Source organism: Poeciliopsis prolifica, unplaced genomic scaffold, assembly GCF_027474105.1.
Source record: "Poeciliopsis prolifica strain line A6 unplaced genomic scaffold, Auburn_PproV2 SCAFFOLD136, whole genome shotgun sequence".
Classification (NCBI taxonomy): Eukaryota; Metazoa; Chordata; class Actinopteri; order Cyprinodontiformes; family Poeciliidae; genus Poeciliopsis; species Poeciliopsis prolifica.
In genome coordinates this window covers 4,959-149,137 of record NW_026562511.1, presented here as the reverse complement: position 1 = coordinate 149,137, position 144,179 = coordinate 4,959, and the positions used below count along the sequence as shown (strand labels likewise).

General features: G+C 44.1%; 3 protein-coding genes across 3 annotated transcripts in view; all 3 read right to left on the bottom strand.

Moving 5' to 3' along the window:
* dipk1c (divergent protein kinase domain 1C) overlaps positions 1–11,696 on the bottom strand; it is a 21,891-nt gene extending 10,195 nt beyond the window's left edge. Inside the window, 2 exon segments of the mRNA XM_055025082.1 lie at positions 7,670–8,465; positions 11,216–11,696. Of these exon segments, the coding sequence (XP_054881057.1) occupies positions 7,670–7,906 (237 nt within the window). The 5' untranslated portion in view covers positions 7,907–8,465; positions 11,216–11,696.
* A 13,292-nt stretch (positions 11,697–24,988) lies between these two features.
* On the bottom strand, positions 24,989–97,915 carry LOC129355493 (NACHT, LRR and PYD domains-containing protein 12-like). The gene is made up of 15 exons (XM_055025085.1): positions 97,700–97,915; positions 95,695–95,841; positions 90,927–91,073; positions 82,207–82,353; positions 79,586–79,821; positions 76,894–78,679; positions 59,552–59,719; positions 55,630–55,812; positions 53,429–53,602; positions 43,847–44,029; positions 42,052–42,234; positions 33,365–33,547; positions 30,998–31,171; positions 28,253–28,438; positions 24,989–25,086 (listed from the first exon to the last, which is right to left on the bottom strand). The coding sequence occupies exons 1-15, from the start codon at positions 97,876–97,878 to the stop codon at positions 25,074–25,076; spliced, it is 4,089 nt and encodes a 1,362-aa protein (XP_054881060.1). The 5' UTR covers positions 97,879–97,915; the 3' UTR covers positions 24,989–25,073.
* A 33,849-nt stretch (positions 97,916–131,764) lies between these two features.
* Positions 131,765–132,565, bottom strand: LOC129355485 (keratin-associated protein 4-3-like). Its single transcript, XM_055025080.1, has one exon. The coding sequence runs from the start codon at positions 132,563–132,565 to the stop codon at positions 131,765–131,767; it is 801 nt and encodes a 266-aa protein (XP_054881055.1).
* Positions 132,566–144,179: the final 11,614 nt, after the last annotated feature.

The following is a 144,179-nucleotide window of genomic DNA, read 5'->3' as shown; positions in this document are numbered from 1 at the left end:
TCATCACTGTGAGGAGAAACGATATGAAATCATTCTAACATTCCCACCGTGGGACAGACGGCTTGTTGAAGAAGCTTCTCCATTCTGACTCTGTCAACTAAATTGAGCCCATTTTGGTCGACATATTAAAACTTTATCAGATGTTGCATACAGAGCTGAGGCTGGACCCACTTTGTCTTCTGCTTTCTCAGTTTAATAAATGTCAGCAACAATAGATCCATATGTCATAGATCTATGATAGATTTATCTCTCTTTGCTGATATTTTCCATATTTTCTTCTCTCATCATATTTTGTGTCTCTTTGTTCCTCCTCTTCTTCTTCGTTGGTATGCAGCCTGATGCCTAACACCCTAACCCTCGTCTCTCTGACCTTCTGCTGCGAGGATGAATACAGATCAGACAGCAGATCTTCACTGATGAACACATTAATCCTCCAGCAGAAACTCAATTATTTCATTTTGTCTGTTTGTTTTTGTTCTGATTGTCTGAAAAACATTTTTATTTTTTCTCATCGGAATCAGAGATGAATTATAATCTGAACCTGAAAATCATGAAAACTGGGGAAAAATCATCAGCATCCGTTCCAGGTTTTCTGGATCCTGTTCCAGTTTTTCCTGGTCTTGTTCCAGGTTTTCTGGATCCTGTTCCAGGTTTTCTGGGTGCTGTTCCAGGTTTTCTGGATCCTGTTCCAGTTTTTCCTGGTCTTGTTCCAGGTTTTCTGGATCCTGTTCCAGTTTTTCTGGATCCTGTACCAGTTTTTCTGGATCCTGTTCCAGTTTTTCTGGATCCTGTTCCAGTTTTTCCTGGTCTTGTTCCAGGTTTTCTGGATCCTGTTCCGGGTTTTCTGGGTTCTGTTCCAGGTTTTCTGGATCCTGTACCAGTTTTTGGATCCTGTCCCAGTTTTTCTGGATCCTGTTCCAGTTTTTCCTGGTCTTGTTCCAGGTTTTCTGGATCCTGTTCCGGGTTTTCTGGGTTCTGTTCCAGTTTTTCTGGATCCTGTACCAGTTTTTTCTGGATCCTGTTCCAGTTTTTCTGGATCCTGTTCCAGTTTTTCCTGGTCTTGTTCCAGGTTTTCTGGATCCTGTTCCGGGTTTTCTGGTTCTGTTCCAGGTTTTCTGGATCCTGTACCAGTTTTTCTGGATCCTGTTCCAGTTTTTCTGGATCCTGTTTCCAGTTTTTCCTGGTCTTGTTCCAGGTTTTCTGGATCCTGTTCCAGGTTTTCTGGGTTCTGTGTCAAAGTGTCTGTGAACAGAATCATTTTTGTTCTGATCAGATTCTGGTTCCTGAATCGTTTGGCTGAAGGAGTCGTTCTCTCTGCCAACTCGTTTCTCCTCTAATGAATTCAATTTCTCTCTCTTGTCTTTTTATCTGCGGATCGATTCTGGTTCTGTCCTGTTTGGCTCCGGTCCGGTTCTGGACACTTTGTCCAAATCGGCTCGTTGGGTTTGATTCGTCCCGCCTTCGGTTCGCTGACAGACGGACGGACAGATGGATGTTTATGCAGATCATCATCATCATCATCATCATCATTACCAGCTGTAGAAGGTATAGTTCTAGTTGAGCCCTCAGAGGTTCTGTGGGTCGGCCCGGTTTCTCTGCTTGGTTCCGGTTCTGATAACGAAGCAGCAGAAACATCCGGGTCCAGATTTCCTCTCAGCTGGTTGCTTGGAAACGAGTCATCAGATAAAACCGTTTCCTGATGAAAATCAGGAAATCATTTAGAAAACGGCTTCAAAACAAATATGGAAAAAACAATAATTATATGGATGTTTCTGTTGATTCCAGATCAAAACAGATAAAATGTTCAGAATGAACTTAATGGAAACATTTGATCATTTCCACCAGGATGAGATTCATCCAACATGGAGAAACACAGGAAACAGATTCACAGAGAAATGATTCATATTCATGACATGATGATGATGATGATGATGATGATAGACTTAGACTTCCTTTATTGTCATTGTACAAAAAAACACAAGGAGAATCTTGACAACGAAATGTTGTTACTTGGCTACCAGAGTAGCAGAGCTAAAACCTTAAACTACACAATAAATAAATAAATACAATAAATAAAATACAATACAATACAATACAATATAATACAGGTTCAGTGTTGTGAAAAAACTAAACTAAAGTGCATGTATTGACCATGTCCATGGGGGGTCATTTGGTTTGTGAGTGTGTGTGTGTGTGTGTGTGTGTGTGTGTGTGTGTGTGTGTTAGTGTGTTGTGTGTGTGTGTGTGTGTGTGTGTGTGTGAGTGTGTGTGTGTGTTATGTGTGTGTGTGTGTGTGTGTGTGTGTGTGTGTGTGTGTGTGTGTGTGTGTGTGTGTGTGTGTGTGTGTGTGTGTGTGAGTGTGTGGTGGGGTGTTATGTGGCGTTAAGCAGTCTGATGGCCCGGGGGAAGAAACTGTTCAGTAGTCTGGTTGTTCTGCACAAGATGCTGCGGAACCTTCTTCCAGACGCCAGGGGGGAAACAGTCCATGGTTAGGGTGGGTGGGTCAGAGAGGATCTGGTGAGCGCGGGATAGGCAGCGCCTCTCTGCGATGTCCTTGATGCAGGGGAGCAGAGCCCCCGTCTTCTCCCCTGTCCTCACCACCCTCTGTAGAGACTTCCAGTCAGAGGCCCTGCAGCTCCCAGACCAGATGGAGATGTAGCTGGTCAGTTGGCTCTCGATGGTCCCTCTGTAGAAGGTCTGAAGGATGGGGGGCGGGAGGGATGCTCTCTTCATCCCACGCAGGAAGTGCATGCGCTGCTGGCCCTTCTTCACCAGTGAGGAGATGTGGGGAGACCAGCTGAGGTTGTCGTTGATGTGCACCCCCAGGAACTTGGTGCTGCTGACGACCTCCACAGCTGAGTCGTTGATGAGGAGTGGTCTGTGGGTGGGTCTGGATTTCCTGAAGTCTATGATGATCTCCTTGGTCTTGTTGACATTCAGGATCAGGTTGTTTCCTCTGCACCAGTCCACCAGATGCCGCACCTCCTCCCTATAGGCCGTCTCGTTGTTGTCCCGGATGAGGCCCACCACTGTGGTGTCGTCCGCGTACTTCAGGATGTGGTTGGATATGAAGTGTGGACGGCAGTCGTGGGTCATCAGGGTGAACAGCAGGGGACTCAGGACACAGCCCTGAGGGGTGCCGGTGTTCAGGGTGATGACATCGGAGGTGTTGTTCTCCATTCTGACAGCCTGGGTCTGTCAGTGAGGAAGTCCAGCAGCCAGTTGCAGAGGGGGGTGTTAATTCCTAAGGGGCCCAGTTTGCCCACCAGGTCTTGGGGGATGATGGTGTTGAACGCTGAGCTGAGGTCCAGGAACAGCATCCGCACGTGGGTGTTCTTCTCCTCCAGATGCTCCAGGCTCAGGTGGAGAGCAGTGGAGACTGCATCCTCAGCACTGCGCTTGGACTGGTATGCAAACTGGAAAGGGTCGTGTGATGGGGGGAGCGTGGAGATGATGTGGTCCTTAACAAGTCTTTCGAAGCACTTCATGATGGTGGATGTCAGTGCGACGGGGCGGAAGTCATTAAGGCATGTGATGATGTTGACTTCGGGACCGGAACGACAGTGGCAGACTTGAAGCACCGTGGGACGACAGCCTGGTCCAGGGACGTGTTGAAGATGTCCGTGAGCACGTGGGCCAGCTGGTCCGAGCATTCCTTGATTAGCAGACCTGGAATGTTGTCCGGACCTGCAGCTTTCCGCGCGTTGACCTTCCTCAGAACCTTCCGCACTGCTGATGTTTCTAGTCTGAGCGCCTGTTCATCGAGGAGTGGCGTCGCTTTCCTCGCAGGGTTGTTGTTCAGCTCCTCAAATCTTCCGAAGAAGTTGTTGAGCTCGTTGAGGAAGCCAGTGTCGGTCTGGCAGGATGGAGGTGTGGGTTTGTAGTCTGTGATAGACTGGATGCCCTGCCACAGTTTCCTGGTGTTGTTGGAGTCCTGGAAGAGACCCTGGATTTTCCGGCTGTGGGCTCGCTTAGCGTCTCTGATGGCCCGGTTCAGGTTGACCCTCGCAGACCTGAGAGCCGCAGCATCACCAGATCTGAAAGCAGCATTGCGTTCTCTCAGCTTCGTTCCCACCTCCTTGGTCATCCAAGGTTTCTTGTTTGCCTGAGTGACTATTGTTTTTGTTGCTGTCTCTTTGCACCAACTGATATAGTCGGATACAGATGCAGCGTACTCCTCCACGTTGGTGCGCTGGTTGTCTGTTGCTGCTTCCTTGAAGATGCCCCATTCAGTGCACTCAAAACAGTCGTGCAGTGCAGACATGGCGCCCTCAGGCCATACTCTCACCTTCTTCACTGCAGGTCTCTCTCTGATGGTATGCAGGAATTAGCATGACAGAGAGATGGTCTGAGGAGCCCAGGTGGGGGGGGGTGCTGCTCTGTAGGCCTTCTTTATGTTGGTGTAGACAAGGTCCAGAGTCTCCCCTCTAGTAGCAAAGTCCACATTGGTGAAAGTTTGGAAGCACGGTCTTCATGTTGGCCTGGTTGAAGTCGCCAGCAACAATAAAAACACCTTCCGGTTGTGTGGCTTGCATGTCCGTGATGTTGTTGTAGAGAACACTGAGGCTTGCTTCGTGTTGGCGCTGGGTGGGATGTAAACAGCAACAATGGTGACGCTGGTGAATTCACGTGGCAGATAAAAGGGTCGACATCTCACAGTCAGGAGTTCAATGTCTATAGAGCAGTGACTGGAGACCCTGGAAGCGTTGTTACACCAGCTGTTCTTCGTGTAGATGCAAACGCCACCCCCTCGGGTTTTACCTGTGAGAGCACCGCTTCTGTCGGCTCTGAATGTTGTTAGCCGTCCAGGCAACTGCGCTATCTGGGACCGATGCACTGAGCCATGTTTCAGTGAGGACAATGGCACAGCAGTTTCTTGTTTCCAGCTTTGAGTGTAGCTCCAGCTTGAGATAGTCCATCTTATTTTCCAGGGAGCGTACGTTGGCGAGCAGCAGTGAAGGAAGCGGCAATCTGTACGGGTTAGCTTTTAGCTTAGCTGTTAGTCCTCCGCGACAGCCACGCTTCTGCTTCCTATCGCGCCTCTACGACGTTTCCATGGGCGTCCTGTGGTTGTTGGAGGGACCCCTGTTTCACTAGCCGCTCGGAGAAGCAGTCCGAGGCTAACGAGTACGGTTCGCGTTTCCGTGCAGATGGAGTCTAGAAGCCCTGATTTCCTGAGTCTAACGATATTGTTACGAGTGTCAATGTTCGTACACTACGACGCTGCGTTGTTGGTACGGGAAACTCTGTTTTAGCTGCCGAATGTGGCATAAGGTTTACAATGATGATGATGATGATGATGATGAAGGTGATGATGATGGTGAAGGTGATGATGATGGTGATGATGATGATAATGATGATGGTGATGATGATGATGATGGTGATGATGATGATGGTGATGATGATGATGGTGGTGATGATGATGATGATGGTGATGATGATGATGATGATGACGACCAGGGGTCTTCCAGCCTCAGAGGGAGTTATTGATTTCAGAGTTATTGATTTCAGAGTTATTGATTTCAGAGTTATTGATCTCAGAGTTATTGATCACAAAGTTATTGATCCCAACTATCTGAAATGTTTCCTTCCTCTGATCTCAGATTCTGTTTTCTTTGATGTGAACCAGAACCAGAACCAGAACGACTCGGTCCGGTTCCACATGAACCCTCAGCTGCTCCCAACTGGATCCGACCCAGAAACCAGCGGGAGGTAAACTCCTTCCTGTTAACGGTCCTGCAATGCATTGTGGGAAACAGTCTAGAAACCAACAAACTGTTTCATGAACTTAAAGCAACTTTCAAATTTTCTGAGATTCATTTAAACCAATAAAAGCCAGAAACAAACCAGTTATTAGATTTTCATATCAGGAAGTAAAAATCTACTTTCTGTATCTGATTTTTACTTCCTGGTTCATTTTTACTGGCATTCAGACAGAAACTCATAACCACTAAGTTATTAATATTAATCTGGTTGGCAGTCAGTTTCTATTTGTCTAATTAATTAAACCACAAATTAAATTCACAAGTTTTAGGAAATTAATCACAAATCTTAAAACATCCAGAAATCAAATGATTTATTTTAAATAATCAATTTAAAATTATTTTATTAGAAGATTTACAAACTAACTTATGAAATCATTTCAATAAATCAGAAATGAACTCCAGTTTGAACCGAACAGATTAACCTGCAGACGTTTCTGTTTGGTTTCTCACAAGTTCTGGTCCAGTCTGACAGAACCAGAACCACAGACCCACAAAGGAACGGATCAGACCGGATCTCCTGATCCTGATCCGGTTTGGTTCTGATCCGGTTCGGTTCTGATCCGGTTCTTTCTGATCTGGTTTGGTTCTGATCCGGTTTGGTTCTGATCCGGTTCTTTCTGATCTGGTTTGGTTCTGATCCGGTTTGGTTCTGATCCGGTTCGGTTCTGATCCGGTTCGGTTCTGATCCGGTTTGGTTCTGATCCGATTTGGTTCTGATCCGGTTGTCAGTCGTTTCGTCTCGATGTTCTTCTTCGTTTCCATGGAATCTGCAGTTTTACCTTTTCAGGTTTTTCTTTCTGAACAAAAAACAGAACCTGAGGTTTTCCTTCCAGCCAACTTTCCTCTGATCAGTTTCTGTGTTAATCTACAGACTGCAGAGATTAAATCATAAACAGCTGCAGCTTCATGAACCTCAGATTCTGGTTCTGATCCTGAAGTTCCTCCAGGAGGTTCTGGTTCTGACCCGTTTCTCTCAGCTTTCTGCCTGAAGCTTTTCTCCAGACTAACTTGTTACTTTTATGCAAAATGAAACTTTCCAGACATCCGTCAGTCGACCCGTTAATCTGCGGCTGACAGAACCGGGACAAGAAGAGACGATTCTTCAGGTCTGAACAGAACCAGCCGCCCAGACAAGCCAGAACCGATCCGGTTCCTGAGCCGGCAGAACTCTGAGTCACTGAGGCAACATGAGGCCCGAAGGCAACCAGAACCACTGCTGATCCGGACCAGAACCACTGCTGAACCGGACCAGAACCGCTGCTGATCCAGACCAGAACCACTGCTGATCGGATCAGAACCAGATCAGAACCACTGCTGATCCGGACCAGAACCGGATCAGAACCGCTGCTGATCGGATCAGAACCGCTGCTGAACCAGACCAGAACCACTGCTGATCGGATCAGAACCAGATCAGAACCGATAATGACCCAGATCAGAACCGGATTACAGCTGGATCAGAACTGGACCAGAGCCGAGCATGATGGGAAGTTTTGTGGCTTCATGATGAATCATGGATCCAGCAGGATGTGAACTGATTCCAAACTGTTTGAACATTTTGATTTTTCTGTTTTTTTTCTGCCACTTTAAGAATCTGAGAGAAATTAAAGGAAAAACCAACGAGATGAAAATCCAGGAACAAATCAGGATAAAACCAGCAGAACCAGGAAAATCGACCCAAAAACGACGAGGAACAGAAAACACATCATGTGTTCACCATCAGAGGGACGGGAGCGACCTGGTTCTGACCCGAACACACTCAGCACAACAGGAAATATTTAATTCATAACCAGCAGAAACAGACAGAAAAATGAATCTGGACAGAAAACATCAAACCTGAATAATCCTCCAATCAAATTCTCCTGAAGAAATGAAAGAAGTTCAGGACTCAAAGGTTCTTCACTCACCAGACGCTGCAGGATCCTCCTGCTCTTGTCGTCGCTGCAGAAGTCGGACAGGATGGTCCGGTGGACCAGAACCAGGCCGTTGAGGAAGAGCCAGGATCCGAACCAGAGCAGAGCGAAGAGCAGCGTTCCCCGACGGGACCAGAACCGCAGAGCCAGCCAGCGCAGCAGGCAGCGTCCGCCGCCTGAACCGCCGCCTGAACCGCCGCCGCCTGAACCACCCGGCGCTCCAGGAACCATGGCAACCACAGGAAACAAACCAAACACTCGTCCGACTTCAGAGGAAATTCTGATCCCTTATTGAACCAGATGAGCTCAGATTAATAAACTCAGATTAAGTTTTCTGAGCTTTGATATTAACAACGTTGTCATCTGCATATCGTCAGATTTAATTCTCCATTTTTCATCTCCAGATGATTTTCATCATGAAAATCCTCCATATCCAGGATTTCCTGTTTGTCTTTCTTAACTTCTGTTGTTAATTTCAATCAAATATTTCAGGTTTATTTTAAAATTTGCTTTGAAACCCAAGAAAACAAAGTTCAGCCTGTTTGGTAGAAACTGTCCATCGTCCGGCTGGAAGCTGAACTTTTTCCTGAATCCGTTTCATTTCCAGATTTTCCTGGTTTGGATCAGGAAGTTGTTTCCTGAAACCTGCAGCTCTCCAACATGATCCTGATCCGTCGGTTTCCTGGATCCTCAGTTTGGCTTCGTTACAGTAGAAAAAGCAAAACGACACTGAAGACAAAAAGTTTTCCTGGTGGAAGGAAATCCTGGATCTTCACTTCCTGGAGACGATCTGAAGGACAGAAAGAGAGACGAGTCGTTTCCCTCTGAATGAACCAAACAGCAACAAGTTCATTTCTGACACTTTTATTCTTCTGGATTATTTTTCAGTTTAAAATGAACCTTTAAAGTTTGCAGCAGGTTTAGGACATGAAAATGTTTTCAGTCAATTTTTTCCCTCCGGTTCATAATTTTCTCCAAAGTGAATAAAATTCCTGATGTTGCTGCAAAATCCAAACCTTAAATGGATCAGAACCAACAGGAACCAGTAGGAACCAGCAGAAATCAGTAGGAACCAGCAGGAACCAACAAAAGCCAATAGGAGCCAGCAGGAACCAGTAGGAGCCAGTAGGAACCAGCAAGAACCAGCAGGAACCAGCAGGAACCAGTAGGAGCCAGTAGGAATCAGGAACCAGTAGGAACCAGTAGGAACCAGCAGGAACCAGCAGGAACCAGTAGGAGCCAGTAGGAACCAGCAGGAATCAGGAACCAGTAGGAATCAGTAGGAACCAGCAGGAATCAGGAACCAGTAGGAACCAGCAGGACCAGTAGGAGCCAGTAGGAACCAACAAAAGCCAATAGGAGCCAGCAGGAACTAGTAGGAACCAGTAGGAACCAGCAAGAACCAGCAGGAACCAGCAGGAACCAGTAGGAACCAGTAGGAACCAGCAGGAATCAGGAACCAGTAGGAACCAGTAGGAACCAGCAGGAACCAGTAGGAGCCAGTAGGAACCAACAAAAGCCAATAGGAGCCAGCAGGAACCGGTAGGAGCCAGTAGGAACCAGCAAGAACCAGCAGGAACCAGTAGGAATCAGTAGGAACCAGCAGGAATCAGGAACCAGCAGGAGCCAGTAGGAATCAGCAGGAACCAGTACGAATCAGTAGGAACCAGCAGGAATCAGTAGGAACCAGCAGGAGCCAGTAGGAATCAGTAGGAACCAGCAGGAACCAGTAGGAACCAGCAGGAACCAGTAGGAATCTGGAACCAGCAGGAACCAGTAGGAATCTGGAACCAGCAGGAACCAGTAGGAACCAGCAGGAACCAGTAGGAACCAGCAGGAACCAGTAGGAATCTGGAACCAGCAGGAACCAGTAGGAACCAGCAGGAACCAGTAGGAATCTGGAACCAGCAGGAACCAGTAGGAACCAGCAGGAACCAGTAGGAACCAGCAGGAACCAGTAGGAATGTGGAACCAGCAGGAACCAGCAGGAACCAGCAGGAACCAGCAGGAACCAGCAGGAACCAGTAGGAACCAGCAGGAACCAGCAGGAACCAGTAGGAACCAGTAGGAACCAGTAGGAACCAGCAGGAACCAGTAGGAATCTGGAACCAGCAGGAACCAGTAGGAATCTGGAACCAGCAGGAACCAGTAGGAACCAGCAGGAACCAGTAGGAACCAGCAGGAACCAGTAGGAATCTGGAACCAGCAGGAACCAGTAGGAACCAGCAGGAACCAGTAGGAACCAGCAGGAACCAGTAGGAACCAGCAGGAACCAGTAGGAATGTGGAACCAGCAGGAACCAGCAGGAACCAGTAAGAACCAGCAGGAACCAGCAGGAACCAGTAGGAACCAGCAGGAACCAGCAGGAACCAGTAGGAACCAGCAGGAACCAGTAGGAACCAGTAGGAATCTGGAGCCAGTAGGAATCAGTAGGAATCTGGAGCCAGTAGGAATCAGTAGGAACCAGCAGGAACCAGTAGGAATCTGGAACCAGCAGGAACCAGCAGGAACCAGCAGGAACCAGCAGGAACCAGTAGGAACCTCCAGTTTCCTTCCAGACGATCCGATTCGACTCCGGACAGGAAAATGAAACCAGCAGAACTTCGTCTGGATCCAAACTGGTTCTGTTGAGTCGGGATGGAAACCAGATAAAATAACCCAGAAATATTTTATTGTTTGCTTTTTATTTTTTTACATCAGTAATAAAATTATTTCTTTTCCTTCCAGTTTAATTTCTGAGAAACTTAGAAAAAGTTTTTACTTTAATTTTAAAATAAGTTTTTTTATTTGAAGATAAAAGATTCAAAGTTTTTATTATCATTGTCACCAGAACAACATTTAAAAAGTGACATCAGTTTAACAAACTATCACAATTTACACATAAATAACTAATAACTGATAATTAATAACTAATAATCATTATTCATGAAGGTTGATGGTTATTTTTTTATTGATGGTTATTTTTGTTATTTCTTGGTTGGATTCATTAAAACAAATTAATTTTAATAATTTCAGGGATAAAAAAACATTTTATGAATTTAATTATTGGATGGAAATGAAATATGAGAAACTTTTCACTAAATGAAAATATTAATATCCAGTTAATGAAGGAAATTAAAATCATATTATTGATATTAAAATAAAACCTGGATGTTTCTGTTCAGTTTGAATCTAAATTTATTTTTATGTTTTGATATTTAAATATATTTTTACTGATTGTCTGAATTTTTCAGACATTAATATTTTAAATTTATGCCGATTTTAATCTGAGAGCAGAAATAAATAATATAAAAACATTAAAGATGAATAAAAATGTTTAATTTAGTTTTTCTCTCTTTATATTTTATATTAATTATTATAAAAACTGATCAAAGTTGATCAGTGACGGAAAACATTGATTTATTTTATGACTTTATTTTGAAGTTGTTCTGATGGAAGGTTCTTCAGAACCGGTGCCGGTCCAGAAGAACCTTGTGATCCTTTTATTGTGAAGGGTCATAAAACCTGAACGTTTTAATCTCTAATCCAGCAGCTGCTCACCTTCAGAACCGGGCCGGTCCAGTTCCCAGGAGCCTCAGCAGAACTTTTCCTTGTTGCTCCTCAGTGATCCAATCAGGAACCAGAACTTTTCTGTTGGATCCAGAAGGAAAATCCAGAATAAAATCTGAAATAATCTCGTTCCTCAGAGAAGATCCGGATCCGGGATCACGAAGAAAGTCCGGGATTCGCTGACAGCATCCCGGAGGTTCGGTTCGGTTCGGTTCGTCTCTGCGGACGGAATCAGGATTTACGAACCAAACTTCCTTCCTGAACGATTCCTCTCAGACCCAGAGGAACCCGACCCGGCTGTCCGAACCGCCGGACAGACTGAGATGGACCCGACAGAACCGGATCAGAACCAGCAGGACGGACCGAAGAGAAATAAACCCAGAATGTGGACTGGCAGGCGGAACCAGCAGCTGCTGATCCTCCTCCTGTGACGCTGTGTGTGTGTGTGTGTGTGTGTGTGTGTGTGTGTGTGTGTGTGTGTGTGTGGTGTGTGTGTGTGTGTGTGTGTGTGTGTGTGTGTGTGTGTGTGTGTCTCGGGGTGTGTGTGTGTGTGTCTGTGTCTGTGTGTGTGTGTGTGAAGGTGTGTGTGTGTGTGTGTGTGAAGGTGTGTGTGGTGTGTGAAGGTGTGTGTGTGTGTGTGTGTGTGAAGGTGTGTGTGTGTGTGTGTGTGAAGTTGTGTGTGTGTGTGTGTGAAGGTGTGTGTGTGTGTGTGTGTGTGTGTGTGTGTGAAGGTGTGTGTGTGTGTGTGTGTGTGAAGGTGTGTGTGTGTGTGTGTGTGTGTGTGTGTGTGAAGGTGTGTGTGTGTGTGTGTCTGGGGGTGTGTGTGTGAAGGTGTGTGTGTGTGTGTGAAGGTGTGTGTGTGTGTGTGTGAAGTTGTGTGTGTGTGTGTGTGAAGGTGTGTGTGTGTGTGTGTGTGTGTGTGTGTGTGAAGGTGTGTGTGTGTGTGTGTGTGAAGGTGTGTGTGTGTGTGTGTGTGTGTGTGTGTGAAGGTGTGTGTGTGTGTGTGTGTGTGTGTGTCTGTGTGTGTGTGTGTCTGTGTGTGTGTGTGTGTGTGTGTGTGTGTGTGAAGGTGTGTGTGTGTGTGTGTGTGAAGGTGTGTGTGTGTGTGGTCTCGGGTGTGTGTGTCTGTGTGTGTGTGTGTGTGTGTGTCTGTGTGTGTGTGTGTGTGTGAAGGTGTGTGTGTGTGTGTCTGAGTGTGTGTGTGTGTGTGTGTCTGTGTGTGTGTGTGTGTGTGTCTGTGTGTCTGTGTGTGTGTGTGTGTGTGTGTCTGTGTGTGTCTGTGTGAAGGTGTGTGTGTGTGTGTGTCTGTGTGTGTGTGTCTGTGTCTGTGTGTGTGTGTGTGTGTGTGTGTGTGTGTGTGTGTGTGTGTGTGTGTGTGAAGGTGTGTGTGTGTGTGTGTGTGTGTGTGTGTGTGTGTGTGTGTGTGGTGTGTGTGTGTGTGTTTTCTTCCATGAAAATGCAAACCAGAGAAGTAGATCCAGTGATAGGAGTGACGGTGCAGTGGAGTCTACACCCAGCTGTTCCAGTTTAACAGGTGAATTATCTCAGGGAAAGATGCTTTAGCCCACAATGTTTTTCCACCTTTAAGTTGTTTTGCATTATTGTTTCCACTAAATCAATATAATGTAAATTATAACTGCTCAGATGAGAGAAGTGAGGTGTGACAACAAGTCTATTAAAATGATATATTTTTATATGATTTTAGATGATTTTAGAAGAAGCTACCACAATATCAGTTAATGTTTTATTTAAGAATACTAAGTCAGGTTTTTCTTAAAGAAAAGGCTCAGCACATCTGTCCTTTGGTGATTTTATTTCAAATGCCAGTTGTTTCTAAATATCTATGAAATAGAGATTTGTGTTGTCATCTCTAACAGGAAGGGTGAGTGTTGGTAGAATCCACCTCAACTGCTTTTCCTTTTTGCATTTGACCATTATTGACTTGTTCTGGCTTTGCTAATTTTATTTAATAACGTTTAATATAGTTGTTCCAATCTTGAGTATTAAATTGAAAAAGTTAGAAATTTTAAAGAATTGTTGAAATTTTTGAATACTGCAGGTTGGATATTTATTTATAATTCCAAATGCAACATTTGCAACCTACTGATAAGACCGAGAAATATTTTGAGAAGACAAAATGTAGATGATGACTAAATCAGGCCCGTTAAGAATTCTGATTTTCAATATATTGTGGAATTTTTTTAATACTCTGCTGGTTCACTTCTACTTTTTCAACTGACCATAAAGGCTGGTGTCCTGTAAAGATGTTTTCCTGTTCCACCACACTGGATCCAAATTAATGGATCATTAACAAATGTTTGCTAACAAGCTATTGGAGAATGATTTGATTTGAATGAGGTGTGCTGTAGCAACCCTTAAGCCCCAGTAGTTGCTGATCATTGACTTAATGTTTCACCTGGAGGCATCATTCTCAATGTGGGAAGGTTCCAGTTATATCTGGGGCCTTTTGCTGCGTCTCCAATCTGTTTAATTTCACAGATGTGAACATTTACAAATGCTTGTTTTCTGTATTTTATAGGATGAAACGCGTCCAGCTCGTCGCCTGCAGAAACTTAAAGCCCATCAAATAGATGTGAGGCTCGTTACAAGGAGGCAAGAAATGAAGTGAGGGAGAAAATGTCTTCTCTTGGATGAAATCAGCATCGATCCACAAGGTAAATTATGATTTATTAGTGAAGATTTAATTTGACCCCCTGCCATGGCACATTTTATTTATTTTGATGTTGATTTTGTAAATTAAAAAAAAGATGACATCTACAACAGTTTGAGTGTCAGACATTGAGAACTGTTTGAAGAAGTAGCGCAGCAGGCATTTTTCATATTGCATATTCTAATTCTTGTACTTTTTTTGTTCGCTTGTTTTAATCTCTGGGAAATTCAATTATAATTTCACATTGTAAATTACTCACTTGAATGGTAGTAGAAACAAGGAAAGCGCTAAGACTGTGCTGGCAGCATATGCAATGCTTCATAATGTAACATGATGGATATTGTTACTTCATTTTCCAGAGAAAATGTCTGTGGACAGTGGATCAGACACTGAAGAAGAGGTTGACTCAGCTGAGAGGGACGCTGAAACCTGAACAGAGAGAAACTTGTGCTGCAGCTCCTCCTGGTGGCTGGTTGTTGAACTGCAGCAGAGATTAAAACAAAACTTTTATTTAAATTGAATTTGCTGAAATATATTGATCTATAATGTCAGATCAGTTTCTGGTTGATCAGAAAGTTCTTTGATTTATATTTTAACGTTTCTTTTCTTCATCCAATCAGACGATGTTTATCTTCACTTCATATAAACATTAAACTTTAACGCTGCAAAGATCTTTGGACGCCTTGTTGCTGAAACACAAATCAAATTTATTGATTGATTTTGTTTCTGAATCAAAGTTCAGAGGAAACAAATCAGAGAAGAAACTCAAAGTTTCTCTAAATGATTTTTTACTGATTTTCTTTCCTGAATCAGTTTATAAAACATCCAGAGATTTTGTCTCTCCTCCTCTGGGTGAAACATGGCAGTGGCAGCATCATGCTGTGGGACAGGACGGAGATGAACCCTGGAGGAAAACCTGCTGAAGAGCTTTGGCTCTTCTGGTCAAAGGTCATCTTCCAGCGGCGGCGGGATGCTGATGGTCAGCAGGTCAACAAACATCATCCAGACCTCAGACAGTCTACAGACTGAAACCAGAACAGAATCAATCTGAGCAGATTAGACAGGATGAGATGAAGGGATTATTTCCTCTAAAGTCTCTTTGTTCAGTTCTGAGTTACTGGAGGAATCAAACACTAGCACCAGTCAAAGGTCAAAGGTCAAACCCTTCCAGAATAAAAGCAGGTAAAGTCTGAACCTCCATCAGTTTTTCTATCAGATGTTTGACAGGAAGAAGCTTCACAGCTGATCATTAATCATTTCATAAAACATTATGAATATTTTAATTATTCCCCATTTTGTAAAGATTTAAAGGGACCAACTCGGTTCAACCCGACCAGAGTCCAAGGTTCTGTTTGGTTCCTCCAGAGTTCTGGTAGAAACTTTCAACCCAAACAGCTGGTCGGAACCAGCAGGTCCGGTCCAAACTGCGCATGCCCGCCCGGACCCCCCCCTCCTCAGAGTCTCCGGCAGCAGAGCGGCCATGACGTCACTCGGTCTCCTGGAAACAGCTGCTGCTGAACCTTTAACAGCAGCGGCGGCCTCTGATTGGCCAGCAGCAGCTGGAAGCCCGCCCACAGGCTTCCTGACCAATGAGAGCGCAGAGAAATTTTATCTTTATAAACTTTATTTATGACAATAAACAACCATACAGTCAGAATGTGGATATAACATAAAAAGACATTAATAACAATTTATCAGGGGAGCATAAAGAAAAGCATGAAGACAAGAAAATAGAACAAATTGTGATATATGTGCCAGATTAATATTAATATAAAAGATCATCCAACAAATTGATTCAAGCCCATATTGTTGATTTTGTTCTTTGGTTGGTTGAGGATTAAATTGTTAATAAATAATATTTAAGTTCAATCAAAAAAACAGAAAAGTTTGTTTTTTTCTTTAAACATTTGCATTTATGAAGGTGAAATTTAGCCTTAATAATTATTAAATTGATAAGGAAACTTTTCACATTCATTCCTCCATTTGATTGAAATATGAATAAAATATTTATAACTAAAATCCTGCTGATATTATGGAATCAATAAAGTTACAAAAATGTTGCCAAAATACTTTAGAGCGACTGAGAAAACGTCACATTAATTCACATCAACATTAGAGTTAAATTTCTTTAGATAAAGTTTAATGAGGAAGATTCTGGAAACGACTTTAAAACAAACGTCTTTTACCTTGTTAGTGAGAAGAAAGTGATTAATTTCCAGGACAAAGTGAAACGAAACGATTCCAATGATGTTCAACCACAGGAACAGAGGTCACGACCTCCAGAAACAGAGGTCACGACCTCCAGAAACAGAGGTCACGACCTCCAGGAACAGAGGTCACGACCTCCAGGAACAGAGGTCACGACCTCCAGAAACAGAGGTCACGACCTCCAGAAACAGAGGTCACGACCTCCAGGAACAGAGGTCACGACCTCCAGGAACAGAGGTCACGACCTCCATAAACAGAGGTCACGACCTCCAGAAACAGAAGTCACAACCTCCAGAAACAGAGGTTACGACCTCCAGGAACAGAGGTCACGACCTCCAGAAACAGAGGTCACGACCTCCAGAAACAGAGGTCACAACCTCCAGAAACAGAGGTCACGACCTCCAGAAACAGAGGTCACGACCTCCAGAAACAGAGGTCACGACCTCCAGAAACAGAGGTCACGACCTCCAGGAACAGAGGTCACAACCTCCAGAAACAGAGGTCACGACCTCCAGAAACAGAGGTCACGACCTCCAGGAACAGAGGTCACGACCTCCAGAAACAGAAGTCACAACCTCCAGAAACAGAGGTTACGACCTCCAGGAACAGAGGTCACGACCTCCAGAAACAGAGGTCACGACCTCCAGAAACAGAGGTCACAACCTCCAGAAACAGAGGTCACGACCTCCAGAAACAGAGGTCACGACCTCCAGAAACAGAGGTCACGACCTCCAGAAACAGAGGTCACGACCTCCAGAAACAGAGGTCACGACCTCCAGGAACAGAGGTCACGACCTCCAGAAACAGAGGTCACGACCTCCAGGAACAGGGATCTGATCCACTTAGGAAACAATAAGACATATTCTGCCAACAGAACGTTTGGCAGATCGAACTGGAGAATCGACTCTCAGCTTCTGTCTGAATCACGTCTCTGTAGATCCAAGAACTTTGGCGTGTTCTCCAGGAGAGACAGAAAAACTGAATTTATAAAGAAATTAACTCAACAGAGCATCACTGTGAAACAACTGGTCAACCAGAACAATGTTACGATTAAACCAGGAATCAAAAACTGTTTTCTTCTTAAATAAAATGTCCTTATTATCAAAATACTGGAGAGGAGAAAAGTTGTGCTTGTAGATGAATAACCAGGATAAAACGGCCTGCAGATGAAAGTTAGAGAGTTTAATTGGTAGCTTCGTTATATCAAAATTACAAGTTAAAAAGAAATTTAGAGAAAATATGGAAAGGTATAATATTCCAGAAAGATGTTGGAGAATTAAAAAAATTACGGATCCAATTTATTTTAAAAATATTATTCAAGATAAAGTTAAAGAGTTAAGTTCTCCATTTTCATATGAATAGAGTATATTTTTTAATATAGTGATTCTTATTTTTCCATATAAAGTTGAAAAGCAGTTTATTAATTTCCTTCTCACTTTTCTTGTCAATGTGTAACGATTGTTCAGCATTAATGAGTCTGGAGGCCTGCAGCCTTTCTAACCAACCACTGACTGAGTCTTTAAGGTTATTTCACATCATTAAGGTTGAAGTTTAGGGAACTTCTCTCTATTTGATCCTTCTTGATGCTTTTACCTTAATAAACAACCTGATTATTAACTTCAGTTGAGGCGATGGATCCTTAATGCCCAATATCAGAGAAAGACTTTGGAGAAAGTATCAATGTCCTTAGAGAGATTTGGCTCTGATCTTTTCAAAATAAAGTTGTGCTGTGTTAGATTTACCACTTTATCAGCAACAGTGATTCCTTTTAAAGAATCAGTTTTAATATGAAGTAAATCTGAGGAGACGGACGGCCCTGTGATTCCTCTGCACAGCCTGAATTTAGCAGAGGAGCCGATTTTGAATTTGATGGATCTGTTGCTGTTTTATTATAAGGTTTTAACAATAGAAGTAAAGAAATTCCCAAACCCAAATTTATTTAGACTGAAAGATAAACTCATGTTCGACCAAATCAAATGCTTTATAGAAATCTGGAAATAAAATAAAACCATTATCACAATGAAGATCAGGATAATCTAATCTTTTAGTAACAACTAAAGTAAAAATGTTGTATCATTGTAAAGAAGACAAATGAGACGCCAATTATCCAGAAGGATGTTTTTTTTTTCTACATTAATAAAGTGTTTTGTTCTCCTTCTTCTAACCATTTTCTCCATGATCTAATAAAAGCTCCTTTACTCTTATTACTGTAAAAATGATCCAATTTAATTATTTGTAATTAAATTCATTCTTGTAGCTCAAAGTCATTTAAATTCAAAGGATTCGACTGAATAAATTCAAATATTCTTGTAACAATTTCTTAGAAATTTGCCAGATTTGAATTTAAAAAGTTTCCAATTAATGCCATAAAGATGATCTGTTTGGACTTTATGCCAGAAGAATTTTAATAATTTTTTTATCTTTATAGTAAGCTCTTTGTAGTTTAATGAAGAATTGTTCAATTTCCAATATGAAGGAGAATAACTAGAATAGTGTTAAAATGATTTCAATAACTTTAATAAGGGAATCAGGTCAAATATTCTTTCTCTACTGAATCTGAGATCAGGCAGAAATCTGTCCTGGATTGTCCAGATTAGGATTTATTACTGCAGATCAATAAATAATCATGTGGATGTTCAGCGAGATCCCAGCAGAAAATCATCACCAGTGACATCAGCACAGGTTGGAAAGATTGAGATTAATGACGTTTGATTAAAATTGAGATGAAAATAAAATGAATTCAGTAAACGTCCAACATTAAAGCAGAATCTGGTGAAAGTGATTTTAATAAGATTAATTGATCCAGTTTCAGCCACAAACCTTCAGTTTTACTGAGTTTCAGACAAAACAGCAGAAAGTCGATCAGAATCAGGAATAATTTCCATCAAAGAGAAAAAACTTTGATGTTTATGAAACAGGATGGATGGAGAACATCAGCTCTCAGTCAGGGTTCGCTCCGGGCTTTGACTAGGACACTCCACCATGTTAACCTGGTCGTCTGCAGGTGAGGATTAACTCAGATTATTATTCCATAAACTGTGTTGACTTGTTGAAACTTCCTGGATGGATCAGGAAGTCCAGCCGACGTCTCAACCAATAAGAGTCAGGAGGTCCATGCTGGTTGCCATGGAAACGGCCCCCCACAGAGACGATTCTGTCCACAGATCATCGGATCCTGCAGAGAGAAGCAAGACGCACAGATCAGATCAGTGAGTTTCCAGCTTCTCTCCAGCAGCAGTCAGTGACGCAGCACATCCAGTAGAAACAGCAGCAGGGCCTTCAGTCCTGATCAGAGCTTTACTGGGAACACTGGGAGCTAACTGGTTTAGTTCAAGATGCTGACAGCAGCTGGACTCAATGAAAACATTTACTTACTGAACATCCTTTACAAAACGCTTCAACTGCTGAACGTCTGAATCTTTCAGGTCGTTCCAGCTCAGGTCCAGATGAGTCAGATGGGAGGGGTTAAAGGTCAGAGCTGAGGCCAGAGAAGAACAGCTGATCTCTGACAACCTGCATCTCTCCAACCTGGATAAAGAATAAAAGCTGTGAGCTGAACCAGAAGGATGCAGGTGAACCAGTCCAACAGAACCAGATGAATGAATATTGATGCCAACATGAAGCTGCTGCTGCTTCAACCAAGACCTTCTGACTTCATCTCTGAAGCTGCAGCAACAAACTGCTGCAGCAAATCATCCAAGTTTCACACAAAACCAGAAACCAGGAGGAAAAACCAGCTGATGGAGATCAATGCTCAGAAATTCAACCGTTTCATTTTTCATCAGCCATGAAGATTCACTGTCACAGTGACTTTAGGACCAGAACCAGAACCAGAACCAGAACCTGGTACTGGGTCATGATGAGTGGGAGGGTTTTACTGCAGAAGCATCAATCACTGATTATAGATCTGCTGCTGTCAGATTCTACAAGCTGAAGTTCCAGATTAAAACCATGAATGTTCATTATTCATTTCTTCTCTCTGTCAATCTGCAGATGCAGCCTGGGCTCTTATTTTGACACTTTACTGCTTCCTGTTTCCTCCTGCAGCATTTCCTCTGAACCATCAGGACTGATCTCTGGTCAGTTTCTCTGGTCAGAAGCTCTCAGCTCTCTGTGGCTCCACCTGGTGACCTCCAGCTGACCTCCAACTGACCTCCAGATGACCTCCAGCTGACCTCCAGATGACCTCCAGCTGACCTCCAGCTGACCTCCAGCTGACCTCCAACTGACCTCCAGATGACCTCCAGCTGACCTCCAGATGACCTCCAGCTGACCTCCAACTGACCTCCAGATGACCTCCAACTGACCTTCAGCTGACCTCCAGATGACCTCCAGCTGACCTCCAGCTGACCTCCAACTGACCTTAAGATGACCTCCAACTGACCTCCAGCTGACCTCCTGCTGACCTCTAGATGACCTCCAGATGACATCCTGCTGACCTTCAGCTGACCTCCAGCTGACATCCAGCAGACCTCCAACTGACCTCCAGATGACCTCCAGTTGACCTCCAGATGACCTCCAGCTGACCTCCAGATGACCTCCAGCTGACCTCCAACTGACCTCCAGATGACCTCCAGCTGACCTCCAACTGACCTCCAGATGACCTCCAACTGACCTTCAGCTGACCTCCAGATGACCTTCAGCTGACCTCCAGATGACCTCCAGCTGACCTCCAGCTGACCTCCAGATGACCTCCAGCTGACCTCCTGCTGACCTCCAACTGACCTTAAGATGACCTCCAACTGACCTCCAGCTGACCTCCTGCTGACCTCTAGATGACCTCCAGATGACATCCTGCTGACCTTCAGCTGACCTCCAGCTGACATCCAGCAGACCTCCAACTGACCTTCAGATGACCTCCAGATGACCTCCAGCTGACCTCCTGCCCTCTGGAAACAGAACTGATGACCTTCTCCTCCTCTGCTACTCTGACCTCCAGGATTCTCCTCGCTCTGCTTCACTCCAACATCCTGACAGAGTTTCCACTGGACGGCAGTTTCTCCTCCTTCACTCTAGTTTCATCCCTCCATCCTCACCTCTGACCTCTGAGGCAGGAAGTGAGCTCACTGAGCTGCTGACAGGAAGCTCAGAGTCTGCATGATGTCTGCAGATATTTAGATTTTATCCAGGAGAAAAACAGAAAGGCTGAGAAATCTCAGCATTAATCTGGATTTATTCCCACAGCTCTGATTATTACAGTTGTTGGTAGTTTACTGGTAGTTACTGATAGTTAACTGGTAGTTAACTGGTAGTTTACTGGTAGTTTACTGGTAGTTAACTGGTAGTTTACTGGTAGTTAACTGATAGTTTACTGGTAGTTAACTGGTAGTTAACTGGTAGTTTACTGATAGTCTACTGGTAGTTTACTGGTTCTGCTCTGTATTTTGGTCATAATGGGACTGAAGGAAACCCAAAACTAAATCATGTTTGTTCTTTATTATTATTAATAAACTGGATTCTTACTATGAAATGTCTGCAGGTTGGTGGCAACAAAACATCATCAATAAACTAAAACATGGAGACTTACTGTAATCGCTGTAGTTTACATTCTGGGTTCTGGAGGAAAACACAGAGCTGCTTCACTCCAGGATCCTTCAGGTTGTTCCAGCTCAGGTCCAGTTCATTCAGATGGGAGGGGTTAAAGGTCAGAGCTGAGACCAGAGAAGAACAGCTGATCTCTGACAAACTGCAGCTCTTCAACCTGGATAAAGAATAAAAGCTGTGAGCTGAACCAGCAGGATGCAGGTGAACCAGTCCAACAGAACCACATGAATGAATATTGATGCCAACATGAAGCTGCTGCTGCTTCAACCAAGACCTTCTGACTTCATCTCTGAAGCTGCAGCAACAAACTGCTGCAGCAAATCATCCAAGTTTCACACAAAACCAGAAACCAGGAGGAAAAACCAGCTGATGGAGATCAATGCTCAGAAATTCAACCGTTTCATTTTTCATCAGCCATGAAGATTCACTGTCACAGTGACTTTAGGACCAGAACCAGAACCAGAACCAGAACCTGGTACTGGGTCATGATGAGTGGGAGGGTTTTACTGCAGAAGCATCAATCACTGATTATAGATCTGCTGCTGTCAGATTCTACAAGCTGAAGTTCCAGATTAAAACCATGAATGTTCATTATTCATTTCTTCTCTCTGTCAATCTGCAGATGCAGCCTGGGCTCTTATTTTGACAGTTTACTGCTTCCTGTTTCCTCCTGCAGCCTTTCCTCTGAACATCAGGACTGATCTCTGGTCAGTTTCTCTGGTCAGAAGCTCTCAGCTCTCTGTGGCTCCACCTGGTGACCTCCAGCTGACCTTCAGCTGACCTCCAGATGACCTCCAGCTGACCTTCAGCTGACCTCCAGATGACCTCCAGCTGACCTCCAGCTGACCTCCAACTGACCTCCAGATGACCTCCAGCTGACCTCCAGATGACCTCCAGCTGACCTCCAACTGACCTCCAGATGACCTCCAACTGACCTTCAGCTGACCTCCAGATGACCTCCAGCTGACCTCCAGCTGACCTCCAACTGACCTTAAGATGACCTCCAACTGACCTCCAGCTGACCTCCTGCTGACCTCTAGATGACCTCCAGATGACATCCTGCTGACCTTCAGCTGACCTCCAGCTGACATCCAGCAGACCTCCAACTGACCTCCAGATGACCTCCAGTTGACCTCCAGATGACCTCCAGCTGACCTCCAGATGACCTCCAGCTGACCTCCAACTGACCTCCAGATGACCTCCAACTGACCTCCAGATGACCTCCAGCTGACCTCCAACTGACCTCCAGATGACCTCCAACTGACCTTCAGCTGACCCCCAGATGACCTTCAGCTGACCTCCTGCTGACCTCCAGCTGACCTCCTGCTGACCTCCAGCTGACCTCCAGCTGACCTCCAACTGACCTTAAGATGACCTCCAACTGACCTCCAGCTGACCTCCTGCTGACCTCTAGATGACCTCCAGATGACATCCTGCTGACCTTCAGCTGACCTCCAGCTGACATCCAGCAGACCTCCAACTGACCTTCAGATGACCTCCAGATGACCTCCAGCTGACCTCCTGCCCTCTGGGAACAGAACTGATGATCTTCTCCTCCTCTGCTACTCTGACCTCCAGGATTCTCCTCGCTCTGCTTCACTCCAACATCCTGACAGAGTTTCCACTGGACGGCAGTTTCTCCTCCTTCACTCTAGTTTCATCCCTCCATCCTCACCTCTGACCTCTGAGGCAGGAAGTGAGCTCACTGAGCTGCTGACAGGAAGCTCAGAGTCTGCATGATGTCTGCAGATATTTAGATTTTATCCAGGAGAAAAACAGAGAGGCTGAGAAATCTCAGCATTAATCTGGATTTATTCCCACAGCTCTGATTATTACAGTTGTTGGTAGTTTACTGATAGTTTACTGGTAGTTAACTGGTAGTTAACTGGTAGTTTACTGATAGTCTACTGGTAGTTTACTGGTTCTGCTCTGTATTTTGGTCATAATGGGACTGCAGGAAACCCAAAACTAAATCATGTTTGTTCTTTATTATTATTAATAAACTGGATTCTTACTATGAAATGTCTGCAGGTTGGTGGCAACAAAACATCATCAATAAACTAAAACATGGAGACTTACTGTAATCGCTGTAGTTTACATTCTGGGTTCTGGAGGAAAACACAGAGCTGCTTCACTCCAGGATCCTTCAGGTTGTTCCAGCTCAGGTCCAGTTCATTCAGATGGGAGGGGTTAAAGGTCAGAGCTGAGACCAGAGAAGAACAGCTGATCTCTGACAAACTGCAGCTCTTCAACCTGGATAAAGAATAAAAGCTGTGAGCTGAACCAGCAGGATGCAGGTGAACCAGTCCAACAGAACCAGATGAATGAATATTGATGCCAACATGAAGCTGCTGCTGCTTCAACCAAGACCTTCTGACTTCATCTCTGAAGCTGCAGCAGCTCCTGCAGCAGCTGCAGCAACAAACTGCTGCAGCAAATCATCCAAGTTTCACACAAAACCAGAAACCAGGAGGAAAAACCAGCTGATGGAGATCAATGCTCAGAAATTCAACCGTTTCATTTTTCATCAGCCATGAAGATTCACTGTCACAGTGACTTTAGGACCAGAACCAGAACCAGAACCAGAACCTGGTACTGGGTCATGATGAGTGGGAGGGTTTTACTGCAGAAGCATCAATCACTGATTATAGATCTGCTGCTGTCAGATTCTACAAGCTGAAGTTCCAGATTAAAACCATGAATGTTCATTATTCATTTCTTCTCTCTGTCAATCTGCAGATGCAGCCTGGGCTCTTATTTTGACACTTTACTGCTTCCTGTTTCCTCCTGCAGCATTTCCTCTGAACCATCAGGACTGATCTCTGGTCAGTTTCTCTGGTCAGAAGCTCTCAGCTCTCTGTGGCTCCACCTGGTGACCTCCAGTTGACCTCCAGCTGACCTCCAGCTGACCTTCAGCTGACCTCCAGATGACCTCCAGCTGACCTTCAGCTGACCTCCAGATGACCTCCAGTTGACCTCCAGATGACCTCCAGCTGACCTCCAGATGACCTCCAGTTGACCTCCAACTGACCTCCAGATGACCTCCAACTGACCTTCAGCTGACCTCCAGATGACCTCCAGCTGACCTCCAGCTGACCTCCAACTGACCTTAAGATGACCTCCAACTGACCTCCAGATGACATCCTGCTGACCTTCAGCTGACCTCCAGCTGACATCCAGCAGACCTCCAACTGACCTCCAGATGACCTCCAGTTGACCTCCAGATGACCTCCAGTTGACCTCCAGCTGACCTCCAGCTGACCTCCAGCTGACCTCCTGCCCTCTGGGAACAGAACTGATGACCTTCTCCTCCTCTGCTACTCTGACCTCCAGGATTCTCCTCGCTCTGCTTCACTCCAACATCCTGACAGAGTTTCCACTGGACGGCAGTTTCTCCTCCTTCACTCTAGTTTCATCCCTCCATCCTCACCTCTGACCTCTGAGGCAGGAAGTGAGCTCACTGAGCTGCTGACAGGAAGCTCAGAGTCTGCATGATGTCTGCAGATATTTAGATTTTATCCAGGAGAAAAACAGAAAGGCTGAGAAATCTCAGCATTAATCTGGTTTTATTCCCACAGCTCTGATTATTACAGTTGTTGGTAGTTTACTGGTAGTTTACTGGTAGCTTACTGGTAGTTTACTGGTAGTTTACTGGTAGTTTACTAGCAGTTTACTGGTAGCTTACTGGTAGTTTACTGGTAGTTTACTGGTAGTTTACTAGTAGTTTACTGGTAGTTTACTGGTAGCTTACTGGTAGTTTACTGGTAGCTTACTGGTAGCTTACTGGTAGTTTACTGGTAGTTTACTGGTAGCTTACTTTTAGCTTACTGGTAGCTTACTGGTAGTTTACTGGTAGTTTACTGGTAGCTTACTGGTAGTTTACTGGTAGCTTACTGGTAGCTTACTGGTAGTTTACTGGTAGCTTACTGGTAGTTTACTGGTAGTTTACTAGTAGTTTACTGGTAGTTTACTGGTAGCTTACTGGTAGTTTACTGGTAGCTTACTGGTAGTTTACTGGTAGTTTACTGGTAGCTTACTTTTAACTTACTGGTAGCTTACTGGTAGTTTACTGGTAGCTTACTGGTAGTTTACTGGTAGTTTACTGGTAGCTTACTGGTAGTTTACTGGTAGCTTACTGGTAGCTTACTGGTAGTTTACTGGTAGCTTACTGGTAGTTTACTGGTAGCTTACTGGTAGTTTACTGGTAGTTTACTGGTAGCTTACTGGTAGCTTACTGGTAGTTTACTGGTAGCTTACTGGTAGTTTACTGGTAGCTTACTGGTAGTTTACTGGTAGCTTACTTTTAACTTACTGGTAGCTTACTGGTAGTTTACTGGTAGCTTACTGGTAGTTTACTGGTAGTTTACTGGTAGTTTACTGGTAGCTTACTGGTAGTTTACTGGTAGTTTACTGGTAGCTTACTGGTAGTTTACTGGTAGTTTACTGGTAGTTTACTGGTAGCTTACTGGTAGTTTACTGGTAGCTTACTTTTAGCTTACTGGTAGCTTACTGGTAGTTTACTGGTAGTTTACTGGTAGTTTACTGGTAGTTTACTGGTAGTTTACTGGTAGCTTACTGGTAGTTTACTGGAAGTTTACTGGTAGCTTACTGGTACTTTACTGGTAGTTTACTAGTAGCTTACTGGTAGCTTACTGGTACTTTACTGGTAGCTTACTGGTAGTTTACTGGTAGTTTACTAGCAGTTTACTGGTAGTTTACTGGTAGCTTACTGGTAGTTTACTGGTAGCTTACTGGTAGTTTACTGGTAGTTTACTGGTAGCTTACTTTTAACTTACTGGTAGCTTACTGGTAGTTTACTGGTAGCTTACTGGTAGTTTACTGGTAGTTTACTGGTAGCTTACTGGTAGTTTACTGGTAGTTTACTGGTAGCTTACTGGTAGCTTACTGGTAGTTTACTGGTAGCTTACTGGTAGTTTACTGGTAGCTTACTGGTAGTTTACTGGTAGCTTACTGGTAGTTTACTGGTAGTTTACTGGTAGCTTACTGGTAGCTTACTGGTAGTTTACTGGTAGCTTACTGGTAGTTTACTGGTAGCTTACTGGTAGTTTACTGGTAGCTTACTTTTAACTTACTGGTAGCTTACTGGTAGTTTACTGGTAGCTTACTGGTAGTTTACTGGTAGTTTACTGGTAGTTTACTGGTAGTTTACTGGTAGTTTACTGGTAGCTTACTGGTAGTTTACTGGTAGCTTACTTTTAACTTACTGGTAGCTTACTGGTAGTTTACTGGTAGTTTACTGGTAGTTTACTGGTAGTTTACTGGTAGCTTACTGGTAGTTTACTGGTAGTTTACTGGTAGCTTACTGGTAGTTTACTGGTAGTTTACTGGTAGTTTACTGGTAGCTTACTGGTAGTTTACTGGTAGCTTACTGGTAGCTTACTGGTAGCTTACTGGTAGTTTACTGGTAGTTTACTGGTAGCTTACTTTTAACTTACTGGTAGTTTACTGGTAGCTTACTGGTAGTTTACTGGTAGTTTACTGGTAGCTTACTGGTAGTTTACTGGTAGTTTACTGGTAGTTTACTGGTAGTTTACTGGTAGCTTACTGGTAGTTTACTGGTAGTTTACTGGTAGCTTACTTTTAACTTACTGGTAGCTTACTGGTAGCTTACTGGTAGTTTACTGGTAGTTTACTGGTAGCTTACTGGTAGCTTACTGGTAGTTTACTGGTAGTTTACTGGTAGTTTACTGGTAGTTTACTGGTAGCTTACTGGTAGTTTACTGGTAGTTTACTGGTAGCTTACTGGTAGTTTACTGGTAGTTTACTGGTAGCTTACTGGTAGCTTACTGGTAGTTTACTGGTAGCTTACTGGTAGTTTACTGGTAGTTTACTGGTAGCTTACTTTTAGCTTACTGGTAGCTTACTGGTAGTTTACTGGTAGCTTACTGGTTCTGTTGCTTTGTAGTTGCTCTGTTGCTCAGCAGTTTGTAGCAGATGAATCAGAAAGTTTAGAAAGTCGTTGGAGTTATTTCTAGACATCGACTGCAGACTGACTGAAAGGTTTTCCACCACAACGTCACACACCTGGACCAGGTGGTGCACCATGTGACCACAGGGGGCGCTAGCGAGCAATTATCGACATGAACATGTTGGAGACAAACAAGAGCCATCAGAACACGATGGTCACAGAATCTCCTGAGATCAGCTGCTGTTCATGGCATGTCTCATCATATATTCAACTATTTAGAGCAAAATTAAATGAGTTATTGGCTTCATGGCTCATTTAATTTATTCAAGAGAGATTTACCAATATGTATTTCATGGCACATTTATTCATTTAATTTTGCCACCTTTGAGCTTCCATAGATTCCAGAAGCTAAAGATTAAAAACATTCAAATAAATGACATGAATACATAAAATGTTATTATTCCTCTTTAAGAGATTTAATTTCTAAAGAAAGAGAAACAATCAGTAAATCTGAAGTTGCAGCATCAGCATTTTGCTCTTATTCTGTGATTTTCCACTTCCTGTTTCCTCCCTGCAGCCTCTTTTACAGGAGAGCAGCTCAGAAACATCTGGACTGATCTCTGGAAACGACTTTACATCAGAAATATCAACAATGACTCAAGACACTGTTTCTTACTGCAGTCGTTGTATTCTGCATCCAGGATCCTGCAGAATATCACAGATCTCCTTCAGTCCATCATCTCCCAGGTTGTAGTAGCTGTTGTTGCTGCTCAGCTGCAGTCCAGGTTGACCTGACGGGTCGGAGGTCAGAGCTGAGGCCGGATCATCACAGCTGATCTTTGACAAGCTGCAGCGGCTGAATCTGAATAAAGAACCAAAGATATGAGCTGAAGCCACCGGTCCAACAGAACCAGTTAGAACAACAGAACCAGTTAGAGCAACAGAACCAGTTAGAGCAACAGAACCAGTTAGAACAACAGAACCAGTTAGAGCAACAGAACCAGTTAGAACAACAGAACCAGTTAGAGCAACAGAACCAGTTAGAGCAACAGAACCAGTTAGAACAGAACCAGTTAGAACAACAGAACCAGTTAAAACAACACAACCAGTTAGAACAACAGAACCAGTTAGACCAACAGAACCAGTTAGAGCAACAGAACCAGTTAGAACATCAGAACCAGTTAGAGCAACAGAACCAGTTAGAACATCAGAACCAGTTAGAGCAACAGAACCAGTTAGACCAACAGAACCAGTTAGAGCAACAGAACCAGTTAGAACATCAGAACCAGTTAGAGCAACAGAACCAGTTAGAACATCAGAACCAGTTAGAACAACAGAACCAGTTAGAGCAACAGAACCAGTTAGAACAACAGAACCAGTTAGAACAGAACCAGTTAGAGCAACAGAACCAGTTAGAACAACAGAACCAGTTAGAGCAACAGAACCAGTTAGAACAACAGAACCAGTTAGAGCAACAGAACCAGTTAGAACAACAGAACCAGTTAGAGCAACAGAACCAGTTAGAACAGCAGAACCAGTTAAAGCAACAGAACCAGTTAGAACAACAGAACCAGTTAGAGCAACAGAACCAGTTAGAACAACAGAACCAGTTAGAACAACAGAACCAGTTAGAGCAACAGAACCAGTTAGAGCAACAGAACCAGTTAGAACAACAGAACCAGTTAGAACAGCAGAACCAGTTAGAACAACAGAACCAGTTAGAGCAACAGAACCAGTTAGAACAGAACCAGTTAAAACAACAGAACCAGTTAGAGCAACAGAACCAGTTAGAACAGCCATTCTTAACCACAGTTGGGCCACCAGCGCCACCTAGAGGGCTGCAGGAAACCCCCAGGTTTTTACCTGTGATAAAGTTTACAGAAATCATGATGCAGCATCAGAATGCAGGCGCTCAGTTTCCACCACTTGGTGGCAGTAGTGTGCCAGTCAGTTGTTAAAACGCTCTAATAAGCTTCTTTACCAACAATAAGCCAGAGACGTTCGGTACTGGATTCGTATTTCATGCTAAATATGATCATCTGTAGCTCTGAGAAACTCGTCTTCCTGATCACAAGCTGGGAATCAGGATCAACAAAGATCAAACCCAGCAGAACCAGACCGGACCTGGTCGGCCCGAGAGGCTGAGGTTCTCCCTGGAGGAGAACCAGACGGACAACAGCAGTTTGGCAACACATAAACTGTTGACCTTTTATAGAAAAAAATCTATAATCAGAATCAGAGATTCAAAAGTTAAAAATGTTCAGAAATTTCAAATTCAAATTGATATTTAGCTGCAATTTTTATGCAGTTCAGTTAATAACCAACTGATTGAGCTGCAAATGCAGATCCCAGCATAAATAAAGATGAACGTATCTAACTGTGTCTCACTGTGAAAAACGACTAAATACAAAATCACTGACTGGAGCAAATAACTTCTGAAATGAAAGGACTTCACTGGAATGATGACGCTTCACCTGCGCCTCACAACTTCCTCCTGGTCGCATCCAGAGGACAAATCTACGCTGGTCGGATCCGTCTCATCCAACCCATGAACTTTACTGTCCAAGCCTGAATTAAAGCCAACACATTTTATGCTTTAGGCCACCATGTGAGTCGGCCTGGAGAGTGAAACCTCTCCAGGTTTTATCTGTTGTCCATCCTCCCCAGTCTGGAGGGATCCACTGAACTCAGGAAGCTGTTCATCCCGACTGCGGTCCGGCTCACGATCAGGGACTTTACCAGGATTGATCTGGGTGGTTTTGCTTCCCTGAACCCGACTGCAGAGACCGAAGGAAGGCGCCGTCTTCCAGCTCCATGTCTGAACATCTGCAGCTAGCAATAGTGCCACTGTTAGCAACTTAGCAGCTTCTTCACACACTTTGGGACATTTCAGACAAGAAATATCAACCACAAAAGGAAGGCCAGTCAAAAAATAAATAATCTGGTAACGGGACAGGAAACTGTAATCAATGCAGCCTTAATAATTTCATCAGAAGGAAAGCCTGGTGGCCCGTCAGGCTGATAATGCACTGGGGAAACCTGGTGGCCCGCCAGGCTGATACTGCACTGGGAAAAACCTGGTGGCCCACCAGGCTGATGATGCACTGGGGGAAACCTGGTGGCCCGCCAGGCTGATAATGCACTACGGGAAACCTGGTGGCCCGCCAGGCTGATAATGCACTGGGAAACACCTGGTGGCCCGCCAGGCTGATAATGCACTGGGGGGAACCAGAGTTTTTCTCATGTCTGATGAAAATGAATCAGGGAATTTGAGGATGAGGCTGCAGGTGGCAGCTTCATGTCTTTGTTTTCCTGTTTCCACTTTAACATGAGAGCAGCTCTAAAACATCAGGATTCATCCCAATACTGATGTTTATTCACATCACAAACATCAGCAATAAACTAAAACATGGAGACTTACTGTAATCGCTGTAGTTTACATTCTGGGTTCTGGAGGAAACCACAGAACTCCTTCACTCCAGATCCTATCAGGTTGTTCCAGTTCAGCTCCAGTTTAGTCAGATGGGAGGGGTTAAAGGTCAGAGCTGAGACCAGAGAAGAACAGCTGATCTCTGATAAACTGCAGTCCTTCAACCTGGATAAAGAATAAAAGATGTGAGCTGAACCAACAGGATGCAGGTTAAAACTGAAATATCAACAAATTAATAATAAAATGTAGAAAATTAATTTCACTGAATGTTAAAGTGAAACATGATGAACTGATGTTTAATATTTGATCAGTAAAACTGGTTTATAGAGTCCAAACCAGCAGAACCAGAACATGTTATTATGACGTGTTGTTAGAATGTTTCAGTGGTTCTGGTCGGGAATTAAAATGGACTTTCAGAACCAAAGTGACATCAGAGCCTGAGGAAAGTTAGATGGGAATGCCTTCGATGTGCAGCTGGAGGTCAGAGGTCAGATTCTGATTTACAGAAACAGTTTGATCTGAATGACTTCAATGAATCGATCAATATTGGTATTGATCCATGATAGCAGGACTGGCTGAACATCAATCAGCACAAAATATAAAGTCTGTTTTCCACAGATGGAGAATTTCAGTCTGGAAAGTTTTCTTCCTGAAAACTGTTGGTGCACATAAAGTTCAGCTTCCTATTAAATGTGATCTTAATGGGAGCAACTGGGATGGAACTGGGATGGAACTGGATGGAACAGGGATGGAACTGGGATGGAACTGGGATTGAACTGGGATGCAACTGGGATTGAACTGGATTGAACTGGGATGGAACTGGGATGGAACTGGGATGGAACTGGGAATGTACTGGGATGGAACTGGGATGGAACTGGGATGGAACTGGGATGGAACTGGGAATGGAACTGGGATGGAACTGGGATTGAACTGGGATGGAACTGGGATGGAACTGGGATTGAACTGGGATGGAACTGGGATGGAACTGGGATTGAACTGGGATGCAACTGGGATGGAACTGGGATGGAACTGGGATTGAACTGGGATGCAACTGGGATGGAACTGGGATGGAACTGGGATGGAACTGGGATTGAACTGGGATGGAACTGGGATGGAACTGGGATGGAACTGGGATGAAACTGGGATGGAACTGGGAATGAAACTGGGACACATGGTGAAGGAAGGACACAGTGTTTGGCCCAAAAACCTTGAAATCAAAGGAAGAAAGAAATAAAAATCCTGGTGAAATTGACCTGAATTAAACTTTAATCTAAGTGACACATTAGCACTAAATAATTCAAATCCATAAATGAAACAAACTGGTTGGCATTTTGGGTCAGCAAAGGCTAACATCAGTCAAACTGTATTGATCATTGAGGAACATTTAAAATAACATGTTAATGTAAATAAAACCTTTTTAATCTAAACTCCTTTTTACAGTGTTATATGTAGAGCAGCACCAGCCTCATGTCGGCCCTCGGTTTTGATCGAAGGTCTGAATGGACCAGAATAATGAATAATCCGAGTTTTGGGAATGAATGAAAGATTTCCGGTTCATTAATGAATCATCTTGTAAACATGAGCAGCAGCAGCCCGATGAAAACCAGGCTGTGGTTTCCCTGCATCCAATCAGGTTGGCTTTGGTTCCCTGATCAATGATGAGGATGAAGAATCACCATCATCATCCTCAGTGTGAAGCTGGCCACCGTCTGCTCTTCCAGCCGCTCTAAACATTAGCAGCTTTTAGCTCCTGCTAACTTATTCACAGAAGTCACTTTCCTCTGGTATGGAGACAACAAACACTTCACCATGCAGTAATGCTAACACTGGATGTAGCATTAGCTGCTACCTCAATGGAGCATGCTAACAGCTCTAATCTTGCTAAGCTAGCTAAGCTTAGCATCAGGAAGCATTTTACCGTCGGTTTGCTCCGTTATTCTCAGTAAATTTCCTTCATTGTCTTCAGTGTTAGACAGCATTAATCTCTCTTTGTCACATTTCTGCTTCTCACTAGAGGTGGGCGGATCCATCCCAGTATTGATCACATCGGTACCAATATTGATCATATTGATATTGAAGGAAATATTAAAGTGCTTCATCTGAATCTGTCCCACACCAGACTGGAGCGTCTCCACCTTTCATTCATTTATTTACCTCCATTTGCTTCAGCAGCAAAACATTTCAACTAAAGTTCAATATTCTGACAGCCTGAAATATGAAAATAATTTATTTTAATGGAAAAATGTTTGAGAAATAATATTCTGCCTTTTTGACATCAGGATGTTTGTTAGGCAAATAAATGATGAATGAAAATAATTGTTAACGTATCAATGAATCATTTTGACAGAGAAAACAAACCTTAAAGTCTTGACTTTAGTGACTGAACTCTGCAGGATCTCACACAGACGCTTCATCCCAGAGTCTGAAACGGTTCCCTCCATGTTGATCTCATTTATTTCCACTTCAGTCAGATGTTGGTTGGACTGCAGAGCTGAGGCCAGAGAAGAACAGCTGATCTCTGACAACCTGCAGTCCTTCAACCTGGATAAAGAATAAAAGATGTGAGCTGAACCAGCAGGATGCAGGTGAACCAGTCCAACAGAACCACATGAATGAATATTAATGCCAACATGAAGCTGCTGCTGCTTCAACTGCAGGATTTTAGTAAGAAAAATCCTTCCAGGTCTGATCAAAGGACTGAAGCATCAATCATTGATTATAGACTTGTTCCTGACAGACAGGTTAGAAATGGATCAATTAAATAAAGATAAAATTAAATACATATAAATCTCCCATTAGTGAAACCTCTCCAGGTTTTATCTGTTGTCCATCCTCCCCAGTCTGGAGGGATCCACTGAACTCAGGAAGCTGTTCATCCCGACTGCGGTCCGGCTCACGATCAGGGACTTTACCAGGATTGATCTGGGTGGTTTTGCTTCCCTGAACCCGACTGATGTTCGGCCTGCAGAGACCGAAGGAAGGCGCCGTCTTCCAGCTCCATGTCTGAACATCTGCAGCTAGCAATAGTGCCACTGTTAGCAACTTAGCAGCTTCTTCACACACTTTGGGACATTTCAGACAAGAAATATCAACCACAAAAGGAAGGCCAGTCAAAAAATAATCTGGTAACGGGACAGGAAACTGTAATCAATGCAGCCTTAATAATTTCATCAGAAGGAGAGCCTGGTGGCCCGCCAGGCTGATAATGCACTGGGGGAAACCTGGTGGCCCGCCAGGCTGATAATGCACTAGGGGAAACCTGGTGGCCCGCCAGGCTGATGATGCACTGAGGGAAACCTGGTGGCCCGTCAGGCTGATTATGCACTGGGGGGAACCTGATGGCCCGCCAGGCTGATAATGCACTGGGGGAAACCTGGTGGCCCGCCAGGCTGATAATGCACTGGGGGAAACCTGGTGGCCCGCCAGGCTGATAATGCACTGGGGGAAACTTGGTGGCCTGCCAGGCTGATAATGCACTGGGGAAACCTGGTGGCCCGCCAGGCTGATAATGCACTGGGGGAAACCTGGTGGCCCGCCAGGCTGATAATGCACTGGGGGAAACCTGGTGGCCCCTCAGGCTGATAATGCACTAGGGGAAACCTGGTGGCCCGCAAGGCTGATTATGCACTGGGGGGAACCAGAGTTTTTCTCATGTCTGATGAAAATGAATCAGGGAATTTGAGGATGAGGCTGCAGGTGGCAGCTTCATGTCTTTGTTTTCCTGTTTCCACTTTAACATGAGAGCAGCTCTAAAACATCAGGATTCATCCCAATACTGATGTTTATTCACATCACAAACATCAGCAATAAACTAAAACATGGAGACTTACTGTAATCGCTGTAGTTTACATTCTGGGTTCTGGAGGAAACCACAGAACTCCTTCACTCCAGAACCTTTCAGGTCGTTCCAGTTCAGCTCCAGTTCAGTCAGATGGGAGGGGTTAAAGGTCAGAGCTGAGGCCAGAGAAGAACAGCTGATCTCTGACAAATTGCAGTCCTTCAACCTGGATAAAGAATAAAAGATGTGAGCTGAACCAACAGGATGCAGGTTAAAACTGAAATATCAACAAATTAATAATAAAATGTAGAAAATTAATTTCACTGAATGTAAAAGTGAAACATGAAATATTAAATACATGTAAATCTCCCATTAATTCAATAATGCATCATAAAAATATTAAAAAAAAACACTTAAAAATATCACAAAGTCCTTTAATACATTAATAACTGAATATATAATGAAATTCTGACGTATTCAGTGAATAATTAGGTCAACCTTTAGAAATGACTTGAAATCATAAAACGTCCTGTTAGTGCAGTGGTTCCCAAAGTGTGGGGCGCGCCCCCTAGAGGGAACACGGTGCCACTGCAGGGGGCAGGAAGAGTATGATGGAACATAAAGCAGTTACACAGTGAAAGTGTTTCACTGTAAAGATGGTTTGTAGTTTTGCTGGAACCTGAAGTGTGAAATAAAGTCCAGTGGAGATTGAAAACAAAATGTGTGTTTAGGTTGATGTGTGGCTGAACGATGAGCCCAGATGATTGTTGTTCTTTTTGGGGCCTTTATTGTGATCCATTGGGGACAGAAAGTCTTTGGATCCACTGAGTTAGAGAAATGTTTCTATGGAAATATTTCTAAGTGTTTCCCTGGATGTATTTATCATGGCTGCCGTCTCAACATTAATAACTTAAACCCAGCCATCAGCCTCGTGGGCGGGGCTAACACTCATCCTGGCTCATCCATTGGTTGGTTTGCTGGGTCTGTTCCAACATGGCGGCTCCGTTCATGCAGAACCTGAACTGGTGAGACATTTCAGACCAAGATCGAGACGCAGAGGCTGGAGCTGCTCAGCAGTTTGTAGCAGATGAATCAGAAAGTTTAGAAAGTCGTTGGAGTTATTTCTAGACATCGACTGCAGACTGACTGAAAGGTTTTCCACCACAACGTCACACACCTGGACCAGGTGGTGCACCATGTGACCACAGGGGGCGCTAGCGAGCAATTATCGACATGAACATGTTGGAGACAAACAAGAGCCATCAGAACACGATGGTCACAGAATCTCCTGAGATCAGCTGCTGTTCATGGCATGTCTCATCATATATTCAACTATTTAGAGCAAAATTAAATGAGTTATTGGCTTCATGGCTCATTTAATTTATTCAAGAGAGATTTACCAATATGTATTTCATGGCACATTTATTCATTTAATTTTGCCACCTTTGAGCTTCCATAGATTCCAGAAGCTAAAGATTAAAAACATTCAAATAAATGACATGAATACATAAAATGTTATTATTCCTCTTTAACAGATTTAATTTCTAAAGAAAGAGAAACAATCAGTAAATCTGAAGTTGCAGCATCAGCACTTTGCTCTTATTCTGTGATTTTCCACTTCCTGTTTCCTCCCTGCAGCCTCTTTTACAGGAGAGCAGCTCAGAAACATCTGGACTGATCTCTGGAAACGACTTTACATCAGAAATATCAACAATGACTCAAGACACTGTTTCTTACTGCAGTCGTTGTATTCTGCATCCAGGATGCTGCAGAATATCACAGATCTCCTTCAGTCCATCATCTCCCAGGTTGTAGTAGCTGTTGCTGCTCAGCTGCAGTCCAGGTTGACCTGACGGGTCGGAGGTCAGAGCTGAGGCCGGATCATCACAGCTGATCTTTGACAAGCTGCAGCGGCTGAATCTGAATAAAGAACCAAAGATATGAGCTGAAGCCACCGGTCCAACAGAACCAGTTAGAGCAACAGAACCAGTTAGAGCAACAGAACCAGTTAGAACAACAGAACCAGTTAGAACAGAACCAGTTAGAGCAACAGAACCAGTTAGAACAGAACCAGTTAGAGCAACAGAACCAGTTAGAACAGAACCAGTTAGAGCAACAGAACCAGTTAGAACAGAACCAGTTAGAACAGCAGAACCAGTTAGAGCAGTGCTTCTCAAATAGTGGGGCGGGCCCCCTTTGGGGGGCGCGTGTGATCCTGGGGAACAGGCTTTTTTTTGGCCGTACTAGTATAAAGTGTAATTGCGCACAGTAGGCGGCAGTGGCGCTCTCATTGTTACTTCTGTCACGTTTGCGACAGTGCAACATTTTACGACTTACAAGACAACAGGTTTGCCTTGGTTAGCAGTGTTAAGTCAACAAAAAGCTCCGACTGCGTTCTGTCTCTGGCCTCCGTTATTCAACAACCCCCAACATGAAAAAGTTTTTCACAGGGATGAAAAGAAAAGCGGAGAGAGACAAAGATAATGAAACAACAGAAAGTCAACCGAAAGCTAAGAAGAGGAAATACGACGAAGCGTATTTAGCGCTTGGCTTCACTGTGACTACAGTTGGAGAAGAGGAAAGACCGGTGTGTTTGCTGTGTCTAAAAATGCTCGCAGCGGACAGCATGAAGCCAAATAAATTAGCGCGTCACTTAAACACGTTACATCCCAATCACGCGGATAAGCCGCCAGAGTTTTTTCAGCGAAAAAAATGTTAATAAGGAAAAAATGTTATGCAGAGATGGATAGTCACGGTGGAGAGTGGGGGGCGCGAATAGTTTTCTTCTTGCTAGGGGGGCGTAACGGAAAATAATTGAGAAGCACTGAGTTAGAGCAACAGAACTAATTAGAGCAACAGAACCAGTTAGAGCAACAGAACCAGTTAGAACAACAGAACCAGTTAGAACAACAGAACCAGTTAGAACAGCAGAACCAGTTAGAGCGACAGAACCAGTTAGAGCAACAGAACCAGTTAGAGCAACAGAACCAGTTAGAGCAACAGAACCAGTTAAAACAACAGAACCAGTTAGAACAACAGAACCAGTTAGAACAACAGAACCAGTTAGAACAACAGAACCAGTTAGAGCAACAGAACCAGTTAGAGCAACAGAACCAGTTAGAACAACAGAACCAGTTAGAACAACAGAACCAGTTAGAACAGCAGAACCAGTTAGAGCGACAGAACCAGTTAGAGCAACAGAACCAGTTAGAGCAACAGAACCAGTTAGAACAACAGAACCAGTTAGAGCAACAGAACCAGTTAGAACAACAGAACCAGTTAGAACAACAGAACCAGTTAGAGCAACAGAACCAGTTAGAACATCAGAACCAGTTAGAACAGCCATTCTTAACCACAGTTGGGCCACCAGCGCCACCTAGAGGGCTGCAGGAAACCCCCAGGTTTTTACCTGTGATAAAGTTTACAGAAATCATGATGCAGCATCAGAATGCAGGCGCTCAGTTTCCACCACTTGGTGGCAGTAGTGTGCCAGTCTGTTGTTAAAACGCTCTAATAAGCTTCTTTACCAACAATAAGCCAGAGACGTTCGGTACTGGATTCGTATTTCATGCTAAATATGATCATCTGTAGCTCTGAGAAACTCGTCTTCCTGATCACAAGCTGGGAATCAGGATCAACAAAGATCAAACCCAGCAGAACCAGACCGGACCTGGTCGGCCCGAGAGGCTGAGGTTCTCCCTGGAGGAGAACCAGACGGACAACAGCAGTTTGGCAACACATAAACTGTTGACCTTTTATAGAAAAAATCTGGAACTTTCAGAGATTCAAAAGTTTAAAATGTTCAGAAATTTCAAATTCAAATTGATATTTAGCTGCAATTTTTATGCAGTTCAGTTAATAACCAACTGATTGAGCTGCAAATACAGATCCCAGCATAAATAAAGATGAACGTATCTAACTGTGTCTCACTGTGACAAAACGACTAAATACAAAATCACTGACTGGAGCAAATAACTTCTGAAATGAAAGGACTTCACTGGAATGATGACGCTTCACCTGCGCCTCACAACTTCCTCCTGGTCGCATCCAGAGGACAAATCTACGCTGGTCGGATCCGTCTCATCCAACCCATGAACTTTACTGTCCAAGCCTGAATTAAAGCCAACACATTTTATGCTTTAGGCCACCATGTGAGTCGGCCTGGACAGTGAAACCTCTCCAGGTTTTATCTGTTGTCCATCCTCCCCAGTCTGGAGGGATCCACTGAACTCAGGAAGCTGTTCATCCCGACTGCGGTCCGGCTCAGGATCAGGGACTTTACCAGGATTGATCTGGGTGGTTTTGCTTCCCTGAACCCGACTGATGTTCGGCCTGCAGAGACCGAAGGAAGGCGCCGTCTTCCAGCTCCATGTCTGAACATCTGCAGCTAGCAATAGTGCCACTCTTAGCAACTTAGCAGCTTCTTCACACACTTTGGGACATTTCAGACAAGAAATATCAACCACAAATGGAAGACCAGTCAAAAAATAAATAATCTGGTAACGGGACAGGAAACTGTAATCAATGCAGCCTTAATAATTTCATCAGAAGGAAAGCCTGGTGGCCCGCCAGGCTGATAATGCACTGGGAAAAACTTGGTGGCCCGCCAGGCTGATAATGCACTGAGGGAAACCTGCTGGCCCGCCAGGCTGATAATGCACTGAGGGAAACCTGGTGGCCCCTCAGGCTGATAATGCACTGGGGAAACCTGGTGGCCCACCAGGGTGATAATGCACTGGGGGAAACCTGGTGGCCCACCAGGCTGATAATGCACTGGGGGAAACTTGGTGGCCTGCCAGGCTGATAATGCACTGGGGAAACCTGGTGGCCTGCCAGGCTGATAATGCACTGGGGGAAACCTGGTGGCCCACCAGGGTGATAATGCACTGGGGGAAACCTGGTGGCCCGCCAGGCTGATAATGCACTGGGGGAAACCTGGTGGCCCACCAGGCTGATCATGCACTGGGGGGAACCAGAGTTAGAAACAGTTTTTCTCATGTCTGATGAAAATGAATCAGGGAATTTGAGGATGAGGCTGCAGGTGGCAGCTTCATGTCTTTGTTTTCCTGTTTCCACTTTAACATGAGAGCAGCTCTAAAACATCAGGATTCATCCCAATACTGATGTTTATTCACATCACAAACATCAGCAATAAACTAAAACATGGAGACTTACTGTAATCGCTGTAGTTTACATTCTGGGTTCTGGAGGAAACCACACAACTCCTTCACTACAGATCCTATCAGGTTGTTCCAGTTCAGCTCCAGTTCAGTCAGATGGGAGGGGTTAAAGGTCAGAGCTGAGACCAGAGAAGAACAGCTGATCTCTGACAACCTGCAGTCCTTCAACCTGGATAAAGAATAAAAGATGTGAGCTGAACCAACAGGATGCAGGTTAAAACTGAAATATCAACAAATTAATAATAAAATGTAGAAAATTAATTTCACTGAATGTTAAAGTGAAACATGATGAACTGATGTTTAATATTTGATCCAGTAAAACTGGTTTATAGAGTCCAAACCAGCAGAACCAGAACATGTTATTATGACGTGTTGTTAGAATATTTCAGTGGTTCTGGTCGGGAATTAAAATGGACTTTCAGAACCAAAGTGACATCAGAGCCTGAGGAAAGTTAGATGGGAATGCCTTTGATGTGCAGCTGGAGGTCAGAGGTCAGATTCTGATTTACAGAAACAGTTTGATCTGAATGACTTCAATGAATCGATCAATATTGGTATTGATCCATGATAGCAGGACTGGCTGAACATCAATCAGCACAAAATATAAAGTCTGTTTTCCACAGATGGAGAATTTCAGTCTGGAAAGTTTCTTCCTGAAAACTGTTGGTGCACATAAAGTTCAGCTTCCTATTAAATGTGATCTTAATGGGAGCAACTGGGATGGAACTGGGATGGAACTGGGAATGAATTGGGATGGAACTGGGATGGAACTGGGATGGAACTGGGATGGAACTGGGAATGAACTGGGATTGAACTGGGATTGAACTGGGATTGAACTGGGATGGAACTGGGATGGAACTGGGATTGAACTGGGATGGAACTGGGATGAAACTGGGACACATGGTGAAGGAAGGACACAGTGTTTGGCCCAAAAACCTTGAAATCAAAGGAAGAAAGAAATAAAAATCCTGGTGAAATTGACCTGAATTAAACTTTAATCTAAGTGACACATTAACACTAAATAATTCAAATCCATAAATGAAACAAACTGGTTGGCATTTTGGGTCAGCAAAGGCTAACATCAGTCAAACTGTATTGATCATTGAGGAACATTTAAAATAACATGTTAATGTAAATAAAACCTTTTTAATCTAAACTCCTTTTTACAGTGTTATATGTAGAGCAGCACCAGCCTCATGTCGGCCCTCGGTTTTGATCGAAGGTCTGAATGGACCAGAATAATGAATAATCCGAGTTTTGGGAATGAATGAAAGATTTCCGGTTCATTAATGAATCATCTTGTAAACATGAGCAGCAGCAGCCCGATGAAAACCAGGCTGTGGTTTCCCTGCATCCAATCAGGTTGGCTTTGGTTCCCTGATCAATGATGACGATGAAGAATCACCATCATCATCCTCAGTGTGAAGCTGGCCACCGTCTGCTCTTCCAGCCGCTCTAAACATTAGCAGCTTTTAGCTCCTGCTAACTTATTCACAGAAGTCACTTTCCTCTGGTATGGAGACAACAAACACTTCACCATGCAGTAATGCTAACACTGGATGTAGCATTAGCTGCTACCTCAATGGAGCATGCTAACAGCTCTAATCTTGCTAAGCTAGCTTAGCTTAGCATCAGGAAGCATTTTACCGTCGGTTTGCTCCGTTATTCTCAGTAAATTTCCTTCATTGTCTTCAGTGTTAGACAGCATTAATCTCTCTTTGTCACGTTTCTGCTTCTCACTAGAGGTGGGCGGATCCATCCCAGTATTGATCACATCGGTACCAATATTGATCATATTGATATTGAAGGAAATATTAAAGTGCTTCATCTGAATCTGTCCCACACCAGACTGGAGCGTCTCCACCTTTCATTCATTTATTTACCTCCATTTGCTTCAGCAGCAAAACATTTCAACTAAAGTTCAATATTCTGACAGCCTGAAATATGAAAATAATTTATTTTAATGGAAAAATGTTTGAGAAATAATATTCTGCCTTTTTGACATCAGGATGTTTGTTAGGCAAATAAATGATGAATGAAAATAATTGTTAACGTATCAATGAATCATTTTGACAGAGAAAACAAACCTTAAAGTCTTGACTTTAGTGACTGAACTCTGCAGGATCTCACACAGACGCTTCATCCCAGAGTCTGAAACGGTTTCCTCCATGTTGATCTCATTTATTTCCACTTCAGTCAGATGTTGGTTGGACTGCAGAGCTGAGACCAGAGAAGAACAGCTGATCTCTGATAAACTGCAGCTGATCAACCTGAATAAAGAATAAAAGATGTGAGCTGAACCAGCAGGATGCAGGTGAACCAGTCCAACAGAACCAGATGAATGAATATTAATGCCAACATGAAGCTGCTGCTGCTTCAACTGCAGGATTTTAGTAAGAAAATCCTTCCAGGTTTGATCAAAGGACTGAAGCATCAATCATTGATTATAGACTTGTTCCTGACAGACAGGTTAGAAATGGATCAGTTAAATAAAGATAAAATTAAATACATATAAATCTCCTATTAATTCAATAATGCATCATAAAAATATTAAAAACACTTAAAAATATCACAAAGTCCTTTAATACATTAATAACTGAATATATAATGAAATTCTGACGTATTCAGTGAATAATTAGGTCAACCTTTAGAAATGACTTGAAATCATAAAACGTCCTGTTAGTGCAGTGGTTCCCAAAGTGTGGGGCGCCCCCTAGAGGGGACACGGTGCCACTGCAGGGGGCAGGAAGAGTATGATGGAAAATAAAGCAGTTACACAGTTAAAGTGTTTCACTGTAAAGATGGTTTGTAGTTTTGCTGGAACCTGAAGTGTGAAATAAAGTCCAGTGGAGATTGAAAACAAAATGTGTGTTTAGGTTGATGTGTGGCTGAACGATGAGCCCAGATGATTGTTGTTCTTTTTGGGGCCTTTATTGTGATCCATTGGGGACAGAAAGTCTTTGGATCCACTGAGTTAGAGAAATGTTTCTATGGAAATATTTCTAAGTGTTTCCCTGGATGTATTTATCATGGCTGCCGTCTCAACATTAATAACTTAAACCCAGCCATCAGCCTCGTGGGCGGGGCTAACACTCATCCTGGCTCATCCATTGGTTGGTTTGCTGGGTCTGTTCCAACATGGCGGCTCCGTTCATGCAGAACCTGAACTGGTGAGACATTTCAGACCAAGATCGAGACGCAGAGGCTGGAGCTGCTCAGCAGTTTGTAGCAGATGAATCAGAAAGTTTAGAAAGTCGTTGGAGTTATTTCTAGACATCGACTGCAGACTGACTGAAAGGTTTTCCACCACAACGTCACACACCTGGACCAGGTGGTGCACCATGTGACCACAGGGGGCGCTAGCGAGCAATTATCGACATGAACATGTTGGAGACAAACAAGAGCCATCAGAACACGATGGTCACAGAATCTCCTGAGATCAGCTGCTGTTCATGGCATGTCTCATCGTATATTCAACTATTTAGAGCAAAATTAAATGAGTTATTGGCTTCATGGCTCATTTAATTTATTCAAGAGAGATTTACCAATATGTATTTCATGGCACATTTATTCATTTAATTTTGCCACCTTTGAGCTTCCATAGATTCCAGAAGCTAAAGATTAAAAACATTCAAATAAATGACATGAATACATAAAATGTTATTATTCCTCTTTAACAGATTTAATTTCTAAAGAAAGAGAAACAATCAGTAAATCTGAAGTTGCAGCATCAGCACTTTGCTCTTATTCTGTGATTTTCCACTTCCTGTTTCCTCCCTGCTTCCTCTTTTACAGGAGAGCAGCTCAGAAACATCTGGACTGATCTCTGGAAACGACTTTACATCACAAGTATCAGCAATGACTCAAGACACTGTTTCTTACTGCAGTCGTTGTATTCTGCATCCAGGATCCTGCAGAATATCACAGATCTCCTTCAGTCCATCATCTCCCAGGTTGTAGTAGCTGTTGCTGCTCAGCTGCAGTCCAGGTTGACCTGACGGGTCGGAGGTCAGAGCTGAGGCCGGATCGTCACAGCTGATCTTTGACAAGCTGCAGTGGCTGAATCTGAATAAAGAACCAAAGATATGAGCTGAAGCCACCGGTCCAACAGAACCAGTTAGAACAACAGAACCAGTTAGAGCAACAGAACCAGTTAGAACAACAGAACCAGTTAGAACAACAGAACCAGTTAGAACAACAGAACCAGTTAGAGCAACAGAACCAGTTAGAACAACAGAACCAGTTAGAACAACAGAACCAGTTAGAGCAACAGAACCAGTTAGAACAACAGAACCAGTTAGAGCAACAGAACCAGTTAGAACATCAGAACCAGTTAGAACAACAGAACCAGTTAGAGCAACAGAACCAGTTAGAACAACAGAACCAGTTAGAGCAACAGAACCAGTTAGAGCAACAGAACCAGTTAGAACAGAACCAGTTAAAACAACAGAACCAGTTAGAACAACAGAACCAGTTAGAACAACAGAACCAGTTAGAGCAACAGAACCAGTTAGAACAGAACCAGTTAAAACAACAGAACCAGTTAGAACAACAGAACCAGTTAGAACAACAGAACCAGTTAGAACAACAGAACCAGTTAGAGCAACAGAACCAGTTAGAACAACAGAACCAGTTAGAACAACAGAACCAGTTAAAACAACAGAACCAGTTAGAACAACAGAACCAGTTAGAACAACAGAACCAGTTAGAACAACAGAACCAGTTAGAGCAACAGAACCAGTTAGAACAACAGAACCAGTTAGAACAACAGAACCAGTTAGAACAACAGAACCAGTTAGAACAACAGAACCAGTTAGAGCAACAGAACCAGTTAGAACAACAGAACCAGTTAGAACAACAGAACCAGTTAGAGCAACAGAACCAGTTAGAACAACAGAACCAGTTAGAACAACAGAACCAGTTAGAACAACAGAACCAGTTAGAACAACAGAACCAGTTAGAGCAACAGAACCAGTTAGAACAACAGAACCAGTTAGAGCAACAGAACCAGTTAGAACAACAGAACCAGTTAGAACAACAGAACCAGTTAGAGCAACAGAACCAGTTAGAACAACAGAACCAGTTAGAGCAACAGAACCAGTTAGAACATCAGAACCAGTTAGAACAACAGAACCAGTTAGAGCAACAGAACCAGTTAGAACAACAGAACCAGTTAGAGCAACAGAACCAGTTAGAACATCAGAACCAGTTAGAACAACAGAACCAGTTAGAGCAACAGAACCAGTTAGAACAACAGAACCAGTTAGAGCAACAGAACCAGTTAGAGCAACAGAACCAGTTAGAACAGAACCAGTTAAAACAACAGAACCAGTTAGAACAACAGAACCAGTTAGAACAACAGAACCAGTTAGAGCAACAGAACCAGTTAGAACAACAGAACCAGTTAGAACAACAGAACCAGTTAAAACAACAGAACCAGTTAGAACAACAGAACCAGTTAGAACAACAGAACCAGTTAGAACAACAGAACCAGTTAGAGCAACAGAACCAGTTAGAACAACAGAACCAGTTAGAACAACAGAACCAGTTAGAACAACAGAACCAGTTAAAACAACAGAACCAGTTAGAGCAACAGAACCAGTTAGAACAACAGAACCAGTTAGAGCAACAGAACCAGTTAGAACAACAGAACCAGTTAGAGCAACAGAACCAGTTAGAACAGAACCAGTTAAAACAACAGAACCAGTTAGAACAACAGAACCAGTTAGAACAACAGAACCAGTTAGAGCAACAGAACCAGTTAGAACAACAGAACCAGTTAGAACAACAGAACCAGTTAGAACAACAGAACCAGTTAGAACAACAGAACCAGTTAAAACAACAGAACCAGTTAGAGCAACAGAACCAGTTAGAACAACAGAACCAGTTAGAGCAACAGAACCAGTTAGAACAACAGAACCAGTTAGAGCAACAGAACCAGTTAGAACATCAGAACCAGTTAGAACAACAGAACCAGTTAGAACAGCCATTCTTAACCACAGTTGGGCCACCAGCGCCACCTACAGGGCTGCAGGAAACCCCCAGGTTTTTACCTGTGATAAAGTTTACAGAAATCATGATGCAGCATCAGAATGCAGGCGCTCAGTTTCCACCACTTGGTGGCAGTAGTGTGCCAGTCTGTTGTTAAAACGCTCTAATAAGGGGGGCGCTGTTGAGCCAAGATGGAGTAAATATATTTCAGAGCTCCTGCAGGCTTATTAACATTTTCGATTTAAAATCCACAACTGCTCATTAATTGCAACCTAAATCGCAATAACAAATATTTTAGACTATAAGAACTCCTTTCCACCGGAAGTTATTTGGCGGATAAACTTCGTAAATTCAAGTACAACGGTAACACGGCAAAGCTAACTGCTAGCACCAGAACCACGAGGCAGCGTGCTCCAGAAGAAGACGACCCACAACCTAAGAGTGCTGGTATGAGTGAGGAGCTGAAAGCCGATATCCTAACCTCTATACGAGGGGAAATCTCCAAAATTATAAGGGAGGAAATGAGGAGTGCGCTGGCCGAAGAGTTCACCGCTCTCAGAGCTGACATCCACGCAGTGAGGGCAGAAATAACCAGCAATGCCACCGCCATTCGCGCAGATATCACTTCAATTGAAGCGGACATTGAAGACGTGAAAGGTGGACTGTCGACCTGGTCTGATGAGGTAAATACTCTGCAAACTACCGTGAGTGAACTTCGGAGCGAGCTGGTGAAGATACGGGACAGGTGCGAGGACATGGAGGGGAGGATGAGGCGCGGAAATGTCCGTATAGTTGGAGTTGAGGAACATCCGAATTCCGCTAGTCCCAAAGAGGTCTCAAAAATCATCAAAGAAGCGCTCCAAATGGACCGGGATGTAAAAGTCGATCGTTCACACCGAACGGCCGCTCCGACAAAACCGGGGGACGGAGCCAGACCCCGTGCGATCATCGCCAAGCTGCACTATGATGGAGACGCCGCTGACATCCTGAGGAGAGCCCGGGATAAAGCCCCGCTGACCTACCAGGGTAAAAGAATCGCGATCTTCCCGGATTATACCACCAGTGTGGCCAAGGCGCCGCAGCCTGAGGCACGGAAAGCTCTGCGGGGACGGAACGATGTGCGCTTCGGATTACTTTATCCAGCAAGATTCAAAATCACATACAAGGACAGCAAGGAGTTTCGGGATCCCGTAAAGGCCATGGACTACATAAGGAAGACCATCCCGGCTGCAACACCTGGGACCGAAACGTAAGGGAAGCCGTGAATGCTAATATGGCACAATTAGGTCCAGTAGATCTCAAATCTGAAATAAATGTGCCTTTAATTGCTTAAATCCTGACTGTGATGGTGTTCAGCAATTGTACTTCTATAAACTGGTACATTAGAAAATACCGCAACAATGTCACTTCTAATCTTGTTACTTTACTAAGTCACGTTTAGCCTTAACTAGGCTGTATTAAAATCACCAGTAGATTTTATGTTGTGGTTAAAATACACATGCTTATACTCCCCTTCAGGAGCCTGAGGTTCCACACTCTTAATTTCTCTTTGTTGTTTTCTCACACATCCAATTCTTTTCTGGTTGTGTTTGTTGCTGCTTTTATAGTGGCTAGGGACTTAAACCCACCAACTTGCATTATGTTAGCAATGCAAACTTTTAAGTGTGTTTTTGCGTTTTGATCCTTCTGTTCTCCGAGGATCTTATTGTATCTAAAAAACAGAGCATTCGAGTCTCAGTTATGGAAATATTGCACAGCAAAGCCTTACTATTTTTATTTTATTGCATCATCTTGGAATTCAGCATCCATGTTACTCAAATGTTTGGTACCATCTGTCAAATGGCCGTCTCTGCCTCCAATACCATCATATATAGATATAAATTTTTCTTTTAGTTAAAGCAGATATGAGTACACTAACTGTAACAAGTTACAACGTCAGGGGTTTGCATAGTCCAATCAAAAGGAAAAAAGTATTATTGCAACTCAGACAGTCAAAATGTCAAGTAGCACTACTACAAGAAACTCACTTATCAGATTTGGAACATGCAAAACTAAATAAGTCCTGGGCTGATAAAGTTTACTATTCGTCGCACTGTTCTGGAAGGAAAAGGGGTGTTGCTATATTAATACATAGGCAGATTAACTTTACTGAAACGTTAGTTCATAAGGACAAGGAAGGTAGATTTATATTGGTAAATGGGATAATTGATGGAACAGCAGTATCCTTCATAAATGTATATGCCCCTAACGAAGATGTTCCAGGATTTATCAAGTCGGTTTTTAATATGATTGCAGAGCACAGCTCTGGTCTGCTGATTGTGGGGGGTGATTTTAATTGTGTAATGTCAAATTTAGATAGGCAACCAACCGCTCAGACCCCATTATCCAAAATGGGAAAAATGCTTAGAAATTTGTCTGTGGAAGCTGGATTAGTGGATGTATGGCGATCCAAATTTCCAAAGGAGAGAAATTTTACATTTTACTCAAACAGACATGCATCTTACTCACGAACAGATTACTTTTTTACTGCTAAGGCTGAGCTGCACAGAATTGAGGATATCTCAATACTGCCCATTACAATCTCTGACCACGCACCAGTTACTGTCAAGTGGAATATAGGATTGACACCATCAGTTAAACAGTGGAGACTTAATACCTCTCTTCTTAATGACAAAGACTTTGTTGCTTTTGTTAAATCGGAGCTCAAAACTTATTTAGACATAAACAACACCCCTGAAACATCTCCCATAATGTTGTGGGACTGTGCAAAGGCCTATTTAAGAGGCAGCATAATCTCCTACACGACAGCAAAAAAAAAGACAAAAGGCAGCAAAACAGAAATATTTAGAAGATAGAATTCGGGATCTGGAACTTCAACATAAAAAGACTAGGGCATCCAAGGTTCTGAACGATTTGAATACAACACGCAGAGAGCTCCAAGACTTACTATCAGAAAAGATAGAAGGTAATCTTCGTTTTGCCAAGCAGCAGTACTATGAAAATGGAAATAAAACGAGCAGACTTTTGGCCTTCCGTCTTAAAAAACAGCAGTCCTCAAATGCGGTTCAAAAGCTAAAATCGGGCAATAAATCTATCCTAAAACCAAAAGATATTGCTGAAACTTTTGCAGAATTTTACAAGGTTTTATACCGAGATACTGACACTTGCTCTGATGAAAGTAAGATAGCAGACTATTTACAAAATATAAATATTTCTGAGTTATCCGATACAGTAGCTAAACAATTAGATAAGTCAATTCAAGAAGAAGAAATTAAAAACGTTGTCTTATCCCTTAAAAACAATAAGTGTCCTGGTCCTGATGGTTTCATAAATGAATTCTATAAATGTTTCATAGACATCGTTAGTCCACTTTTATTGGAAGCATACCGCTTCTCTTTAGAAACCAAAACAATGGCGCCATCCTGGTCTGATGCCACAATAGTTGTATTACATAAAGAAGGTAAAGATCCCACTGACTGTGGGTCATATAGGCCGATATCGATGCTTAATGGGACGTACGCATTCTAACCGCTATTCTGGCGAGACGATTAAATGTCATAATAAATCAAATCATACATCCAGATCAAACTGGATTTATCGTTGGGAGGTATTATGGAAATAACTTGTGTCATTTATTAAATATTATGACTCACCAAAAAGAAAACAAAGCTATGACGGCTGTAATATCTTTAGATGCCCAAAAGGCTTTTGATCGGGTGTCATGGAAATACCTTATTCAAGCGTTAAAAAGGTTTAAATTTGGGCCTAAGTTCATAGATTGGATACAAACATTGTATTCATCCCCACAAGCGGCAGTCAGAGTTAATGGTTTCAGGTCTACGAGTTTCAAGCTGGAGCGTGGATGTAGACAGGGGTGTCCTTTGTCACCTCTATTGTTCGCAGTCAGCATTGAGCCATTGGCCCAGCTAATTAGGGACAATGATGAAATTAAAGAAATTTTGATTAGTGCGGAGGAACATAAAATATCTCTTTAAGCAGATGATGTACTTTTGTATCTGTCTGATCCTACATCATCAATACCACGTCTGAGGGAAATGATCTCTGTTTTTGGCCATTTTTCTGGCTATAAAATAAATGTTGATAAGACAGAAGCAATGGATGTCAATGTCAATATTCCACTAGGGGTTAAACAACAAAGCGGCTTTAGGTGGCAAAGGAAGGGCATTAAATACCTAGGCATCAATATTCCTCTCTCATTAAATGATTTGTATCATGTCAATTACAGCAAAACGCTGGATATAATTAAAAAGGATCTAGAGCGATGGTCAGCATTGCCTCTGTCCCTCCTCGGCCGCATTGAAACCATTTGTATGAATCTGTTACCAGATTATTGTATTTGTTCCAGATGGTTCCGGTTATCATACCAAAATCTACGTTCCTTGAATTGGATAAAATGATATCGAAATTCATATGGCAAAGCAAGCGCCCTCGCATAAAATATAAAACACTTCAAAGAAGTAAGATGGAAGGGGGTCTCAATCTTCCTGTTTTAAAATACTATTTTTGGGCAGCTCAGTTAAAACTTTTAATTTCATGGATTCTCAAACAAGATGGCTGAGTATATGAGCAAGTGAAGTGCTCAGTACCATGAAAGGTTTTGCCATTTTTAGATATTCCAGTAAAGGAATTGCCTCTGTGGACTAAAACCACATTTAATATTTGGAACAAAGTGCGAATTTCATTCAAGCTACCTAGAGGTTTATCAATATTAACAAGTATTGGACATGCCAAATCCTTCACACCCAATTTCTTAGACAGAAATTTTTCTAAGTGGGCTGAACAGGGGCTTATATTCATTCACCAGTTGATTGACAGGAACGGACTTATGTCATTTGAAGAGTTATGTCGTAAGTTTAATCTCCAGAAAAGTGATTTCTTTAGATATTTACAGTTGCGCTCTTTCTTTTCTGCACACAGGGACTGGGAAAGAATACTAAACCCCACACCATTAGAAAATCTTTAATCCATTTCCAGAAAGGGAATAAAAAATTGATAGCAAAGTTATATAGTGTATTTCTGTCAATGAACCTTAATAAACCCACTTGGACAAAGCAAAGATGGGAGGCAGAGACGGCCAAAATCATTTCTGACGAAACGTGGGAGGGAGTCTGGACTGAAGCACATCGAGTTACAAACTCAAATACGTGGCGGAAATTTAAATGGAAAATTATTAGCAGATATTTCAGGACCCCAGATGTAGTTGCTAAGATGGATCCTACGGTTCCAAGCTTGTGTTGGAGAAACTGTGGCTCAGCAAACCCCAACCATACAACCACACACACATTTTCTGGTCATGCCCCAAACTTCAAAACTTCTGGGATGAGGTGTACGGAGCCATAAGTCATATCTTACCAGGGGTTTTACCAAAGGATGTCACAGTTGCACTACTTGGTATTATACCAGAGAGTTTTCAAGGACGGGCTAAAGTATATCTGCTAAATATCCTTTTTACAGCAGCAAACCTGAAATGTATTACAATCAGGTGGATGCAATTGGAGCCACCTTCCTATGACTTATGGGTTCAAAAAGTAAGGGAATTGTATAGAATGGAACAAATAACATACTCATTAAGACTTCAAAAAAACACTTTTAGTCGGCGCTGGGGCCCAGCAGAAGCTCTGTTGATGTAAATAAACCCAATAGGTTTGTCATATGGTGTTTAACTATCCCACGAAGTGTCTATTTCCATTTTAGGATTGTTTAGTAAGAAGTCAACAAATGTGATGCTGAGGTCGTAAGATATTATGCTGAGATGTTTATTTTATGAAAATCATTATATTGTCAACATTTGTATTATGTACCACTGATGTATGGCTGTATATTTGCTCTGTAGAAAATAATAATAAAAATGTAAGTTCAAAAAAAAAACGCTCTAATAAGCTTCTTTACCAACAATAAGCCAGAGACGTTCGGTACTGGATTCGTATTTCATGCTAAATATGATCATCTGTAGCTCTGAGAAACTCGTCTTCCTGATCACAAGCTGGGAATCAGGATCAACAAAGATCAAACCCAGCAGAACCAGACCGGACCTGGTCGGCCCGAGAGGCTGAGGTTCTCCCTGGAGGAGAACCAGACGGACAACAGCAGTTTGGCAACACATAAACTGTTGACCTTTTATAGAAAAAATCTGGAACTTTCAGAGATTCAAAAGTTTAAAATGTTCAGAAATTTCAAATTCAAATTGATATTTAGCTGCAATTTTTATGCAGTTCAGTTAATAACCAACTGATTGAGCTGCAAATACAGATCCCAGCATAAATAAAGATGAACGTATCTAACTGTGTCTCACTGTGACAAAACGACTAAATACAAAATCACTGACTGGAGCAAATAACTTCTGAAATGAAAGGACTTCACTGGAATGATGACGCTTCACCTGCGCCTCACAACTTCCTCCTGGTCGCATCCAGAGGACAAATCTACGCTGGTCGGATCCGTCTCATCCAACCCATGAACTTTACTGTCCAAGCCTGAATTAAAGCCAACACATTTTATGCTTTAGGCCACCATGTGAGTCGGCCTGGAGAGTGAAACCTCTACAGGTTTTATCTGTTGTCCATCCTCCCCAGTCTGGAGGGATCCACTGAACTCAGGAAGCTGTTCATCCCGACTGCGGTCCGGCTCACGATCAGGGACTTTACCAGGATTGATCTGGGTGGTTTTGCTTCCCTGAACCCGACTGATGTTCGGCCTGCAGAGACCGAAGGAAGGCGCCGTCTTCCAGCTCCATGTCTGAACATCTGCAGCTAGCAATAGTGCCACTGTTAGCAACTTAGCAGCTTCTTCACACACTTTGGGACATTTCAGACAAGAAATATCAACCACAAAAGGAAGGCCAGTCAAAAAATAAATAATCTGGTAACGGGACAGGAAACTGTAATCAATGCAGCCTTAATAATTTCATCAGAAGGAAAGCCTGGTGGCCCGCCAGGCTGATAATGCACTGGGGAAACCTGGTGGCCCGCCAGGCTGATAATCCACTGGGGGAAACCTGGTGGCCCACCAGGCTGATGATGCACTGGGGGAAACCTGGTGGCCCCTCAGGCTGATAATGCACTGGGGGAAACCTGGTGGCCCACCAGGCTGATAATCCACTGGGGGAAACCTGGTGGCCCGCCAGGCTGATAATGCACTGGGGGAAACCTGGTGGCCCCTCAGGCTGATAATGCACTGGGGGAAACCTGGTGGCCCACCAGGCTGATAATCCACTAGGGGAAACCTGGTGGCCCGCAAGGCTGATTATGCACTGGGGGGAACCAGAGTTTTTCTCATGTCTGATGAAAATGAATCAGGGAATTTGAGGATGAGGCTGCAGGTGGCAGCTTCATGTCTTTGTTTTCCTGTTTCCACTTTAACATGAGAGCAGCTCTAAAACATCAGGATTCATCCCAATACTGATGTTTATTCACATCACAAACATCAGCAATAAACTAAAACATGGAGACTTACTGTAATCGCTGTAGTTTACATTCTGGGTTCTGGAGGAAACCACACAACTCCTTCACTACAGATCCTATCAGGTTGTTCCAGTTCAGCTCCAGTTCAGTCAGATGGGAGGGGTTAAAGGTCAGAGCTGAGACCAGAGAAGAACAGCTGATCTCTGACAACCTGCAGTCCTTCAACCTGGATAAAGAATAAAAGATGTGAGCTGAACCAACAGGATGCAGGTTAAAACTGAAATATCAACAAATTAATAATAAAATGTAGAAAATTAATTTCACTGAATGTAAAAGTGAAACATGATGAACTGATGTTTAATATTTGATCCAGTAAAACTGGTTTATAGAGTCCAAACCAGCAGAACCAGAACATGTTATTATGACGTGTTGTTAGAATATTTCAGTGGTTCTGGTCGGGAATTAAAATGGACTTTCAGAACCAAAGTGACATCAGAGCCTGAGGAAAGTTAGATGGGAATGCCTTTGATGTGCAGCTGGAGGTCAGAGGTCAGATTCTGATTTACAGAAACAGTTTGATCTGAATGACTTCAATGAATCGATCAATATTGGTATTGATCCATGATAGCAGGACTGGCTGAACATCAATCAGCACAAAATATAAAGTCTGTTTTCCACAGATGGAGAATTTCAGTCTGGAAAGTTTCTTCCTGAAAACTGTTGGTGCACATAAAGTTCAGCTTCCTATTAAATGTGATCTTAATGGGAGCAACTGGGATGGAACTGGGATGGAACTGGGATGGAACTGGGAATGAATTGGGATGGAACTGGGATGGAACTGGGATGGAACTGGGATGGAACTGGGATTGAACTGGGATGGAACTGGGATGGAACTGGGATGGAACTGGGATGGAACTGGGATTGAACTGGGATGGAACTGGGATGGAACTGGGATTGAACTGGGATTGAACTGGGATTGAACTGGGATGGAACTGGGATGGAACTGGGATGGAACTGGGATTGAACTGGATGAAACTGGGATGGAACTGGGATGGAACTGGGACACATGGTGAAGGAAGGACACAGTGTTTGGCCCAAAAACCTTGAAATCAAAGGAAGAAAGAAATAAAAATCCTGGTGAAATTGACCTGAATTAAACTTTAATCTAAGTGACACATTAGCACTAAATAATTCAAATCCATAAATGAAACAAACTGGTTGGCATTTTGGGTCAGCAAAGGCTAACATCAGTCAAACTGTATTGATCATTGAGGAACATTTAAAATAACATGTTAATGTAAATAAAACCTTTTTAATCTAAACTCCTTTTTACAGTGTTATATGTAGAGCAGCACCAGCCTCATGTCGGCCCTCGGTTTTGATCGAAGGTCTGAATGGACCAGAATAATGAATAATCCGAGTTTTGGGAATGAATGAAAGATTTCCGGTTCATTAATGAATCATCTTGTAAACATGAGCAGCAGCAGCCCGATGAAAACCAGGCTGTGGTTTCCCTGCATCCAATCAGGTTGGCTTTGGTTCCCTGATCAATGATGACGATGAAGAATCACCATCATCATCCTCAGTGTGAAGCTGGCCACCGTCTGCTCTTCCAGCCGCTCTAAACATTAGCAGCTTTTAGCTCCTGCTAACTTATTCACAGAAGTCACTTTCCTCTGGTATGGAGACAACAAACACTTCACCATGCAGTAATGCTAACACTGGATGTAGCATTAGCTGCTACCTCAATGGAGCATGCTAACAGCTCTAATCTTGCTAAGCTAGCTTAGCTTAGCATCAGGAAGCATTTTACCGTCGGTTTGCTCCGTTATTCTCAGTAAATTTCCTTCATTGTCTTCAGTGTTAGACAGCATTAATCTCTCTTTGTCACATTTCTGCTTCTCACTAGAGGTGGGCGGATCCATCCCAGTATTGATCACATCGGTACCAATATTGATCATATTGATATTGAAGGAAATATTAAAGTGCTTCATCTGAATCTGTCCCACACCAGACTGGAGCGTCTCCACCTTTCATTCATTTATTTACCTCCATTTGCTTCAGCAGCAAAACATTTCAACTAAAGTTCAATATTCTGACAGCCTGAAATATGAAAATAATTTATTTTAATGGAAAAATGTTTGAGAAATAATATTCTGCCTTTTTGACATCAGGATGTTTGTTAGGCAAATAAATGATGAATGAAAATAATTGTTAACGTATCAATGAATCATTTTGACAGAGAAAACAAACCTTAAAGTCTTGACTTTAGTGACTGAACTCTGCAGGATCTCACACAGACGCTTCATCCCAGAGTCTGAAACGGTTCCCTCCATGTTGATCTCATTTATTTCCACTTCAGTCAGATGTTGGTTGGACTGCAGAGCTGAGGCCAGAGAAGAACAGCTGATCTCTGACAAACTGCATTTCTTCAACCTGGATAAAGAATAAAAGATGTGAGCTGAACCAGCAGGATGCAGGTTAAAACTGAAATATCAAGAAATTAATAATAAAATGTAGAAAATTAATTTCACTGAATGTTAAAGTGAAACATGATGAACTGATGTTTAATATTTGATCCAGTAAAACTGGTTTATAGAGTCCAAACCAGCAGAACCAGAACATGTTATTATGACGTGTTGTTAGAATGTTTCAGTGGTTCTGGTCGGGAATTAAAATGGACTTTCAGAACCAAAGTGACATCAGAGCCTGAGGAAAGTTAGATGGGAATGCCTTCGATGTGCAGCTGGAGGTCAGAGGTCAGATTCTGATTTACAGAAACAGTTTGATCTGAATGACTTCAATGAATCGATCAATATTGGTATTGATCCATGATAGCAGGACTGGCTGAACATCAATCAGCACAAAATATAAAGTCTGTTTTCCACAGATGGAGAATTTCAGTCTGGAAAGTTTCTTCCTGAAAACTGTTGGTGCACATAAAGTTCAGCTTCCTATTAAATGTGATCTTAATGGGAGCAACTGGGATGGAACTGGGATGGAACTGGGAATGAATTGGGATGGAACTGGGATGGAATTGGGATTGAACTGGGATGGAACTGGGATTGAACTGGGATTGAAATGGGATGGAACAGGGATGGAACTGGGATGGAACTGGGATTGAAATGGGATGGAACAGGGATTGAACTGGGATGGAACTGGGATTGAACTGGGATTGAAATGGGATGGAACAGGGATGGAACTGGGATTGAACTGGGATGGAACTGGGATGGAACTGGGATTGAACTGGGATGGAACTGGGATGGAACTGGGATGGAACTGGGATGGAACTGGGATGGAACTGGGATTGAAATGGGATGGAACTGGGATGGAACTGGGATGGAACTGGGATGGAACTGGGATGGAACTGGGATTGAACTGGGATGGAACTGGGATTGAACTGGGATGCAACTGGGATTGAACTGGGATGGAACTGGGAATGAATTGGGATGGAACTGGGATGGAACTGGGATGGAACTGGGATGGAACTGGGATTGAACTGGGATGGAACTGGGATTGAACTGGGAATGAACTGGGAATGAACTGGGATGGAACTGGGATGAAACTGGGATGGAACTGGGATGGAACTGGGACACATGGTGAAGGAAGGACACAGTGTTTGGCCCAAAAACCTTGAAATCAAAGGAAGAAAGAAATAAAAATCCTGGTGAAATTGACCTGAATTAAACTTTAATCTAAGTGACACATTAGCACTAAATAATTCAAATCCATAAAAGAAACAAACTGGTTGGCATTTTGGGTCAGCAAAGGCTAACATCAGTCAAACTATTGATCATTGAGGAACATTTAAAATAACATGTTAATGTAAATAAAACCTTTTTAATCTAAACTCCTTTTTACAGTGTTATATGTAGAGCAGCACCAGCCTCATGTCGGCCCTCGGTTTTGATCGAAGGTCTGAATGGACCAGAATAATGAATAATCCGAGTTTTGGGAATGAATGAAAGATTTCCGGTTCATTAATGAATCATCTTGTAAACATGAGCAGCAGCAGCCCGATGAAAACCAGGCTGTGGTTTCCCTGCATCCAATCAGGTTGGCTTTGGTTCCCTGATCAATGATGAGGATGAAGAATCACCATCATCATCCTCAGTGTGAAGCTGGCCACCGTCTGCTCTTCCAGCCGCTCTAAACATTAGCAGCTTTTAGCTCCTGCTAACTTATTCACAGAAGTCACTTTCCTCTGGTATGGAGACAACAAACACTTCACCATGCAGTAATGCTAACACTGGATGTAGCATTAGCTGCTACCTCAATGGAGCATGCTAACAGCTCTAATCTTGCTAAGCTAGCTAAGCTTAGCATCAGGAAGCATTTTACCGTCGGTTTGCTCCGTTATTCTCAGTAAATTTCCTTCATTGTCTTCAGTGTTAGACAGCATTAATCTCTCTTTGTCACGTTTCTGCTTCTCACTAGAGGTGGGCGGATCCATCCCAGTATTGATCACATCGGTACCAATATTGATCATATTGATATTGAAGGAAATATTAAAGTGCTTCATCTGAATCTGTCCCACACCAGACTGGAGCGTCTCCACCTTTCATTCATTTATTTACCTCCATTTGCTTCAGCAGCAAAACATTTCAACTAAAGTTCAATATTCTGACATCCTGAAATATGAAAATAATTTATTTTAATGGAAAAATGTTTGAGAAATAATATTCTGCCTTTTTGACATCAGGATGTTTGTTAGGCAAATAAATGATGAATGAAAATAATTGTTAACGTATCAATGAATCATTTTGACAGAGAAAACAAACCTTAAAGTCTTGACTTTAGTGACTGAACTCTGCAGGATCTCACACAGACGCTTCATCCCAGAGTCTGAAACGGTTCCCTCCATGTTGATCTCATTTATTTCCACTTCAGTCAGATGTTGGTTGGACTGCAGAGCTGAGGCCAGAGAAGAACAGCTGATCTCTGACAACCTGCAGTCCTTCAACCTGGATAAAGAATAAAAGATGTGAGCTGAACCAGCAGGATGCAGGTTAAAACTGAAATATCAACAAATTAATAATAAAATGTAGAAAATTAATTTCACTGAATGTAAAAGTGAAACATGATAAACTGATGTTTAATATTTGATCCAGTGAAACTGGTTTATAGCGATAAAACTAGCGTGTTATTAAGACGTGTTGTAACGTTTCAGTGGTTCTGTGGATCTTCTAAAACGGCTCCAAAAACTGACTAGAAATATTAAACTGAAGTTTTAAAAATGGCTGTAAATATATTTAATATAAAAGCAGGTTGAAGCTGATGCATATGTGTGATTTCTCATTCAGGTTGATGTCGGTTTAATTTCCTTTAATGCAGCAGTGAAACCAGATGCAGCCAAAAGTCAGAGCAGAAGAAAAACTGCTGAGTTTTTCCTGAACTCATATTGAGGCTCAGCTTCTCCGACTCTCAGGATCTTTAGATGCTGTTTGCCTGCAAAGACTTTTTGGACAAAAACTGACTTTCCTCCAACTTACTGAAACAGTTTCCTCTCATTCATCAAGAATTTCCTCCACAAGCTATTTTTCATTTTCATATTTAATTTCCAAAACAGACTGACTGTTATAGAGAGTCAGTCTGTTATAGACTGACTCTCTATAACAGTTTATTATAGAGCCTTCGCCTCTGAGGCCTCAGTCCTTGATGTGGAGGTCACAGTGTTGACCTTTGACCCATGTTGATGTTTCATAAAGATCTTCCTGTGGATCTACTGGGAAATAAAAACCACTGGAGATAAACGAAGCCTGTTTGCATGATCACACATGTTGCAGACGTTCATCATCATTTTGTTCACATGAAGCCGTTGCAGAAACTTTGTCTTGTTATAAAACACCAGAGATCATCCATTTCACTCTGGATGTAAAGATGTGAGTCAGAAATAGAAATAAATCAGTCTGAGCGTCTGAATCTCCTCCAAACTAAAAACTAAACTCATTCATTTACATTATTTCCCTTGTTTTTGCTCATCAGTTTAAAACATTATGAACTGATGATTCAATATTCAATAATCTGAAACAAGAAAATAATTCACCTTCAGGATAAAATATTTCAGAAACTACACTGTAAAAGCAGAATGTTGTCTAATTCATACAGAAACTACATTAGAACAAAATTAAACCAATGATTGAATGATTTTCTTGGATTAACAGAGAAAACGAACCTCAGAATCTCCAGATTACTGGCTGAACTCTTCAGGCCTTCACACAGACGCTCCACTGCAGACGTTTCCAGTTCTTGTCTTATTTCCAGTTCAGTCAGATGTTGGTTGGATTTCAGAGCTGAAGCCACAACGTCAAACTCAGCATCAGAGAGTTTACAGCCACCAAGTCTGATTGGAGAAGAAATGAAGCAGTTCTAGTTCATTCAGCTCATTCACATAAACCCAATTTAAATACAATAACAGTGATGTCATCATCTGATCCTCAGTTTGACCCGATTGAGATTCTCTGTGGTTCTGATTCATGTTCTCAGAACAACTGAAGGTTCTGGTTCTGGATGCAGAGTGTAACCCGGTTAGGATTAACCCAACCCTAACCGGGTTACAAGATCAGAACCAGAACCAGAACCTGAGAGTCTGGAAGGTTGATACAACAACAGCAGATCTTTGATGTATTGTGGTGCTAAACCGTTCAGTGATTTATAAACTAACAACAGTATTTTAAAATCTATTCTTTGAGCTACAGGGAGCCAGTGGAGAGACTTTAAAACTGCTGTTATGTCTCTATCTTCCTGGTTTTAGTGAGAACAGGAGCAGCAGCTTCTGGATCAGCTGCAGCTGGAGGATTGATTTGTTGGACAGGCCTGTGAAGACGCTGTTACAATAATCAATGTGACTAAAGATAAACGCATGGATGAGTTTCTCTAGATCTGGCTGAGACATTAGTCCTCTAATCCTGGAGACGTTCTTCAGGTGATAGAAGGCCGACTTTGTAACCATCTTTACAAACCCACTAAATCCACTGAAGAAATGTTCAAAGTTTCAAATATATTACTGGCTGATTGGATTTTTCATAGGAAACAGTTCAGAGTTTTCAATTGATTTCAATGGAGCATAAAAACTGATAAAAATATTTTGTAAAAACCAAAAGCTGCAGCACAGCTGATGAGCTCAACATTTAGACGTTTGAATGTTTGAAATAGTCTAAAGCAGGAGTGGCCAACCTTTCTATCACCATGGACCGGTCAAGACTTGGCAATCTCTCTGCGGCCCGGCGGTTTGGGGGAGTTTATGAGGGGGGGGGGGGGGGGCCATCAAATCAAACTTCTGCATGTCGGTGTTTCTGCTAAAGCCTTTTTATGCCCCAATTTTCCCTTTGCCACCATCTTACAACGTCCTGCAGTGCATGGTGTCAACATCGTCTTGTGGGATTTTCCCTGACTGAACGCAGCCTGGTCAATGTGACAGGAGCCAATCAGAACGCGCGGTGACCTAAGATATGTGGAAATGTTTATTATATGTGTTTATGTTTATTCAGTTAAAATGTTAACTATGATGAATCATAGAGCAGCTGCTCCTTTTCTTCTTTTATTGCTTAAAATGATCCACAAACTATCACTGCTGCTCCTGCATCATGTTATTATTCTGAATTCATTATGGGATGTTGGGGTTTTACTGGATCTTCTTCTGGAACCGGGGCGTTCAGTGGAACTGGTTCTACTGCATCAGAACCGGTTCTGGTGCCGTGTTGCTCCTGGACCCACAAACCGACCGAACCTGTTGGACTTTTATTGGCTCTGATGTCACAGAGGTTTGGTGTAACCCAGTACAAAACTCAAGGTGTTTGTAATGAGTTAAGTTCATAGGAGTGATAATTTAGAAAATGTCAAGCATGTTTGCTTAAATATGTTAAAATTGTTATTAATAACTGTTAACTGAAAACTGTACTTACAGGTTCTTTAAAAAAGTAATCTTCACCATATTTTATCTTGAAGGGCTCATTATTTTGAAGGGCTCATATTTGTAAGAGGAAGTGAGGTAGAGAACTTGACTGGTGCCACCTGAAGCTGATTGGAAACACCTGCATGCAGCAACTCTGACGAAGGTGGTTTGGTCACGGGAAGCTGGAAGTGGAGGAGAGGTTTCTTGGCACAATCTGGGCTGTGAGTGGATCTAGATGGCTGGTAGTAGTGGAGGGTGTTCAGATGAAGATAGTATGGAAATAGGTTGGTCTCTGGTAGAAAGTAAGAAAGGGGGAGGAGGGAAGGATGAATACAGGCAAAAGGATGATGGAGGATGAAGAGGAAAACATTGAGACAAGAAAGAAAATAATGATGGAGACTTTAAAGTGATTTTGAAGTTCAGAACTGGACAGGACTTGATTGGGGTGAGCCCAATCACACTATCAAATGGATTTAAAAAAATTATTGGAGATGTGGAATTAGCTAAAGTTTTAAGAGATGGAAGCCTTCTGATTATCTATAGGAATGCTGAACAAAAGAATAAAGCACTAAAAATACAAACAATCTGCAAAAGAGAAGTAATGGAGAGGAAAGAGAAGCAAAAGGGGTGATTTCAGGAATTCCTTTAGGAGAAAACTTGGACGAGTTAAAGAAAGTAATAAATGGAGGTTTTAGGTATCAAATGACTGCAGGCCTTTAGAAATGGGGAGAGAATGGATAGCACTTCTGTGCTATTAGAATTCAAGGATAAAGTAAAACCGGATAAGGTAATGATTGGATACTTGAGCCTCAATGTAAGAAATTATATCCCACCACCTATGAGATGTTACAAATGCCAGAGATATGGCCATACAGTAAATGTATGCAATGGAAAACAAAGATGTGGTAGGTGTGGAGGGGAACACGCTTATGAGGAGTGTGGAGAGAATCCGATAAAATGTTGTAACTGTGGAGGGGATCATACCGCAGCATATGCAGGATGTTTGGTGAAGAAAGAAGCGGCGGAAATTAAAAAACTGAAAACAGAGAAGAGAATGTCTTATGCAGAAGCAGTAAAGGAGGTGAAAAGTACAGGGATTAGTCAGAGAGCAAAAGTAGAAAAGAAGAATGAGGCAGATAAAAATCAAAACATTATCACGCTAGAAAAACTGATCCCGTTCCTGGCTTATATTATAAACTGTTCCGAACAGGCGAGAACTAAGACTGAAAAAATAAAAATTACAGTAAAAGCAGCAGCAAGATTCTTTAGTGTTAAAGATCTGTCATGGGAGAGAATTCAAGATGAGCTCAGACAAGGAGAGGGTCAGGAGAAAGTGAGGCAAATCAAATAGTTATATAATTCTAATATTGCAATGGAATGCTAGAAGTCTAATAGCTAATGGTCAGCAGTTTAAAGGTTTTATTAATAGATTGAATGAGAAACCAGATATTATATATGTATCCAAGAAACTTGGTTGAAACCAACGTTACAGTTTAACATTAATGGACATTAATGGATAGTACAATAGGAAGTGATCATTATGGATTAGTTTAACCCTAACCCTATTAATGGAAATGGAGGAGGATGTGCCATATTTATAAAAGAAACAATCAAATTTATCAAATTACAAAAACACGGAACTGGAGATTAATGGGGTTAAAGTGTGGACAAAGCATGGAAGTATAAAAATGATAAATTATTATAACCCGAAATACCCATGTCACCAAGATTATGCTTACTGGGGATCAAACAGTGATACCTAACACTTCAAACAAACTTCTAATATAGAAAACATGGTGGTACAGGTGGGGACTGTGACGGCTGCCAGAATTGTCCTCAGACAATGGAAATCACTGACTGCCCCAAATATCAAAGGTTGGTTGGGATTGATGCTTGAAATAGTGTCATATGAACGAATGCTGGCTAAGCTGAATGATGATTTAGAAAACTTTAAGAAATCCTGGAACAACTTTCTTTCTTGCAATGTCGGGTCAAGTAAACCCCTTTGAGAATCTGGTGTTGTGAAAATATTACTTCTTATAAACCTTTGGTTGGTAGGGTTGACTATGCTCATACCGAGGATGCCTTTATGTCAATTTTCCCTGAAAATTTTATTGATTTGATGTGTGCAGACCTGGATGCCTTTTTTTTGTTTGTTTGTTTGCCTTTTAAGTTCTCAATGTGGGGTTATGAGGTGGGATCGGGAAGGGTTGAATATTTGTATTTGTGTTCTGAAAAAATAATAAAAACTTTAATAATAAAAAAATTATTATAACCCTTGTAAGAAAATAGATAAATTAAAAATAGAAAACATTTCTCGGCATTGGGGAGAAAAGTTAATTTGGTGTGGGGACTTTAATGCACATAGCACTTTATGGGGTGAGAAAGATGATTATAATGGGGGATTTTAGAAGGAATTATTGAAGAAAAAGAATTGGTCGTGTTAAATAATGGGGAAGGAACTCGGTTGGACCTGATAAATGGTAAGGAATCTGCTATTGATATCACTCTGGTATCCCCATGTGTGGCAGATAGTTGTAATTGGAAAATATATAAAAATAGTACAATAGGAAGTGATCATTATCCAATATTTATTGAGGTTGAAATAGACATGGTAGAAGGACAGGTAAATAGTCAAGGGAGATGGAGGTTTAGAGACACTAATTGGGAAAAATATAAAGTTATGAGTGAAGATAGGTTGATAAGTATAGATATAAATAAACCAATAAATGATTTAAATCTAGAAGTCAGTAAGAGTATTTTTGATATGGCAAAAGAAGTAATACTAAAAAGTAAAGGGTTTAAGAAGAAGAAGATAGTTCCTTGGTGGAACCCAGAATGTTCGATGGCGGTTAAATTAAGGAATAAGGCTTTTAAAACACTTAAGAAAGCTATTTGTTTCCAAAATTTAATAAACTATAAGAGAAAACAAGCAGAAGTCAGAAGGAAGATAAGAAATGCAAAAAAGAGTTATTGGAGTAAGTATTGTGAATCGTTAGGAAAAACCACTGCGTTAGACAGAGTGTGGGACACAATCAAGAAAATATCAGGAAAATCAAAAGAACATGATTTTCCGATACTTAAAAGTAATGACAATATGATTATTGATAAAGATAAGTCTGAATTGTTAGTAAAAGTCTTAGCTAAAGTACATAGCAATGGAAATCTTAGTAATAAAGAGAAAGAAGGAAGGGAAATGACACTAAAAAGGTATAATGAAAGGATACATGAGGATAGAGAGGATAATGATACTATAAATATGAAATTTTCAATGATAGAATTAAATAAAGCATTAAAGAACACAAAAAATTCAACATCTGGGGAAGATCGGATTAATTATATTATGCTAAAAAATCTGAGTGAAAAGAGTAAAGTGATATTATTAGAATTATATAATAAAATATGGGAAGAAGGAGTTCTGCCGGATAAGTGGAAAGAATCAATTATCATTCCTATTTGTAAACCAGGTAAAGATCCGCAGCTAACTGAGAGTTATAGGCCAATAGCTTTAACATCTTGTATTGGAAAGTTAATGGAGAAGATGGTGAATAATAGATTAATTTATTTCTTAGAATCGAAAGGGAAATTAAAGTCATATCAATATGGGTTCAGGAAAGGAAGAAGTACAGCAGATCCCATGGTATATCTAGAACATGAGATTAGGAGAGCACAGGTGAATAAGGAGGTTTTAATGGCAGTGTTCCTGGATATTGAGAAAGCATATGATATGTTGTGGAAGGGAGGACGCTGATTAAAATTAGGCAAATAGGGTTAAGAGGTAAGATATATAAATGGATTAAAATTTTTTAACTGATAGAAGTATAAGAGTAAAAATAGATAACGAAGTAAGTTCAAAATATTTAACTGAAAATGGTACTCCTCAAGGAAGTATTATAAGTCCCATGTTATTACAATAATGATTAATGATATTTTTAGTAAAATCCAAAACGAGTTTGGAGTGACTATATGCAGATGATGGTCTAGTATGGAAGAGGGGGAAAAATATAAAGTTTATAAATAATAAAGTGCAAGAAGAGTTACATAGTGTAGAAGCTTGGGCTTTAGAATGGGGATTTAGAATTTCAATTTCAAATCCAAATTTGTAACTTTTACTACTAGGAGAATAAATACGGATGTAAGATTAAAACTATATGATAAGGATGTGGAACGGATAGATCAGATTAAATATTTAGGAGTATGGTTTGATAAAAAAACTTACATGGAAAATGCATGTTAGTAAAAATTGTGGAGAAAAGTAAAAGATTTTAAATATTATGAGATGTTTAAGAGGCAAAGATTGGGGCACTGGTAGGAAAGCTTTAAAAATAATATATATTGGACTTATTAGGTCAGAAATTGATTATGGTTTTTAACTACGTGTTTAGAATTTCTTAGAAGCACAGGTATTATGGAGAGGCTATAGAGAGTATACAGTTAGGGCCAGAAATATTTGGACAGTAACACAATATTTGTGAGTTGGGCTCTGCATGCCACCGCATGGATTTGAAATGAAACCTCTACAAACAGAATTCAAGTGCAGATTGTAACGTTTAATTTAAAGGGTGAACAAAAATATGTGATAGAAAATGTAGGAATTGTACACATTTGTTTACAAACACTCCACATTTTAGGAGCTCAAAAGTAATTGGACATATAAACATAACCCAAACAAAAAAGTTTTTCTCAATATTTTGTTGCGAATCCTTTGGAGGCAATCACTGCCTTAAGTCTGGAACCCATGGACATCACCAAACGCTGGGTTTCCTCCTTCTTAATGCTTTCCCAGGCCTTTACAGCCGCAGCCTTCAGGTCTTGCTTGTTAGTGGGTCTTTCCGTTGAAGTCTGGATTTGAGCAAGTGAAATGCATGCTCAATTGGGTTAAGATCTGGTGATTGACTTGGCCATTGCAGAATATTCCACCTTTTGCTCTCATGAACTCTGGGTAGCTTTGGCTGTATGCTTGGGGTCATTATCCATCTGTACTGTGAAGCGCCGTCCAATCAACTTTGCAGCATTTGGCTGAATCTGGGCTGACAGTATATCCCGGTACACTTCAGAATTCATCCGGCTACTCTTGTCTGCTGTTATGTCATCAATAAACACAAGTGACCCAGTGCCATTGAAAGCCATGCATGCCCATGCCATCACGTTGCCTCCACATGTTTTACAGAGGATGTGGTGTGCCTTGGATCATGTGCCGTTCCCTTTCTCTCCAAACTTTTTTCTTCCCATCATTCTGGTACAGGTTGATCTTTGTCTCATCTGTCCATAGAATACTTTTCCAGAACTGGGCTGGCTTCTTGAGGTGATTTTGGGCAAATTTAACTCTGGCCTGTCTATTTTGGAATTGATGAATGGTTTGCATCTACATGTGAACCCTTTGTATTTGCTTTCATGGAGTCTTCTCTTACTGTGACTTAGAGACAGATACACCTACTTCCCTGAGAGTGTTCTGGACCTCAGTTGATGTTGTGAACTGGTCCTTCTTCACCAAAGAAAGTATGCGGTGATCATCCACCACCGTTGTCTTCCGTGGACGCCCAGGCCTTTTTGAGTTCCCAAGCTCACCAGTCAATTCCTTTTTCCTCAGAATGTACCAGACTGTTGATTTTGCTACTCCAAGCATGTCTGCTATCTCTCTGATGGATCTTTTCCTTTTTTTCAGCCTCAGGATGTTCTGCTTCACCTCAATTGAGAGCTCCTTTGACCGCATGTTGTCTGGTCACAGCAACAGCTTCCAAATGCAAAACCACACCTGGAAACAACCCAGACCTTTTAACTACTTACTTGATTACAGGTTAACGAGGGAAAGGCCTTTTGAGTTACTTGCAGCCTTTGGAGTCCATTGTCCAATTACTTTTGGTCTCTTGAAAAAGAGGAGGCTCTGCATTACAGAGCTATGATTCCTAAACCCTTTCTCCTATTTGGATGTGGAAACTCTCATATTGCAGCTGGGAGTGTGCACTTTCAGCCCATATTATATATAAATTGTATTTCTGAACATATTTTGTCAACAGCTAAAATAACAAAACCTGTGTCACTGTCCAAATATTTCTGGCCCTAACTGTACATCTGGTCCATACTCCAGTCCAGAAGGTGGCGGTAATGCACCTAAAAGTTGTTTGCCAACCGCCATTAACAAGAAGAAGAAGAAGAATAAGAAGAGATTTTTTTTTTTTTACCAAAACATTTATTTACAATAATAAAAAAACAATTTTCTTTTTTTGTTGTTTTACAATAATCCTATGTCATACATTACAAAACAAATACATTATAATAAAACGTCAGTATAAATTAGTTCATTATTTTCTGAAATGATGCACAACACTTTGTCACATCCCCATAACTCTAAAAACCTTTGCACATTCCCAGTGGCTCTGTGGAAAGCAAACTCCAACTTCAGCCTCGCCTTGATGTTTACCTTCCACAGAGCCACAACATCAACTTGAGGTCCATCCTGCATCTTGTCTCTTCGAGTTATATATATAGCTAATTTGCCTCGGATAATAAATAATTTAAAAGCCTTGACTTAAAACTAGTCGCTTTACTATGACGTACTCCGTTAATAAATAGTGCATCGGTAAAAATCATTTTAAAAAGACTAAAAACAGTCGATAAAAACTAAAAAAGACTATCAAACGTGTGCAATCTATAAAAACATGAAAACACTCTGACAACCTACAAAATGGACACTCATTTATAAAACCAGGACTAACCACCAATAAAAACGCGTTGGTGGCTATAGCGCCATGGAGTATCCTCCACTGGAGGTCGCCAATCTTTTTTCTAATCGGCGGTTTGTGCATTGTCCTCCAGTGGATTGGTTGTCCTTTCAGTCTTTCAACCCACACGCTGACGTCCCTCTTTCGAAGCGTTCTCTTGTTTAGAAATTTCACACAGTTTTTATATAAAGTCTTTGGTGCCACTTTGCACAAATCCATTTCTGAGTCCATGGTCTTTAGCAGAGGACTGCTTGTTTTCTGGCTTTAGACATTATTTTCTTTAACCTAAAAATTTCTGTGTCTGTGAAACCTGAGTCCTCTTTATGTCTAATGTGATGCCTTGCGGAAAAATAGAAAAGTCTTAAATTTGGGAAATAGCTCTCAAGTTTTATCCTCTGAGACCTTTTGTTTGTTTTAAAAAGGTTCTAAATGTTTCAACCGGGTATCTGGGTTCTCTACTCGTCTGAGATACGGAAGCTTCACTGGTATCTGAGAAATAACTCTCTTCATCACTGCTGTCCGATACCTCTCTCTTCTCCACAACCGGCTTACTTTCCTTCTTACTGGCCTGCACAGCAGCCACCACATTTTTCCTCTTGCTGCGCCGTTTCACCGGGACACAAGCTTCCAGCTCCAGTTCCTCCTCCACCTCACCTGTTTCTCCCTCCACTCCAGCCACTATAAACGACTCCACACTGTCTTTTCTTTGTACCTGTTTCTCCCCTGAACCTCTCCCCCTCGCTCTGATCTCCACACACTCGATGCTCCTCATCACCCCTCACATCCTCCTGTTCTTTCTGCACACCATCACTCTCCTTCCCTACACTTCCACCCACACCACCATTCACCCCGTCACCACACACCACCGTGCTCTCATCCTCTCCTATACTCGCACCATTACCACCGTCCTCCACCGCCTCTTTAACAATGTTTCCTGTCACATCCTCCTCCACCACCGCTGGTTCCCCCGTAGCGGCAGCAGCAGCAGCAGCAGCAGCAGCAGCAGCAGCGGCAGCAGCGGCGGGTTCTCCCGCCGCAACATTAGCAGTGTCTCCCTCCACAACATCCTCCTCACCATTTGTTTTTTTACCCTGCTCAGCGGCAACGGGCTGCTGCTTTGCCGAGTCCGGCTTGGCCAGTTCTGCCTTATCAGGGCACATCTTTATGATGTGGCCCTCCTGCCCACAACCAAAACATTTCATCTGCCCTGATGTGGCAAACAAAACATAATCAAAATCATCTACTCTAACATGGAAGCGCAAATTCATTTCCTCATCCTTTCTGTTCAGTATCATAAATAACTGTCTACGGTGAGAACAACATGTTTCAATAGCGGTGATTTACACCCGGAAAGGACTTTTTCACCGGCGACACCACCTTTCCGTGTCTCGACAGTTCTTTAATCAAAAATTCATCACTGATGAAAGGAGGTACGTTTGACAACATTATCTTAGTGGATGGTAACGTGAGCGGTGAAACTTGTAAAAACAACCCATTCACCGAAACACCCTTTTCCACCACCTGCTGTGCATGTTCCACCTTCTCCACAAACAACACCACTGCCCCATTCATACGTGCAGCCGACTTTATATTCCCGTGCCCAATGATCTCACCCACCGCCAAACAAACTTCCTCCACGATGCACGGAGAACCAGCACCCACCAATGCTGCCGTCAGACGCCAGCAAGCCAGGCACGCCCAACGGCCACACCCCAAACAAACGAACAAAAACCCCTTAAAACGTGATAAAACTAAACACAAGAAAAAACAATTAAACAAGTAAACTAAACACCCAGAAAAACAGTAAGAAAAAGACAAAGAAAAGATATACAATCACTCGAACTTGACTGGTCCATGGTTGGCTGAGGGTCAGGAAGGAGAGGAGAGAAAAGAGAGAGACAGGAAGTGAAAGGGAGGAACCAGGTGACAGAGGGCAGTTGGAAAGTAGAGCTGGTCGAGGTCGGAGGAGACGGTTGGAGGAAGAAGGCTGAAAAACAAATTACAAATTGAAATTGTAAAAGGCGGATTGAGCATAAACTGGTATGTGAATGGTTCGGTTGGTAATGGAGTTAGGAGATGAGGAAGATATGGATTTTGATGGGTGGACGCCAGTGGGGAGAGGAAGAGGGAGAGGAAGAAACAAAATAGATGAAAGAAAAGAAATTGGTGAAAGTCAAGGAAGTAAACGAGAACTGGAAGAAAGTAGCTCAGAGGAAGAAAGGATAGTTAGGAGGAAAGGTGTGCGGGAGGAATTTAAAATAATATTAAAACTTAAAAATGAGGAAGGACAAGATAACATTCGCCCCATTGTGGTGTCAAGAGAGAATAAAAAAGAAAATTGGAGATGTTGAAATGGTAAAAATGTTGAGAGATGGGAATCTGTTGGTGGTTTGTAAAAACGAAGAACAAAAGAACAAGACTCTAAACGTGGAAATATTTGTAAAAAGAATGTGTTGGAGAAAAGAATCATTGGAGAAAATAAAAAAACTAGAGGAGTGATTTATGGGATCCCTCTAGATGAAGATCTTGATAAAATCAAGAAAAGTGTAGTTGGTGCAAAAGTGAATAACTTAAAGAGATTGTCCAAAACAATAAACCGGGAGAGAGTGGGGAGTCTGTCAATACTCATGGAATTCGAAGAGAAAGAATTACCACTAAACATCAAAATAGGTTATCTCAGTTTTCAGGTCAGGCCTTATATCCCTCCACCGCTTCGTTGCTTTAAATGTCAAAGATATGGACACATAGCAGCAGTTTGCAAAGGAAAGCAGAGATGTCCAAAATGGAGAAGATCACAAATTAGAAGAATATAAAGAAGAAGTACAAGAAAAATGTTGTAATTGTGGAGGGAATCATAGAGTTACATATGGAGATGTGAAGTCAGAAAAAGAAGTCACACAGATTAAAATGACTAAAAATATAAGCTATGCAGAGGCAGTTAAAATGTGAAAGAACAGAAAATAAGAGAGATTGAAAAAACGAGGCAAATTCCACTGCAAAGTGAGATACAGTCAGAGGAAAAGGTTGTGATATCAGTAGAAAAACTAATATTATTTATGGCATATGTTATCAACTGTACTGACCAAGCCAAGAATAAAACGGAGAAGATTAAATTATAGTGAGGGAGCGGAAAAGTTTTTGGGGTTTAAAGAGGGATCATGGGAGAACAAATAAAAAATTGGAGGTAGACAGGAAGCCAGGAACATCTGGTGGAAATAATTCATGTTTATTACAATGGAATGCAAGAAGTTTGATTGCTAACGGACAGGAACTTAAAAGGATATATTGATAGTCTTGAGGAAAAACCAGAAATTATTTATTCAGGAAACATGGCTAAAAGCAACGTTAGATTTTGTGATTAACGGATATGGTAGTGTAAGAGAGATAGGCAGGAGGGAGAGGAGGTGGATGTGGAATATTTGTAAAAAAAGGATACAATATCAGGTTTTAGGGAAAGGGAAGAACTAGATATATAATAATTGAAATTTGGGAACAAGGTGGTAAAGTTAAAATAATAAATTTTTATAATCCATGTAAATTAGTATCAATTGAAATAATGGATGAATTAACTGAATATTTGGAAGGAAAAGTAATTTGGTGTGGGGATTTTAATGCTAATAGTACATTATGGGGTAAATGTAACGATAGAAATGGGAAAATAATAAAATTAATAGAAAGTAAAAATCTTGTATGTATTAATGATGGGAGGGGAACTAGACTTAATGTAAGAACAGGAATGGAATCAGTTATTGATTTAACAATAGTTTCAAATGGTTTAGCGAGTATTTGTGAATGGATCATTGATAAAAATACAATAGGTAGTGATCATTATCCCATTACAATAAAAGTAGGATTAAATATAAATAATGAAAATATAAAGGTCAATAAAAAATGGGATTTTAATAAAGCAGATTGGATTAAATTCAGATTTTTAAGTCAAATAAAATTAGAAAAAGTGGATATGGAAATGAATATAGATGAAATAAATTTAAAAATTTGTGAGATAATCTTGGAAGCAGCAGATAAATCTATGAAGAAAATAGGGTGTAAAATTATAAGAAAATAGTACCATGGTGGACAAATGAATGTAAAGAAGCAATAAAAGTAAGAAACAAAGCATTTAAGGTATTAAGAGGTAATTCAAAATATGAGAATTTAATTGATTATAAAAGAAAGCAAGCAATAGTAAGGAGAATAATTAAGAATGCAAAAGAGAATATTGGAAAAATTTTGTAGCACAATAGGGAAGGAAACAAAAATAGAAAAAATTTGGAGAATGATTAGAAGAATGAATGGCATTAAAAGAGAATTTGAATATCCTATATTAAAAGTAGATAATATAAATATAATTAAAGATGAAGATAAAGCAGAAATATTGGCAAGAACATTCAGTAAAATCCACAGTTCAGATAATATTAGTGAGGAGGGAAGAAAAGGAAGAGAAAATACAAAAACTCAAATATAAAGATGTGTTGCAGAATGAAGAAGAAGCAAATAACTTGTTAAATGTTGAATTTACAAAAGCTGAATTGAACTCTTCATTTACAAAACTTAAAAATACAGCACCAGGTAAAGATAAAATATGGTATAGAATGATAAGTCAGCTCAGTGAAAAATCTAAAGAGATAATATTGAAATTATATAATAAAATTTGGGAGGAGGGGAAATTACCAATGGAATGGAAAGAATCAATTATAGTACCAATAGCTAAACCAGGGAAAGATAAATCAAAACCAGAAAATTATAGGCCAATAGCTTTAACATCAAACTTATGTAAAATAATAGAAAAAATGATTAACAATAGACTAGTATATTATTTAAATAGTAAGGGGTATATAGTAAATTATCAAAGTGGATTTCGAAAAGGGAGGAGAACTAATGATCCAACAATATGTCTAGAGCATGAAATTAGAAACAAGTAAATAAAGAAAATGTGGTGGCAATATTTTTTGATATAGAAAAAGCGTATGATATGATGTGGGTAGAGGGATTATTAATTAAATTATATAGGTTGGGCATTAAAGGAAAGATATTTCAATGGATTAAAGACTTTTTACTAAATAGGAAAATTCAAGTTAGAATCGGTGAAGTAACATCAGGAGTATATAGAGTAGAAAATGGAACACCACAGGGGAGTATAATAAGTCCCTTATTGTTCTCTATTATGATAAATGATATTTTTAAAGGTATTGATAAAGAAATGGGATGTTCACTCTTTGCGGATGATGGAGCGGTTTGGAAAAGAGGGAAAAATTTAGGTTTTATTGTTAAAAAATTACAAGATGTTATTAATGAGCTAGAGATGGGCATGGCAATGGGGATTTAAGTTTTCAGTTGAAAAAACAAAAGTAATGGTATTTACTAGGAAAAAAATAAACAGGGAAGTAAAATTAAAATTATATAGTCAAGAATTAGAGCAAGTAAAGTGTATAAAATTTTTAGGAGTATGGTTTGATGATAAACTAAAATGGAATGTACATATTCAGAAAGTTGTCGATAAAAGTAAGAAAATCTTAAATATTTTGAGATGCTTGGCTGGCAGTGATTGGGGAGCAGATAGACAATCTTTGAGACAGTTTTATACAGGTATGATAAGAGCTAACATAGATTTTGGTTGTATTGTTTACGGTTCAGCAGCGAAAGTACATTTGGTTAAATTAGATGTAATACAACATCAAGCATTAAGATTATGTTCTGGAGCATTTAAAACCACACCAAGAGCAGCAATGGAAGTAGAGATGGGAGAAATGCCATTAGATTTAAGAAGAATAAGATTGGAAATAAATTACTGGTTAAATTTACAAAGCAATAATTTTGATCATCCGGCTAGGGAAATTTTAAAACCATGTTGGGAAAAAGAAACAAAAGAAATGGGGAGTCTTGGATGGACAATTGAAAACAAAATAAAAGAATTTAACATGAGTAGTCTGGAAATTAGTCATACAACACCAACATCAGTAATACCACTATGGATTCTACCAGAAGCAACAGTAGATATGACAATAATGGAAAAGAAACAGGATAAATCTTTCATCATTGATAGTAGTTCAGTACAGGTGCATTTAAAGAATTATTATCATTATATTCAAATCTATACAGATGCATCAAAAATAACTGGAAAAGTAGGTATAGCGTTTGTAGAACCAGAATTCAATATAAGAATAGAAAAACAAATTACAGACGGATTATCAGTGTACACAGGAGAAATGATGGCAATTCTATTGTCTTTACAATGGGTAGAAGAGATAAAACCATTAAAAACAATAATCTGTTCAGATTCAAGATCTGCATTATTAAGTATTAAAAACAAGCAATCGGATAGTAGAATGGACATTTTATTAGAAATATTTCACACATTATATAGAATCAAAAATATGGGGTGATAGTTAATTTTGTTTGGGTTCCAGCACATATTGGAATAGAAGGAAATGAGAGGGCAGATAAATTAGCAAAAGGGGCAATTCAAAATCCAATTAGCATTAAAGTTAAAACAAGTAAAGCTGAAGGAAAGAGTATAGTTAAGGAAAAACTGACGGAAAAATGGCAGGAAAGGTGGGATGAAGAAATAACAGGAAGATGGTTTATAAGATTCAGAAGATGGTAGGAGAAAGAAGAAAGGGAAGAAGAAATAGAAAAAAGGAAAGAGTGATAACAAGGATAAGATTTGGGCATACAGGACTTAACTAATCACTTTTTAGAATTCAAAAGCATGCAACTGGTAAATGTGAGTATTGTGGAGAATGGGAAACAGTAGAACATGTTATTCTAGAATGTGATAAATATGAAAGAGAGAGGAGATATGAAGAAAGATTTTGAAAGTATTAAGGAAAAATTTAATTTAATAGATATTTTGAGGAAGAGTTTTGAGAGCAAACATATACAAATAGTTATTCGATTTTTAAAGAAAACTAAGATATTCAGTAGAATTTGATAGAGTAGACATAAGAGATAATGTATGGATGATAGTGATGAGTAGAATATAAATATGGATGTAAGTATGTATGTGTAGGTATAAATATAAATATGTTTTTTCTTTTTGTGTGTAGGTGTATGTATGAATATATATAGGTATATATATACAGAGAGAGCGTTAGACCAACACGAGCCACACTCCATACCAGTAAGTGGCGGTAATGCTACTCTGAGTTTGTTGCCAACCGCCAATAAACACAACAAGAAGAAGAAGAAGAAAGGGAGGAACCGCGCGAAAAGAAGAGAAACGTGGCAGAGTTTAGAGAACGTGTTTTATCCATGTTTAGACTTTCAGTTGGACAGTCGCTGAATGTATATTAACACTGTATTCTGTTTAGCCGCTGCTGTGACGGTTCCAGACCGGAGCTCACTGTATCGTAGGTGTAACGCTCGCTGCCGCATCGATGTTCACTAGCACAGTGAATAGCTATTGAGGACGGTAAGCTAACACAGCTAACGGACACTTTAACTAAGGTTTCCGTCGTGGAAGCTTTAGCCAAGCTGAGCCTGGAGCAGCGGGTGGTGGGTATGCTAGGAATCCGTGGCGGGACTGAAGGACTGGATCTGCGTTGGCCTCCTCTATCATTCCTGGACCCTGTGGACTGCCGGACTGGTTGGGGAGCGGAGGACATCTTGCTGGACTGGTTGGGGAGCGGAGGACATCTTGCCGGACTGGTTGGGGAGCGGAGGACATCTTGCCGGACTGGTTGGGGAGCGGAGGACATCTTGCCGGACTGGTTGGGGAGCGGAGGACATCTTGCCGGACTGGATCTGCGGACATCTTGGTGGCTGGAGCTGAGGACGGGTGAGGTGCCGAGGGGGTTTGGGTCTTCACCTGGACCGGGTGCCAAGGCTCAAGCTTCAACGACACATCAGGCCTGCAACGGGTTTTTGTTTGTTTGTTGGGACTACATCTAGTTATTTAATGCCGGCTTTAGCTGAACATTAAAGTGTGGGCCCACATTTATTATTATAGGGTGAAACTAAACAAAAGTTAAGTATTCGCATTTTGTGCATTTGTTAATGTGTTTAATGTTCAACTCTAATTCAAGTGTGTGTTTGATTTATTATAGAACTGTATTTGGAGTATATTATTCCTATTCAAGTCTATATTATTTAGTGAGAAGGAAAGGAAAGTACTAGTGTGTCATTACTCCAAGGTGAGTGAAACTCAACAAAAGGTTAAACATGAGAGTGTAATAGTCATTATTTGTAATTTAATGAGTTTAGTGAACTCAGGGGCCTTTACCTACGTTAGTATAAACTGGGCTACATTGGGAAATCGGCCAACGATCCTTAAACCAACCAGACCTAAAACTCACATCTCCTCTCGACCTCTGACCTCACTCTCTCTGACTCTGGTCGCTATGGTAACGGTTATATATCCCTTCAAAATAAGATGCAGATGCACTACAAAACCAACATTTTAACTCAGGATATCGACTGATGGACCCTGAGCTGTTTCTCCTGCTGGAGACGCTGAAGCGATGCTCAGGGAGACACTGGGTCTCCATGGTGATCTGGTCACCTGACCATGCAGAGCAGCTTGGACTGTGGGAATCAACCCACCGGGACAAACCCATCCTCCTGCCTCTCTGGGCCTGCAGACAAACTTTCCAAAGAATCTGATCTGGTTCTGTTCGTTTTGCTGCTTGTGGATCAATGTTGGCGCCAAAACGCCACCGAGAGAATCCAGTAAAGGATTTTCAAAATAAAAGATCCTCCAGACTCAGATAATACATAAGATGTAAAAATATTTTATTATTTTTGCGCGGCCCGGTACCAACTGGTCCACGGACCGCAGGTTGGAGGCCACTGGTCTAAAGATGAAGGAAAAAGCTAAAGGCCAAAAATCATCACAACACTTGAAGAATGAATCAAACAGTGAGGAAAATAGAGCCGAATCAGCATGAAGACATCTGGACTCACCGAGCCTTTCTGCAGTTCCTCACAACTGGAACCAGTCTCAGTCGTCCTGATTCTGATGTGTTGTACTTCTCCAGGTCCAACTCATCCAGAACCTCTGACATCTGCAGCATGAAGGACAGAGCTGAACACTGGATCATAGACAGATTCTTCTTCGATCTGTTTGCAGATTTCAGGAACTCTTGGATCTCCTGATCAACAGAGACGTCGTTCATCTCCATCAGACAGTGGAAGATGTTGACGTTTCTGTCAGGAGACGCCTTTATTCTTCCTGTCTTCAGGTTGTTGATGATTCTCTGGATGGTTTCTGGACTGTTCTCTGTCTGACCCAGAAGGCCTCCTAACAGTCTCTGGTTGGACTCCAGAATGAGGCCATGAAGGAAACGAACAAACAGGTCCAGGTGGCCATTTTTACTTCTCAGAGATTTCTCCATGGCTTTTTTCATGAAGTCCTCCAGAGATGTTTTACTGAATTTTTTTCCCAAGAACTTCTTCACTACCTCTGAGTTGCTGCTGGTGAAACAGTGGAACATGTAGACTGCAGCCAGAAACTCCTGAATGCTCAGATGAACAAAGCAGTAGACTGGTTTCTGGAAGATCAGATTCTCTCTTTTGAAGATCTCTGTACAAACTCCTGAGTACACTGAGGCCTCTGTGACATCCAGACCACACTGCTCCAGGTCTTCTTGGTAGAACATGATGTTTCCTTTCTCCAGATGTTCAAACGCCAGCCTCCCCAGCTTCAGAAGAACTTCCCTGTCAGCCTCCATCAGCTCCTGTGGACTTGTCTCATGTCCTCCATGGTACTTGTTGTTCTTCCTCTTTGTCTGGACCAGCAGGAAGTGTGAGTACATGTCAGTCATGGTCTTGGGCAGCTCTCCTCTCTGCTCTGAGGTCACCATGTTCTCCAGAACTGTAGCAGTGATCCAGCAGAAGACTGGGATTCCACACATGATGTGGAGGCTCCTGGAGGTCTTGATGTGGGAGATGATTCTGCTGGACAGCTCTTCATCACTGAACCTCTTCCTGAAGTACTCCTCCTTCTGGGTGTCGCTGAAGCCTCGTACCTCTGTCACCCTGGTAACACATGAAGGAGGGATCTGATTGGCCGCTGCAGGTCTGGAAGTTATCCAGATGAGAGCCGAGGGAAGCAGGTTCCCCTTGATGAGGTTTGTCAGCAGAACGTTGACTGATGATTTCTGTGTGACGTCAGAAACCAGCTGACTGCTGCTGAAGTCCAGTGAAAGTCTGCTTTCATCCAGGCCATCAAAGATGAAGAGGAGTTTGCAGCCAGCCAGCTGCTCTGCTGGGAGCTTCTGGAGTGTTGGATGGAAAACATGGAGCAGGGAGAGAAGACTGTGCTGCTGATCTCTGATCAAGTTCAGCTCCCTGAACGAAAGCAGAACCACCACACTGACATCTTGGTTCTCCAAGCCCTCTGCCCAGTCCAGAGTGAACTTCTGCACTGAGAAGGTTTTTCCAACACCAGCGACGCCGTTGGTCAGAACCACTCTGATGGCTCCATGTTGGTCAGGGAAGGTTTTAAAGATGTCATGGCACCTGATTGGAGAGTCATGGAGGTTCTGGATCTTGGCAGCTCTCTCCAGCTGCTTCACCTCATGCTGGGTATTAACCTCTTCACTTTGTCCCTCTGTGATGTAGAGATCAGTGTAGATCCTGTTGAGGAGGGTCCTACTTCCTGTTTCATCACTTCCTTCAGTCACACATTCACATCTCCTCCTCAGACTGATTTTATGTTCCTGAAGAACCTGCTGCAGAACAACATCTGCTGAAATAAAGAAGAAAAAAACAACTGAACTAAGAAAAACATGATTTATTGTGATTAAGTTGGATCCAAACCATGTTGAACATTGAGAGGTGTTATTATAATAAGGTCTCTGACTTCATAGGATGTGATGCTAAACAACTGGATCCATCAGATCGTTTAGCATCGGATCAATCTGATGGATTGCTAAACAGATCAAAATCTGCTCTCTATTCTATCGTCAGACAACAGATTTCGGTTTTGTGGGTTTTTTCCATTCACTGTCAGGATCTGATTCACAAATCAGATGAGATGAATAAATGGTGACAGAAACACAATAAATGCAGCAACTTTAAGTAACATCAACTCTTCTGCATCATGTCCTCATTTGATGTTTCTATCTGACTATGTGACTGATTTGGTCTTTTAGAAGTAGATTTTTTTAAGTATTACATTTCACATGTAAATATGTAGATTATAATCTGAGATTTATTATCAAAGTAGACTTATCAAAGTAGACTTATCAAAGTTTACTTTATAGTAAAGTGAAGTAGTTGTTGGGTTCCTGCTGGTGAAACAGTGGAACATGTAGACTGCAGCCAGAAACTCCTGAATGCTCAGATGAACAAAGCAGTAGACTGGTTTCTGGAAGATCAGATTCTCTCTTTTGAAGATCTCTGTACAAACTCCTGAGTACACTGAGGCCTCTGTGACATCCAGACCACACTGCTCCAGGTCTTCTTGGTAGAACATGATGTTTCCTTTCTCCAGATGAACACCTTTGATCCATTTACAGCTGGAACAGATTTACCTGGAATAATTGATCACTGAAAGACTTTAAAACCTTGAATTTCCAAATCCCAACTAAAGACGTTGAATTGGTTCAACAGACGACAGAAGGAAGCTCTGATTGGAGGAGTTCAGTCTCACCTGGAGCACAGCTGCTCTGATTGGCTGTCAGCAGTCCAGCTGCTGTTTTGGGTCTTTTTCCACACTGGGGGCAGGAGGAGGGTCCAGATGGAGCAGACTGGTCCCAGTAGGACCTGATGCAGTGTCTGCAGAACCAGTGTCCACAGCTGGTAGAGACCGGATCCATCAGAACCTCCTGACACAAAGCACAGCAGGACGGCTGCTCTTCCTCACCAACGCTGCTCCTCTTCCTCCCTCTGTGAAGACATTTCTTCATCACTGCAATAGTTCACTAACAACAGGCTTTGTAGTGAAGATGAAGATATTAGTGAAAGTCCAACACAACCAGTAAAATTATAGTAATTAGAGATATAATCAGTATTTATTATTTTGGGAATGAGACACAGCGCTGTCAATCATCCTCATGTAAAGGCAACCATTGATCCGCCTACATCAAAAGCCATGCTAACTAGCTTTAGCATTCATGAAAGGCTCTGCAGCATAGCAGAGGATAAGTAAAGGACTGCAAGAGCAGGATGAGCAGCGCCACACTGAGGGTGACTGACAGCTGTAAGACCCGCCTCCTGTCTCTGATTGGTTGTTTCTAGTTAACGCTGGGAGAAGGCAGAGACCGTCTTTTTCTATCACGTCGTCACAACAACATGAGTTTTATATGTAAAAAATTATTTATAAAAGTTAAATATCCTCCTGACAAAAGAAAAAAAGAGTCTTTCACTTTCTGTATTTATGTGATTTCCTATCTATTTAGGGCAAAATGAACATCTAAAAGCTGCAGGGGGTCTGGAGTTGCTCCCCCTAAACCAACATACAAGTTAATCCAGGCCCACCAAGCCCAGCTGTCTCTCTGCTCTGGCGGCGCGTTCACATGAAACGTGTTTCGGTTTACATTCAAAGTCCACTTGGAGCGTTTTGAGAGTCTGGTGCAGCGCGATCTGAACTGTGTGGAGGGTTTTTATAACATTACATAGACTTTGATTGTGAACCAGAAGCACCTGAGGCTAAAAACGTGTTTGGTGTGAACGCACCATGAGTCTGTCTCTTCCTCAGATTGTTCTGGATCTTGTTTTTCTCCTTCTGCTCCCAGAACACAGGCTGATACTCATCTGACAACTCCAGATCTGAATCTTGTATAGAATCCTTTCTGTTTCACTTCTCTCTCCTACAACAGTGTGGAGTCATTAAATACACTGAAATGGTCCTGGTCTCCATGACAGTTGACATTCATAATGTTGGACAAACAGGAGCTTCTGGACATTTGGACTCATCACAGAGATCTTCAGAACACCGCAGGATGCTACCTCAGAGGCCGAGAACAAAAACAAAGGTGGGGAAGGCGAGGAGGGCAACAAGCTAAGCTAAAACTTACCCACCACTGGCCTCACCAAGGTCCGGCCCGGTCACACAAAATGGACAAAATGTGTTTCTCCATCATCAATAACCGATGGATTATGAAGTCAAATGTCATAATTTTCACTGAAACATGGCTGAACAACAGCAGCTTGAACAATGCTAACGAGTTAGCAGGACGCTACACACACAGGATAGCAGAGGTCTCTGGTTTGTGCACAGACTCTGTTGCTACCGAGGGACACTGATCACCCAACGTGGCGTTTATAATGGTCAAATGCAGATGATTCTCTCCCTAGAGAAACTCTCTTCCATCATTCTCACTGCAGTGAACATCCCCCAGGATGCTAATGCTAAACTGGCTATGAAACAGCTTCATGCAGCCATTAGCAAACAGCTGACCAAACATCCTGAGGCTACATCTCCACCACCATTGACAGCGACACCCAGAAACAGATCATCATGGACCCCAACTAGAAGCCACCGATGTAGGAACGGCACAGAGAAAGGTCAAAGGTCACAAGTCTGCAGGCCCTGCAGACACCGAAACACTACTTCCTGCCACAGAAAACTACAGGAAGTGGTGTCATCACAGACTCCAGTCACCCAGCATAGAGACTCTCATGCCCTCTGGGAGGCGCTACAGACATCACCTAATACATGTGTTTGGCTTAGAATGCTAGCTAATGCTCTGGGCTTCGTTTAGCCTGCTAGCTAGTGCGCTGGGCATTACTTCTGCTAGCTAGTGCGCTAGACATTAGTTAGGCATATAGCTAGTGTGCTAATCTTTACTGGTTTTGTTCCATAATGCACTGGGCTTTACTGGGCTGCTAGCTAATACATGTGTTTGGCGTAGAATGCTAGCTAATGCTCTGGGCTTCGTTTAGCCTGCTAGCTAAATAGCTGGGCTTTACCGGGTTGCTAAGTGACATTCAGTGCCTGCTGACTTGTACGCTACATTCTGGAAGGATTGGAAACGGCTCATCTTAAAAACAACAAAAACTTTAACTTCCAGATGAAATGGGCTGGGTTGTGTTTTTAAGTGCCTGGGTTGTTTTTAATAGACGCAGAAACCCAAATGGAAATACATATTGTGATAAATATGAACTTTGCATAAAGTCCCGTTTAAAGGTGAATTCTCATCAGCAGCAGCCTGACACAGGACTACATGAAACGTGCTGTGCAACATTTCTCTGATTTATATTGATGTTTGACAGCATTTTCAGTTACGTTTTTGGGTTAATGCTAATATTTCTGGTTAACAGACATCTTACCTTGGGTCTGAGAATCCAGGAGGATTACTGAAGTAAAAAGGAAGATCTATGGATCGGTCACTCTTCATAGAAACGCCGCTGGGTGATGGAGAGGCTGCTCTGTTCTCCTCTGGATTCATCATCAGCTTCCTCTGCTGTGAAGCCCATCTGAGAGGGAACCAGAGACACTCAGTCACCATGGGATTCACTTCCAGTTCACCCAGTTGGCTGCTCTAGAAACTGGCCAGTAGGACAGGAAGACCATCATCTCCTGGTTGAATGAAACACGTCCTGCTGGTTCGTCACTGTCTGCAGAATCTCATCACTTCAATGTGTCCTTGATCTAAAGTTAACATCTGAATGGAAGCTGCTGGCGTCCAGAGAGCCAGGTGACCTCTGATGGACCAGGGTGACCTCTGATGGAACAGGGTGACCTCTGATGGAGCAGGGTGACCTCTGATGGAACAGGGTGACCTTTGATGGAGCAAGGCGACCTCTGATGGATCAGGGCGACCTCTGATGGAACAGGGTGACATGTGATGGATCCGGGTGACCTCTGATGGAACAGGGTGACCTCTGATGGATCAGGGTGACCTCTGATGGAGCAGAGTGACCTCTGATGGAGCAGGGCGACCTCTGATGGACCAGGGTGACCTCTGATGGATCAGGGCGACCTCTGATGGAACAGGGTGACCTCTGATGGAACAGAGTGACCTCTGATGGATCAGGGCGACCTCTGATGGAGCAGGGTGACCTCTGATGGACCAGGGTGACCTTTGATGGAGCAAGGCGACCTCTGATGGATCAGGGCGACCTCTGATGGATCAGGGCGACCTCTGATGGATCAGGGTGACCTCTGATGGAACAGGGTGACCTGTGATGGATCCGGGTGACCTCTGATGGAACAGGGTGACCTCTGATGGATCAGGGTGACCTCTGATGGAACAGAGTGACCTCTGATGGAGCAGGGCGACCTCTGATGGAACAGGGTGACCTTTGATGGATCAGGGTGACCTCTGATGGACCAGGGTGACCTCTGATGGATCAGGGCGACCTCTGATGGAACAGGGTGACCTCTGATGGAACAGAGTGACCTCTGATGGATCAGGGCGACCTCTGATGGAACAGGGTGACCTTTGATGGATCAGGGTGACCTCTGATGGACCAGGGTGACCTCTGATGGAACAGGGTGACCTCTGATGGATCAGGGTGACCTCTGATGGAACAGAGTGACCTCTGATGGAGCAGGGCGACCTCTGATGGAACAGGGTGACCTTTGATGGATCAGGGTGACCTCTGATGGACCAGGGTGACCTCTGATGGAACAGGGTGACCTCTGATGGATCAGGGTGACCTCTGATGTAAAAGGGTCACATGGGTCTGTGGCCTAGTCAAAACATGGTCATTACACTTTTTGCTAAAATAACTCTTATGTAATTAGTTTCCATTTGCTCACTTCTGCCCATTTTGAGCTGAAGATGTTTTAGGGTCTCTGTCACTTTAAATCCAAACTAGCTGCTTCTGGCCACGCCCCCAATGCAGCATGTACAGGGAAATGGCTGCAAACACATGTGCAAATGTACAAGAGTGCAAAGCAAAAGAAAAGCCTCCTGAACCACCAACAGGATGCAGCAAGTGGTTCCTGGATGGCAAGTCAAATAAAAGTCTTGTCTATTTCAGCAGCCATTGTACAGCAGAAAAACCAGCTGACAAAACATGCTGGACCTAAGCTTAGGCTGCTAGCTAGCGCGTTGGACATTGCTTATGTTGATAGCTAGATCATGGGCATTGCTTCGGTTGCTAGCTAGCGACTTGGACATTGCTTAAGTTGCTAGCTAGCGCTCTAGGCATTACTTTTGCTGCTAGCTAGTGCGCTGGGCAATGCTTAAGTTGCAAGCTAGCATGCTGGACATTAGTTAGGCATATAGCTAGTGTGCTAATCTTTACTGGTTTTGTTCCATAATGCACTGGGCTTTACTGGGCTGCTAGCTAATACATGTGTTTGGCGTAGAATGCTAGCTAATGCTCTGGGCTTCGTTTAGCCTGCTAGCTAAATAGCTGGGCTTTACCGGGTTGCTAAGTGACATTCAGTGCCTGCTGACTTGTACGCTACATTCTGGAAGGATTGGAAACGGCTCATCTTAAAAACAACAAAAACTTTAACTTCCAGATGAAATGGGCTGGGTTGTGTTTTTAAGTGCCTGGGTTGTTTTTAATAGACGCAGAAACCCAAATGGAAATACATATTGTGATAAATGTGAACTTTGCATAAAGTCCCGTTTAAAGGTGAATTCTCATCAGCAGCAGCCTGACACAGGACTACATGAAACGTGCTGTGCAACATTTCTCTGATTTATTGTTGGAGAAATTGTGATATTATTAATCAATTATTTGTTATTCTCATTGATCTTTATAATGTATCTTTAATTGATGCTTTCCTTAAAGTTAATCTCATTATAGAATTAAGAATGTTCCTTGTATTGTTGATTTACTCTGATTCTTTTCTCAGAAGGCCTCACTGACAGAGAGCAGAAACAAAATCTTCCTGCAGGTTTACCTCTTGGTGAAGAGCTCTGCTTCGGTTGAGTTGCTGGCCTCCAATAAAACCATCATTGCTAAGATCACTACATATTTTATTAATCTTTGTGCCTGGAAGGACATTATCTAGTACAGAATGATTGTGTGTTAGTTAGTGAATAACATTTGAAGCTGTTTGCCCCTCCCTTTAGAGCTACAGCGTCCTTGTGATTAGGGATCCTAGAAACAATAAAATAGAGGAGCAGACAAAATGTGCTTCAGAGCGGTAGGAGATTGTAACTGAAGCACATCTCTGTCCGTTCTCCTCGCCAGTGAAAAAGAATCTAACTCTTTTGTCTTTTCTGTCTTTGTTAATGTATGTTTAACAGGTGTTAACCCTAACATTTTTGGTCCTTCGAGCCGGAGGTCATATACTGGAAAGATTCCGGCAGGTGTGGCGGACCCCAGTAAGACCGTGCGCACGGCAAGAGAACCTGTTAAAGGACTGGGCTCGGCCTGCCTGCTGGGATCTGAAGGTTGACGACACTCCAGGGAAAGACAAGAGAGGGTGAGTGATTCTTCTTTAAAAAGTGGCGAATGACGTTTTAGAGAGTAAGTCATTCTTCTGTGTGAGAGAAGAGTGACTTCTTCTTTGACTGAAGGTTGTTGCGCGCACAAGTGAAAACCCTGTCAATTCTAGACTCTAACAGGTAAAAGTAATGCACAAAATCCGTGGATAGGCTAACGGAGCCTGGTGCTTCAAGGCTGGAGGCCTTGTCCTGTTCTGGGGAACCAACAATTGTACTATTGTGGGCAATGATAGCAGCCCAACTAATACTAGAAATGTTCTGGGTAATAGCAGCTCAAATAACTAATACCAGCACTGTTCTGGGTAATAACAGCAACTCAAATAACAATTGTACTATTGTGGGTAGTAATAGTAGCCCAACAAAATGCCTGCACTGTTTTGGGCAGTAACAGCAGCCCAATTACTAATTGTACTATTGTGAGCAGTAACAGCAGCTCAACTAATACCTGCAGGCTAAACGGATTGCGGAGTCCGGCGAAAACAGGCGCTTAAGTTCCGTATCAGTATGTAAGAGATAAAAAATAAAAGACAAAAAAAAAATAAAATAAACTAGAAAATAAGGGTTGGTAAACCTTACCTCGCTGGAGGTCTTGTAAAACCCTACTGGGACGAGGACTTGCAAACCTCACCTGGTTCGGGGTTTTGCAACCTCACGTGGTTTGAGATCTTACGAACCCCACCTGTTGTGGGAACGGGGCCCGACGAATACCCGTGGTTAAACGGACGGCGATAACAGGCGCTTCAAATCCGTGAAACAAAAAAAAAGTGTGTATGTGAGCGTGATTGGAGGTATAAATACCACTTGGTATTTTATCTCATGTAAAACAGTAGGATTGTGAGCAGCAAACCTCTTGTGGATGCACAGGCAAGAACTCTCCACTCGAAAGAGTTGAAGTGAGAGTTACCACAACAGGTTCTTTCAATTGCTGGCCTACTGAATCAGATCTCCAGTTTCTAGGACTCCCTAGGAGTCGGCAAAACTGGTCCAAATTTTTTTTTTAAAAAAGGGGAAATTAATAAGTAAAACTAAGCCAACAGACAGTCTAAAATCAAATAACTGGAAGGTTATTAAAGATCAGGATAAAATAAAACAAAAAAACAAATTCAAATAAAAATTGTACGAGGAAGGGTATGATGATGTACAATTAGTAGCGCAAAAAAGAGAAAGTGGGGAGAAAGAAATTACAAAAGAAAAGGAAAAGGTTCCAGGAGCCTTTTTCCAGGGTGAGGAACAAGTGTTTTATCAGGAGAGGAGAGGAAAAGAAGGCTTTAGGGGCAGAGGTCAGAACCTTAGAGGTTTAAAAGGGAGACGTGGGAGAGGAAACTACAGGCACAGTTACTCGGGGTGGTGTTGCGGGCAGGAAGGACATTTAGCCAGAAATTGCCCGAGAAAAAGAAAACAAAAAACACAGGACAGTCAGCATGATTAAGATCAGAGAAATTGGGGAGTGAAGAGGTCCAGTTAAATCTTCAGGATTTACTTTCTATGGACAGCATAAGACCTGAAATAACTCTCCTAATAAATGGCAAACCTGTAAATTTCCTCTGTGACACGGGTGCATGTAGAACAACACGTAGAGAAAACATTCTTGGGGTAAAAAAAAAAAATTTTGTGGTGAAAATGTCAAGATCAGCTACAGGAATAAAAGAAGGGGACTTCTTTGTTGTCCAGGGACAACAGGGAACTGTATTACTTTTATTCATTGGATGTGCCCAACAAACCCCACACAACACTGCACAAACACTTCTGGCAGAGGGGCATAAAGCCATTTCTGCCCTACAGGATCAAAAGTCTCCTGATGATTTGCATGTCACACTTTGGTTCAAAACAGTTCCTGGGCCTATGAAGCCAGACTCAACAAGGTCACCCCAGCCAAGATAACTGTGACCTATCTGTACACAGACACAAAACATGTGACTGATCCACACACATTGTTGAATTCTCTTAGATCAGATGCAAAAGTATTCACGGTTGTAGACATCAGTAAATGCCTTTTTCTCAATACCAGTAGAGAAAGAGAGCCAATTTTGGTTTGCTTTTACTTTTGAAGGGAAAAGATACACATACACCAGACTACTTCAAGGCTACTGTGAAAGCCCTACAATTCTCTTTCAAGTAATGAGTGCAAGTATGTCAACTTTTCAACCCCCAGGAGGGAGCCAAGTTTTGTTGTACATAGATGATGTTTTATTGGTTTCTCCAGAGAGGGAAACCTGTAAGCAAAACACTTTAGCGCTTCTGTAACATTTAGCTAAAGAGGTCATAAGGTTAACAAAATAAACTTTAACTGTGTAAACGACAAGTAAAATATTTGGGTCATAATTTGAGTGGAGGAGGACGAACCATAGCGGAGGATAGAAAAACGACAATTCTCCAAGCTCCCAAACCACAAACAAAAAAAAACAAATGATGTCCTTTTTGAGGTTGACTAACTATTGTTGAAACTGGGTGCCTAATTATGCAGAAATTGTGACAGCTCTGAATAAATTAATGTATAAAAAAGATCTTAAAAATGTCTTCTTTGTTGTGGGCGGATGAAGCAGAAGAAGCACTTTGCAAACTAAACAGGCCCTCGTGTCAAGCGCTGCGTTAGCGTTACCAGATTATCAATAAAAGAAAACCTTTTGTTCAGATGGTGGATTGTAAAGGTCATGTCATGACCTCGGTGCTAGTCTAACAGCATGGTGATAAAATGAGACCAATAGCATATTTTTCTTCAAAACTTGATAGTGTAGCGTGTGCCTTACCACATTGTGTGAGAGCTGTAGTTGCTGCTTCTATGGCAGTAGAAGTTAGAGCTCCTATAGTTCTTTTTCATCCATTAACATCAAAAGTAACACATGCAGAATTATTAAAAGAATTATTACAAGTCGTGCACCTACCAAAACAACTAGCAATCTGTAAATGTGCGGCTCACACTGCAGGGACAGATAAGGTGTCCCTAGGGAATGCTTTCGAAGACAAAATAATAATAAAAAAAAGCAGCTGAGGGAGAGATAAATGTATTACATGTGGACGTAAAAATTTAATTTATGAAAGAAACTTTAAGAGACATGCAACAATTAAGTCCTCAAAATGAAAAGGATTTATGGATAAAAAAATGGAGCAAAATTGGAAAATTATATGAAACTGAACCTATTTTACCAAGAAAAAGATGTGTATAAATGGGCTGCAATATTGAGCCATGGCGTTTCGCATGTCTCAACAGGGGGGATGTTAGGATACATCAACATTACACTACTTATGGATTTATTTCTTATTTAAAAAATTTCTGTAGGACCTGTTTGATATGTGCAAAACATAACTCTCAGGGCAATCTAAGATCACTTAGAGAAAAATTTCCTACTCTGCAATATCCATTTCAAGTAATGCATATGGACTTCATAGAATTGAATAAAAGTGAAGTATTGTTTAGAAATAATTGATGCTTTTCTAAATGGTTTGAACATTTCACTAAAAACCCAGATGCAGCAGAAAAGCCAACTTGGATACATTTAACACACTGCAAAAAGGAATTTAATTTCAAAAGTAATTGGGAAGCAAGCTCAAGACGCTCACCGACCTACAGGGCAAAGTCCAGGTTACAAAGGGGGTTAAACCAAATAGTTTTTCCGTCTCAAAACTGGTGAAGATTGTCCACAACCCTGTAGTGTCTTTAGGAGCAGAACGGACTTGCACATTAATGAAAATAACAAGTGAATATATCTTTGTTTTAATTTTGTGTTGTCATCTGGGAACAATTCACGTCACGAATAAAAATGTTTTCTTGTAGCACTGTTTACAGAATGAGGATGGGTATTCAGGTATGTTTTCCACCTAGTTCTGTTATCATTGTTTTAGTCTCCTGGGCAAGTATGACGTCGGCAAACTACAGAGATTAAACTTGATGTATGACAAATGAAGTTTTAACACTGGACTGTTCTCTCTGTGAACAATGAATTTAACCCTGTCTTTCGTGCGGATGTCTGGTGGTGGTGCAGTGGTGACAAAATTTTTAATAGATTACCTAGGAAGGTAACAGGGATGTCTGCATTAATTTCTTTATTATTGCCTGTTTCTGTTTATCCAATGACTGCTGATCATTTAATTCATGCTTTAACTGATGTTGTGCCTCAGCAGTGACGTCAGTTGCAGAAACGAGACCTGACCTGGAGGAACAATGATCCTACATACATCGATGCCATTGGTGTTCCCCGTGGTGTACCAGATGAGTATAAATTGGCCGACCAAATTGCAGCAGGATTTGAGTCCACAATTTGTTGGTGGTGTACATTAAACAAAAACGTTGACAGAATCAACTACATCCATTACAATGTACAAAAACTGGGCAACTGGACACAAGCAGGCTTCGAGGCGGTGCATGAGCAGCTGGCCGCTACATCACTGATGGCTTTCCAGAACCGTATTGCACTTGACATGGTGCTGGCTGAACGAGGGGGAGTGTGTGCAATCTTTGGTGAAGGATGCTGCACTTTTCTACCCAACAACACAGCGGCTGATGGCAGCCTGACGAAGGCCATTGAGGGGCTCCGTACCCTTAATGGTAAGCTGAAGGAGTTCTCTGGAGTGAATACTTCCAGGTGGGACGACTGGATGAATGTTTTTGGAAAGTACCGAACCCTTGTGTCCTCTGCTTTAGTGTCGATGGCAGTCTTTGCTGCCATTCTAACCTTGTGTGGATGCTGTTATATTCCTTGCCTGCGTTCTTTGTTTAATAGTCTCATCATTACAGCAATTTAGCCCATGGGGAACCAGATGATGCCGATGTATCCTTTACTAGTAAAAGATCCTGAGTCTGACAGAGAAAGCTCTGATGAGGACTCTTTTGATGTGTTTCCTGATTCTAAGTTTTGGACTGAGTATAAACCTTGAGTGTAAACATGTTTGCTTTCTTAAAAAATGAACTCCTAGTTGAAAATTGTTCGAAGTGGCTGTTTAGGAGAGATATGAGAATTAGAACAAATATTTGATAAACAGGGGGGAAATGTTGGAGAAATTGTGATATTATTAATCAATTATTTGTTATTCTCATTGATCTTTATAATGTATCTTTAATTGATGCTTTCCTTAAAGTTAATCTCATTATAGAATTAAGAATGTTTCTTGTATTGTTGATTTGCTCTGATTTCTTTCTCAGAAGGCCTCACTGACAGAGAGCAGAGACAACAATCTTCCTGCAGGTTTACCTCTTGGTGAAGAGCTCTGCTTCGGTTGAGTTGCTGGCCTCCAATAAAACCATCATTGCTAAGATCACTACATATTTTATTAATCTTTGTGCCTGGAAGGACATTATCTAGTACAGAATGATTGTGTGTTATTTAGTGAATAACATTTGACGCTGTAGCTGTTTGCCCCCTCCCTCTAGAGCTACAGCGTCCTTGTGATTAGGGATCCTAGAAACAATAAAATAGAGGAGCAGACAAAATGTGCTTCAGAGCGGCAGGAGATTGTAACTGAAGCACATCTCTGTCCGTTCTCCTCGCGAGTGAAAAAGAATCTAACTCTTTTGTCTTTTCTGTCTTTGTTAATGTATGTTTAACAGGTGTTAACCCTAACATTTATATTGATGTTTGACAGCATTTTCAGTTACGTTTTTGGGTTAATGCTAATATTTCTGGTTAACAGACGTCTTACCTTGGGTCTGAGAATCCAGGAGGATTACTGAAGTAAAAAGGAAGATCTATGGATCGGTCACTCTTCATAGAAACGCCGCTGGGTGATGGAGAGGCTGCTCTGTTCTCCTCTGGATTCACCATCAGCTTCCTCTGCTGTGAAGCCCATCTGAGAGGGAACCAGAGACACTCAGTCACCATGGGATTCACTTCCAGTTCACCCAGTTGGCTGCTCTAGAAACTGGCCAGTAGGACAGGAAGACCATCATCTCCTGGTTGAATGAAACACGTCCTGCTGGTTCCTCACTGTCTGCAGAATCTCATCACTTCAATGTGTCCTTGATCTAAAGTTAACATCTGATTGGAAGCTGCTGGCGTCCAGAGAGCCAGGTGACCTCTGATGGACCAGGGTGACCTCTGATGGACCAGGGTGACCTCTGATGGAACAGGGTAACCTCTGATGGAGCAGGGTGACCTTTGATGGAACTGGGTGACCTCTGATGGAACAGGGTGACCTCTGATGGATCAGGGCGACCTTTGATGGACCAGGGTGAACTCTGATGGACCAGGGTGACCTCTGATGGAGCAGGGTGACCTCTGATGGAACAGAGTGACCTCTGATGGAGCAGGGTGACCTCTGATGGAACAGAGTGACCTCTGATGGAGCAGGGCGACCTCTGATGGAACAGGGTGACCTTTGATGGATCAGGGTGACCTCTGATGGAACAGGGTGACCTCTGATGGAACAGAGTGACCTCTGATGGATCAGGGTGACCTCTGATGGAACAGAGTGACCTCTGATGGATCAGGGTGACCTCTGATGGAGCAGGGTGACCTCTGATGGAACAGGGTGACCTCTGATGGAGCAGGGTGACCTCTGATGGAACAGGGTAACCTCTGATGGAGCAGGGCGACCTCTGATAGACCAGGGTGACCTCTGATGGATCAGGGTGACCTCTGATGGATCAGGGTGACCTCTGAAGGAACAGGGTGACCTCTGATGGAACAGGGTGACCTCTGATGGACCAGGGTGACCTCTGATGGATCAGGGTGACCTCTGATGGATCAGGGTGACCTCTGATGGAGCAGGGCAACCTCTGATAGACCAGGGTGACCTCTGATGGAACAGGGTAACCTCTGATGGATCAGGGTGACCTCTGATGGAACAGGGTGACCTCTGATGTATCAGGGCGACATCTGATGGATCAGGGCGACCTCTGATGGAACAGGGTGACCTCTGATGGACCAGGGTGACCTCTGATGGAACAGGGTGACCTCTGATGGATCAGAGTGACCTCTGATGGATCAGAGTGACCTCTGATGGATCAGGGTGACCTCTGATGGAACAGAGTGACCTCTGATGGAGCAGGGCAACCTCTGATGGAACAGGGTGACCTCTGATGGATCAGGGTGACCTCTGATGGAACAGGGTGACCTCTGATGTATCAGGGCGACATCTGATGGATCAGGGTGACCTCTGATGGAACAGGGTGACCTCTGATGGACCAGGGTGACCTCTGATGGAACAGGGTGACCTCTGATGGATCAGAGTGACCTCTGATGGATCAGAGTGACCTCTGATGGACCAGGGTGACCTCTGATGGAGCAGGGTGACCTCTGATGGAACAAGGTGACCTCTGATGGACCAGGGCGACCTCTGATAGACCAGGGTGACCTCTGATGGACCAGGGTGACCTCTGATGGAGCAGGGTGACCTCTGATGGAACAGGGTGACCTCTGATGGACCAGGGCGACCTCTGATAGACCAGGGTGACCTCTGATGGACCAGGGTGACCTCTGATGGACCAGGGTGACCTCTGATGGAACAAGGTGACCTCTGATGGAGCAGGGTGACCTCTGATGGAACAGGGTGACCTCTGATGGAGCAGGGCGACCTCTGATAGACCAGGGTGACCTCTGAAGGAACAGGGTGACCTCTGATGGAACAGGGTGACCTCTGATGGAACAGAGTGACCTCTGATGGAGCAGGGTGACCTCTGAAGGAACAGGGTGACCTTTGATGGAACAGGGTGACCTCTGATGGATCAGGGTGACCTTTGATGGAACAGGGTGACCTCTGATGGATCAGGGTGACCTCTGATGGAGCAGGGCGACCTCTGATGGATCAGGGTAACCTCTGATGGAGCAGGGCGACCTCTGATAGACCAGGGTGACCTCTGATGGATCAGGGTGACCTCTGATGGAACAGGGTGACCTCTGATGGACCAGGGTGACCTCTGATGGATCAGGGTGACCTCTGATGGATCAGGGTGACCTCTGATGGAGCAGGGTGACCTCTGATGGTACTGGGTGACCTCTGATGGATCAGGGTGACCTCTGATGGAACAGGGTGACCTCTGATGTATCAGGGCGACATCTGATGGATCAGGGCGACCTCTGATGGAACAGGGTGACCTCTGATGGACCAGGGTGACCTCTGATGGAACAGGGTGACCTCTGATGGATCAGAGTGACCTCTGATGGACCAGGGTGACCTCTGATGGAACAGGGTAACCTCTGATGGATCAGGGTGACCTCTGATGGAACAGGGTGACCTCTGATGGACCAGGGTGACCTCTGATGGATCAGGGTGACCTCTGATGGATCAGGGTGACCTCTGATGGAGCAGGGTGACCTCTGATGGTACTGGGTGACCTCTGATGGATCAGGGTGACCTCTGATGGAACAGGGTGACCTCTGATGTATCAGGGCGACATCTGATGGATCAGGGCGACCTCTGATGGAACAGGGTGACCTCTGATGGACCAGGGTGACCTCTGATGGAACAGGGTGACCTCTGATGGATCAGAGTGACCTCTGATGGACCAGGGTGACCTCTGATGGAACAGGGCAACCTCTGATGGACCAGGGTGACCTCTGATGGAACAGGGTGACCTCTGATGGAGCAGGGTGACCTCTGATGGAACAGGGTGACCTCTGATGGACCAGGGCGACCTCTGATAGACCAGGGTGACCTCTGATGGACCAGGGTGACCTCTGATGGACCAGGGTGACCTTTGATGGACCAGGGTGACCTTTGATGGAGCAGGGTGACCTGTGATGGAGCAGGGTGACCTCTGATGGAACAGGGTGACCTCTGATGGACCAGGGTGACCTCTGATGGAGCAGGGTGACCTCTGATGGAACAGGGTGACCTCTGATGGACCAGGGTGACCTCTGATGGACCAGGGTGACCTCTGATGGAACAAGGTGACCTCTGATGGAGCAGGGTGACCTCTGATGGAACAGGGTGACCTCTGATGGAGCAGGGCGACCTCTGATAGACCAGGGTGACCTCTGAAGGAACAGGGTGACCTCTGATGGAACAGGGTGACCTCTGATGGAACAGAGTGACCTCTGATGGAGCAGGGCGACCTCTGATGGAACAGGGTGACCTCTGAAGGAACAGGGTGACCTTTGATGGAACAGGGTGACCTCTGATGGATCAGGGTGACCTCTGATGGAGCAGGGCGACCTCTGATGGATCAGGGTGACCTCTGATGGACCAGGGTGACCTCTGATGGAACAGGGTGACCTTTGATGGAACAGGGTGACCTCTGATGGATCAGGGTGACCTCTGATGGAACTGGGTGACCTCTGATGGAACTGGGTGACCTCTGATGGATCAGGGTGACCTCCAATGGATCAGGGTGACCTCTGATAGACCTGGGTGACCTCTGATGGATCAAGGTGACCTCTGATGGATCAGGGTGACCTCTGATGTAAAAGGGTCAGATGGGTCTGTGGCCTAGTCAAAACATGGTCATTACACTTTTTGCTAAAATAACTCTTATGTAATTAGTTTCCATTTGCTCACTTCTGCCCATTTTGAGCTGAAGATGTTTTAGGCTCTCTGTCACTTTAAATCCAAACTAGCTGCTTCTGGCCACGCCCCCAATGCAGCATGTACAGGGAAATGGCTGCAAACACATGTGCAAATGTACAAGAGTGCAAAGCAAAAGAAAAGCCTCCTGAACCACCAACAGGATGCAGCAAGTGGTTCCTGGATGGCAAGTCAAATAAAAGTCTTGTCTATTTCAGCAGCCATTGTACAGCAGAAAAACCAGCTGACAAAACATGCTGGACCTAAGCTTAGGCTGCTAGCTAGCGCGTTGGACATTGCTTATGTTGATAGCTAGATCATGGGCATTGCTTCGGTTGCTAGCTAGCGACTTGGACATTGCTTAAGTTGCTAGCTAGCGCTCTAGGCATTACTTTTGCTGCTAGCTAGTGCGCTGGGCAATGCTTAAGTTGCAAGCTAGCATGCTGGACATTAGTTAGGCATATAGCTAGTGTGCTAATCTTTACTGGTTTTGTTCCATAATGCACTGGGCTTTACTGGGCTGCTAGCTAATACATGTGTTTGGCGTAGAATGCTAGCTAATGCTCTGGGCTTCGTTTAGCCTGCTAGCTAAATAGCTGGGCTTTACCGGGTTGCTAAGTGACATTCAGTGCCTGCTGACTTGTACGCTACATTCTGGAAGGATTGGAAACGGCTCATCTTAAAAACAACAAAAACTTTAACTTCCAGATGAAATGGGCTGGGTTGTGTTTTTAAGTGCCTGGGTTGTTTTTAATAGACGCAGAAACCCAAATGGAAATACATATTGTGATAAATGTGAACTTTGCATAAAGTCCCGTTTAAAGGTGAATTCTCATCAGCTGCAGCCTGACACAGGACTACATGAAACATGCTGTGCAACATTTCTCTGATTTATATTGATGTTTGACAGCATTTTCAGTTACGTTTTTGGGTAAATGCTAATATTTCTGGTTAACAGACATCTTACCTTGGGTCTGACAATCCAGGAGGATTACTGAAGTAAAAAGGAAGATCTATGGATCGGTCACTCTTCATAGAAACGCCGCTGGGTGATGGAGAGGCTGCTCTGTTCTCCTCTGGATTCATCATCAGCTTCCTCTGCTGTGAAGCCCATCTGAGAGGGAACCAGAGACACTCAGTCACCATGGGATTCACTTCCAGTTCACCCAGTTGGCTGCTCTAGAAACTGGCCAGTAGGACAGGAAGACCATCATCTCCTGGTTGAATGAAACACGTCCTGCTGGTTCCTCACTGTCTGCAGAATCTCATCACTTCAATGTGTCCTTGATCTAAAGTTAACATCTGATTGGAAGCTGCTGGCGTCCAGAGAGCCAGGTGACCTCTGATGGACCAGGGTGACCTCTGATGGATCAGGGTGACCTCTGATGGACCAGGGTGAACTCTGATGGACCAGGGTGACCTCTGATGGAGCAGGGTGACCTCTGATGGAACAGAGTGACCTCTGATGGAGCAGGGTGACCTCTGATGGATCAGGGTGACCTCTGAAGGAACAGGGTGACCTCTGATGGAACAGGGTGACCTCTGATGGATCAGTGTGACCTCTGATGGAACAGGGTGACCTTTGATGGAACAGGGTGACCTCTGATGGATCAGGGTGACCTCTGATGGAGCAGGGCGACCTCTGATGGAACAGGGTGACCTCTGATGGATCAGGGTGACCTCTGATGGACCAGGGTGACCTCTGATGGATCAGGGTGACCTCTGATGGAACACGGTGACCTCTGATGGAGCAGGGCGACCTCTGATGGAACAGGGTGACCTCTGATGGATCAGGGTGACCTCTGATGGAACACGGTGACCTCTGATGGAGCAGGGCGACATCTGATGGAACAGGGTGACCTTTGATGGATCAGGGTGACCTCTGATGGAACAGGGTGACCTCTGATGTAAAAGGGTCAGATGGGTCTGTGGCCTAGTCAAAACATGGTCATTACACTTTTTGCTAAAATAACTCTTATGTAATTAGTTTCCATTTGCTCACTTCTGCCCATTTTGAGCTGAAGATGTTTTAGGGTCTCTGTCACTTTAAATCCAAACTAGCTGCTTCTGGCCACGCCCCCAATGCAGCATGTACAGGGAAATGGCTGCAAACACATGTGCAAATGTACAAGAGTGCAAAGCAAAAGAAAAGCCTCCTGAACCACCAACAGGATGCAGCAAGTGGTTCCTGGATGGCAAGTCAAATAAAAGTCTTGTCTATTTCAGCAGCCATTGTACAGCAGAAAAACCAGCTGACAAAACATGCTGGACCTAAGCTTAGGCTGCTAGCTAGCGCGTTGGACATTGCTTATGTTGATAGCTAGATCATGGGCATTGCTTCGGTTGCTAGCTAGCGACTTGGACATTGCTTAAGTTGCTAGCTAGCGCTCTAGGCATTACTTTTGCTGCTAGCTAGTGCGCTGGGCAATGCTTAAGTTGCAAGCTAGCATGCTGGACATTAGTTAGGCATATAGCTAGTGTGCTAATCTTTACTGGTTTTGTTCCATAATGCACTGGGCTTTACTGGGCTGCTAGCTAATACATGTGTTTGGCGTAGAATGCTAGCTAATGCTCTGGGCTTCGTTTAGCCTGCTAGCTAAATAGCTGGGCTTTACCGGGTTGCTAAGTGACATTCAGTGCCTGCTGACTTGTACGCTACATTCTGGAAGGATTGGAAACGGCTCATCTTAAAAACAACAAAAACTTTAACTTCCAGATGAAATGGGCTGGGTTGTGTTTTTAAGTGCCTGGGTTGTTTTTAATAGACGCAGAAACCCAAATGGAAATACATATTGTGATAAATGTGAACTTTGCATAAAGTCCCGTTTAAAGGTGAATTCTCAGCAGCAGCCTGACACAGGACTACATGAAACATGCAGTGCAACATTTCTCTGATTTATATTGATGTTTGACAGCATTTTCAGTTACGTTTTTGGGTTAATGCTAATATTTCTGGTTAACAGACGTCTTACCTTGGGTCTGAGAATCCAGGAGGATTACTGAAGTAAAAAGGAAGATCTATGGATCGGTCACTCTTCATAGAAACGCCGCTGGGTGATGGAGAGGCTGCTCTGTTCTCCTCTGGATTCATCATCAGCTTCCTCTGCTGTGAAGCCCATCTGAGAGGGAACCAGAGACACTCAGTCACCATGGGATTCACTTCCAGTTCACCCAGTTGGCTGCTCTAGAAACTGGCCAGTAGGACAGGAAGACCATCATCTCCTGGTTGAATGAAACACGTCCTGCTGGTTCCTCACTGTCTGCAGAATCTCATCACTTCAATGTGTCCTTGATCTAAAGTTAACATCTGATTGGAAGCTGCTGGCGTCCAGAGAGCCAGGTGACCTCTGATGGACCAGGGTGACCTCTGATGGAACAAGGTGACCTCTGATGGAGCAGGGTGACCTCTGATGGAACAGGGTGACCTCTGATGGAGCAGGGCGACCTCTGATAGACCAGGGTGACCTCTGATGGATCAGGGTGACCTCTGAAGGAACAGGGTGACCTCTGATGGAACAGGGTGACCTCTGATGGATCAGTGTGACCTCTGATGGAACAGGGTGACCTTTGATGGAACAGGGTGACCTCTGATGGATCAGGGTGACCTCTGATGGAGCAGGGCGACCTCTGATGGAACAGGGTGACCTCTGATGGATCAGGGTGACCTCTGATGGACCAGGGTGACCTCTGATGGAACAAGGTGACCTCTGATGGAGCAGGGTGACCTCTGATGGAACAAGGTGACCTCTGATGGATCAGGGTGACCTCTGAAGGAACAGGGTGACCTCTGATGGAACAGGGTGACCTCTGATGGATCAGTGTGACCTCTGATGGAACAGGGTGACCTTTGATGGAACAGGGTGACCTCTGATGGATCAGGGTGACCTCTGATGGAGCAGGGCGACCTCTGATGGAACAGGGTGACCTCTGATGGATCAGGGTGACCTCTGATGGACCAGGGTGACCTCTGATGGAACAGGGTGACCTCTGATGAAGCAGGGCGACTCTGATAGACAAGGGTGACCTCTGATGGACCAGGGTGACCTCTGATGGACCAGGGCAACCTCTGATGGACCAGGGTGACCTCTAATGGAACTGGGTGACCTCTGATGGACCAGGGCGACCTCTGATGGACCAGGGTGACCTCTGATGGAACAAGGTGACCTCTGATGGTACTGGGTGACCTCTGATACTACAGGGTGATCTCTGATGGAACAGGGTGACCTCTGATGCTACTGGGTGACCTCCGATGGATCAAGGTGACCTCTGATGGAACTGGGTGACCTCTGATGGAACAGGGTGACCTCTGATGGATCAGGGTGACCTCTGATGGAACTGGGTGACCTCTGATGGAACTGGGTGACCTCTGATGGAACTGGGTGACCTCTGATGGATCAGGGTGACCTCCAATGGATCAGGATGACCTCTGATAGACCTGGGTGACCTCTGATGGATCAAGGTGACCTCTGATGGATCAGGGTGACCTCTGATGGAACTGGGTGACCTCTGATGGAACTGGGTGACCTCTGATGGAACTGGGTGACCTCTGATGGATCAGGGTGACCTCCAATGGATCAGGGTGACCTCTGATAGACCTGGGTGACCTCTGATGGATCAAGGTGACCTCTGATGGATCAGGGTGACCTCTGATGTAAAAGGGTCAGATGGGTCTGTGGCCTAGTCAAAACATGGTCATTACACTTTTTGCTAAAATAACTCTTATGTAATTAGTTTCCATTTGCTCACTTCTGCCCATTTTGAGCTGAAGATGTTTTAGGGTCTCTGTCACTTTAAATCCAAACTAGCTGCTTCTGGCCACGCCCCCAATGCAGCATGTACAGGGAAATGGCTGCAAACACATGTGCAAATGTACAAGAGTGCAAAGCAAAAGAAAAGCCTCCTGAACCACCAACAGGATGCAGCAAGTGGTTCCTGGATGGCAAGTCAAATAAAAGTCTTGTCTATTTCAGCAGCCATTGTACAGCAGAAAAACCAGCTGACAAAACATGCTGGACCTAAGCTTAGGCTGCTAGCTAGCGCGTTGGACATTGCTTATGTTGATAGCTAGATCATGGGCATTGCTTCGGTTGCTAGCTAGCGACTTGGACATTGCTTAAGTTGCTAGCTAGCGCTCTAGGCATTACTTTTGCTGCTAGCTAGTGCGCTGGGCAATGCTTAAGTTGCAAGCTAGCATGCTGGACATTAGTTAGGCATATAGCTAGTGTGCTAATCTTTACTGGTTTTGTTCCATAATGCACTGGGCTTTACTGGGCTGCTAGCTAATACATGTGTTTGGCGTAGAATGCTAGCTAATGCTCTGGGCTTCGTTTAGCCTGCTAGCTAAATAGCTGGGCTTTACCGGGTTGCTAAGTGACATTCAGTGCCTGCTGACTTGTACGCTACATTCTGGAAGGATTGGAAACGGCTCATCTTAAAAACAACAAAAACTTTAACTTCCAGATGAAATGGGCTGGGTTGTGTTTTTAAGTGCCTGGGTTGTTTTTAATAGACGCAGAAACCCAAATGGAAATACATATTGTGATAAATGTGAACTTTGCATAAAGTCCCGTTTAAAGGTGAATTCTCAGCAGCAGCCTGACACAGGACTACATGAAACGTGCTGTGCAACATTTCTCTGATTTATATTGATGTTTGACAGCATTTTCAGTTACGTTTTTGGGTAAATGCTAATATTTCTGGTTAACAGACATCTTACCTTGGGTCTGAGAATCCAGGAGGATTACTGAAGTAAAAGGAAGATCTATGGATCGGTCACTCTTCATAGAAACGCCGCTGGGTGATGGAGAGGCTGCTCTGTTCTCCTCTGGATTCATCATCAGCTTCCTCTGCTGTGAAGCCCATCTGAGAGGGAACCAGAGACACTCAGTCACCATGGGATTCACTTCCAGTTCACCCAGTTGGCTGCTCTAGAAACTGGCCAGTAGGACAGGAAGACCATCATCTCCTGGTTGAATGAAACACGTCCTGCTGGTTCCTCACTGTCTGCAGAATCTCATCACTTCAATGTGTCCTTGATCTAAAGTTAACATCTGATTGGAAGCTGCTGGCGTCCAGAGAGCCAGGTGACCTCTGATGGACCAGGGTGACCTCTGATGGACCAGGGTGACCTCTGATGGAACAGGGTAACCTCTGATGGAGCAGGGTGACCTTTGATGGAACTGGGTGACCTCTGATGGAACAGGGTGACCTCTGATGGATCAGGGCGACCTTTGATGGACCAGGGTGAACTCTGATGGACCAGGGTGACCTCTGATGGAGCAGGGTGACCTCTGATGGAACAGAGTGACCTCTGATGGAGCAGGGTGACCTCTGATGGAACAGAGTGACCTCTGATGGAGCAGGGCGACCTCTGATGGAACAGGGTGACCTTTGATGGATCAGGGTGACCTCTGATGGAACAGGGTGACCTCTGATGGAACAGAGTGACCTCTGATGGATCAGGGTGACCTCTGATGGAACAGAGTGACCTCTGATGGATCAGGGTGACCTCTGATGGAGCAGGGTGACCTCTGATGGAACAGGGTGACCTCTGATGGAGCAGGGTGACCTCTGATGGAACAGGGTAACCTCTGATGGAGCAGGGCGACCTCTGATAGACCAGGGTGACCTCTGATGGATCAGGGTGACCTCTGATGGATCAGGGTGACCTCTGAAGGAACAGGGTGACCTCTGATGGAACAGGGTGACCTCTGATGGACCAGGGTGACCTCTGATGGATCAGGGTGACCTCTGATGGATCAGGGTGACCTCTGATGGAGCAGGGCAACCTCTGATAGACCAGGGTGACCTCTGATGGAACAGGGTAACCTCTGATGGATCAGGGTGACCTCTGATGGAACAGGGTGACCTCTGATGTATCAGGGCGACATCTGATGGATCAGGGCGACCTCTGATGGAACAGGGTGACCTCTGATGGACCAGGGTGACCTCTGATGGAACAGGGTGACCTCTGATGGATCAGAGTGACCTCTGATGGATCAGAGTGACCTCTGATGGATCAGGGTGACCTCTGATGGAACAGAGTGACCTCTGATGGAGCAGGGCAACCTCTGATGGAACAGGGTGACCTCTGATGGATCAGGGTGACCTCTGATGGAACAGGGTGACCTCTGATGTATCAGGGCGACATCTGATGGATCAGGGTGACCTCTGATGGAACAGGGTGACCTCTGATGGACCAGGGTGACCTCTGATGGAACAGGGTGACCTCTGATGGATCAGAGTGACCTCTGATGGATCAGAGTGACCTCTGATGGACCAGGGTGACCTCTGATGGAGCAGGGTGACCTCTGATGGAACAAGGTGACCTCTGATGGACCAGGGCGACCTCTGATAGACCAGGGTGACCTCTGATGGACCAGGGTGACCTCTGATGGAGCAGGGTGACCTCTGATGGAACAGGTGACCTCTGATGGACCAGGGCGACCTCTGATAGACCAGGGTGACCTCTGATGGACCAGGGTGACCTCTGATGGACCAGGGTGACCTCTGATGGAACAAGGTGACCTCTGATGGAGCAGGGTGACCTCTGATGGAACAGGGTGACCTCTGATGGAGCAGGGCGACCTCTGATAGACCAGGGTGACCTCTGAAGGAACAGGGTGACCTCTGATGGAACAGGGTGACCTCTGATGGAACAGAGTGACCTCTGATGGAGCAGGGTGACCTCTGAAGGAACAGGGTGACCTTTGATGGAACAGGGTGACCTCTGATGGATCAGGGTGACCTTTGATGGAACAGGGTGACCTCTGATGGATCAGGGTGACCTCTGATGGAGCAGGGCGACCTCTGATGGATCAGGGTAACCTCTGATGGAGCAGGGCGACCTCTGATAGACCAGGGTGACCTCTGATGGATCAGGGTGACCTCTGATGGAACAGGGTGACCTCTGATGGACCAGGGTGACCTCTGATGGGTCAGGGTGACCTCTGATGGATCAGGGTGACCTCTGATGGAGCAGGGTGACCTCTGATGGTACTGGGTGACCTCTGATGGATCAGGGTGACCTCTGATGGAACAGGGTGACCTCTGATGTATCAGGGCGACATCTGATGGATCAGGGCGACCTCTGATGGAACAGGGTGACCTCTGATGGACCAGGGTGACCTCTGATGGAACAGGGTGACCTCTGATGGATCAGAGTGACCTCTGATGGACCAGGGTGACCTCTGATGGAACAGGGTAACCTCTGATGGAGCAGGGCAACCTGATGGACCAGGGTGACCTCTGATGGATCAGGGTGACCTCTGATAGACCAGGGTGACCTCTGATGGACCAGGGTGACCTCTGATGGAGCAGGGTGACCTCTGATGGAACAGGGTGACCTCTGATGGACCAGGGCGACCTGATAGACCAGGGTGACCTCTGATGGACCAGGGTGACCTCTGATGGACCAGGGTGACCTTTGATGGACCAGGGTGACCTTTGATGGAGCAGGGTGACCTGTGATGGAGCAGGGTGACCTCTGATGGAACAGGGTGACCTCTGATGGACCAGGGTGACCTCTGATGGAGCAGGGTGACCTCTGATGGAACAGGTGACCTCTGATGGAACAAGGTGACCTCTGATGGAGCAGGGTGACCTCTGATGGACCAGGGTGACCTCTGATGGACCAGGGTGACCTCTGATGGAACAAGGTGACCTCTGATGGAGCAGGGTGACCTCTGATGGAACAGGGTGACCTCTGATGGAGCAGGGCGACCTCTGATAGACCAGGGTGACCTCTGAAGGAACAGGGTGACCTCTGATGGAACAGGGTGACCTCTGATGGAACAGAGTGACCTCTGATGGAGCAGGGCGACCTCTGATGGAACAGGGTGACCTCTGAAGGAACAGGGTGACCTTTGATGGAACAGGGTGACCTCTGATGGATCAGGGTGACCTCTGATGGAGCAGGGCGACCTCTGATGGATCAGGGTGACCTCTGATGGACCAGGGTGACCTCTGATGGAACAGGGTGACCTTTGATGGAACAGGGTGACCTCTGATGGATCAGGGTGACCTCTGATGGAACTGGGTGACCTCTGATGGAACTGGGTGACCTCTGATGGATCAGGGTGACCTCCAATGGATCAGGGTGACCTCTGATAGACCTGGGTGACCTCTGATGGATCAAGGTGACCTCTGATGGATCAGGGTGACCTCTGATGTAAAAGGGTCAGATGGTCTGTGGCCTAGTCAAAACATGGTCATTACACTTTTTGCTAAAATAACTCTTATGTAATTAGTTTCCATTTGCTCACTTCTGCCCATTTTGAGCTGAAGATGTTTTAGGCTCTCTGTCACTTTAAATCCAAACTAGCTGCTTCTGGCCACGCCCCCAATGCAGCATGTACAGGGAAATGGCTGCAAACACATGTGCAAATGTACAAGAGTGCAAAGCAAAAGAAAAGCCTCCTGAACCACCAACAGGATGCAGCAAGTGGTTCCTGGATGGCAAGTCAAATAAAAGTCTTGTCTATTTCAGCAGCCATTGTACAGCAGAAAAACCAGCTGACAAAACATGCTGGACCTAAGCTTAGGCTGCTAGCTAGCGCGTTGGACATTGCTTATGTTGATAGCTAGATCATGGGCATTGCTTCGGTTGCTAGCTAGCGACTTGGACATTGCTTAAGTTGCTAGCTAGCGCTCTAGGCATTACTTTTGCTGCTAGCTAGTGCGCTGGGCAATGCTTAAGTTGCAAGCTAGCATGCTGGACATTAGTTAGGCATATAGCTAGTGTGCTAATCTTTACTGGTTTTGTTCCATAATGCACTGGGCTTTACTGGGCTGCTAGCTAATACATGTGTTTGGCGTAGAATGCTAGCTAATGCTCTGGGCTTCGTTTAGCCTGCTAGCTAAATAGCTGGGCTTTACCGGGTTGCTAAGTGACATTCAGTGCCTGCTGACTTGTACGCTACATTCTGGAAGGATTGGAAACGGCTCATCTTAAAAACAACAAAAACTTTAACTTCCAGATGAAATGGGCTGGGTTGTGTTTTTAAGTGCCTGGGTTGTTTTTAATAGACGCAGAAACCCAAATGGAAATACATATTGTGATAATGTGAACTTTGCATAAAGTCCCGTTTAAAGGTGAATTCTCATCAGCAGCAGCCTGACACAGGACTACATGAAACGTGCTGTGCAACATTTCTCTGATTTATATTGATGTTTGACAGCATTTTCAGTTACGTTTTTTGGGTAAATGCTAATATTTCTGGTTAACAGACATCTTACCTTGGGTCTGACAATCCAGGAGGATTACTGAAGTAAAAAGGAAGATCTATGGATCGGTCACTCTTCATAGAAACGCCGCTGGGTGATGGAGAGGCTGCTCTGTTCTCCTCTGGATTCATCATCAGCTTCCTCTGCTGTGAAGCCCATCTGAGAGGGAACCAGAGACACTCAGTCACCATGGGATTCACTTCCAGTTCACCCAGTTGGCTGCTCTAGAAACTGGCCAGTAGGACAGGAAGACCATCATCTCCTGGTTGATGAAACGTCCTGCTGGTTCCTCACTGTCTGCAGAATCTCATCACTTCAATGTGTCCTTGATCTAAAGTTAACATCTGATTGGAAGCTGCTGGCGTCCAGAGAGCCAGGTGACCTCTGATGGACCAGGGTGAACTCTGATGGACCAGGGTGACCTCTGATGGAGCAGGGTGACCTCTGATGGAACAGAGTGACCTCTGATGGAGCAGGGTGACTCTGATGGAACAGGGTAACCTCTGATGGAGCAGGGCGACCTCTGATAGACCAGGGTGACCTCTGATGGATCAGGGTGACCTCTGAAGGAACAGGGTGACCTCTGATGGAACAGGGTGACCTCTGATGGATCAGTGTGACCTCTGATGGAACAGGGTGACCTTTGATGGAACAGGGTGACCTCTGATGGATCAGGGTGACCTCTGATGGAGCAGGGCGACCTCTGATGGAACAGGGTGACCTCTGATGGATCAGGGTGACCTCTGATGGACCAGGGTGACCTCTGATGGAACAGGGTGACCTCTGATGGAACAGGGTGACCTTTGATGGAACAGGGTGACCTCTGATGGATCAGGGTGACCTCTGATGGAGCAGGGCGACCTCTGATGGAACAGGGTGACCTCTGATGGATCAGGGTGACCTCTGATGGAACACGGTGACCTCTGATGGAGCAGGGCGACCTCTGATGGAACAGGGTGACCTCTGATGGATCAGGGTGACCTCTGATGGAACACGGTGACCTCTGATGGAGCAGGGCGACATCTGATGGAACAGGGTGACCTTTGATGGATCAGGGTGACCTCTGATGGAACAGGGTGACCTCTGATGTAAAAGGGTCAGATGGGTCTGTGGCCTAGTCAAAACATGGTCATTACACTTTTTGCTAAAATAACTCTTATGTAATTAGTTTCCATTTGCTCACTTCTGCCCATTTTGAGCTGAAGATGTTTTAGGGTCTCTGTCACTTTAAATCCAAACTAGCTGCTTCTGGCCATGCCCCCAATGCAGCATGTACAGGGAAATGGCTGCAAACACATGTGCAAATGTACAAGAGTGCAAAGCAAAAGAAAAGCCTCCTGAACCACCAACAGGATGCAGCAAGTGGTTCCTGGATGGCAAGTCAAATAAAAGTCTTGTCTATTTCAGCAGCCATTGTACAGCAGAAAAACCAGCTGACAAAACATGCTGGACCTAAGCTTAGGCTGCTAGCTAGCGCGTTGGACATTGCTTATGTTGATAGCTAGATCATGGGCATTGCTTCGGTTGCTAGCTAGCGACTTGGACATTGCTTAAGTTGCTAGCTAGCGCTCTAGGCATTACTTTTGCTGCTAGCTAGTGCGCTGGGCAATGCTTAAGTTGCAAGCTAGCATGCTGGACATTAGTTAGGCATATAGCTAGTGTGCTAATCTTTACTGGTTTTGTTCCATAATGCACTGGGCTTTACTGGGCTGCTAGCTAATACATGTGTTTGGCGTAGAATGCTAGCTAATGCTCTGGGCTTCGTTTAGCCTGCTAGCTAAATAGCTGGGCTTTACCCGGGTTGCTAAGTGACATTCAGTGCCTGCTGACTTGTACGCTACATTCTGGAAGGATTGGAAACGGCTCATCTTAAAAACAACAAAAACTTTAACTTCCAGATGAAATGGGCTGGGTTGTGTTTTTAAGTGCCTGGGTTGTTTTTAATAGACGCAGAAACCCAAATGGAAATACATATTGTGATAAATGTGAACTTTGCATAAAGTCCCGTTTAAAGGTGAATTCTCAGCAGCAGCCTGACACAGGACTACATGAAACATGCAGTGCAACATTTCTCTGATTTATATTGATGTTTGACAGCATTTTCAGTTACGTTTTTGGGTTAATGCTAATATTTCTGGTTAACAGACGTCTTACCTTGGGTCTGAGAATCAGGAGGATTACTGAAGTAAAAAGGAAGATCTATGGATCGGTCACTCTTCATAGAAACGCCGCTGGGTGATGGAGAGGCTGCTCTGTTCTCCTCTGGATTCATCATCAGCTTCCTCTGCTGTGAAGCCCATCTGAGAGGGAACCAGAGACACTCAGTCACCATGGGATTCACTTCCAGTTCACCCAGTTGGCTGCTCTAGAAACTGGCCAGTAGGACAGGAAGACCATCATCTCCTGGTTGAATGAAACGTCCTGCTGGTTCTCACTGTCTGCAGAATCTCATCACTTCAATGTGTCCTTGATCTAAAGTTAACATCTGATTGGAAGCTGCTGGCGTCCAGAGAGCCAGGTGACCTCTGTGGACCAGGGTGACCTCTGATGGAACAAGGTGACCTCTGATGGAGCAGGGTGACCTCTATGGAACAGGGTGACCTCTGATGGAGCAGGCGACCTCTGATAGACCAGGGTGACCTCTGATGGATCAGGGTGACCTCTGAAGGAACAGGGTGACCTCTGATGGAACAGGGTGACCTCTGATGGATCAGTGTGACCTCTGATGGAACAGGTGACCTTTGATGGAACAGGGTGACCTCTGATGGATCAGGGTGACCTCTGATGGAGCAGGGCGACCTCTGATGGAACAGGGTGACCTCTGATGGATCAGGGTGACCTCTGATGGACCAGGGTGACCTCTGATGGAACAGGGTGACCTCTGATGAAGCAGGGCGACCTCTGATAGACAAGGGTGACCTCTGATGGACCAGGGTGACCTCTGATGGACCAGGGCAACCTCTGATGGACCAGGGTGACCTCTAATGGAACTGGTGACCTCTGATGGACCAGGGCGACCTCTGATGGACCAGGGTGACCTCTGATGGAACAAGGTGACCTCTGATGGTACTGGGTGACCTCTGATACTACAGGGTGATCTCTGATGGAACAGGGTGACCTCTGATGCTACTGGGTGACCTCCGATGGATCAAGGTGACCTCTGTGGAACTGGGTGACCTCTGATGGAACAGGGTGACCTCTGATGGATCAGGGTGACCTCTGATGGAACTGGGTGACCTCTGATGGAACTGGGTGACCTCTGATGGAACTGGGTGACCTCTGATGGATCAGGGTGACCTCCAATGGATCAGGATGACCTCTGATAGACCTGGGTGACCTCTGATGGATCAAGGTGACCTCTGATGGATCAGGGGACCTCTGATGGAACTGGGTGACCTCTGATGGAACTGGGTGACCTCTGATGGAACTGGGTGACCTCTGATGGATCAGGGTGACCTCAATGGATCAGGGTGACCTCTGATAGACCTGGGACCTCTGATGGATCAAGGTGACCTCTGATGGATCAGGGTGACCTCTGATGTAAAAGGGTCAGATGGGTCTGTGGCCTAGTCAAAACATGGTCATTACACTTTTTGCTAAAATAACTCTTATGTAATTAGTTTCCATTTGCTCACTTCTGCCCATTTTGAGCTGAAGATGTTTTAGGGTCTCTGTCACTTTAAATCCAAACTAGCTGCTTCTGGCACGCCCCCAATGCAGCATGTACAGGGAAATGGCTGCAAACACATGTGCAAATGTACAAGAGTGCAAAGCAAAAGAAAAGCCTCCTGAACCACCAACAGGATGCAGCAAGTGGTTCCTGGATGGCAAGTCAAATAAAGTCTTGTCTATTTCAGCAGCCATTGTACAGCAGAAAAACCAGCTGACAAAACATGCTGGACCTAAGCTTAGGCTGCTAGCTAGCGCGTTGGACATTGCTTATGTTGATAGCTAGATCATGGGCATTGCTTCGGTTGCTAGCTAGCGACTTGGACATTGCTTAAGTTGCTAGCTAGCGCTCTAGGCATTACTTTTGCTGCTAGCTAGTGCGCTGGGCAATGCTTAAGTTGCAAGCTAGCATGCTGGACATTAGTTAGGCATATAGCTAGTGTGCTAATCTTTACTGGTTTTGTTCCATAATGCACTGGGCTTTACTGGGCTGCTAGCTAATACATGTTTTTGGCGTAGAATGCTAGCTAATGCTCTGGGCTTCGTTTAGCCTGCTAGCTAAATAGCTGGGCTTTACCGGGTTGCTAAGTGACATTCAGTGCCTGCTGACTTGTACGCTACATTCTGGAAGGATTGGAAACGGCTCATCTTAAAAACAACAAAAACTTTAACTTCCAGATGAAATGGGCTGGGTTGTGTTTTTAAGTGCCTGGGTTGTTTTTAATAGACGCAGAAACCCAAATGGAAATACATATTGTGATAAATGTGAACTTTGCATAAAGTCCCGTTTAAAGGTGAATTCTCAGCAGCAGCCTGACACAGGACTACATGAAACGTGCTGTGCAACATTTCTCTGATTTATATTGATGTTTGACAGCATTTTCAGTTACGTTTTTGGGTAAATGCTAATATTTCTGGTTAACAGACATCTTACCTTGGGTCTGAGAATCCAGGAGGATTACTGAAGTAAAAAGGAAGATCTATGGATCGGTCACTCTTCATAGAAACGCCGCTGGGTGATGGAGAGGCTGCTCTGTTCTCCTCTGGATTCATCATCAGCTTCCTCTGCTGTGAAGCCCATCTGAGAGGGAACCAGAGACACTCAGTCACCATGGGATTCACTTCCAGTTCACCCAGTTGGCTGCTCTAGAAACTGGCCAGTAGGACAGGAAGACCATCATCTCCTGGTTGAATGAAACACGTCCTGCTGGTTCCTCACTGTCTGCAGAATCTCATCACTTCAATGTGTCCTTGATCTAAAGTTAACATCTGATTGGAAGCTGCTGGCGTCCAGAGAGCCAGGTGACCTCTGATGGACCAGGTGAACTCTGATGGACCAGGGTGACCTCTGATGGAGCAGGGTGACCTCTGATGGAACAGGGTGACCTCTGATGGAGCAGGGCAACCTCTGATAGACCAGGGTGACCTCTGATGGAACAGGGTAACCTCTGATGGATCAGGGTGACCTCTGATGGAACAGGGTGACCTCTGATGTATCAGGGCGACATCTGATGGATCAGGGCGACCTCTGATGGAACAGGGTGACCTCTGATGGACCAGGGTGACCTCTGATGGAACAGGGTGACCTCTGATGGACCAGGGTGACCTCTGATGGAACAAGGTGACCTCTGATGGAACAGAGTGACCTCTGATGGAACAGGGTGACCTTTGATGGAACAGGGTGACCTCTGATGGAACAGGGTGACCTCCGATGGACCAGGGCGACCTCTGATGGAACAGGGTGACCTCTGATGGAACAGGGTGACCTCTGATGGAACAGGGTGACCTCCGATGGACCAGGGCGACCTCTGATGGAACAGGGTGACCTCTGATGGATCAGGGTGACCTCCAATGGAACAGGGTGACCTCTGATGGAACAGAGTGACCTCTGATGGAGCAGGGCGACCTCTGATGGAGCAGGGCGACCTCTGATGGAACAGGTGACCTCTGATGGATCAGGGTGACCTCTGATGGATCAGACCTCTGATGGAACAGGGTGACCTTTGATGGAGCAGGGTGACCTCTGATGGACCAGGATGACCTCTGATGGAACAGGGCGACTCTGATGGAACTGGGTGACCTCTGATGGAGCAGGGCGACCTCTGATGGAACAGGGCGACCTCTGATGGAACAGGGTGACCTCTGATGGAACAGGGTGACCTTTGATGGAACAGGTGACCTCTGATGGAGCCAGGCGACCTCTGATGGAACAGGGTGACCTCTGATGGAACAGGGTGACCTCTGATGGATCAGGGTGACCTCTGATGGAACAGGGTGACCTTTGATGGAGCAGGGTGACCTCTGATGGACCAGGATGACCTCTGATGGAACAGGGTGACCTCTGATGGACCAGGGCGACCTCTGATGGAACAGGGTGACCTCTGATGGATCAGGGTGACCTCTGATGGAACAGGGTGACCTTTGATGGATCAGGTGACCTCTGATGGAACAGGGTGACCTGTGATGGATCTGGGTGACCTCTGATGGATCAGGGTGACCTCCGATGGATCAGGGTGACCTCTGATGGAACTGGGTGACCTCTGATGGAACTGGGTGACCTCTGATGGAACTGGGTGACCTCTGATGGAACAGGGTGACCTGTGATGGATCAGGGTGACCTCCAATGGAACAGGGTGACCTTTGATGGATCAGGGTGACCTCTGATGGAGCAGGGTGACCTCTGATGGAGCAGGGCGACCTCTGATGGAACAGGGTGACCTCTGATGGATCAGGGTGACCTCTGATGGAACAGGGTGACCTTTGATGGAGCAGGGTGACCTCTGATGGACCAGGATGACCTCTGATGGAACAGGGTGACCTCTGATGGAACAGGGTGACCTCTGATGGATCAGGGTGACCTCTGATGGAACAGGGTGACCTTTGATGGAGCAGGGTGACCTCTGATGGACCAGGATGACCTCTGATGGAACAGGGTGACCTCTGATGGACCAGGGCGACCTCTGATGGAACAGGGTGACCTCTGATGGATCAGGGTGACCTCTGATGGAACAGGGTGACCTTTGATGGATCAGGGTGACCTCTGATGGAACAGGGTGACCTGTGATGGATCTGGGTGACCTCTGATGGATCAGGGTGACTTCCGATGGATCAGGGTGACCTCTGATGGAACTGGGTGACCTCTGATGGAACTGGGTGACCTCTGATGGAACTGGGTGACCTCTGAGGGAACAGGGTGACCTCTGATGGAACAGGGTGACCTGTGATGGATCAGGGTGACCTCCAATGGATCAGGGTGACCTCTGATGGAACTGGGTGACCTCTGATGGAACTGGGTGACCTCTGATGGATCAGGGTGACCTGTGATGGATCAGGGTGACCTCTGATGGATCAGGGTGACCTCTGATGGAACTGGGTGACCTCTGATGGATCAGGGTGACCTCTGATGGAACAGGGTGACCTGTGATGGATCAGGGTGACCTCCGATGGATCAGGGTGACCTCTGATGGAACTGGGTGACCTCTGATGGAACAGGGTGACCTTTGATGGAGCAGGGCGACCTCTGATGGAGCAGGGCACCTCTGATGGAACAGGGTGACCTCTGATGGATCAGGGTGACCTCTGATGGAACAGGGTGACCTTTGATGGAGCAGGGTGACCTCTGATGGACCAGGATGACCTCTGATGGAACAGGGTGACCTCTGATGGACCAGGGCGACCTCTGATGGAACAGGGTGACCTCTGATGGATCAGGGTGACCTCTGATGGAACAGGGTGACCTTTGATGGATCAGGGTGACCTCTGATGGAACAGGGTGACCTGTGATGGATCTGGGTGACCTTTGATGGATCAGGGTGACCTCCGATGGATCAGGGTGACCTCTGATGGAACTGGGTGACCTCTGATGGAACTGGGTGACCTCTGATGGATCAGGGTGACCTCCGATGGATCAGGGTGACCTCTGATGGAACTGGGTGACCTCTGATGGAACTGGTGACCTCTGATGGAGCAGGGTGACCTCTGATGGATCAGGGTGACCTCTGATGGATCAGGGTGACCTCTGATGGAACAGAGTGACCTCTGATGGAGCAGGGCGACCTCTGATGGAACAGGGTGACCTCTGATGGACCAGGGTGACCTCTGATGGATCAGGGTGACCTCTGATGGACCAGGGTGACCTCTGATGGACCAGGGTGACCTCTGATGGAACATGGTGACCTCTGATGGACCAGGGTGACCTCTGATGGAACTGGGTGACCTTTGATGGATCAGGGTGACCTCTGATGGAGCAGGGTGACCTCTGATGGAACAGGGTGACCTCTGATGGATCAGGGTGACCTCTGATGGAACAGGGTGACCTTTGATGGATCAGGGTGACCTCTGATGGAGCAGGGCGACCTCTGATGGATCAGGGTGACCTCTGATGGAACAGGGTGACCTCTGATGGAGCAGGGCGACCTCTGATGGAACAGGGTGACCTCTGATGGACCAGTATGACCTCTGATGGAACAGGGTGACCTCTGATGGACCAGGGCGACCTCTGATGGAACGGGTGACCTCTGATGGATCAGGGTGACCTCTGATGGAACAGGGTGACCTTTGATGGATCAGGGTGACCTCTGATGGAACAGGGTGACCTGTGATGGATCTGGGTGACCTCTGATGGATCAGGGTGACCTACGATGGATCAGGGTGACCTCTGATGGAACTGGGTGACCTCTGATGGAACTGGGTGACCTCTGATGGAACTGGGTGACCTCTGATGGAACAGGGTGACCTCTGATGGAACAGGGTGACCTGTGATGGATCAGGGTGACCTCCAATGGATCAGGGTGACCTCTGATGGAACTGGGTGACCTCTGATGGATCAGGGTGACCTCTGATGGAACAGGGTGACCTTTGATGGATCAGGGTGACCTCTGATGGAGCAGGGTGACCTCTGATGGAGCAGGGGACCTCTGATGGAACTGGGTGACCTCTGATGGATCAGGGTGACCTCTGATGGAGCAGGGTGACCTCTGATGGAACAGGGTGACCTCTGATGGATCAGGGTGACCTCTGATGGAGCAGGGTGACCTCTGATGGAACAGGGTGACCTTTGATGGATCAGGGTGACCTCTGATGGAACAGGGTGACCTTTGATGGATCAGGGTGACCTCTGATGGAGCAGGGTGACCTCTGATGGAACTGGGTGACCTCTGATGGATCAGGGTGACCTCTGATGGAGCAGGGCGACCTCTGATGGAACAGGGTGACCTCTGATGGATCAGGGTGACCTCTGATGGAACAGGGTGACCTTTGATGGATCAGGGTGACCTCTGATGGAACAGGGTGACCTTTGATGGATCAGGGTGACCTCTGATGGATCAGGGTGACCTCTGATGGAGCAGGGTGACCTCTGATGGAGCAGGGCGACCTCTGATGGAACAGGGTGACCTCTGATGGAACAGGGTGACCTCCGATGGATCAGGGTGACCTCTGATCGAACAGGGTGACCTTTGATGGAGCAGGGTGACCTCTGATGGACCAGGATGACGTCTGATGGAACAGGGTGACCTCTGATGGACCAGGGCGACCTCTGATGGAACAGGGTGACCTCTGATGGATCAGGGTGACCTCTGATGGAACAGGGTGACCTTTGATGGATCAGGGTGACCTCTGATGGAACAGGGTGACCTGTGATGGATCTGGGTGACCTCTGATGGATCAGGGTGACCTCTGATGGAACAGGGTGACCTTTGATGGATCAGGGTGACCTCTGATGGAACAGGGTGACCTGTGATGGATCTGGGTGACCTCTGATGGATCAGGGTGACCTCCGATGGATCAGGGTGACCTCTGATGGAACTGGGTGACCTCTGATGGAACTGGGTGACCTCTGATGGAACAGGGTGACCTCTGATGGAACAGGGTGACCTGTGATGGATCAGGGTGACCTCCAATGGATCAGGGTGACCTCTGATGGAACTGGGTGACCTCTGATGGATCAGGGTGACCTCTGATGGAACAGGGTGACCTTTGATGGATCAGGGTGACCTCTGATGGAGCAGGGTGACCTCTGATGGAGCAGGGCGACCTCTGATGGAACAGGGTGACCTCTGATGGATCAGGGTGACCTCTGATGGAACAGGGTGACCTTTGATGGAGCAGGGTGACCTCTGATGGACCAGGATGACCTCTGATGGAACAGGGTGACCTCTGATGGAACAGGGTGACCTCTGATGGATCAGGGTGACCTCTGATGGAACAGGGTGACCTTTGATGGAGCAGGGTGACCTCTGATGGACCAGGATGACCTCTGATGGAACAGGGTGACCTCTGATGGACCAGGGCGACCTCTGATGGAACAGGGTGACCTCTGATGGATCAGGGTGACCTCTGATGGAACAGGGTGACCTTTGATGGATCAGGGTGACCTCTGATGGAACAGGGTGACCTGTGATGGATCTGGGTGACCTCTGATGGATCAGGGTGACTTCCGATGGATCAGGGTGACCTCTGATGGAACTGGGTGACCTCTGATGGAACTGGGTGACCTCTGATGGAACTGGGTGACCTCTGATGGAACAGGGTGACCTCTGATGGAACAGGGTGACCTGTGATGGATCAGGGTGACCTCCAATGGATCAGGGTGACCTCTGATGGAACTGGGTGACTCTGATGGAACTGGGTGACCTCTGATGGATCAGGGTGACCTGTGATGGATCAGGGTGACCTCTGATGGATCAGGGTGACCTCTGATGGAACTGGGTGACCTCTGATGGATCAGGGTGACCTCTGATGGAACAGGGTGACCTGTGATGGATCAGGGTGACCTCCGATGGATCAGGGTGACCTCTGATGGAACTGGGTGACCTCTGATGGAACAGGGTGACCTTTGATGGAGCAGGGCGACCTCTGATGGAGCAGGGCGACCTTTGATGGAGCAGGGTGACCTCTGATGGACCAGGATGACCTCTGATGGAACAGGGTGACCTCTGATGGACCAGGGCGACCTCTGATGGAACAGGGTGACCTCTGATGGAACAGGGTGACCTCTGATGGAACACGGTGACCTCTGATGGAACAGGGTGACCTCTGATGGAACAGGGTGACCTCTGATGGAACAGGGTGACCTTTGATGGAGCAGGGTGACCTCTGATGGACCAGGATGACCTCTGATGGAACAGGTTGACCTCTGATGGACCAGGGCGACCTCTGATGGAACTGGGTGACCTCTGATGGAACAGGGTGACCTCTGATGGAACACGGTGACCTCTGATGGAGCATGGCGACCTCTGATGGAACAGGGTGACCTCTGATGGAACAGGGTGACCTCTGATGGAAACACGGTGACCTCTGATGGAACAGGGTGACCTCTGATGGAACAGGGTGACCTCTGATGGAACAGGGTGACCTTTGATGGAGCAGGGTGACCTCTGATGGACCAGGATGACCTCTGATGGAACAGGTTGACCTCTGATGGACCAGGGCGACCTCTGATGGAACTGGGTGACCTCTGATGGAACAGGGTGACCTCTGATGGAACACGGTGACCTCTGATGGAGCATGGCGACCTCTGATGGAACAGGGTGACCTCTGATGGATCAGGGTGACCTCTGATGGAACAGGGTGACCTTTGATGGAGCAGGGTGACCTCTGATGGACCAGGATGACCTCTGATGGAACAGGGTGACCTCTGATGGACCAGGGCGACCTCTGATGGAACAGGGTGACCTCTGATGGATCAGGGTGACCTCTGATGGAACAGGGTGACCTTTGATGGATCAGGGTGACCTCTGATGGAACAGGGTGACCTGTGATGGATCTGGGTGACCTCTGATGGATCAGGGTGACCTCCGATGGATCAGGGTGACCTCTGATGGAACTGGGTGACCTCTGATGGAACTGGGTGACCTCTGATGGAGCAGGGTGACCTCTGATGGATCAGGGTGACCTCTGATGGATCAGGGTGACCTCTGATGGAACAGAGTGACCTCTGATGGAGCAGGGCGACCTCTGATGGAACAGGGTGACCTCTGATGGACCAGGGTGACCTCTGATGGATCAGGGTGACCTCTGATGGACCAGGGTGACCTCTGATGGACCAGGGTGACCTCTGATGGAACAGGGTGACCTCTGATGGACCAGGGTGACCTCTGATGGAACTGGGTGACCTTTGATGGATCAGGGTGACCTCTGATGGAGCAGGGTGACCTCTGATGGAACAGGGTGACCTCTGATGGATCAGGGTGACCTCTGATGGAACAGGGTGACCTTTGATGGATCAGGGTGACCTCTGATGGATCAGGGAGACCTCTGATGGATCAGGGTGACCTCTGATGGAACAGGGTGACCTCTGATGGATCAGGGTGACCTCTGATGGAACAGGGTGACCTCTGATGGAGCAGGGCGACCTCTGATGGATCAGGGTGACCTCTGATGGAGCAGGGCGACCTCTGATGGATCAGGGTGACCTCTGATGGAGCAGGGCGACCTCTGATGGATCAGGGTGACCTCTGATGGAACAGGGTGACCTCTGATGGAGCAGGGCGACCTCTGATGGAACAGGGTGACCTCTGATGGACCAGTATGACCTCTGATGGAACAGGGTGACCTCTGATGGACCAGGGCGACCTCTGATGGAACAGGGTGACCTCTGATGGATCAGGGTGACCTCTGATGGAACAGGGTGACCTCTGATGGAGCAGGGCGACCTCTGATGGAACAGGGTGACCTCTGATGGAACAGGGTGACCTCCGATGGATCAGGGTGACCTCTGATGGAACAGGGTGACCTTTGATGGATCAGGGTGACCTCTGATGGAACAGGGTGACCTTTGATGGATCAGGGTGACCTCTGATGGATCAGGGTGACCTCTGATGGAGCAGGGTGACCTCTGATGGAGCAGGGTGACCTCTGATGGAACAGGGTGACCTCTGATGGATCAGGGTGACCTCTGATGGAACAGGGTGACCTTTGATGGATCAGGGTGACCTCTGATGGAACAGGGTGACCTGTGATGGATCTGGGTGACCTCTGATGGATCAGGGTGACATCCGATGGATCAGGGTGACCTCTGATGGAACTGGGTGACCTCTGATGGAACTGGGTGACCTCTGATGGAACTGGGTGACCTCTGATGGAACAGGGTGACCTCTGATGGAACAGGGTGACCTTTGATGGATCAGGATGACCTCTGATGGAGCCAGGGTGACCTCTGATAGACCTGGGTGACCTCTGATGGATCAGTGTGACCTCTGATGGAACAGGGTGACCTTTGATGGAACAGGGTGACCTCTGATGGATCAGGGTGACCTCTGATGGAGCAGGGCGACCTCTGATGGAACTGGGTGACCTCTGATGGATCAGGGTGACCTCTGATGGACCAGGGTGACCTCTGATGGAGCAGGGCGACCTCTGATGGAACAGGGTGACCTCTGATGGATCAGGGTGACCTCTGATGGAACAGGGTGACCTCTGATGTATCAGGGCAACATCTGATGGATCAGGGCGACCTCTGATGGAACAGGGTGACCTCTGATGGACCAGGGTGACCTCTGATGGAACAGGGTGACCTCTGATGGATCAGAGTGACCTCTGATGGATCAGGGCGACCTCTGATGGAGCAGGGCGACCTCTGATGGAACAGGGTGACCTCTGATGGATCAGGGTGACCTCTGATGGATCAGGGTGACCTCTGATGGACCAGGGTGACCTCTGATGGACCAGGGTGACCTCTGATGGAACAGGGTGACCTCTGATGGATCAGAGTGACCTCTGATGGATCAGGGTGACCTCTGATGGACCAGGGTGACCTCTGATGGACCAGGGTGACCTCTGATGGAACAGGGTGACCTCTGATGGTACTGGGTGACCTCTGATACTACAGGGTGATCTCTGATGGAACAGGGTGACCTCCGATGGATCAAGGTGACCTCTGATGGAACAGGGTGACCTCCAATGGATCAGGGTGACCTCTGATAGACCTGGGTGACCTCTGATGGATCAAGGTGACCTCTGATGGATCAGGGTGACCTCTGATGTAAAAGGGTCGGATGGGTCTGTGGCCTAGTCAAAACATGGTCATTACACTTTTTGCTAAAATAACTCTTATGTAATTAGTTTCCATTTGCTCACTTCTGCCCATTTTGAGCTGAAGATGTTTTAGGGTCTCTGTCACTTTAAATCCAAACTAGCTGCTTCTGGCCACGCCCCCAATGCAGCATGTACAGGGAAATGGCTGCAAACACATGTGCAAATGTACAAGAGTGCAAAGCAAAAGAAAAGCCTCCTGAACCACCAACAGGATGCAGCAAGTGGTTCCTGGATGGCAAGTCAAATAAAAGTCTTGTCTATTTCAGCAGCCATTGTACAGCAGAAAAACCAGCTGACAAAACATGCTGGACCTAAGCTTAGGCTGCTAGCTAGCGCGTTGGACATTGCTTATGTTGATAGCTAGATCATGGGCATTGCTTCGGTTGCTAGCTAGCGACTTGGACATTGCTTAAGTTGCTAGCTAGCGCTCTAGGCATTACTTTTGCTGCTAGCTAGTGCGCTGGGCAATGCTTAAGTTGCAAGCTAGCATGCTGGACATTAGTTAGGCATATAGCTAGTGTGCTAATCTTTACTGGTTTTGTTCCATAATGCACTGGGCTTTACTGGGCTGCTAGCTAATACATGTGTTTGGCGTAGAATGCTAGCTAATGCTCTGGGCTTCGTTTAGCCTGCTAGCTAAATAGCTGGGCTTTACCGGGTTGCTAAGTGACATTCAGTGCCTGCTGACTTGTACGCTACATTCTGGAAGGATTGGAAACGGCTCATCTTAAAAACAACAAAAACTTTAACTTCCAGATGAAATGGGCTGGGTTGTGTTTTTAAGTGCCTGGGTTGTTTTTAATAGACGCAGAAACCCAAATGGAAATACATATTGTGATAAATGTGAACTTTGCATAAAGTCCCGTTTAAAGGTGAATTCTCATCAGCAGCAGCCTGACACAGGACTACATGAAACGTGCTGTGCAACATTTCTCTGATTTATATTGATGTTTGACAGCATTTTCAGTTACGTTTTTGGGTAAATGCTAATATTTCTGGTTAACAGACGTCTTACCTTGGGTCTGAGAATCCAGGAGGATTACTGAAGTAAAAAGGAAGATCTATGGATCGGTCACTCTTCATAGAAACGCCGCTGGGTGATGGAGAGGCTGCTCTGTTCTCCTCTGGATTCATCATCAGCTTCCTCTGCTGTGAAGCCCATCTGAGAGGGAACCAGAGACACTCAGTCACCATGGGATTCACTTCCAGTTCACCCAGTTGGCTGCTCTAGAAACTGGCCAGTAGGACAGGAAGACCATCATCTCCTGGTTGAATGAAACACGTCCTGCTGGTTCCTCACTGTCTGCAGAGTCTCTAGTTAATAATTTGATTCTTTGCTCTGAAATCAGTTTTATGCTTCGAGTCTCAATCAGCCTGCAGCTTTACGGCTCAATGATTGTTTGCATGTTGATGTTCAAGTCAAAATATATTTGTTTTTTGAGTGTTTATTATTTCATTACTATTAAAACTCTGCAGAAATTTTTTATTTTGTGTAAAACATGTATTATGTAGCAAATATCTGTGAGTCTGTGAGACTCTCATCATATTCATTATAAGCCTCAATGTTTCTGTTTACTGTTGTTTACTTGGCAGTTTGTCTGAAGAGCTGAGGGATCAGCTGATTGGCCGACCGTAACATCTGCTGCGGTTATCCTGAGCGTTGCATTTAGACTGTGGGAGTTAAATCAGCCAAACTGTCTGATTATGTCACGTTGCATAATAGACATTATTTTATTCAACAATAACATCTCATCACATTAAAATATGAACTTCTGGTTGTTCATTCTGGTGTTCAGTGATTGGCAACTTGAACATGTCGACTCATTTTGACTCATTTGCACAAACAGTTTATTTCCACTGATGTTAAAACACATACAAATAAAACTAAAGTGTTTGGTTAATAACATTTAAACTATTTGTAATTTAGCAGCATAATAAACTCCAGTTGCTTTTCCAGAAACAAAAACCTTCAAAATAAAACTAAAATAATTCCATTTCTATCAGTTGTATTTATTTTTATTTTTTTATTAAAAATAAAGAATATCGAACTCTTAAGTCATTTGGGGAGTTACAAAACAAAATATGGACTATGCTCAAAAGATTTCTATAAGTATTTACAATTAAGGGATTATCTTTTATCACACAAAGAATGAAACAATGTGATGTATTTTGAAATAAAATACATCACCCGTAGAAATGTTTCTGATAAAATGTGTAAAGGATCATAATAACAGGAAGATTGTATCTAATTTATATAAACATTTACAGATGCATTTCTCGGACAATTCTACAGACATAAAGCAAAAGTGGGAACTAGAAATGAATATTGTTATTGAAGATGAGGAGTGGGAGGAGATCTGTGTACAAGGTTTTAAGATCACCCACAGCCCAGGATGGAAGGAATTTGACTGGAAATTAAAAATGAGGTTCTTCAAAACACCTTTCAGTATTTCAAGATGTGACAGAAACGCCACAAATGTGTGCTGGAGGGGCTGTAATCAGATTGGGGATCACTCACATTTTTTGGGACTGCCCAGTGCTGATTCCATTCTGGCAGGGGATTCAGACAGAAATCAAAGAAATATTTAAGTTTACATTACCACTGAACCCACTGCATTATATACTGGGTTTGACCTTAAGAGAAGATAAAAGGAAGCCCAGTTATTACAGATTCTGTTACTGGTAGCAAGAAAAATGATAACTCTTTCCAGGCTAAAGCCCTTACCTCCCACCCTTCAACAATGGAAAGAAAGATTGAAGAATGTGTATATAATGGAAAAGATAAGAGCAAAACTTCATGTAAAAATGGACAGTTTCTGAGTATATGGACCCCAGCTATTTCCCACTGTGGATGGACAGATGGATAAAGATGTTAATGGGTTATAAAAAGATGTGTCAGCGCCCTTTGTATATCTCTCTTTCTTAATGAAATACACCGGATATGTACACCTCCCTTTCACGTGACGAGGCCTTTTGTAAGGAATGTAACTGTTTGCTGAGCACCCCCATCCTTTTTATTATTATCATTGTTAGTTATTTTATTTTTTTTATTTCTTTCTGTTTCTTTCTTTTCTTGTGGTAATTTGTAAGCGCATGTATAAATGTGCACATACATATATGTTGGATTTATAATATTGTTAAATAAAAAATGTTCAAAAATAAATAAATAAATAAAGAACATCGACATCGATCCTCAGCAGGAATGATGTCACTTCCTCCTCGTGGTCTGAAAACATTTATTCATTTTAATCACAATCCTTTGCTAAGCTAGCTGTAGCATGACATCACATGCAGTACCGTGTGGACCAGCAGGGGGCGCTAAGCACCCGCCTGTCTGTATCAATATAAAGAAACGCTTTTAAACCCGACAGCCGATCCTGAAGCTGAGTCTGATCTGGACCCAGAGAACCAGAACAGAACCCATTTAAAGAGGAAAGTTTCCCCAGCATCAGAACAGGAAGCAGTTCTCTGACCTTCCAGCAGGGGGAGACTGGTCGTTTGGATCAGAGTCCATCTTTAGATTTCAGTTCATCTGACCCTTCAGAGGTCAGAGGTCACAGAGGCTGGAGAAACAGAAAACATCCCATAATAAGATCTTCGTTCCTCATTAATTATTCATGAGTTCGGTGTAAAGCAATAAACATTATAGAGGCAAAGATGCTGTTACTGAATTAATGAATATTAAACATGTGAATATAAACATTTATAAAAATGTTTCTATGTTTATAAACCTGATTTATGAAAATGTAAACCAGGAAATTATTTTTACAATCTAATTTAGTCCCATAAAGCGCATGTATAAATGTGAACATGCATATAACCTTTCGGTCCTGCTGCAACCGAAAGGTTCTGGTTCATTGGGTCGGGTCAGAACCTTCATTTGGACACACAAACCTGGATCTGTTGCTGCTGCAGCTATAGAAAGTTTTTCTAGAACCAAAACCTGCAGCAGAGAATCTAGTAGTTCTGGATCTGTGCTCAGAGAAAATCTGGGAGTGAAAATGATTTAATTCTTCAGTTTTTCCAAGTCCACAAACACCTGGATGGGTCCTCCAGAACCACCGGCTCCCACCCATCGGACCCGGTTCCCAGAACCAGAGCGGTGCAGCAGAACCTGGTAACCAGGAGAAACACAGACTTAATCTGTGGATGTTAAATTATTACACATAAAAAAGTGATTTAAAGTAAAAACCTGAACAATAAATAATCTCCATCCTGAATGAACCTTAAAGAGTCGATCCGGTTCAGAGACTCGGATCCAGAACTTTTTTCTGGAACCAGAATGATGATAAGTTTAAAGGCTCTGCAGGAAGAAACGACTCTGGGTGGAGTCTGGAGATAAACCAGAGAAACCAGTTACATTTCACCACCAAGACTTTAACTAGACCATAGAGAAGCTCTGATGGCTCCTTCCACTGTCTGAGGTTAAAGAAAATAAATCCTTCATTTACTGTCATTCTGACCTGAAACTAAACTGTTAACTGTTTATAAACGTTTGAAGATTCAACAGTTTATAAAGTTGGTTTCTATCATTTTACAGGATTTTAATTCTCAGTTAAAGTTTCACTCAGCAGAATTATTAAAGGGCCACACAGAACTATTCTGAGGGCCGCAAATGGCCCCCGCGCCGCATGTTGAACACCCCAGTGCGCATGCGTCATCAGGGCGGCGGAAGTTCAAAGGAAACTTTACAAAAAAAACGAGAGAAATAAATTAAATCACATTTCAGCCTCTTTGGTCACAGAGACCAGAACCGGACCGCAGGAGGTTCTGCTGGAGGTTCGGTTCTATTTGAGGCTCGGTTCTAATAGAGGTTCGGTTCTGTTGGAGGTTCGGTTCTGCTGGAGGTTCGGTTCTAATAGAGGTTCGGTCGGTTCGCTCCTGTCCGGTCCGGAACCAGAGAAACGCTTAAAACCGGGTCGGAACCAGTTGGATAAAAGTTCTAACTCACCTGCTGGAGTTTGAGCCACAAAATGAAGTCTAGAATGAAATACTTTCTGTTTCTTTATGTCAGCTGATTAGGTCTGCGCATGCGCAGTGTCTCTACAGGTGAGGCTCCTAAGCCCCGCCCCATTTCAGAAGCGGATCATGAAGGTCTGGTTCTGGTTCTGGATCTTGTGGGTTTTCAGTGCCAGAAACCAGAAAATGATTAAACTCCTAATCAGCTGATTAGTGTGACGTCATGAGTTTCTGTTTTCATGAACTGACGCAATGAATCCTGGGATGATTCTGATGAATCGGTTTCATTTTCTGAGCTTCATTTGAAAGCAGTTCAGCCCACTGGCTTCACTGACTCTACAGCACAATCTATACAGATATTGATAGGAAACTGATCAAATCATTTATATTATAGCATTAATGTTGTTATCTAGCATGTTTGTCTAATTGCTGTTTTCATGGTTGCAGATAATAAATGTGTCTCTGAAGGTATGAAAAAACTCAACTGTTGGAGAACATTTTAACAATCTGGAGGAAACTGGCCAGATGCAACAGCTGCAGTTATATTGATGCTGATATGATTCTATTTATTGATGATATGATTCTGTTTATTGATGATATGATTCTATTTATTGATGATATGATTCTATTTATTGATGATATGATTCTGTTTATTGATATGATTCTATTTATTGATGATATGATTCTGTTTATTGATGATATGATTCTGTTTATTGATGATATGATTCTATTTATTGATGATATGATTCTATTTATTGATGATATGATTCTGTTTATTGATTATATGATTCTATTTATTGATGATATGATTCTGTTTATTGATGATATGATTCTATTTATTGATGATATGATTCTGTTTATTGATGATATGATTCTGTTTATTGATTATATGATTCTATTTATTGATGATATGATTCTATTTATTGATGATATGATTCTATTTATTGATTATATGATTCTATTTATTGATGATATGATTCTATTTATTGATTATATGATTCTGTTTATTGATGATATGATTCTATTTATTGATGATATGATTCTGTTTATTGATTATATGATTCTATTTATTGATGATATGATTCTATTTATTGATGATATGATTCTATTTATTGATTATATGATTCTATTTATTGATGATATGATTCTATTTATTGATTATATGATTCTGTTTATTGATGATATGATTCTATTTATTGATGATATGATTCTATTTATTGATGATATGATTCTATTTATTGATGATATGATTCTGTTTATTGATGATATGATTCTATTTATTGATGATATGATTCTTTTTATTGATGATATGATTCTGTTTATTGATGATATGATTCTATTTATTGATGATATGATTCTTGTTATTGATTATATGATTCTGTTTATTGATGATATGATTCTTGTTATTGATTATATGATTCTGTTTATTGATGATATGATTCTATTTATTGATGATATGATTCTATTTATTGATGATATGATTCTGTTTATTGATGATATGATTCTATTTATTGATGATATGATTCTATTTATTGATTATATGATTCTGTTTATTGATTATATGATTCTATTTATTGATGATATGATTCTATTTATTGATGATATGATTCTATTTATTGATGATATGATTCTATTTATTGATGATATGATTCTATTTATTGATGATATGATTCTATTTATTGATGATATGATTCTGTTTATTGATGATATGATTCTATTTATTGATGATATGATTCTATTTATTGATTATATGATTCTATTTATTGATGATATGATTCTATTTATTGATGATATGATTCTATTTATTGATTATATGATTCTATTTATTGATGATATGATTCTATTTATTGATGATATGATTCTATTTATTGATGATATGATTCTATTTATTGATGATATGATTCTGTTTATTGATTATATGATTCTATTTATTGATGATATGATTCTATTTATTGATGATATGATTCTATTTATTGATTATATGATTCTGTTTATTGATGATATGATTCTGTTTATTGATGATATGATTCTGTTTATTGATGATATGATTCTGTTTATTGATGATATGATTCTATTTATTGATGATATGATTCTATTTATTGATGATATGATTCTATTTATTGATTATATGATTCTGTTTATTGATTATATGATTCTATTTATTGATTATATGATTCTGTTTATTGATTATATGATTCTATTTATTGATGATATGATTCTATTTATTGATGATATGATTCTGTTTATTGATATGATTCTATTTATTGATGATATGATTCTGTTTATTGATGATATGATTCTATTTATTGATTATATGATTCTGTTTATTGATGATATGATATTTATTGATGATATGATTCTGTTTATTGATGATATGATTCTATTTATTGATGATATGATTCTGTTTATTGATGATATGATTCTGTTTATTGATGATATGATTCTATTTATTGATGATATGATTCTATTTATTGATGATATGATTCTGTTTATTGATGATATGATTCTGTTTATTGATTATATGATTCTGTTTATTGATAATATGATTCTATTTATTGATGATATGATTCTATTTATTGATGATATGATTCTATTTATTGATGATATGATTCTGTTTATTGATGATATGATTCTGTTTATTGATGATATGATTCTATTTATTGATGATATGATTCTGTTTATTGATGATATGATTCTATTTATTGATGATATGATTCTATTTATTGATGATATGATTCTGTTTATTGATGATATGATTCTGTTTATTGATGATATGATTCTGTTTATTGATTATATGATTCTATTTATTGATGATATGATTCTATTTATTGATGATATGATTCTATTTATTGATTATATGATTCTATTTATTGATGATATGATTCTATTTATTGATTATATGATTCTGTTTATTGATGATATGATTCTATTTATTGATGATATGATTCTATTTATTGATGATATGATTCTATTTACTGATGATATGATTCTGTTTATTGATGATATGATTCTATTATTGATGATATGATTCTTGTTATTGATGATATGATTCTGTTTATTGATTATATGATTCTGTTTATTGATTATATGATTCTATTTATTGATGATATGATTCTATTTATTGATGATATGATTCTATTTATTGATGATATGATTCTGTTTATTGATGATATGATTCTGTTTATTGATGATATGATTCTATTTATTGATGATATGATTCTGTTTATTGATGATATGATTCTGTTTATTGATGATATGATTCTGTTTATTGATGATATGATTCTATTTATTGATGATATGATTCTATTTATTGATGATATGATTCTGTTTATTGATGATATGATTCTGTTTATTGATGATATGATTCTGTTTATTGATGATATGATTCTATTTATTGATGATATGATTCTGTTTATTGATGATATGATTCTGTTTATTGATGATATGATTCTGTTTATTGATGATATGATTCTGTTTATTGAAGCAGCAGCTTGTTGCTGTTATCGTCTGTCTGCCGCTCCTCTAGGCTCCTCTCTGTGCGTGGAGAGGAGCTGTGGCTCCTGGTCTGATGTTATTTTCTCAGCATGATTCTCAGTCGCCTTGTTTTCCTCACAGCTTCAGAAATAAGTGAAGAAACGGCAGAAACATCATTTGTTGTTGGTATTTTCAGTATGTGGCTGAGATATGGGGAAAGAGAATGTGAAACTAATTTTCATGAAATTATTCCTGCAAATAAAGGAAATGACAACTTTTATGATCCAGTAAAACATTTGGCTGCAACTGTTGCAAAAAGCAACTTGGATTCAGATGCAAACTAATGAACTTGTGAATCATTTTGATGACAAATCTTTGGTTTTGTTCCCTGAAAAGAAAAACTTGTAAGACATGAATGTTTGTACATTTGAGGACAGAAGCAGGAAGTCAGTGCAGCTTCATCATTTCAGGTTTTACCTCTGGATCATCAGGAACTGCAGCTCAGACGCATAATGACTGACTCCTTCTGTTCCAGACTTTGTGATTGGCTCTAGTCCGTCTGGTTCTCCAATCAGAGAGCATCATATATGAATCATCCACTCGGCTTCAGGTTGAACATTAAAGCTCCTGACTGCAGCTTCTCCAGGTTGTAGTTTGGACTCTCCACTAGTTGCTGCCTCCATCTGGACCTCCAAGCTGTTCTGACTCAGGTCCAGTTCGGTCCAGTTCGGTCAGAGGCCAGAGAGGAACAGCTGATCTCTGACAAACTGCACAACCTGAACAAAGGTGGTGAAGTTATTCAGTGAGCCAGCAGGGGGCAGACTTTGTTCAGAGATCCCAGCAAACTACAATTCAATCTATGTGGTTCATTCTGTGCTAAAACATTCAGTGTTTATTGAAATGTGGATGATAGGTGATGCATTTCATGCATTTCATGCATTTTGTCTGCAGGTTGGTCTTTGGGTCGGTCAGCTGGATCTTCAGCTTCGTCCTGATCATCCTTCACTCCATGAAACAGTCTGGAAAACAAAGCAGCTGCTGCCTGACAGGCACAACGCTTCACAAACTGATTTCAGCAGGAAACATGAATCTGAGGTGTTCAGAGGATCCGTGCAGCAGATATTGATCCATGCAGCAGATATTGATCCATGCAGCAGACATTGATCCATGCAGCAGATATTGATCCTCTGAGCTGATCTCAGGTCTGAACTCAGAGCTTCATGATGGCTCAGCTTTCAACATGACGACTCAGCAGTTTCTGGAGAACGATGACAATCATCCACGTGCAGCGCTTCTCTCTTCACAAATGACAGAATGAATAATCTGAGTATTGCAACAGATTAAACACATAAATATTCAGGATGATCTGCATCTTATTTACAGAATGTGAACAGAACAAGTTTCTGTTCAGCAGAACCAGAAAACTATTGAAAGGTCAAAGTGCAGACGGAGCAGGAAGTGGTAAAGTTGTGTGGTTCTGTTCTACAAAGCTGAGCGTCGCTGGAGACGGTTCTGGTTCTGGTTCTGGTTCTGGTTCCCTTCACGGCCCACAGAGACAAAACCCAACAAGATGAATGTCCGGTCAAACCACCGCGAGTCAGCTTCCTGTCCAGGTGACCCCGCCTCTGGAGGCAGCAGCTCCTCCTGACCCCGCTGGGGTCAAAGGTGAACGGATGACGGACAGACGATGCAGAGAAACGATATTTATTTCTCCCTTCTGTCCTTAAAAGCTGAATTTGTGATTATTAGCTTGTAACTGCAGCTACTGTGAGAAACGCTTCAGTTTCAATGAAGACGACAGAAAACAGCAAAAACACAGCAAAACGCAGCAAAAACGCAGCTTTTGACATCATGTTACTGTTCATGAACAACATGTGGATCAGACAATAAACCTCAGGCAGGTCATGTGACCCAGGTCCAGGAAGTTACAGTAACACCTAAAACTGTAGGAATATCACACATGGAGGAAAATGTGACATGAAAACCAGCAGCAAATCAGAGGCTTACAGTGTAATGTGAGCTCAGATCCAGCAGGAGGCAGCAGAGAGTCGCAGTGATCTCTGCAGATCCTTCACAGGATCTGCAGGAAGATCAGAAACATGATGAGAAGAGATGTTCTTTAACAGAGCAAATGTTTCATAGAAACAATGGATTTAACAGATTTATCCACATCTGAACGACTTCCTGTGATGAGGAGCCGCGTTGACACCGTGACCTTTAACCTCAATGTGTCGATGTTGCTGCTGGTTGCCTGCAGATGAAATCAGTTTCAGATCAACTGCAGCTGCTTCGTGCTGCTGTCATGTTTTCAGGAGGAATCCAGAATCATTTCCAGATAATAACTGAAGCAATAAAATAAGAGCAGAAGCAGAAAGACGTCGGGAAAGATCCAGGCTGGAAACGCCGAGCAAAGGCCGAGCGAACGCCGAGCGAACGCCGAGCGAACGCCGAGCGGACGGATGATATCAGGCAGGAAGTGTCGGCAGAAATGGGCCCCATGCGAAGTGTTACATCACCAGCTCCGTTTCCTCCTCATTCATCAAACAGTTTGGTTCTGTCATAATCATCCAGGCGGCACCGGGTCGGGTTCTGGTTCTCCAGTTTATTGGATCAGCCTGTTTCTTCCTTCATAATTAAAACTCAGTGTGAACAGATAAACTGGGATCATTTCATCTGGACAGGAAGTCGACTCATTTTCCTCAAAGCTGAAAATAAACTCAAACTGTTGCTGTTTATTTAGCTGCTTTTCTGCTTCACTCCGTTTTCTGTTCACACTTTATTAAAAGAGGAAAAGCTGAAAAATCCCTGAAGGTTTGATGCTATAAAGACACAGAGATTCTGAGTTTCTGTCTCAGCTTCAGTCGGGTTTCTAAACTCGACGGTTTGAAACCGTCATCAACAAAACGTCTCAATGAAAAGCAGATTTTTCCCACAGTGGGAGAAACGTAAAACAAACCAGCAGGAAAGTTTTCTGGAGCTTTGGGGAATAATTACTGTCAGATCAGGCGGACCGGACCGGACCGGACCGGACCGGACCGGATCGGTGCCGACAGTCAGTGAGTGACCTGGAGACGTCCAGAGATGAAACCGTAGATAGGTTGACTGAGAGCATCATCCTCATTGAGTCTCATCCTCATTGAGTCATCCTCATTGAGTCTCATCCTCATTGAGTCTCATCCTTATTGAGTCTCAACCTCATTGGGCCTCATCCTCATTTAGTCTCATCCTCATTGAGTCTCATCCTCATTGAGCCTCATCCTCATTGAGTCTCATCCTTATTGAGTCTCAACCTCATTGAGTCTCATCCTTATTGAGTCTCAACCTCATTGAGTCTCATCCTCATTGAGTCTCATCCTCATTGAGCCTCATCCTCATTGAGTCTCATCCTCATTGAGTCTCATCCTCATTGAGTCTCATCCTCATTGAGTCTCATCCTCATTGAGTCTCATCCTCACAGAGTCTCATCCTCATTGAGTCTCATCCTCATTGAGTCTCATCCTCATTGAGTCTCATCCTCATTGAGTCTCATCCTTATTGAGTCTCATCCTCATTGAGTCTCATCCTCACATCCCTGCTGCTCGGCACCAGCGTCTGGTTTCTGCTCCTTTTCAACCAGATTTTCATGTGGTGGTAAAATCAGACGGACGGACGGCGTCTCAGGAAAACTAAACACCTGACTGACTTCATCTCTTCCCAGTTACCCTCAAATCCTCCTCAACCTGGAGGATGAAGAATAACTAGGAAGTGTTCATTTCCTGTGAAATACAAGAGAGGATGCAGAAAGTCGACGACTGAAGAATAGAATAGAATTCAACTTTATTGTCATTGCACTGTCACATGTACAAAGCAACGAAATGTAGACAGGTAAGAAAAAATCAGCTACAATAGCAGAACGGCTGAACTCCATCCAGTCCAGTCCAGTCCAGTTTAGTCCAGTCCATCTAGTCCAGTCCAGTTTAGTCCAGTCCAGTTTAGTCCAGTCCAGTTCAGTCCAGTCCAGTCCAATCCAGTCCAGTCCAGTCCAGTCCAGTCCAGTTCAGTTCAGTTTAGTCCAGTCCAGTTTAGTCCAGACCAGTCCAGTCCAGTTTAGTCCAGTCCAGTCCAATCCAGTTCAGTCCAGTTTAGTCCAGTCCAGGTTTATTTAATTCCACTCATTTGGTTCAGTTTTCTTCACTTTAATGTTTTTCTCTGTAGTTTTTCTTGTGTCTTCAGGTTTCCGGCTGTAAATCTTCAGCCTGTCAGACGCATCATGCAGATGACCTACGCTCCCTGAAGGCACCAATAATTGTTTCTGTGACATCATCCTGCGATGAGCCAACAGCAACACGAGATGTTTGTTCTGCTGCGTTTCCATGTTTTCCTGGTTCAGTGGAACAAACTGAATCAAGTCGTTAAAGTTTGATTTCCAGACAGGAGCAGAAACGCAGAGCGTGAAAATCGTGGAGAGAAAAGTTCATCCGTCTGGTTCGTCCTGCAGCCAGCAGGTCGCGTTCAGATGAATGAAAGCTTTATTCCTGTCCAGGTCCAGTTTCTTTCCCCTGCAGCGGCTCAGACGCGTCAGCTGCGTCTCTTCCTCCTGATGGGATGTAAATCCATCAGCTGAAGAGGAAGGTAATGCTGCGGGCCGCACAGCTGGCCTCACATTTACACAGGAGTTCAGGTTTGTGTGGGAGATTTTAATATTCATGCAGCTTCACAGCCTCATTTCTGAAACCTTTTGAGGAGGGAACGCAGCAGGAGGGAACGCAGCAGCATGAGGGAACGCAGCAGCATGAGGGAACGCAGCAGGAGGGAACGCAGCAGCATGAGGGAACGCAGCAGGAGGGAACGCAGCAGCATGAGGGAACGCAGCAGCATGAGGGAACGCAGCATGAGGGAACGCAGCAGCAGGAGGGAACGCAGCAGGAGGGAACGCAGCAGCATGAGGGAACGCAGCAGGAGGGAACGCAGCAGCAGGAGGGAACGCAGCAGGAGGGAACGCAGCAGCATGAGGGAAGGCAGCAGCATGAGGGAACGCAGCAGCAGGAGGGAACGCAGCAGCAGGAGGGAATGCAGCACCAGGAGGGAACGCAGCAGCATGAGGGAAGGCAGCAGCATGAGGGAACGCAGCAGCATGAGGGAACGCAGCAGGAGGGAACGCAGCAGCATGAGGGAACGCAGCAGGAGGGAACGCAGCAGCATGAGGGAAGGCAGCAGCATGAGGGAACGCAGCAGCAGGAGGGAACGTAGCAGAGGAGGGAATGCAGCACCAGGAGGGAACGCAGCAGCATGAGGGAAGGCAGCAGCATGAGGGAACGCAGCAGGAGGGAACGCAGCAGCATGAGGGAACGCAGCAGCATGAGGGAACGCAGCAGGAGGGAACGCAGCAGCATGAGGGAAGGCAGCAGCATGAGGGAACGCAGCAGCAGGAGGGAACGCAGCAGCAGGAGGGAACGCAGCAGCGTGTGGGAACAGTCAGGCCTGCAGAGTCTCTGCATCCTGATGCATCAGAGACGGTTCAGGATGCAGCAGGTCGATCCGTTTACTGGCTGATTCAGGACAGACTGTCGGGTTTCCAGGTCCAGCTGTTTGTCTGCTGATTGCCAGATGATTAAACCTCCATGAGGTTTTCATGTTTCTGATGTGGGTCAGAGGTCAGAGGTCAGAGCTGGTCTCCGTGCAGGTGCAGCCCAGCCGCCCCGTCAGCCTGACTCAGCGCTCTCCGTCAGCAGCTGCTCCTTCTGAAGTGGTTCTGTGACGTCATGGAGCTGCGGTCCGGTTCTGACGCAGCATCAGAGAATCCGGGCCGCTGGTTCTGGCTCGGAAACGCTCCCAGATTGAACTGGTCCAAACAGCTGCAGCAGCAAATTAACGCTCCTAAAACACAAATCCTGAGAAAAATCCTGCTTTCAATGATCCGTTTGAATCACGGTTCTGATCCAAAGTTCTGCAGGTGAACCTGAAACTCGACACTCCCAGTCGGATCTCTGGGTCTTTAAACACATCTTGAATCATCTTTTATTTCACTTTCTGTGTGTTAATGTTTTTTATGTTAAAGCCTAAAATAATAAAATGGACCAGAACGTTCCTGTTACCTTCCTGTTGCCTTCCTGTTACCTTCCCGTTGCCTTCCTGTTACCTTCCTGTTACCTTCCTGTTGCCTTCCTGTTGCCTTCCTGTTACCTTCCTGTTACCTTCCCGTTGCCTTCCTGTTACCTTCCCGTTGCCTTCCTGTTACCTTCCTGTTGCCTTCCTGTTACCTTCCTGTTGCCTTCCTGTTACCTTCCTGTTGCCTTCCTGTTACCTTCCTGTTACCTTCCTGTTGCCTTCCTGTTGCCTTCCTGTTACCTTCCTGTTACCTTCCCGTTGCCTTCCTGTTACCTTCCGTTGCCTTCCCGTTACCTTCCTGTTGCCTTCCTGTTACCTTCCTGTTACCTTCCCGTTGCCTTCCCGTTACCTTCCCGTTGCCTTCCTGTTACCTTCCTGTTGCCTTCCTGTTACCTTCCTGTTGCCTTCCTGTTACCTTCCTGTTACCTTCCTGTTGCCTTCCTGTTACCTTCCTGTTGCCTTCCTGTTGCCTTCCTGTTACCTTCCTGTTACCTTCCCGTTGCCTTCCTGTTACCTTCCTGTTGCCTTCCTGTTACCTTCCTGTTACCTTCCTGTTACCTTCCCGTTGCCTTCCTGTTACCTTCCTGTTGCCTTCCTGTTACCTTCCTGTTGCCTTCCTGTTACCTTCCTGTTGCCTTCCTGTTACCTTCCTGTTATCTTCACACGTTCATAATTCATCTCTTCATCTGGCAGATCAACAGGAAAGTCCAGAATCAGAGAAAAATCAGCAGAATCCCAGAGGAAACGATTCCTGCAACAACTGATAAATGTCAACATTATTATTATTCTCCATATTATGGATGTTTTGTTATTTATTAGAATCTAAACCAACCAGGGAAGAAATGATTAATAATGCCTGACTGGTTTCCCTGCAGATGATTGATCAGATTGATCAGATGATTGATCAGATGATTGATCGCTCGTTCGTCAAGCTGAACTTCCTGCAGAACTACAGTTTCAGTCAATCAGTTGAATTCTGACTTTCTCTGCCCAGTTAAAGTCCTGCTGGTTCCAGTTTGTTTCCTGTCTGGCTGAGAGGTGACCGTCCACCATGCGGTCGCCTCACCAGGTCCTCACTGCAGCGTTTTCACGTTTAAGATGCTGCATAAATATTTAAAGATATTTCCAGGAGCTGAAGGCCACATGCAGAGTCGGGAAAACTCTGATTTCAGTTGAGATTGTTGTCATGATTGTTGTTCCATATGCAGCACAGATTCAACAGATCGAAGCCGTTTATTGGCTGATTGAGGAACGAAACGTTCACTGAGTTTACCTGCTGAATAATCAGAGCTGGACTGGAGGAGTGTGTGTGTGTGTGTGAGAGGGTGTGTGTGTGTGTGTGTGTGGTGTGTGTGTGTGTGTGTATGAGAGGGTGTGTGTGTGTGTGTGTGTGTGTGTATGTGTGTGAGGGTGTGTGTGTGTGTGTGTGTGTGTGTGTATGTGTGTATGTGTGTGAGGGTGTGTGTGTGTGTGTGAGAGGGTGTGTGTGTGTGTGTGTGTGTGTGTGTGTGTGTGTGTGTGTGTGTGTGTGTGTGTGTGTGGTCCGGCTCTAATAGATTTGGTGTGAGTTTTAGTAACAGTTGGTTTTAGTGTTTATTAGCAACATTAACATGTTTTTATCTTTTTGTCATGAAGATAAAAACTGATTCAGATTCTATCAGAGGAAACGACGTTTGATCTGCTGAGTCACAAAGGAAACAGATAAAGAGACGCCTGGTTGGTTCAGACTGATGTAAGTCCAGGTGTCAGTGTGTGTGTGTGTGTGTGTGTGTGTGTGTGTGTGTGTTATTACTAATTAACACTGATCATCAACGTGACCTGATGACGTCATGATGTTTAGCGTGTTAAGCTGACTCAGAACCAGTGCTGTCAGTAAAAATACTTCACTACTTTACTTACGTATGTTTGGAGTACTTCATACTTTCCTAGAGTAAGAACATTTCTCTTTTATTTCACTATATTTCTGAAGTTAATTACAAACTTTTACTACGATCCATTTTCAATGTGTGGTTTAGTTAGTGTGACGGAGGATCCGTCACGAGTTAGGGCCTAATTAAACACACACACACTCTCACACACACACACACACACACACACACACACACACACACACACACACACACACACACACAAACACATCCTCACACACACACTCAATCTCTAACTTATGTTTTGTTGCAGCTTGGACTGCCGTGGTTCATCGTGGTTCATCGTGGGTCACTCTGTTCCGCTTCACTTCACATTAATCCTTTTCTGTCATTTTCAAACATTTTCTCAGTTTTATTTTCAATTGGCTTGTTTCCAGATTGTGACGCACCGGGAGAGAGTTGCGTGATGTGGTGACGTCATCAGGACGTACTGAGTGTCGGCTGTTAAATGGATTATTGTATTTTTGGATTACAAGTTTATTAATTTTTTTCTCTTATTAATTATTTTGTATACTTTAAGAATTTATTTGAGTTAGGAGTAATTGCTTAATTTTTGTTTTCTTGATTTGACTTTCTGTGGGTGGAGCCTGTGGCTTTCTGTGGGTGGAGCCTGTGGCTTTCTGTGGGCGGAGCCTGTGGCTTTCTGTGGGTTGAGACTGTGGCTTTATATGGGAGGAGCCTGTGGCTTTATGTGGGCGGAGCCTGTGGCTTATGTGGGCGGAGCCTGTGGCTTTCTGTGGGCGGAGCCTGTGGTTTTTGTGGGTGGAGCCTGGGGCTTTCTGTGGGCGGAGCCTGTGGCTTTTTGTGGGCGGAGCTTGTGGTTTTTGTGGGTGGAGCCTGTGGCTTTTTGTGGGAGGAGCCGTGGCTTTTGTGGGAGGAGCCTGTGGCTTTTTTGTGGGCGGAGCCTGTGGCTTTATGTGGGCGGAGCCTGTGGCTTTTTGTGGGGGAGCCTGTGGCTTTATGTGGGCGGAGCCTGTGGCTTTTTGTGGGGGGAGCCTGTGGCTCTGTGGGTGGAGCCTGTGGCTTTTGGGTGGAGTCTGTGGCTTTCTGTGGGTGGAGCCTGTGGCTTTCTGTGGGTGGAGCCTGTGGCTTTCTGTGGGTGGAGCCTGTGGCTTTATGTGGGCGGAGCCTGTGGCTTTATGTGGGCGGAGCCTGTGGCTTTATGTGGGTGGAGCCTGTGGCTTTATGTGGGCGGAGCCTGTGGCTTTATGTGGGTGGAGCCTGTGGCTTTCTGTGGGTGGAGCCTGTGGCTTTATGTGGGTGGAGCCTGTGGCTTTCTGTGGGTGGAGCCTGTGGCTTTCTGTGGGCGGAGCCTGTGGCTTTCTGTGGGTGGAGCCTGTGGCTTTATGTGGAGGAGCCTGTGGCTTTATGTGGGTGGAGCCTGTGGCTTTCTGTGGGTGGAGCCTGTGGCTTTCTGTGGGTGGAGCCTGTGGCTTTATGTGGGCGGAGCCTGTGGCTTTATGTGGGTGGAGCCTGTGGCTTTTGTTGGTGGAGCCTGTGGCTTCTGTGGGTGGAGCCTGTGGCTTTCTGTGGGTGGAGCCTGTGGCTTTCTGTGGGCGGAGCCTGTGGCTTTCTGTGGGTGGAGCCTGTGGCTTTATGTGGGAGGAGCCTGTGGCTTTAAAAGCAGGGCTCTGTTCAACAGTCTGCAGCTGGACTCTGATACACGCTGAACTAAAGAACTGCTGTGTTGATTTTAACCTCCCATGAACGTCGTCTGTAAATACTTTGCACTAAAGTGGCGTCTTTGTTCACTGAATAGATAATAAAATTCACTGAAGTGATCTCCGGCCTTGGGAAGTCATTATTTTTGTGAGTTGCCCAAGTTATCAGAGAACAAGTCACAGTTACAAAGAAGCGAGAAAGAGAAAAGTATTCTGACACAACCTACTGATCGACTAACAAACTCAGGCTTCTTACCTGGGCTGTTCATCACCACCAATAGATGCACCTGTTTCCTTCCAAGTTAACTAAAAGCTCTCCCTCTTCAGATGTCAATAAGCTGCATTTCCCTCCCAATTCTTTTTCTTTTGCATAATGACCAGTTGTTGCACCTATAGTGTGTGAAGTAGAGGAATCCTAACAGGTTTTTTCTTCATGTTGGCCGCATTTTCTGTTCTGACTATTTATTTTTTCTCATTTTCAGCACTGACCTTACTGAAAGGGAAAACTGGAGGCTTGTAGAAACTTTGTATTTTCTGTCCTGGAGGGTTTACCAAGAAGCTGGTTCAGTTGTAAAGCAGGTTAAGTTAATCTAAAGCAGGTTAAGTTAACCTTGTGATTTAAGTAAAGCATCTAATGTTCTTAACTAAATGATGCTGCAGGTTTATCTATTAGCAGGTTTCATTTTGCCTGCACTTGATTGTGTTCATTATTTTAAGTGTATTTAACAAGTTTACCAAAATATAAAAAATGTCATTCAAACTGCATTTACCTTGTTTTACTTTTCTTTTCATTACATTACTTGAGTTCATCCATTGTTACAGTAATTTCCAGACTTAAGTACAAGACGTTTCAGATACTTTAAGGCTTGAACTCAAGTAACATTTCAGTGACTTGGACTTTTACCAAAGTCACATTTTGCAGAGGTATTTATACTTTTACTGGACTCTGAGACTTTATACAACACTGGTCAGCAGCCTGCAGACATGTTGGAATGATGATCAGAACCGTTTCAGAACCTGCAGTTTTATGTTGGTTCTGTTGGGATTAATTGCCAGAATCTTGTCAGAACCAAACCTGCTGGCAGATTTAAGTTTCCGTCTCTTTCAGTCACATTTTGGGTGTTAAAGTTTGGAAATGGAAAATATTTACATTTTTCTGGGTTTAAATATTTGTGCATCAGTGGGAAACGTGATGATATGCGGTTCTGAAGCTAATCTAGTGGGAACCTGTACCGTATAATGAAAGCCTGCCGCTCGGCGTCCCGGCGCTGGACCGACCGGGTCGGGTCGTTGCGCGGCGGCGGCCCAGACGGCTTACATAAAGCAGACGTCTGTTTGTGCGTTTCTCTGGAACCTGATTCTCTGCTGTCGCCTCTAATTGCTGCTTTGCACAAACACTTTTTCTGGTAAGCTCCACGTTCTGACCAGTGTTTGCTTCCTCTGTTTAATTTATCCTGCTATTTATACTCAGAGCACTTTACTGATGCAAACATGTCGGGTCCAGACAGAAAGTCCATTTTCTCCTCCCAGATTCTGCCTCAGCTTCTCGTCGCTGCTGATTCTGATGAATGTTTCGTCCTGCGCTGTAATATCAGACACGTTTACGTAACGTTATTTATTTTTGATGATCTGTGATCAGACAGACGATCCTCCATCGTCACATGATCATCTCTGCTGCTCTGCAGCGTCGGCTGTGATGTAACAACACCAAACCTTGACCTCAGCTGTTTATCGCTCCATGGAAGGTCAAAGGTCATCTCCACACCACCATTTCCCAAAAGGAAAACATCTGATCAGCTTTGGATCTTTCCAAGATTGGATGTCAAAAAAGATTTAGAGTCTCCAGGCTGCGTCAGCTAGCAGGCCAAAGGTTAAAGGTTACCTGAGCAAAGGGCGAAGGACAGAGCTTCAAGGAGAGGGTGGAACATGGAACATGTCTCAGTGTCCACTCAGTGTCCACTCACTATCCACTCAGTCTCAGTGTCCACTCAGTCTCACTGTCCCCCACGTTCCCCGGGACGTAATCAAATTCTGCTGTCGATGGGAGTTAAAGCTCCGCCAGACGTTCCCAGCAGACCCTGAACACACAGTGGACCTGCCGGGTCTGACCGAGTTCCTGCCCACCACCAGAACCACCAGAACCACCAGAACCACCAGAACCACCAGAACCACCAGAACCAATCAACACCAGGCAGAGGTCGGAGGACAACTCAGCACCTCCTCAGTGTTCCAGACATACGGCTGCAGATCTGATGAAATGATGATAAAATTGATAATCGATCTGCATCCTAACCTGTTCTGGTACCAAGAGCTGATATGGACGTCCTGATGCCTGGACATGTTCGTTATGGACAATCTGTGACCAGCGCAGAACACCAACATCAGGAACTCCTGGAGTTCGGATCGGGATCCTCCAGGTCTCGCTGTCGTTCCCCATGTGAGCGTCGAAGCAGAACGAGGAACTTCTTATTATTCATCTGACCTACGACCTTTCTGCCGTGGGTGACCCCACCAGGGGCATGAAGGGTCATTGGGCCCTCTGACCCCAACACCACAAGGTGGCAGCCAGAGGAGGAAGGTCAAAGGGTCACATTGGTTAATGAACCACCAGCAGCAGAAAGTCTCCAGATTCCTGTCCAGCTCCAGGTTTTGACCGACCTGGACGGATGGAGCGATGAAATCCAGCTTTTCATTTCAGGAGAGTTCAAGGCCGCCTGCATTTCCACCAACAGGAACATCACTACATGAGGTCCACTGAGCTTCCCGTCTGGTCCAGTTCTGGTTCTGTACCGACCCAAACGCTCCTCGGTTTCATCAGGATGAAGAACATCCGCCCAGTTTCCCACAGATCATCAAACTGCTGTGATAAGTCAGATGAAGATGTTTCAGCATAAATCAGTTCCTCGGTCTGTGACTGAAGTGAGTCGCTTGAACCTGGAGCTCAACTTGTCCAGGTTCATTTCCCAGAGAGTTGTCCTGACCTGGACGCCTCGTCATCAGGCGTCCCGCTCTCTCTCGCTCTGCTGCAGGAGAAACCACTTCCTGCAGCCGGACGCGGCTCAGAGGTTCTGCTGACGGAACCGAGCAGCAGAACCTGGGAGCCGTAAATACAGGATTGGATAAACGCCACAGATTATATTTGAAGGCTGCGGCTCGGCGGACGCTCCTGCTCTGATCTCCATTTAGGAAAGCATGTGAACCCGCCCTGGACCCGGTCTTTGGACCCGGCCCTGCAGGCACATCGGGTCAGGACCGTCAGACGGTTATCCTGCGTCGATGTCGCCGGACTGGACCGGACCGGACCGCCGTGTTCCCCGTACCGACAGGACGGTTCATCCAAATAAAAGACCTGATTTATTCTTACGACTGCGGCGTTAACACAGCTGGACCGCCTCAGGAAGAACTGCTGGTTCTGGTTCTGGAACATTTGTCACAAATGAAACTTTCCTCCAAAATAAAAGTTTTTCTCTCAATCCATCAGAGAAAAACACAAATTTATGCTTCAGTTTCACTTAATTTAATGTAATCAAGACAAAAATCAGCTTTTTATGCTGGAAACTGAAATGAGGCAAAAACAATGAAATGAAACAGAATCTCTATGAAACGATGTTCTACAAGGTTCTGGTTCGGTCGGTAAAGTATCAGAACCTGATGGATCAGAAAACTCAGGAGAAACTTCATCAAATTAAACGTTTAATACAGAAAGAGATTTAACCCTTTGGAGCCCAACAATCCTCATCTTTCAGAAATAAAGTTTTTGTTTCTGTCCTTTTGATCGTCTTCACTGTCCTTGAGCAGTTTCACCCTCATCTGTCAAATTACCTGGAGACTTCAGCCTGGAAACAAGACAGGAAGTAGAAGAAGATGAAGCGCGTTTGATGCTGCGTCTCTGGACGCTTGGCTGCGAGGACGCCGAGTTAGAGAGGACGCCGCGTCCTTCAGAGGACTTTCAGAGTTCTGACTCCGCTTGGCGGCTCAGGTGAGACTCAGGTTCAGCTGCAGGTCCCTGTAGCTCACTGTGTGTGTGTGTGTGTGTGTGTGTGTGTGTGTGTAGATGTGCGTGTGTGTGTGTGTGTGTTACATAAAGCACTCAGAGCTCTTCAGAGACAGAAGAGGCGACACAAACACACTCTGGGGGAGATGATGCACAAAGTGAGTTAAAGAGAGAAAACAGACGACAGAACTTCAAAACGCTGAAGGGATCAGAAGAATCCAGTCCATCGCTTCCTTCATCAGCCTGCATAGGAGAACGACTGGAGAGAGGGATGAGACCCGCTAACGAGAGAGAGACAGAAAGAGAGAGAGCGAGAGAGAGAGGTCAAGGATGGGAAAGAGATGGAAAAACAGAGCAGGAAGACAACCTGCAGAGAGAACAGATAGAGGTTCAGAGAGCTGAGGATGAGGATGAGAATGTTGATGACGATGAGGTTGAGGATGATGTCAGGTGAAATTCTCAGCCTTCCTCCATCAGAGTCTTTGCTTCGTCTGATGGAGGAAATCTTGACCACCTCTCTTCCTCTGCTTCTCCTTTTCAGATAAAATCAACCCATCCGGATCAGAACCGGCTTCCTCACAACCTTGAAATCCACTGAGAGGAAACAGAACCAGCTGACACACTGTGACCGGGCCGACAGACCCGGAACGGACCAGCAACCTGAAGTGCTCCGGTGGCGGGATGAGCGAGTCAGGCTGGTGTGACGCCATGGCTCCCCAACCCCAACCCAACCCAAACCAACCCCAACCCAACCCCAACCCAAACCAACCCCAACCCCAACCCAACCCAACCCCAACCCAACCCTATCCAAACCAACCCCAACCCAACCCAACCCAATCCAAACCAACCCCAACCCAACCCAACCCAACCCAAACCAACCCCAACCCAACCCAACCCAACCCAAACCAACCCCAACCCAACCCAACCCTATCCAAACCAACCCCAACCCAACCCCAACCCAACCCAAACCCAAAACAACCCCAACCCAACCCAACCCCAACCCAACCCTATCAAAACCAACCCCAACCAAACCCAACCCTATCCAACCAACCCCAACCCCAACCCAACCCAAACCAAACCAACCCCAACCAAACCCAACCCAACCACAACCCAAACCCAAACCAACCCCAACCCAACCCTATCCAACCCCAACCCAACCCAACCCAATCCAACCCAATCCAACCCAACCCAACCCAAACCAACCCAACCCAACCCCAACCCAAACCAACCCAACCCAACCCAACCCAACCCAAACCAACCCCAACGACCAGCCTCCTCCCATGAAGGCCGAGCCATTGGTCAGCAGCGTAACAGGAAGTGAGGTGGTCCCAACATAAACAGATCCTGTCAGTTTTCAGCACTTTGTGACCTTAACATCCTGCATGTTGCTTCATGTCCAGGAACAACGATGGATTCCTGTCTGATCTTATGAGTCTGATGTGTCCACAGCCGTCTGCAGATCCTCCCTGTTTATTCAGACCAGAAATGACTGGAATATAAAATAAGTTCAGCTCGTCTTTATTTACGCAGCAGGAAGCTCAGAGCTGCGATTTCCTGCCCTCGTTCATCGCTTTCTGCCTCTCAGCCACAGAAGCTCCATCAAGATGTTATGAGTCTTAAAAAGATTTAAAACCTGAACGTTAAACTCCACTGGAATGATTCATCAAGATGCTCAGAAGCATCAGCTTTCTTCAGCTGAATGATGAGGAAAACGAGTCTGATGCTGAGGACCGGAGCAGCGGGTTCTGTGGTTCTGTTGGTCCAGTCCAAGCAGACGGTCAGCACCAGGGAATCCATCCACCGTCTTCAGCTGCTTGTCCTCAGAGGATCTGATGGACCGACTGACCAGCTGGTTGATCCTCATGTAATCCAGGAGGAACTTTACTAACATTACTCCCTGATCTGGTTTGACAACCCACAGCTCTTTAGCGCCGCCCTGGTGGCTCCCTGGAGCTTTTTCAAAAATGTTTGAAAATTGCAAACGATGTGGGTGGGAAATGTATTTTTTGTTTCAATATGTAGGAGGACAAACATGACTCAATCATTCTTAATGTTTTCAATGCTATGAAAATGTGTAGAATAAAAATTATATTTCAACATTTCCGTAAACAAAGATTTTCTTCCAGCTGGGCGGTGAGCAAGGCAGGGAAACCAACCGACAGGCGGGACGCCATGGAGAGCAAAGCGGAGAAATAACCGAGGAGAAATTCTACCATTCATGAATCATTTGTGTTTATTGGGGAAGGTTTGTGTCAGGTTCTGTGGTTTCTGTGTTTTATTCTGACTTCTCTGTGTCCTGAGTCTCCTCGTTGTCCTGTCTTCCCCTTGATTGTTCCCAGGTGTGTCTTGTTCTCCTGATTACCCTCAGTGTATTTAGTCCCTCCTGTGTCCTTTGTTCCTCGTCGGGTCCTTGTCGTTGTCGTATTTTGTCATTTTCTGCCGTCGTTTGTTTTCCGCCTGTTAGACCAGTTGCTACCGGCGTGAGCCCTGGTTTCCGCTCAGCCGTGCTGCCTGGCCGCGGACTACGTCTATTGACTGTGTTTTTGTGGACTATTTTGTTATTAAATTACAATATTCACATTACCTGGGTCTCCAGCGCCTGCCTCATCACCTCCAATACACCACTTCCTGACAGATTGCTCTGCAGGGAGACGTTGTCAAAAAGAAAACTAGTTTCCACACTGCAGGGCGCACCGAGAAATGATTTGGAAAAAAACTGGGAAAGTACATTTATAAACGCCACATGAGTCAAAACGTGGGGAAAAGCAGCGACTTAAATCCAGTGATGTGGAAATGTAACCCAGCTGTATTTGCTTTTCTGTGCTGCTTTTACTTTAAGGGTACTATCCCTTTAAGAGTACTGTCCCTTTAAGAGTACTGTCCCTTTAAGAGTACTGTCCCTTTATGGGTACTATCCCTTTAAGAGTACTGTCCCTTTAAGGGTACTGTCCCTTTAAGAGTACTGTCCCTTTAAGAGTACTGTCCCTTTATGGGTACTGTCCCTTTAAGAGTACTGTCCCTTTAAGAGTACTGTCCCTTTAAGAGTACTGTCCCTTTATGGGTACTGTCCCTTTAAGAGTACTGTCCCTTTAAGAGTACTGTCCCTTATGGGTACTGTCCCTTTAAGAGTACTGTCCCTTTAAGAGTACTGTCCCTTTAAGAGTACTGTCCCTTTAAGAGTACTGTCCCTTTAAGAGTACTGTCCCTTTATGGGTACTGTCCCTTTAAGAGTACTGTCCCTTTAAGAGTACTGTCCCTTTAAGAGTACTGTCCCTTTATGGGTACTGTCCCTTTAAGAGTACTGTCCCTTTAAGAGTACTGTCCCTTTAAGAGTACTGTCCCTTTATGGGTACTGTCCCTTTAAGAGTACTGTCCCTTTAAGAGTACTGTCCCTTTATGGGTACTGTCCCTTTAAGAGTAC

What these genes read in the sequence shown, in the direction of transcription:
- LOC129355493 (XM_055025085.1), bottom strand. Translation starts at nt 97,878, where the DNA reads ATGGTGACTGAGTGTCTCTGGTTCCCTCTCAGATGGGCTTCACAGCAG. An exon ending in AGTAATCTGGAGATTCTGAG is followed by an intron (nt 55,813 to 59,551) that starts GTTCGTTTTCTC and finishes TTCTTTATCCAG; the next exon opens with GTTGAAGAAATGCAGTTTGT. An exon ending in TGCAGAATACAACGACTGCA is followed by an intron (nt 42,235 to 43,846) that starts GTAAGAAACAGT and finishes TTCTTTATTCAG; the next exon opens with GTTGATCAGCTGCAGTTTAT.
- LOC129355485 (XM_055025080.1), bottom strand. Translation starts at nt 132,565, where the DNA reads ATGCAGAGACTCTGCAGGCCTGACTGTTCCCACACGCTGCTGCGTTCC.